The sequence below is a fragment of the Thunnus thynnus genome, chromosome 6 (assembly GCF_963924715.1).
Source record: "Thunnus thynnus chromosome 6, fThuThy2.1, whole genome shotgun sequence".
Taxonomy (NCBI): domain Eukaryota; kingdom Metazoa; phylum Chordata; class Actinopteri; order Scombriformes; family Scombridae; genus Thunnus; species Thunnus thynnus.
In genome coordinates, this window is record NC_089522.1 from 12,859,271 (window position 1) to 12,974,045 (window position 114,775).

Consider the following 114,775-nt stretch of genomic DNA (forward strand, 5'->3'; position numbering starts at 1 on the left):
AGATTTAAGGAGAAGTTATACTTGAAATGGAAGGTTAAAGGTAATGACAGCATAGTAATTGCTAGTACTTCTGAATGTGGCCTGTTTTGATGGTGCACATTAATTAATTTCATTTTGCAGTTATATCACTCTTGTGCTTTGCATCGTCTTTTTCTTGTATTTCACTGAAATTTGAGGGGTTTGTTGAGTGTGAAAATTAAGTCATTGATGAACTGCACTGAAGAAGATTTGAGGAGGAAATAAAAGTTTATTGGCATCTTGGGCCCAGATCAGTTTTTTTTTGTTTGTTTCTCTTTTGTTTTTGTTTTTTTTTGCCCTTTTGAATGTTGTGTGCAGTGTTGCCAACCAGTGGTGTATGTGACTGAGTTGATGTTGCTGCTAATGGGCCTGAGTTGGGCCTCTATGTATGTAGGGGAATCCATAGGTTTATCATGATTATGTAAGTAGTAAGTAAGTTTATTTAAAGTGTAAATTCATGTAAGTCCTGGTACACTTTACAAGAGGGTGGTACACATTACAGATAAATAGATTGTAACACATGAAAACACAGTATAATAAAAATTAATACAATTAAAATAAAAAATTCAAGATAAAACAGAAATGAGTACTAAGTACAGGTTTTGCCAACAGGGATAAATTATTCAACTGTAGGTAAGTGAAAATAGATAGATTTTTCGTAATGTCTCAGTGGTGTTTGCCTTTCTAATCGAGCATGGTAAATTATTCCACAGTAGTGGAGCTTGATGTGTACTGTGAGTCTAGGCGGGTGAATGTCAGGATGTTCTGCCAGATGGCGCTAGCCCATGGATAGTTTTGTAGCTAATAAGGAGCAATTTGTAGTCTGACCTGAGTGAAATGGGGAGCCAGTGAAGTGAGGAAGGAATTAGTGTTATGTGTTCAGATTTTTAGTTCCTTTAAGAGTTTTTTGTACTGCAGCGACAAAGACCTGAGGACAGTGTATTACAATAATCAAGTCTGGAGGTGATAAATACATAAATGAGAATTTCTGCATCAGACTTTGCTAGAAATGGATGAACTTGTGAAATGTGGAGGAGATAGAACAAAGCTATTTTTGTGATGTCACTGATGTGTTTTTCAAATGAGTTTTGAGTCAAAAGTGACACCCAGATTTTTGGCTGATTGATATCTTTGACATATTTGGTTGGTTGTTTTTTTTTCTTTCTTTTTTGGCTTCAGAATCAAGATTTTGATTTTGTCTCTAGATGTTGAAAGATCTAACAGCGATAAATAGTTCAAGCATGGGGAGATGATCAGGATCTACTTATGAGAATATAAATATAAGTGTCATCTGCATATAAATTGAAATTAACATGCAATTCACAGAGTATGTTGCCAACTGGGAGCATGTATAATGAGAAGAGCAGTGGTCCTGGTGCAGAGTCTTGGGGAACCCCCCAGGAGAGACTATAATGATTGGAAAAGTAGTTGTTGTAATTGTACAGTATGTATCCTACCTAGCAAGTATGTTGCTGATATTACTCTCTCGAGCAGAGTAAGAATTGAAAAGAGGCCAAGTTTTGATGACTACCTTAGTGAGAGCAGTCACAGTACAGTGGAGTAAACATTTTGGTACTGGGATTAATGAGTGGCTTTCAGCTCATAATCTTGTCACGTGCGTTGCTAATAGAATTTTTTTTTTTTACAATCTACAGCATATATCAGTTCACTTTTAATCACTTCAAGTGAATTCGGCAAGTATGGTGCTGCATTTGGTTTACAACTGCAGTGTTACATAATATTAAGGGTATTGTTTAAAAAAAATTTTGAAATGGGAATACAGAACAGGAAGGTGGTTCCAGAACCAGGGGCCCCTCCCACTTCACAACTCTAATCCAGTCCGTTGTAAATTATGTCACTGCTTTCCTTTCCTGGATGGTCAAGTTAGAAAAGAGAAACAATATATTTAGCAAAAGTTGGCAAATTTAGTTCCCTTGGGAGTAAGATGTAATTACATTTTTACATGTAATTTGTTCCTGATGACTCAGCCCAAATGGGTTAAAAAGGCAAAAGGAAGTGCTGATTCTGACTACTGAACAATTGCAGACCAATTCTAGGAAGACAATAGAGAAAGGCAATATTATAAATAATAACAATATTATATGTTATAAAAGAAAAATAGCATAAAAACATTGAAATGCACCTCAGAATAATTGAAATCTTTTGAAGGAAATGAAATACAACTCATCGAACTCTCTTAACCATGAAATCGTAACTCTTAGTTTCCATGTTATATTCTCATGTTACTGTTCAATTTGCAAGAAGAGGAAAACATTTCTCTAATCCTTGTCACTCTCCTCTAGCTGTGACTGATACTGTACATTTCAAATGAGCAGGAGGGGAAGGGGTGTACAAACAATTTTATTTTATCCAGTTATATGGAAATCTTGAGTTGACTGTCTCATATCAAAATTGTCTTTCCATGACAGTGGGATGAGTGAAAAACATCTTCTGATGCCGCTGGAGGCAACATCATTGATGTCCCTGGGATCATCGGGGGTTCCGGGTCTTTCAACATCATACTCCCTCCCCCAGACTACCCAGCAGAGGCTGATGAGACCCCTGCTTGTGTCCAGCTGGAAACAACTAGCTACTTTACACCCAGAGTAATTCTCTCTTCAGTGACACCCATGTAGAGGCTCTTTCTGCTGTATTGGTGGTCTTGTGAACGACTGTTCTCTTCTTTTTCCCTACAATGCCAAATGTGCTGAGGGCTCTGGCCAGTGAACGGGTGGCAAATGCTCAACATCCGACCTCTATTGACGGACACTTACCCTTCCATCCTGATCTTTGCGCTGGCTGATAAGGTCATCATACTTGGCCAGTTTTCTCTGAGAGGTTTCATCCATGTTTTCCTCCCATGGTACCGTCAGCTCCAATAGGATGACATGCTTGGTGGAGTCTGACCATAGAACCACATCAGGATGTAGGGTGGTGGTGGTAATGTGCTGGGGGAAGTTTAGCTGCATGTTGGTAACTCTGTTTTTCCCCATGTGTGGAAGTTAGCTGGGCTGGGTAGTACGTCATACACTGCCTGGATGAGGAACTTTACTCTGTGGAGTTCAGACTTCCACAGGTCCGCCCAGGTCACTTTCCTTTCAAGAGCAGTGCCCCGTTTTGTCCATGCTCCTTGCTTCTTCATACCAACTGCTCTGCATTCCTTACATCCTCCATGGCTGCCCTCACTCCTTACTGTACCAGGTGCCGGTTTTCCTGACTGCTGGTGTTCATGTGAGGAGCAGGGAATGATCCCATTCCGGCTCTACCACGCGTGACTACACCTACCAGTCTGCTGTGGCGGAATCGTGCTTCGGTCTGCTGGACCTCTTCTGCTGCTCGCCATTTCCTGCCCGTTCTCACCTTAATTCCTGCTTTGACCGCCTTTTGGTCCTTCGATTCTTGGTATTCCAATACTTCTCTGCTCCTCAATACCTTGAATTCCTCTTCCAAGGATTTGAATGGAAGCTGGAGTTTGTTGCTGTTGCCATAGAGCCCAAGTCTTTCTCACCTTTCTCACCTTTCTTTCTAAAGCCTCTACTGTTGAGACAGGCTCTTCATACACCAGGGGAGGCCAAAAGATTCTTTTAATTATCTCAAAAACAACATAAGATCATTTTCTTAAGAAAACAAAAATTTATTTCAAGGTTGTGCTCATTGCGTGTCCAGTGCACAGAGGATGTGGTGGTGCACTTGGTGGGCCGGTGGCTGGACACTTCATCCAGGGGGCATCTGAAAACAAAGCTTTGGGAGAAGAGGACACAGAATTATGCATAAACATGTGAAAGTCAGGCAAACTGTCAATGGTAGAACACTGTCGTCTTCATGGTTATTGTGCAAACAATTAGCAGCATGTTTTTGATAAATCATTTCTATAATTGCTGTAAAGATGTAAGATTCAACCATGTGTCTCTGGTTTATGCTAAAATGCTACATCCTCTTACAAATGAGCTCTGCATGGCTTAACCTTTAGCCACACAGGTCATTGAAAGGAGATCATTTGCAATCACCCTGCGGATGACAGGGATGGATGGCCGGGCCATGAGCTGGATGCTCACCAGAGTTTTGAATCCAGTCAACCTCTTGGTGAAAGGCCGGAACTCCTCGTTCTGCTTGGCAGGAAGGGATCGGCTTTCATCTGCAGGAGAGATACACACTGTTGTTGTGGTTAATTAAAAGTATAAGTAAAAAGATTTATTGAAGCCACATGAGGTGTGTAAGTTTTTTGGTACTAAGCAGTCATTGATGTTTACACTTTACTTCCAAAAAATCAATAGTGTGGCCGATACTGTGACCAGTACTTTATTTTCTTGGATGTTATGATGCAGTTTGACTGTTTATGGTAAAATGCAAATAAATGTGGCCCTGATGCTCATCTTACAAATAATTAGAAGCATCTCATGACCATCATTGTATATTTTGGTTTAAATATCCCATAACCCTTATATTCCTTGTCTGTATCACATTAAAAGAATTTGTGTTGTTATAACATGATAAATTGCTGTTGATAAGAAGAATCTTTTATGTTGTTAAAACAAGAAAAAGATCAAGAGATGAAAAATTAACAATGACTAGCTTATGTGGTTTAATTCAGTTTTATTTATAGACATACAAAACAATACAAAATAAGGCCTTTGCAATGATACATGTTTACATCAATAATTTTATATTATTGATTGGTCAAGTTAGGCCTATTTGATAGTCTAGCCATCAGAGTCACTGACCGGATCTTTTTTTCATTAAACCAACTTATTGTGTTATAACGAGAGAGGTTACTTTTTAAAAGATTTCATGATATAACAAGATGTAACATTTTGTTATAACAAGAAAATGTTCTTGTTAAAATAGAATAATTTTGGTATCTAGTAATACCATGACGAATAACTTGTTGGAGTGTGAAAAGATCTTGTTAAAATGAAAAAAAACTTTTTACATTTTAACAAGAAACTAAGCAAAATTGTTTTATGTCATGGTGGCAGCAATACACTGCCATACAAAAGCCCTGATATCCTGCACCCTGATTTTAATCTCAATACAAAAAGGAACAGTTACACAAGTATATTTAAGGTGTGCCTGGGGACAGCGTCACAGTAAAGTGATGCCTTCACTTGGTAAGATCAATAATATGACTATGGCATTTAATTAAAACCAGACCACATTAGACAAATTAGAAAATGTACTTTATAAAGATACTGTGTGATGGTATTTCAAAAGGTAAAAATAACTTTTCTACTTTTATTGTTAAGTGAAAAAGAGGAGCTCTACATGGCCATAACCAATGAAATGGAGAGACATGGAATCGTGCTGTGAATTTCTAGCCAGAAGATCAGTGAAATTTTGTTTTATCACAAATAGAATTAAGGTTTCACAAATCTTAAACTGTGTTTTAATGAGTCTCTAGAGTCTCCTTGGTAATCTATTCCAGATTTGACAAGTCTATGTGGTTTTTGATCTAGACATGGTCCAATGTGGTCTGGATGGAGAAAAAAGAAACAGTGAAATCGCCCTTTCTTCTGTTTTCATAAGCTAAAAAAAAAAAGTTTCACAAATCTGAAAGTGGGTTTAAACAACGTTAAGGATTTTGCTACAATGTCTAACAATTTTTGTGTAAAGTGTAAATGGTGAAAAAACAGAGAATCAGCCACTAAATATCATTATTTATGTTTCCCATTGTTCTCTCAGACAACTGCTGCCTGTGTTCGATTGTGCCAGTGATCAAATCAAACAGCCTATCAAAAGTCATGGTCAGTATTCAAAGTGACCAATCATAGGAGCGGTGTGTCTATTCTATTCCCACCTCCAAAGTCTAAAAAGTCAACTTGACAAGCGAGTGGGTGTTGAGCAGTGCCAATCGTGTAGGGAGGTGTGCACTCACATCACATGCCTGCACCTGGTTTTTATGTGCAAAGGTTGTGAGACTAATTACATGTCATATACGGCAACCTCAAAAAATTGTTACACAAAGAAGAAGAAGAGGAAAACACCCAAATTCCATATTATGTTTTTATTGAATCACATCTATTGTTATATAATTGCTGCACATGCACATGTAGACTAGATATCTAAATTAGTACAGGGTTTAAAAGAATTAACTTGGATTATCTTTGAATGATCTGAGGCAGGTATTTAACCTAATAAGATTTTGATGTGTATGTTTAAACTGTAGTGTAGATTGAATTTATCAGTAGTGTAAATTTTAATCTTTGTGTCACCAACACTGTCTTTGATTTAGTTATTCAAGTACAAAGGTAAAACTTATCACAACAGTTCTTTCTGATGTGTAGTCTACAGTTCTGACCTGGTAGTATTCATGAAGTGATGAGTAGTATTGTTTTTTCACATATATAGTGTGGATGAAATACTTGTATAACAAGGCCAGAAAGGTCTTGCATAGAGGGATGCCAAACTGTAAATTTATTGACAATTACCTTGTTAAAATGGACTAAATAATTGGTGGCTGCTCAGATTGGTCGGTCCACCACTTTGGTACAGACTGAAATATCTCAACAACTATTGGAGAGATCGCCATGGGACTTTTTTTACGGACATTCATGGCCCCCAGAGGATGAATCCTACTGACTTGGTGATTCACTTTGGTGATTTTCCTCTAGCGTCACCAGCAGATTGACATTTTTGGCTTTCAGAGAAATGATTGGACAACAATTGGATGGGTTTCCATTAAATTTGGTACAAATATTCATGGTGCACAGAGGATGAATCCTAATATTAAACTTTAGCGATTTTTCTTCTAATGAAACCAACAGGTCAAAGTTTTCATTTATCTAGTTAAATATCTAAACATCTGCAAAATGTATTGGCACAAAGTTTCTACAGATATTCATGGTTACCTGAGGAAGTATTCTACTTCATTTGTTGTTTTGAGTACAATGTCTCAACAACTATTGTATGGATTACCATGAAAGTTAGTTTAGACATTTATAGTCACATCAAGGTGAATTTTAATCACTTTGGTGATCCTGTCTAAATTCTCTTTTGGTGTATGATTCCCATCATTCCCACACATTCCCATTAGCTTCAGTTTTACTTTGTGTATAGTGCTAATTACCAAATGTTAGCATGATAACAGGTTAAACTAAGATGGTAACCGTGTCAAACATTATACCTGCCTAACATCACCATGTCAGCATTGTCATTGTGAGGATGTCAGCATGCTAATGTTAGCATTTCACACAAAGCACCACTGTAACTGGTGGTGATAAAACTGTCTTTGTCTGGGAAAAAATATGTTCAAACACAATAGTTGGCAAATTTACCAGGAATGAGATCCACCATGAAGAGTTGGGCTACATTCAGAGTTTCAGTGGTCTTAAAAGTACCAACCACTGGTATTACTTTGGACACCGTGGACAGATTCTTGTGTAATTCACCACAAGGTTGGATCAAGCTGTTGTTTGTTGATCAATCTTGTTTCTGTTTAGGAATAGGAGATGCTAACAATCCCTAAAACAGCTGTATGAGTGCCTCTTGTTGAAATCACTGTATATTATTTTAGCTAATATCAAGATTTTATCAGTACATCTCTCAATAAAACAACCAATTAACCAATCAAAAATATCTGTAACACTCTGATTATCATATAACAAGACAATGATACAAAGATTTAAACTATACTAACTACTCTAAAAAGCTATATTTTCATCATTGCATTGAAAGTATTCAGAAGTCCTGAAACACATCAGCTCCTCTGTCAATAGATACACACTGGAGGCTGCTACTGGCTAATTGTTTTGGTATAACTTTGAATGAGACCTTGAAAGTACTGCTGTGTGTTTCTGTGGGGTTGAAAAATGATGATGTAACATTTTGGGAGGAAATACCACAACAGAAAGGAGTAGAGACTGGACAGTACTGCCAGAGCGTTAAGAGTTTGGATGTACTTTCCACGGTAAAGTATTGATTCAGTGGCAAAGATGATCCAGGTGAGGATCAGCAGGAGCAGGCAGAAGGTTATCGCTTTGGCCTCATTGTAATTTTTTGGGAGGTCTTTTCCCATGTAGGAGAAAATAAAGCAAAGGGAGGACAGAAATACAAGTAAAATCACAGGACCAGAGAATACTTTGAGATTGATGTCACAGCCAAGTATGATTTTGTCTGGATACCAATTCATTTCATTGCTTGGCTTGGGGTGTCCATAAAAATAGCCAAAAAGAAGTAAGAGTGCCTGAGTAACAAATGCCACTATGATGACCAGCCATTGTCCATGATATTTCATCCACCAACTGTAGAGATTGGGGAACTTGGCAGCTATTTTGAAAATGCAAACAATTTGAAAAGAGCGCACTACAAAACATGCAAGACAGACAGCATAGAACAATGAAAATGGTAGGAACCTTAAGATACAAAAGGGAATGGTTGGCTTACCAAAGTAAAAGAATATACTAAAACTACACAGACTGAGGGAACCTAAAATTAAGAAGCACATTGGTCCCCCAGCAGATCTGACAACAGGTGTATTGTAGTTGATGGCAAAGAGAACAGACGTGGCTAGTGCGAGGCCCACCAAGGTGCAGGCCCCAATCATGGTCAGTATAGCCCCGCTGTCTGTCAGTGGGATGTACTCCACCAACCGCAGACTGCATGATGTACTTCCTTCTGTGGACCACTCTGTCTCCTTACAGTTGATGCACTTGTAGGGATCCTCTGTTTTACAATAAGAAAGACAGATTGTCAATAGATAAAAGAAAAACTTCTGAAAAATCCTTGAGTAAAGAGAGATCAGACAGCTGAGGAATCAGGTTTAGAATTTTAATCTGTGATACTGTATGTTCTCCTAAAATTAGCTTTTATGTCAAACATGCTTTAGTTATTTATAGTTTTATACACTAGAGGTAATTGTAACAACCTTCCATGTGTTACAATTTACCTGTGTTGTTGATATAAGTTCCATTCAGACAGATTTCACAAGTGAAGCAGCATTTATGGATTCCATCTGGCCTTTTTGCATATCCTACAGGACATTCTGGGGAACATAGTGAAGATGGCACCTGTACAAAACAATTATTTAGCAGCAAATCAAATGTCAAATCAGATTTTGTAAAAGGTAACCGACACTGAATGTTACGATATCTCTGCAAAATTACATAATAAAAACTGATGTTCCTCAAATTGCTATTACTAATCAAGTCAACTTTGTCATCCACATGCACATCTCTGCAGAAGCGGGGAAAACCAAGACAAAGCATATTTAAATCACCATATAAACTCTTTAAAAAACGACTTACTTCTCTCTTTTTGAACCACTGGATTTTGGTGTTGTTGATGAAGAAATCGAATGTTGGGGGAAATTTATAAAAGCCGATCTCCTCTGCATCACCACTGTTGTTCCAGTAAATTATAGAATAGAATCCGAATGTGGGGTCACCGTTCTCATCAAACTGAATACTCTTGTTTAAAAGAGTAAAGTTTGACTTCTTCAGCTCTGCTAGAACCTGATGTGGGAAGACAAATTTCAGATGATCGTTACTTTTTTGGGTGCACAAGATTGAACATCAGAGATATTGATTAAATACGATTTAAAAATATTCTTGATCTGCAGTGTGATCCCATTTCTCTTTTTACTGTATAAGAAAGTGGTTTATTAGATTGTAAACTGAATACTGAGGGCAGAAATCAGACTAAACTTTTGCTCTCTGTACTGGTAGCGCCCAGCAAATTAAATTTAATTGAGCGTTGTTTCAACCTCACATAGATTTACTGTGACTGAGACATCTCTCAAGGCTTGACAACACCTGACATGACATGATCTCTTTCAGACTTATTCACTGCTCTATTGAAATTATCGTATTGGAAGCCATCATCACAGTATGTGGATTTGTTGTCTGATTTCTAATATTTGGAAGGTAAAAATCAGTTGATTGTTTTCCAAGGATACTGCACAGGCTTTTTTTACATCTGTGTTATATGACAACAAAACAGATCAGTGTTTTTACTCATGATTGGTTACTTTCAAATGTCTATAAGCTAAACTTGTCAGAAACAGAAATGGCTAAGAGTCAGATGGTTCATTTGTATAATCTACTTACCATGTATGGGTAGACTGTAATATTGTCATTGCATCTTCCAGCTCCACATTGCAAGACATTGTGTAAGGCATGAGCGATGGCATATACAGCAGAATAAACAGGAAGAGAGAAAGATGGGTCTTCAGCAATGACCTTTTCTGGACTCAGGTCACTGCAGTTACAAATCTGATTACAAAACATCTGTTGTTCTGCATTTTCACATTGAGTCTGGCTTTTAGAGGAAAAGACAAAATCCCTGAAACCAGGTATTGTCACTACTGGCTCAGCAACCCCAAGTATAGTTCCAATGGTTTCGATTCCTTTCTCCTTTGGGAGCCTCTTGTTTAAGGACCATGCATCTCCTGCTATCCACACCTTGTTTTCGACATTCAGTTTTATTGCTGACTCAATGAGAGCTTCAGCAGTCCATTCAGGGGCAAAAACAATTATGACCTGTACCTCCTGTGCCTTTATCTGTCTGAAAATTGGGGAGTAATTTGTATCACTGTTGAGGCCTTTGGTGTATGCCAGGCAGATCTCAGTATCCTTTATCATCTTCATGAACAATTCCAGGCCATCATTGCCATAATCATTATCACTGTTAAGGAAAGCAACCCAGCGCCACTTGAAGTGTTGCACAATTTTAACAATTACTGCTATGGTGTCTTTATTGGGATGCACTGTTCGTAGGAAAGAGGGAAAGTTTTTTTTTCTTGAAAAAACAGAACTAGCAACTCCATAACTGACCTGTTAAAAGAGTAACAGAGAAAATGTCATAATTTTCAGTGACAATAAATTCTTAAATGTCAAACAATGTCAAAAACAAAATATATATATATATATATTTTTTGTTTTTACCATAGGAATGAGATCCACCATGAAGAGTGGGGCTACAGAAAGGGATTGAGTGCTGGTATAAGGACCAACCACTGCTATCACTTTGGACACTGTAGACACATTCATGTGTGTGTCACCCCGAGATTTGATCAAGCCATTGACTGAAATGAGGTTAAAAATATCTGGGAAATTCTGTGTATCTGAGCAGTGGTCAAATATCTTATAGCCAAGAGATACATTTGGCAGGAGGCTGGTAGAGTTATTGATTTCCTCCACAGTGAATCTCATCAACTGAAACCTCCGGTAACTTGACAGAATTAAGGGTTTACTGTTGACAGAGAAAGGACAGCGACAGTGTAAGAATTTGGTTAATTGTTTTATCAGTTCTACCACAGTGCTTTAACTAGTAGTTTATGAAGGCTCAGTTAACACTATCAGTTTTCAGACCCATACACAGATACAGATATTTAAAAGGGGATTTCTTGGGACAAGGAGTGAGGTCCATAATGTGGACCTGATGTCCATCAACAACTTTGGTAATGTAACAGTTAGCAAGATTTATTATTAGACTCACCTGGAGCAGTCGATGGCTTCTGGTCTGTAATGATTAACAAGGCCACTGGCATGATGAACATCAAAAAGTCCACCTATCAAATAATCTCCTTCCAGCTGGAACTCTGAGGCTGGGACAGTGCATTGAGTCAAGACATGAAGAAGAGATTCCAGTAGACACAGAGAAGCTAGAAAATGTTTCATTGTTGTAGTTAACATTTCCCTTTCTGATGTGAACTCTAATAGGATGTCATGAGACACTGGTGATGTTTAAGCCTCAGTGATCATTTCCGTGTACTTGGGTTTGCATGAGGCGTCATATATATTTACCTATACATGGTTGGAGGAGAATTCACAAATCAGTATGCAAAAGCATCTAATCTGCTGCTGTACAGACAGCCTGTGATGTATATACATACACAGGTGTTAACAATATGTGCAAGTAAGGTAAGGTTGAATGTCTCTATCATGGTAATGTTAGAAATTAAACATAACAATACATCCCGTCTTTAAGGTGAAATGTCAAATTCACTCATGCTTTAAATTCAGAATGTGTGACAGAAATTAAAATGAGAAATATTTATGTTTGACATTCATGGGAGACACTTTATCTGTGTCTACAGCAGCCCTGGCTTAAACAAGTTAAGCTAATAATGCCCACAAATGGTTTTAGAGAGATTTTAGGAGGAAGTTATGCTTGAAATGGAAGGTTAAAGGTAATAACAGAATGGTAATCACTAGTACTTGTGAATGTGGCCTGTTTTGTTGGTGCACATTAATTCATTTCATTTTTCCAGTTATATCACTCTTTTGCTTTGCATCGTCTTTTTCTTGTATTTCTCTAAAATTTGAGGGGTGTGTTGGGTATTAAAATTTCTAAGTCAATCATTAACTGCACTGAAATACATTCGAGGAGGAAATAAAGGTGTATTGGTACCTTGGGCCCAGATCAGTCTTTTTTGGTTTGTTCCTACTTTGTTTTGGTTTTTTTTGTTTGTTTGGTTTTTTTGCCCTTTTAAATGGCTCATCATAAGTAAGTAGTAAGTAAGTTTATTTAAAGTGTAAATTCACAGAGGTCCCAGTACACCCAGCACACAAGAAAGAAGTACACATTACAGATAAATAGACTGCGACACATGAAAACACAGGACAACAAAATTAATACATTTAAATAAAAATTGATGGAAAATTGATTGGAATGAAAATAAATTAGTCATGTCTCAGTGGTGTTTGCCTCTCTAGTGTGGTAAACTATTCCACTAAAGTGGAGCTGAATGTGTACTGTGAGTGTAATTTGGGTGCTAGCCCATGAAGAGCTTTGTAGGTAATAAGGAGCAGCATGTAGTCTGACCTGAGTGAAATGGGGATACAGTGAAGTGAGGACAGAATTGGTGTTATTTGCTCAATTTTTTTTTTGACGGACACTTCCCCTTCCATCCTGATTCTTTGCACTGGGTGACAAGGACTTCATACTTGGCCAGTTTTCTCTCAAAGCCTTCATCCAGGTTTTCTTCCCATGATACCGTCAGCTCCAATAGGATGACATGCTTGGTGGAGTCTAACCATAGAACCACATCAGGATGTAGGGTGGTGGTGGTAATGTGCTGGGGGAAGTTTATCTGCACCCGAAGGTCCACAAACATCTTCCAGTCTTTGCTGAGGCCAGGATTCCTGCAGATTTTCTAGTAGCAAGTGTTGTTTGTTCCCCAGCTCTGACAAAGTTGATGAGCTTGGAAGAGCAGGTGTGCCTGTTTGTTTCCAGTCCTTCGTTGATGGTTTGAGCAATGACCTTCAGAACTTGATCGTGGTGCCAGTGATATCTCCCATCTGCTAAGGCTTTTGGGCAGCCACTCAGTATGTGCTTGAGTGTTCCACATTCTGAGCAAAGTGGACACGTTGGTCTGTTTTTCCCCATGTGTGGAGGTTACCTGGGCTGGGTAGTACGTCATACACTGCCTGGATGAGGAACTTTACTCTGTGGAGCTCAGACTTCCACAGGTCCGCCCAGGTCACTTTCCTTTCAAGAGCAGCGCCCCATTTTGTCCATGCTCCTTGCTTCTTCATACCAACTGTTCTGCATTTCTTACATCCTCCATGGCTGCCCTCACTCCTTACTGCACCAGGTGCCGGTTTTCCTGACTGCTGGTGTTCATGTGAGGAGCAGGGAATGATCCCAGCGCGGCTCTACCACGCGTGACTACACCTACCAGTCTGCTGTGGTGGAATCGTGTCTCAGCCTGCTGGACCTCTTCTGCTGCTCGCCATTTCCTGCCCGTTCCCACCTTAATTCCTGCTTTGACCGCCTTTTGGTCCTTCGACTCTTGGTATTCCAATACGTCTCTGCTCCTCAATACCTTGAATTCCTCTTCCAAGGATTTGAATGGAAGCTTGAGTTTGTTGCTGTTGCCATAGAGCCCAAGTCTTTCTCACCTTTCTCACCTTTCTTTCTAAAGCCTCTACTGTTGAGACAGGCTCTTCATACACCAGAGGAGGCCAAAAGATTCTTTTAATTATCTCAAAAACAACATAAGATCATTTTCTTAAAAAAACAAAAATTTATTTCAAGGTTGTCCTCATTGCCGTTTCCAGTGCACAGAGGATGTGGTGGTGCACTTGGTGGGCCGGTGGCTGGACACTTCATCCAGGGGGCATCTGAAAACAAAGCTTTGGGAGAAGAGGACACAGAATTATGCATAAACATGTGAAAGTCAGGCAAACTGGTAGAACACTGTCGTCTTCATGGTTATTATGCAAACAATGAACAGCATGTTTTTGATAAATCATTTCTTTCATTGCCAAAACTGCTTAAAGCTTTTAACCAATAACAAGTTTCAAAAGTCCAATGAAAAGTTTTTATATTGAATGAAAGTTTGAAGTAAGATGAGGTTGAGAGGTGAGATGTAAGATTCAACCAGGTGTCTCTGGTTTATGCTAAAATGCTACATCCTCTTACAAATGAGCTCTTCATGGCTTAACCTTTAGCCACACAGGTCATTGAAAGGAGATCATTTGCAATCACCCTGCGGATGACAGGGATGGATGGCCGGGCCATGAGCTGGATGCTCACCAGAGTTTTGAATAAAGGCAACCTCTTGGTGAAAGGGCGGAACTCCTCGTTCTGCTTGGCAGGAAGGGATCGGCTCTCATCTGCAGGAGAGATACACACTGTTGTTGTGGTTAATTAAAAGTATAAGTAAAAAGATTTATTGAAGCCACATGAGGTGTGTAAGTTTTTTGGTACTAAGCAGTCATTGATGTTTACACTTTACTTCCAAAAAATCAATAGTGTGGCCGATACTGTGACCAGTACTTTATTTTCTTGGATGTTATGATGCAGTTTGACTGTTTATGGTAAGATGCAAATAAATGTGGCCCTGATGCTCATCTTGCAAATAATTAGAAGCATCTCATGACCATCATTGTATATTTTGGTTTAAATATCCCATAACCCTTATATTCCTTTATCACATTAAAAGAATTTGTGTTGTTATAACATGATAAATTGCTGTTGATAAGAAGAATCTTTTATGTTGTTAAAACAAGAAAAAGATCAAGAGATGAAAAATTAACAATGACTAGCTTATGTGGTTTTATTCAGTTTGATTTACAGACATACAAAACAATACAAAATAAAGCCTTTGCAATAACACATAAAAACTTTCCCCACATGTCTACATCAATAATTTTATATTATTGATTGGTCAGGTTAGGCCTATTTGATAGTCTAGCCATCAGAGTCACTGACCAGATCTTTTTTCATTAAACCAACTTATTGTGTTATAACGAGAGAGGTTACTTTTTAAAAGATTTCATGATATAACAAGATGTAACATTTTGTTATAGCAAGAAAATGTTCTTGTCAAAATGGAATAATTTTGGTATCTAGTAATACCATGACAAATAACTTGTTGGAGTGTGAAAAGATCTTGTTAAAATGAAAAAACTTTTTACATTTTAACAAGAAACTGAGCAAAAATGTTTTACGTCATGGTGGCAGCAATACACTGCCACACAAAAGCCCTGATATCCTGCACCCTAATTTTAATCTCAATACAAAAAGGAACAGTTACACAAGTATATTTAAGGTGTGCCTGGGGACAGCGTCACAGTAAAGTGATGCCTTCACTTGGTAAGATCAATAATACGACTATGGCATTCAATTAAAACCAGACCACATTAGACAAATTAGAAAATGTTCTCTATAAAGATACTGTGTGATGGTATTTCAAAAGGTAAAAATAACTTTTCTACTTTTATTGTTAAGTGAAAAAGAGGAGCTCTACATGGCCATAACCAATGAAATGGAGAGACGTGGAATCGTGCTGTGAATTTCTAGCCAGAAGATCAGTGAAATTTTGTTTTATCACAAATAGAATTAAGGTTTCACAAATCTTAAACTGTGTTTTAATGAGTCTCTAGAGTCTCCTTGGTAATCTATTCCAGATTTGACAAATCTATGTGGTTTTTGATCGAGACGTGGTCCAATGTGGTCTGGATGGAGAAAAAAGAAACAGTGAAATCGCCCTTTCTTCTGTTTTCATAAGCTAAAAAAAAAAGCTTCACAAATCTGAAAGTGGGTTTAAACAATGTTAAGGATTTTGCTACAATGTCTAACAATTTTTGTGTAAAGTGTAAATGGTGAAAAAACAGAGAATCAGCCACTAAATATCATTATTTATGTTTCCCATCGTTCTCTCAGACAACTGCTGCCTGTGTTCGATTGTGCCAGTGATCAAATCAAACAGCCTATCAAAAGTCATGGTCAGTATTCAAAGTGACCAATCATAGGAGCGGTGTGTCTATTCTATTCCCACCTCCAAAGTCTAAAAAGTCAACTTGACAAGCGAGTGGGTGTTGAGCAGTGGCAATCGTGTAGGGAGGTGTGCACTCACATCACATGCATGCACCTGGTTTTTATGTGCAAAGGTTGTGAGACTAATTACATGTCATATACGGCAACCTCAAAAAATTGTTACACAAAGAAGAAAAAGAGGAAAACACCCAAATTCCATATTATGTTTTTATTGAATCACATCTATTGTTATATAATTGCTGCACATGCACATGTAGACTAGATATCTAAATTAGTACAGGGTTTAAAAGAATTAACTTGGATTATCTTTGAATGATCTGAGGCAGGTATTTAACCTAATAAGATTTTGATGTGTATGTTTAAACTGTAGTGTAGATTGAATTTAACGATAGTGTAAATTTTAATCTTTGTGTCACCAACACTGTCTTTGATTAAGTTATTCAAGTACAAAGGTAAAACTTATCACAACAGTTCTTTCTGATGTGTAGTCTACAGTTCTGACCTGGTAGTATTCATGAAGTGATGAGTAGTATTGTTTTTTCACATATATAGTGTGGATGAAATACTTGTATAACAAGGCCAGAAAGGTCTTGCATAGAGGGATGCCAAACTGTAAATTTATTGACAATTACCTTGTTAAAATGAACTAAATAATTGGTGGCTGCTCAGATTGGTCGGTCCACCACTTTGGTACAGACTGAAATATCTCAACAACTATTGGAGAGATCGCCATGGGACTTTTTTTTACGGACATTCATGGCCCCCAGAGGATGAATCCTACTGACTTGATGATTCACTTTGGTGATTTTCCTCTAGCGTCACCAGCAGATTGACATTTTTGGCTTTTAGTGAAATGATTGGACAACAATTGGATGGGTTTCCATTAAATTTGGTACAAATATTCATGGTGCACAGAGGATGAATCCTAATATTAAACTTTAGCGATTTTTCTTCTAATGAAACCAACAGGTCAAAGTTTTCATTTATCTAGTTAAATATCTAAACATCTGCAAAATGTATTGGCACAAAGTTTCTACAGATATTCATGGTTACCTGAGGAAGTATTCTACTTCAGAGTGGAGTGTCTTTTCATCTAATGCCACCATGAGATTCACATTTGTTGTTTTGAGTACAATGTCTCAACAACTATTGTATGGATTACCATGAAAGTTAGTTTAGACATTATAGTCACATCAAGGTGAATTTTAATCACTTTGGTGATCCTGTCTAAATTCTCTTTTGGTGTATGATTCCCATCATTCCTACACATTCCCATTAGCTTCAGTTTTACTTTGTGTATAGTGCTAATTACCAAATGTTAGCATGATAACAGGTTAAACTAAGATGGTAACCATGTCAAACATTATACCTGCCTAACATCACCATGTCAGCATTGTCATTGTGAGGATGTTAGCATGCTAATGTTAGCATTTCACACAAAGCACCACTGTAACTGGTGGTGATAAAACTGTCTTTGTCTGGGAAAAAATATGTTCAAACACAATAGTTGGCAAATTTACCAGGAATGAGGCTGCTACTGGCTAATTGTTTTGGTATAACTTTGAATAAGACCTTGAAAGTACTGCTGTGTGTTTCTGTGGGGTTGAAAAATGATGATGTAACATTTTGGGAGGAAATACCACAACAGAAAGGAGTAGAGACTGGACAGTACTGCCAGAGCGTTAAGAGTTTGGATGTACTTTCCACGGTAAAGTATTGATTCAGTGGCAAAGATGATCCAGGTGAGGATCAGCAGGAGCAGGCAGAAGGTTATCGCTTTGGCCTCATTGTAATTTTTTGGGAGGTCTTTTCCCATGTAGGAGAAAATAAAGCAAAGGGAGGACAGAAATACAAGTAAAATCACAGGACCAGAGAATACTTTGAGATTGATGTCACAGCCAAGTATGATTTTGTCTGGATACCAATTCGTTTCATTGCTTGGCTTGGGGTGTCCATAAGAATGGCCAACAAGAAGTATGAGTGCCTGAGTAACAAATGCCATTGTGATGACCAGCCATTGTCCATGATATTTCATCCACCAGCTGTAGAGATTGGGGAACCTGGCAGCTATTTTGAAAATGCAAACAATTTGAAAAGAGCGCACTACAAAACATGCAAGACAGACAGCGTAGAACAATGAAAATGGTAGGAACCTTAAGATACAAAAGGGAATGGTTGGCTTACCAAAGTAAAAGAATACACTAAAACTACACAGACTGAGGGAACCTAAAATCAAGAAGCACATTGGTCCCCCAGCAGATCTGACAACAGGTGTGTTGTAGTTGATGGCAAAGAGAACAGACGTGGCTAGTGCGAGGCCCACCAAGGTGCAGGCCCCAATCATGGTCAGTATAGCCCCACTGTCTGTGAATGGGATGTACTCCACCAACCGCAGACTGCATGATGTACTTCCTACTTTGGACCACTCTGTCTCCTTACAGTTGATGCACTTGTAGGGATCCTCTGTTTTACAATAAGAAAGACAGATTGTCAATAGATAAAAGACAAACTTCTGAAAAATCCTTGAGTAAAGAGAGATCAGACAGCTGAGGAAATAAGTTTAGAATTTTAATCTGTGATACTGTATGTTCTTCTAAAACAAGCTTTTATGTCAAACTTGCTTTAGTTATTTATAGTTTTATACACTAGAGGTAATTGTAACAACCTCCCATGTGTTATAATTTACCTGTGTTATTGATATAAGTTCCCTTCGGACAGATTTGACAAGTGAAGCAGCATTTATGGATTCCATCTTGCCTTTTTGCATATCCTACAGGACATTCTGGGGAACATAGTGAAGATGGCACCTGTACAAAACAATTATTTAGCAGCAAATCAAATGTCAAATCAGATTTTGTAAAAGGTAACCGACACTGAATATTACAATATCTCTGCAAAATTACATAATAAAAACTGATGTTCCTCAAATTGTGGTTTGCCCCAGTCACAGCTATTACTAATCAAATCAACTTTGTCATCCACATGCACATCTCTGCAGAAGCAGAAAAAATCAAGACAAAGCATATTTAAATCAACATATAAATTCTTTGACAACAACTTACTTCTCCCTTTGTGAACCACTGAATTTTGGTGTTGTTGATGTAGAAATCAAATGTTGGGGGTAATTTATAAAAGCCGATCTGCTCTGCATCACCACTGTTGTTCCAGTAAATTATAGCATAGAATCCAAATGTGGGGTCACCGTTCTCATCAAACTGAATACTCTTGTTTAAAAGAGTAAAGTTTGACTTCTTCAGCTCTGCTAGAACCTGATGTGGGAAGACAAATTTCAGATGATCGTTACTTTTTTGGGTGCACAAGACTGTATAAGAAAGTGGTTTATTAGATTGTAAACTGAATACTGAGGGCAGAAATCAGACAAAACTTTTGCTCTCTGTACTGGTAACGCCCAGCAAATTAAATTGACAACACCTGACATGACATGATCTCTTTCAGACTTTACTTACAGGCTTTTTTTTTTACATCTGTGTTATATGACAACAAAACAGATCAGTGTTTTTACTCATGATTGGTTACTTTCAAATGTCTATAAGCTAAACTTGTGAGAAATAGAAATGGCCAAGAGTCAGATGGTACATTTGTATAATCTACTTACCATGTATGGGTAGACTGTAATATTGTCATTGCATCTTCCAGCTCCACATTGCAAGACATTGTGTAAGGCATGAGCAATGGCATATACAGCATAATAAACAGGAAGAGAGAAAGATGGGTCTTCAACAATGACCTTTTCTGGACTCAGGTCACTGCAGTTACAAATCTGATTACAAAACATCTGTTGTTCTGCATTTTCACATTGAGTCTGGCTTTTAGAGGAAAAGACAAAATCCCTGAAACCTGGTATTGTCACTACTGGCTGAGACACCCCGAGTATAGTTCCAATGTTTTTGATTCCTTTCTCCTTTAGGAGCCTCTTGTTTAAGGACCATGTATCTCCTGCTATCCACACCTTGTCTTTGACATTCAGTTTTATTGCTGACTCAATGAGAGCTTCAGCAGTCCATTCAGGAGCAAAAACAATTATGACATGTACCTCCTGTGCCTTTATCTGTCTGAAAATTAGGGAGTAATTTGTATAACTGTTGAGGCCTTTGGTGTATGCCAGGCAGATCTCAGTATCCTTTATCATCTTCATGAACAATTCCAGGCCATCATTGCCATAAATATTATCACTGTTAAGGAAAGCAACCCAGCGCCACTTGAAGTGTTGCACAATTTTAACAATTACTGCTATGATGTCTTTATTGGGATGCACTGTTCGTAGGAACGAGGGAAATTTTTTTTTTCTTGAAAAAACAGAGCTACCAGTTCCATAACTGACCTGTTAAAAGAGTAACAGAGAAAATGTCATAATTTTCAGTGACAATAAATTCTCAAACATCAATGCCATTTTAATGAAAACAAAATAATATAATTTTTTTTTTACCATAGGAATGAGATCCACCATGAAGAGTGGAGCTACAGTCATGGATTGAGTGCTGGTATAAGGACCAACCACTGCTATCACTTTGGACACTGTAGACACATTCTTGTGTGTGTCACCCCGAGATTTGATCAAGCCATTGACTGAAATGAGGTTAAAAATATCTGGGAAATTCTGTGTATCTGAGCAGTGGTCAAATATCTTATAGCCGAGAGATACATTTGGCAGAAGGCTGGTAGAGTTATTGATTTCCTCCACAGTAAATCTCATCGACTGAAACCTCCAGTAACTTGACAGAATGAAGGGTTTACTGTTGACAGAGAAAGGACAGCGACAGTGTAAGAATTTGGTTAATTGTTTTATCAGTTCTACCACAGTGCTTTAACTAGTAGTTTATGAAGGCTCAGTTAACACTATCAGTTTTCAGACCCATACACAGATACAGATATTTAAAAGGGGATTTCTTGGGACAAGGAGTGAGGTCCAAAATGTGAATCTGATGTCCTTCAACAACTTTGGTAATGTAGCAGTTAGCAAGATTTATTATTAGACTCACCTGGAGCAGTCGATGGCTTCTGGTCTGTAACGATAAATAAAGCCATTGACATGATGAACATTAAAAAGTCCACCTATCAAATAATCTCCTTCCAGCTGGAACTCTGAGGCTGGGACAGTGCATTGAGTCAAGACATGAAGAAGAGATTCCAGTAGACACAGAGAAGCTAGAAAATGTTTCATTGTTGTAGTTACCATTTCCCTTTCTGATGTGATTTTTAATAGGATGTCATGAGACACTGGTGATGGTGAAGCCTCAGTGATCATTTCCATGCACTTGGGTTTGCATGAGGCGTCATAAATATTTACCTATAAATGGTTGGAGGAGAATTCACAAATCAGTATGCAAAAGCATCTAATCTGCTGCTGCACAGACAGCCTGTGATGTATATACATACACAAGTGTAAACAATATATGCAAGTAAGGTAAGTTGAATGTCTCTATCATGGTAATGTTAGAAATTAAACATAACAATACATCCCGTCTTTAAGGTGAAATGTCAAATGCACTCATGCTTTAAATTCAGAATGTGTGACAGAAATTAAAATGAGAAATTTTTATGTTTGACATTCATGGGAGACACTTTATCTGTGTCTACAGCAGCCCTGGCTTAAACAAGTAAGGCTAATAATGCCCACAAATGGTTTTAGAGAGATTTAAGGAGGAAGTTATGCTTGAAATGGAAGGTTAAAGGTAATGACAGCATAGTAATCGCTAGTACTTGTGAATGTGGCCTGTTTTGATGGTGCACATTAATTCATTTCATTTTTCCAGTTATATCACTCTTTGTCTTTTTCTTGTATTTCTCTAAAATTTGAGGGGTGTGTTGGGTATTAAAATTGTTAAGTCAATCATTAACTGCACTGAAATATATTCGAGGAGGAAATAAAGGTGTATTGGTACCTTGGGCCCAGATCAGTCTTTTTTGGTTTGTTCCTACTTTGTTTTGGTTTTTTTTGTTTGTTTGGTTTTTTTGCCCTTTTGAATGGCTCATCATAAGTAAGTAGTAAGTAAGTAAGTTTATTTAAAGTATAAATTCACAGAGGTCCCAGTACACTTTACAAGAAAGAAGTACACATTACAGATAAATAGACTGCGACACATGAAAACACGGGACAACAAAATTAATACGATTAAAATAAAATTTGATGGAAAATTGATTGGAATGAAAATAAATTAGTCATGTCTCAGTGGTGTTTGCCTCTCTAGTGTGGTAAACTATTCCACTAAAGTGGAGCTGAATGTGTACTGTGAGTGTAAGTGGGGTGCTAGCCCATGAAGAGCTTTGTAGGTAATAAGGAGCAGCATGTAGTCTGATCTGAGTGAAATGGGGAAACAGTGAAGTGAGGACAGAATTGGTGTTATTTGCTCAATTTTTTTTTTGACGGACACTTTTGACAGGATGACATGCTTGGTGGAGTCTGACCATAGAACCACATCAGGATGTAGGGTGGTGGTGGTAATGTGCTGGGGGAAGTTTATCCGCACCCGAAGGTCCACAAACATCTTCCAGTCTTTGCTGAGGCCAGGATTCCTACAGATTTTCTAGTAGCAGGTGTTGTTTGTTCCCCAGCTCTGACAAAGTTGATGAGCTTGGAAGAGCAGGTGTGCCTGTTTGTTTCCAGTCCTTCGTTGATGGTTTGAGCAATGACCTTCAGAACTTGATCGTGGTGCCAGTGATATCTCCCATCTGCTAAGGCTTTTGGGCAGCCACTCAGTATGTGCTTGAGTGTTCCACATTCTGAGCAAAGTGGACACGTTGGTCTGTTTTTCCCCATGTGTGGAGGTTACCTGGGCTGGGTAGTACGTCATACACTGCCTGGATGAGGAACTTTACTCTGTGGAGCTCAGACTTCCACAGGTCCGCCCAGGTCACTTTCCTTTCAAGAGCAGCGCCCCATTTTGTCCATGCTCCTTGCTTCTTCATACCAACTGTTCTGCATTTCTTACATCCTCCATGGCTGCCCTCACTCCTTACTGCACCAGGTGCCGGTTTTCCTGACTGCTGGTGTTCATGTGAGGAGCAGGGAATGATCCCAGTGCGGCTCTACCATGCGTGACTACACCTACCAGTCTGCTGTGGCGGAATCGTGCCTCAGGCTGCTGGACCTCTTCTGCTGCTCGCCATTTCCTGCCCGTTCCCACCTTAATTCCTGCTTTGACCGCCTTTTGGTCCTTCGACTCTTGCTATTCCAATACTTCTCTTCTCCTCAATACCTTGAATTCCTCTTCCAAGGATTTGAATGGAAGCTTGAGTTTGTTGCTGTTGCCATAGAGCCCAAGTCTTTCTCACCTTTCTCACCTTTCTTTCTAAAGCCTCTACTGTTGAGACAGGCTCTTCATACACCAGGAGAGGCCAAAAGATTCTTTTAATTATCTCAAAAACAACATAAGATCATTTTCTTAAGAAAACAAAAATTTATTTCAAGGTTGTCCTCATTGCCGTTTCCAGTGCAAAGAGGATGTGGTGGTGCACTTGGTGGGCCGGTGGCTGGACACTTCATCCAGGGGGCATCTGAAAACAAAGCTTTGGGAGAAGAGGACACAGAATTATGCATAAACATGTGAAAGTCAGGCAAACTGGTAGAACACTCTCGTCTTGATGGTCATTATGCAAACAATAAGCAGCATGTTTTTGATAAATCATTTCTTTCATTGCCAAAACTGCTTAAAGCTTTTAACCAATAACAAGTTTCAAAAGTCTAATGAAAAGTTTTATATTGAATGAAAGTTTGAAGTAAGATGAGGTTGTAAGATTGCATGGGGTCACAAACAAATACACACAAATTCATTCATTCATTCAACCGGGTGTCTCTGGTTTATGCTAAAATGCTACATCCTCTTACAAATGAGCTCTGCATGGCTTAACCTTTAGCCACACAGGTCATTGAAAGGAGATCATTTGCAATCACCCTGCGGATGACAGGGATGGATGGCCGGGCCATGAGCTGGATGCTCACCAGAGTTTTGAATAAAGGCAACCTCTTGGTGAAAGGCCGGAACTCCTCGTTCTGCTTGGCAGGAAGGGATCGGCTCTCATCTGCAGGAGAGATACACACTGTTGTTGTGGTTAATTAAAAGTATAAGTAAAAAGATTTATTGAAGCCACATGAGGTGTGTAAGTTTTTTGGTACTAAGCAGTCATTGGTGTTTACACTTTACTTCCAAAAGATCACTTGGTAATCAATAGTGTGGCCAGTATTGTGACCACTAGGGGAGAACAGGGTAAATAGAGCCAGTGGGTAAAATGAGCCACCCCCTTTATCTAGGTAACCATAAGCAAAAGTAATCATGTGACCGCAAATTAAGAAAGTATAGTTCACATTACTCAATCCATCTTGGACTCAAGCACATGGAGAGAGTGGTAAGCAAAACAGAGCAAATAAAATGATATTTGTCATGCCAAGTGAATTCATCATGTTACTTAAGTTATCAGTCTTGTATCTTAATTAAAATAGATACATTTTGGACATTATTGCATGTTAATTTAAGTCAGTGTAAGCTACAAAACAAGGTCATAAACTTAGCATAACTGTGGATCTGAGCCACTGTGTGAAACAGTTTTGTCAAAATGGAGGTTGTAGAGTAAAACGTGCCAGTGATATTAGAGCAAGTTGAGTCAATGGCTCAATATACCCCCAAAAATTATTCTGATATTCTAGAGTCTAGAGACCCTGTTTATGTTTGATCCATGTTACAAGTGTTACAGTGTTGATGAATAAATACCTTATTGTTGACTAATGTTAAGTGTAAGCCACACACAAACATGCTGTACACATAAAGTGTCTTAGTAAGGTGTTGGTCCACCATGTGCCACCAGAACAGCTTCAATACACCTTGGCATTGATTCTACAAGTCTCTGAACTCTACTGGAGGGATGAGCACCATTCTTCCAAAAGATATTCCCTCATTTGCTGTTTTGATGATGGTGGTGGAGAGCGCTGTCTAACACATCAGTCCAAAATCTCCCCTAGGTGTTCAGCTGGATTGAGATCTGGTGACTGTGAAGGTCATAGCATATGAGTCACATCATTTTCATACTCATCAAACCATTCAGTGACCACTCATGCCCTGTGCATTGGGGCATTGTCATCCTGGAAGAGACCACTCCCATCAGGATAGAAATATTTCATCATAGGATAAAGGTGATGACTCACAACAACTTTGTATTGATTTGCAGTGACCCTTCTCTCTAAGGGGACAGGTGGACCCAAACCATGCCAGCAAAATGCCCCCCACAGCATAACAGAGCCACCGGATCCCCTCAGTGTAGGGGTCAAGCATTCAAACCTGTACCAGTTTTTCCTTTAATTTGTCACCTGTCTGTATACACAAAAGCACATTTACACACACATTCTTTCTGTAGCTAACAAACAAAGATCACAGTTTAATCTTTACTGAAAATGTTTAGGTAACATGTTGAACAACAAGACACAAACATATGATTTTACTTAAAAGTATGAGTTTTTTTTCTTTTGTTAAATTGATGGCATTAATAAAGTTCAAAATTATCTCAAATTTGTTTGATTTTGTGTAATTTTTATATCAGTATTTAATATTAGCACTATTTACCCCATCCTCATACTCATTTTACCCCTACCTTGGGGTAAGTTGTGCCATAGGACTAACTTTTTTATGTGGTCTCATCATCCTAAAACCACAATAATTAGATAACTTCTTTTAATTTCCATGGGTACACAACAACCTGAGGTGTATATATAGTAACTATTTGAAACAAATACACTTTAATTTTGCAGTAAAATCATCAAATGTAAAAAGTGGCTCATGTTACCCCTGTTCTCCCCTACTTTATTTTCTTGGATGTTGTGATGCAGTTTGACTGTTTATGGTAAAATGCAAATAAATGTGGCCCTGATGCTCATCTTGCAAATAATTAGAAGCATCTCATGACCATCATTGTATATTTTGGTTTAAATATCCCATAACCCTTATATTCCTTGTCTGTATCACATTAAAAGAATTTGTGTTGTTATAACATGATAAATTGCTGTTGATAAGAAGAATCTTTTATGTTGTTAAAACAAGAAAAAGATCAAGAGATGAAAAATTAACAATGACTAGCTTATGTGGTTTAATTCAGTTTTATTTACAGACATACAAAAGAATACAAAATAAAGCCTTTGCAATAACACATAAAAACTTTCTCCACATGTCTACATCAATAATTTTATATTATTGATTGGTCAAGTTAGGCCTATTTGATAGTCTAGCCATCAGAGTCACTGACCAGATCTTTTTTCATTAAACCAACTTATTGTGTTATAACGAGAGAGGTTACTTTTTAAAAGATTTCATGATATAACAAGATGCAACATTTTGTTATAGCAAGAAAATGTTCTTGTCAAAATGGAATAATTTTGGTATCTAGTAATACCATGACAAATAACTTGTTGGAGTGTGAAAAGATCTTGTTAAAATGAAAAAACTTTTTACATTTTAACAAGAAAATGAGCAAAAATGTTTTACGTCATGGTGGCAGCAATACACTGCCATACAAAAGCCCTGATATCCTGCACCCTAATTTTAATCTCAATACAAAAAGGAACAGATACACAAGTATATTTAAGGTGTGCCTGGGGACAGCATCACAGTAAAGTGATGCCCTCACTTGGTAAGATCAATAATACGACTATGGCATTCAATTAAAACCAGACCACATTAGACAAATTAGAAAATGTACTCTATAAAGATACTGTGTGATGGTATTTCAAAAGGTAAAAATAACTTTTCTACTTTTATTGTTAAGTGAAAAAGAGGAGCTCTACATGGCCATAACCAATGAAATGGAGAGACGTGGAATCGTGCTGTGAATTTCTAGCCAGAAGATCAGTGAAATTTTGTTTTATCACAAATAGAATTAAGGTTTCACAAATCCTAAACTGTGTTTTAATGAGTCTCTAGAGTCTCCTTGGTAATCTATTCCAGATTTGACAAGTCTATGTGGTTTTTGATCGAGACGTGGTCCAATGTGGTCTGGATGGAGAAAAAAGAAACAGTGAAATCGCCCTTTCTTCTGTTTTCATAAGCTAAAAAAAAAAAAGTTTCACAAATCTGAAAGTGGGTTTAAACAACATTAAGGATTTTGCTACAATGTCTAACAATTTTTGTGTAAAGTGTAAATGGTGAAAAAACAGAATCAGCCACTAAATATCATTATTTATGTTTCCCATTGTTCTCTCAGACAACTGCTGCCTGTGTTCGATTGTGCCAGTGATCAAATCAAACAGCCTATCAAAAGTCATGGTCAGTATTCAAAGTGACCAATCATAGGGACGGTCTATGTATTCTATTCCTGCCTCCAAAGTCTAAAAAGTCAACTTGACAAGCGAGTGGGTGTTGAGCAGTGGCAATCGTGTAGGGAGGTGTGCACTCACATCACATGCATGCACCTGGTTTTTATGTGCAAAGGTTGAGACTAATTACATGTCATATACGGCAACCTCAAAAAATTGTTACACAAAGAAGAAAAAGAGGAAAACACCCAAATTCCATATTATGTTTTTATTGAATCACATCTATTGTTATATAATTGCTGCACATGCACATGTAGACTGGATATCTAAATTAGTACAGGGTTTAAAAGAATTAACTTGGATTATCTTTGAATGATCTGAGGTGGGTATTTAACCTAACAAGATTTTGATGTGTATGTTTAAACTGTAGTGTAGATTGAATTTATCAGTAGTGTAAATTTTAATCCTTGTGTCACCAACACTGTCTTTGATTAAGTTATTCAAGTACAAAGGTAAAACTTATCACAACAGTTCTTTCTGATGTGTAGTCTACAGTTCTGACCTGGTAGTATTCATGAAGTGATGAGTAGTATTGTTTTTTTCACATATATAGTGTGGATGAAATACTTGTATAACAAGGCCAGAAAGGTCTTGCATGGAGGGATGCCAAACTGTAAATTTATTGACAATTACCTTGTTAAAATGGACTAAATAATTGGTGGCTGCTCAGATTGGTCGGTCCACCACTTTGGTACAGACTGAAATATCTCAACAACTATTGCAGTGAACGCCATGGGATTTTTGTATAGACATATATGGCCCCCAGAGGATGAGTCCTAATATTAGGCTTTGGTGATTTTTCTTCTATCACAACCAGCAGGTCAAAGTTTTCACTTATCTAGTGAAATATCAAGATTTGCAAAATGGATTGGTTGCTACAGATATTCATGGTCCCCGAGGAAGTATTCTAAAGACTTTAGAGAGTCTCTGTCTTTTCATCTAGCACCACCATGAGGCTCACATTTGTGGTTTTGAGTACAATGTCTCAACAACGGTTGGATGGATTACCATGAAATTTAGTTAAAATATTTATGTTCGCATCAAGGTGAATTTGAATCACTTTGGTGATCTTGTACAACTTTTCATCTTTTTGTGTGGGACTAAATTTCTTGCTAAATTAATGAAAGTCCCATCAGCCTCAGTTTTACTTTGTGTAGTGCTAATTACCAAATGTTAGCATGCTAACAGGCTAAACTAAGATGGTAACCATGGCAAACATTATACCTGCTTATCACACCATGTCAGCATTGTTATTGTGAGGATGTTAGCATGCTGATGTTAGCATTCAGCACAAAGCACCTCTGAAATTGGTGGTGATAAAACTGTCTTTATCTGTCTGGGAAAAAATATGTTAAAACACAATAGTTGGCAAATTTACCAGGAATGAGATCCACCATGGAGAGTTGGGCTACATTCAGAGTTTCAGTGGTCTTAAAAGTACCGACCACTTCTATCACTTTTGACACAGTGGACAGATTCTTGTTAAGGTCACCACAAGGTTGGATCAAGCTGTTGACTGAGATGCCCCAAATTGACATAGAAGAAATGCCATTTGTCTTGTTTAGTTTGTTTCTGATTAGGACTAGGAGATGCTAACCATCCCTGAAACAGCAGTATGAGTGCCTCTTGTTGAAATTGCTGTATATTATTTTAGCTAATATCAAGATTTTGCTTATCAGTACATCCCTCAGTAAAACAACCAATTAACCAATCAAAAATATCTATAACACTATGATTATCTTACAATAAGACAAAGATTTAAACTATACTATACTCTAAAAGCTTAATTATTATCATTGTATTGAAAGTATTCAGAAGCCCTGAAACACACCAGCTCCTCTGTCAATAGATACACACTGGAGGCTGCTACTGGCTAATTGTTTTGGTATAACTTTGAATGAGACCTTGAAAGTACTGCTGTGTGTTTCTGTGGGGTTGAAAAATGATGATGTAACATTTTGGGAGGAAATACCACAACAGAAAGGAGTAGAGACTGGACAATACTGCCAGAGCGTTAAGAGTTTGGATGTACTTTCCACGGTAAAGTATTGATTCAGTGGCAAAGATGATCCAGGTGAGGATCAGCAGGAGCAGGCAGAAGGTTATCGCTTTGGCCTCATTGTAATTTTTTGGGAGGTCTTTTCCCATGTAGGAGAAAATAAAGCAAAGGGAGGACAGAAATACAAGTAAAATCACAGGACCAGAGAATACTTTGAGATTGATGTCACAGCCAAGTATGATTTTGTCTGGATACCAATTCGTTTCATTGTTTGGCTTGGGGTGTCCATAAAAATAGCTAATGAGAAGTATGAGTGCCTGAGTAACAAATGCCATTGTGATGACCAGCCATTGTCCATGATATTTCATCCACCAGCTGTAGAGATTGGGAAAGTTGGCAGCTATTTTGAAAATGCAAACAATTTGAAAAGAGCGCACTACAAAACATGCAAGACAGACAGCATAGAACAATGAAAATGGTAGGAACCTTAAGATACAAAAGGGAATGGTTGGCTTACCAAAGTAGAAGAATATACTAAAACTACACAGACTGAGGGAACCTAAAATTAAGAAGCACATTGGTCCCCCAGCAGATCTGACAACAGGTGTGTTGTAGTTGATGGCAAAGAGAACAGACGTGGCTAGTGCGAGGCCCACCAAGGTGCAGGCCCCAATCATGGTCAGTATAGCCCCACTGTCTGTGAACGGGATGTACTCCACCAACCGCAGACTGCATGATGTACTTCCTACTTTGGACCACTCTGTCTCCTTACAGTGGATGCACTTGTAGGGATCCTCTGTTTTACAATAAGAAAGACAGATTGTCAATAGATAAAAGACAAACTTCTGAAAAATCCTTGAGTAAAGAGAGATCAGACAGCTGAGGAAATAAGTTTAGAATTTTAACCTGTGATACTGTATGTTCTTCTAAAACAAGCTTTTATGTCAAACTTGCTTTAGTTATTTATAGTTTTATACACTAGAGGTAATTGTAACAACCTCCCATGTGTTATAATTTACCTGTGTTGTTGATATAAGTTCCCTTCGGACAGATTTGACAAGTGAAGCAGCATTTGTGGATTCCATCTTGCCTTTTTGCATATCCTACAGGACATTCTGGGGAACATAGTGAAGATGGCACCTGTACAAAACAATTATTTAGCAGCAAATCAAATGTCAAATCAGATTTTGTAAAAGGTAACCGACACTGAATATTACAATATCTCTGCAAAATTACATAATAAAAACTGATGTTCCTCAAGTTATGGTTTGCCCCAGTCACAGCTATTACTAATCAAGTCAACTTTGTCATCCACATGCACATCTCTGCAGAAGCAGGAAAAATCAAGACAAAGCATATTTAAATCACCATATAAACTCTTTAAAAAACAACTTACTTCTCCCTTTGTGAACCACTGGATTTTGGTGTTGTTGATGAAGAAATCGAATGATGGGGGAAATTTATAAAAGCCGATCTGCTCTGCATCACCACTGTTGTTCCAGTAAATTATAGAATAGAATCCGAATGTGGGGTCACCGTTCTCATCAAACTGAATACTCTTGTTTAAAAGAGTAAAGTTTGACTTCTTTAGCTCTGCTAGAACCTGATGTGGGAAGACAAATTTCAGATGATCGTTACTTTTTTGGGTGCACAAGATTGAACATCAGAGATATTGATTAAATACGATTTAAAAATATTCTTGATCTGCAGTGTGATCCCATTTCTCTTTTTACTGTATAAGAAAGTGGTTTATTAGATTGTAAACTGAATACTGAAGGCAGAAATCAGACTAAACTTTTGCTCTCTGTTCTAGTAGCTCCCAGTAAATTAAATTTAATTGAGCGTTGTTTCAATCTCACATAGATTTACTGTGACTGAGACATCTCTCAAGGCTTGACAACACCTGACATGACATGATCTCTTTCAGACTTATTCACTGCTCTATTGAAATTATCCTATTGGAAGCCATCATCACAGTATGTGGATTTGTTGTCTGATTTCTAATGTTTGGAAGGTAAAAATCAGTTGATTGTTTTCCAAGGATACTGCACAGGCTTTTTTTTACATCTGTGTTATATGACAACAAAACAGATCAGTGTTTTTACTCATGATTGGTTACTTTCAAATGTCTATAAGCTAAACTTGTGAGAAACAGAAATGGCCAAGAGTCAGATGGTTCATTTGTATAATCTACTTACCATGTATGGGTAGACTGTAATATTGTCATTGCATCTTCCAGCTCCACATTGCAAGACATTGTGTAAGGCATGAGCGATGGCATATACAGCAGAATAAACAGGAAGAGAGAAAGATGGGTCTTCAACAATGACCTTTTCTGGACTCAGGTCACTGCAGTTACAAATCTGATTACAAAACATCTGTTGTTCTGCATTTTCACATTGAGTCTGGCTTTTAGAGGAAAAGACAAAATCCCTGAAACCTGGTATTGTCACTACTGGCTGAGACACCCCGAGTATAGTTCCAATGTTTTTGATTCCTTTCTCCTTTGGGAGCCTCTTGTTTAAGGACCATGTGTCATCTGCTATCCACACCTTGTTTGTGACATTCAGTTTTATTGCTGACTCAATGAGAGCTTCAGCAGTCCATTCTGGGGCAAAAACAATTATGACATGTACCTCCTGTGCCTTTATCTGTCTGAAAATTAGGGAGTAATTTGTATCACTGTTGAGGCCTTTGGTGTATGCCAGGCAGATCTCAGTATCCTTTATCATCTTCATGAACAATTCCAGGCCATCATTGCCATAATCATTATCACTGTTAAGGAAAGCAACCCAGCGCCACTGGAAGTGTTGCACAATTTTAACAATTACTGCTATGGTGTCTTTATTGGGATGCACTGTTCGTAGGAAAGAGGGGAAAAAAAATTTTCTTGAAAAAACAGAACTAGCAACTCCATAACTGACCTGTTAAAAGAGTAACAGAGAAAATGTCATAATTTTCAGTGACAATAAATTCTTAAATGTCAAACAATGTCAAAAACAATATATATATATATATTTTGTTTTTACCATAGGAATGAGATCCGCCATGAAGAGTGGGGCTACAGAAAGGGATTGAGCGCTTGTAAAAGGACCAACCACTGCTATCACTTTGGACACTGTAGACACATTCTTGTGTGTGTCACCCCGAGATTTGATCAAGCCAGTGACTGAAATAAGGTCAAAAATATCTGGGAAATTCTGTGTATCTGAGCAGTGGTCAAATATCTTATAGCCGAGAGATACATTTGGCAGGAGGCTGGTAGAGTTATTGATTTCCTCCACAGTGAATCTCATCAACTGAAACCTCCGGTAACTTGACAGAATTAAGGGTTTACTGTTGACAGAGAAAGGACAGCGACAGTGTAAGAATTTGGTTAATTGTTTTATCAGTTCTACCACAGTGCTTTAACTAGTAGTTTATGAAGGCTCAGTTAAAACTATCAGTTTTCAGACCCATACACAGATACAGATATTTAAAAGGGGATTTCTTGGGACAAGGAGTGAGGTCCAAAATGTGGACCTGATGTCCTTCAACAACTTCGGTAATGTAGCAGTTAGCAAGATTTATTATTAGACTCACCTGGAGCAGTCGATGGCTTCTGGTCTGTAACGATAAATAAAGCCATTGACATGATGAACATCAAAAAGTCCACCTATCAAATAATCTCCTTCCAGCTGGAACTCTGAGGCTGGGACAGTGCATTGAGTCAAGACATGAAGAAGAGATTCCAGTAGACACAGAGAAGCTAGAAAATGTTTCATTGTTGTAGTTACCATTTCCCTTTCTGATGTGATTTTTAATAGGATGTCGTGAGACACTGGTGATGGTGAAGCCTCAGTGATCATTTCCATGCACTTGGGTTTGCATGAGGCATCATAAATATTTACCCATAAATGGTTGGAGGAGAATTCACAAATCAGTATGCAAAAGCATCTAAACTGCTGCTCTACAGACAGCCTGTGATGTATATACATACACAGGTGTAAACAATATGTGCAAGTAAGGTAAGTTGAATGTCTCTATCATGGTAATGTTAGAAATTAAACATAACAATACATCCCGTCTTTAAGGTGAAATGTCAAATGCACTCATGCTTTAAATTCAGAATGTGTGACAGAAATTAAAATGAGAAATATTTATGTTTGACATTCATGGGAGACACTTTATCTGTGTCTACAGCAGCCCTGGCTTAAACAAGTAAGGCTAATAATGCCCACAAATGGTTTTAGAGAGATTTAAGGAGGAAGTTATGCTTGAAATGGAAGGTTAAAGGTAATGACAGCATAGTAATCGCTAGTACTTGTGAATGTGGCCTGTTTTGATGGTGCACATTAATTCATTTCATTTTGCAGTTATATCACTCTTGTGCTTTGCATCGTCTTTTTCTTGTATTTCTCTGAAATTTGAGGGGTGTGTTGAGTGTTAAAATTGTTAAGTCAATCATTAACTGCACTGAAATATATTCGAGGAGGAAATAAAGGTGTATTGGTACGTTGGGCCCAGATCAGTCTTTTTTGGTTTGTTCCTACTTTGTTTTGGTTTTTTTTGTTTGTTTGGTTTTTTTGCCCTTTTGAATGGCTCATCATAAGTAAGTAGTAAGTAAGTAAGTTTATTTAAAGTGTAAATTCACTGAGGTCCCAGTACACTTTACAAGAAAGAAGTACACATTACAGATAAATAGACTGCGACACATGAAAACACAGGACAACAAAATTAATACGATTAAAATAAAATTTGATGGAAAATTGATTGGAATGAAAATAAATTAGTCATGTCTCAGTGGTGTTTGCCTCTCTAGTGTGGTAAACTATTCCACTAAAGTGGAGCTGAATTTGTACTGTGAGTGTAAGTGGGGTGCTAGCCCATGAAGAGCTTTGTAGGTAGTAAGGAGCAGCATGTAGTCTGACCTGAGTGAAATGGGGATACAGTGAAGTGAGGACAGAATTGGTGTTATTTGCTCAATTTTTTTTTGACGGACACTTCCCCTTCCATCCTGATTCTTTGCACTGGGTGACAAGGACCTCATACTTGGCCAGTTTTCTCTCAAAGCCTTCATCCAGGTTTTCTTCCCATGATACCGTCAGCTCTAACATGCTTGGTGGAGTCCAACCATAGAACCACATCAGGATGTAGGGTGGTGGTGGTAATGTGCTGGGGGAAGTTTATCTGCACCCGAAGGTCCACAAACATCTTCCAGTCTTTGCTGAGGCCAGGATTCCTGCAGATTTTCTAGTAGCAGGTGTTGTTTGTTCCCCAGCTCTGACAAAGTTGATGAGCTTGGAAGAGCAGGTGTGCCTGTTTGTTTCCAGTCCTTCGTTGATGGTTTGAGCAATGACCTTCAGAACTTGATCGTGGTGCCAGTGATATCTCCCATCTGCTAAGGCTTTTGGGCAGCCACTCAGTATGTGCTTGAGTGTTCCACATTCTGAGCAAAGTGGACACGTTGGTCTGTTTTTCCCCATGTGTGGAGGTTACCTGGGCTGGGTAGTACGTCATACACTGCCTGGATGAGGAACTTTACTCTGTGGAGCTCAGACTTCCACAGGTCCGCCCAGGTCACTTTCCTTTCAAGAGCAGCGCCCCATTTTGTCCATGCTCCTTGCTTCTTCATACCAACTGTTCTGCATTTCTTACATCCTCCATGGCTGCCCTCACTCCTTACTGCACCAGGTGCCGGTTTTCCTGACTGCTGGTGTTCATGTGAGGAGCAGGGAATGATCCCAGTGCGGCTCTACCATGCGTGACTACACCTACCAGTCTGCTGTGGTGGAATCGTGCCTCAGGCTGCTGGACCTCTTCTGCTGCTCGCCATTTCCTGCCCGTTCCCACCTTAATTCCTGCTTTGACCACCTTTTGGTCCTTCGACTCTTGCTATTCCAATACTTCTCTTCTCCTCAATACCTTGAATTCCTCTTCCAAGGATTTGAATGGAAGCTTGAGTTTGTTGCTGTTGCCATAGAGCCCAAGTCTTTCTCACCTTTCTCACCTTTCTTTCTAAAGCCTCTACTGTTGAGACAGGCTCTTCATACACCAGGAGAGGCCAAAAGATTCTTTTAATTATCTCAAAAACAACATAAGATCATTTTCTTAAGAAAACAAAAATTTATTTCAAGGTTGTCCTCATTGCCATGTGTGCACAGAGGATGTGGTGGTGCACTTGGTGGGCCGGTGGCTGGACACTTCATCCAGGGGGCATCTGAAAACAAAGCTTTGGGAGAAGAGGACACAGAATTATGCATAAACATGTGAAAGTCAGGCAAACTGGTAGAACACTGTCGTCTTGATGGTTATTATGCAAACAATAAGCAGCATGTTTTTGATAAATCATTTCTTTCATTGCCAAAATTGCTTAAAGCTTTTAACCAATAACAAGTTTCAAAAGTCTAATAAAAAGTTTTATATTGAATGAAAGTTTGAAGTAAGATGAGGTTGTAAGATTGCATGGGGTCACAAGCAAATACACACAAATTCATTCATTCATTCAACCGGGTGTCTCTGGTTTATGCTAAAATGCTACATCCTCTTACAAATGAGCTCTGCATGGCTTAACCTTTAGCCACACAGGTCATTGAAAGGAGATCATTTGCAATCACCCTGCGGATGACAGGGATGGATGGCCCGGCCATGAGCTGGATGCTCATGAGTTTTGAATAAAGGCAACCTCTTGGTGAAAGGCCGGAACTCCTCGTTCTGCTTGGCAGGAAGGGATCGGCTCTCATCTGCAGGAGAGATACACACTGTTGTTGTGGTTAATTAAAAGTATAAGTAAAAAGATTTATTGAAGCCACATGAGGTGTGTAAGTTTTTTGGTACTAAGCAGTCATTGGTGTTTACACTTTACTTCCAAAAGATCACTTGGTAATCAATAGTGTGGCCAGTATTGTGACCACTAGGGGAGAACAGGGTAAATAGAGCCAGTGGGTAAAATGAGCCACCCCCTTTATCTAGGTAACCATAAGCAAAAGTAATCATGTGACCGCAAATTAAGAAAGTATAGTTCACATTACTCAATCCATCTTGGACTCAAGCACATGGAGAGAGTGGTAAGCAAAACAGAGCAAATAAAATGATATTTGTCATGCCAAGTGAATTCATCATGTTACTTAAGTTATCAGTCTTGTATCTTAATTAAAATAGATACATTTTGGACATTATTGCATGTTAATTTAAGACAGTGTAAGCTACAAAACAAGGTCATAAACTTAACATAACTGTGGATCTGAGCCACTGTGTGAAACAGTTTTGTCAAAATGGAGGTTGTGGAGTAAAACGTGCCAGTGATGTTAGAGCAAGTTGAGTCAATGGCTCAATATACCCCCAAAAATTATTCTCTGATATTCTAGAGTCTAGAGACCCTGTTTATGTTTGATCCATGTTACAAGTGTTACAGTGTTGATGAATAAATACCTTATTGTTGACTAATGTTAAGTGTAAGCCACACACAAACATGCTGTACACATAAAGTGTCTTAGTAAGGTGTTGGTCCACCATGTGCCACCAGAACAGCTTCAATACACCTTGGCATTGATTCTACAAGTCTCTGAACTCTACTGGAGGGATGAGCACCATTCTTCCAAAAGATATTCCCTCATTTGCTGTTTTGATGATGGTGGTGGAGAGCGCTGTCTAACACATCAGTCCAAAATCTCCCCTAGGTGTTCAGCTGGATTGAGATCTGGTGACTGTGAAGGTCATAGCATATGAGTCACATCATTTTCATACTCATCAAACCATTCAGTGACCACTCATGCCCTGTGCATTAGGGCATTGTCATCCTGGAAGAGACCACTCCCATCAGGATAGAAATATTTCATCATAGGATAAAGGTGATGACTCACAACAACTTTGTATTGATTTGCAGTGACCCTTCTCTCTAAGGGGACAGGTGGACCCAAACCATGCCAGCAAAATGCCCCCCACAGCATAACAGAGCCACCGGATCCCCTCAGTGTAGGGGTCAAGCATTCAAACCTGTACCAGTTTTTCCTTTAATTTGTCACCTGTCTGTATACACAAAAGCACATTTACACACACATTCTTTCTGTAGCTAACAAACAAAGATCACAGTTTAATCTTTACTGAAAATGTTTAGGTAACATGTTGAACAACAAGACACAAACATATGATTTTACTTAAAAGTATGAGTTTTTTCTTTTGTTAAATTGATGGCATTACTAAAGTTCAAAATAATCTCAAATTTGTTTGATTTTGTGTAATTTTTATATCAGTATTTAATATTAGCACTATTTACCCCATCCTCATACTCATTTTACCCCTACCTTGGGGTAAGTTGTGCCATAGGACTAACTTTTTTATGTGGTCTCATCATCCTAAAACCACAATAATTAGATAACTTTTAATTTCCATGGGTACACAACAACCTGAGGTGTATATATAGTAACTATTATTTGAAACAAATACACTTTAATTTTGCAGTAAAATCATCAAATGTAAAAAGTGGCTCATGTTACCCCTGTTCTCCCCTACTTTATTTTCTTGGATGTTGTGATGCAGTTTGACTGTTTATGGTAAAATGCAAATAAATGTGGCCCTGATGCTCATCTTGCAAATAATTAGAAGCATCTCATGACCATCATTGTATATTTTGGTTTAAATATCCCATAACCCTTATATTCCTTGTCTGTATCACATTAAAAGAATTTGTGTTGTTATAACATGATAAATTGCTGTTGATAAGAAGAATCTTTTATGTTGTTAAAACAAGAAAAAGATCAAGAGATGAAAAATTAACAATGACTAGCTTATGTGGTTTAATTCAGTTTTATTTACAGACATATAAAACAATACAAAATAAGGCCTTTGCAATAATACATAAAAACTTTCTCCACATGTCTACATCAATAATTTTATATTATTGATTGGTCAAGTTAGGCCTATTTGATAGTCTAGCCATCAGAGTCACTGACCAGATCTTTTTTCATTAAACCAACTTATTGTGTTATAACGAGAGAGGTTACTTTTTAAAAGATTTCATGATATAACAAGATGCAACATTTTGTTATAGCAAGAAAATGTTCTTGTCAAAATGGAATAATTTTGGTATCTAGTAATACCATGACAAATAACTTGTTGGAGTGTGAAAAGATCTTGTTAAAATGAAAAAACTTTTTACATTTTAACAAGAAAATGAGCAAAAATGTTTTATGTCATGGTGGCAGCAATACACTGCCATACAAAAGCCCTGATATCCTGCACCCTAATTTTAATCTCAATACAAAAAGGAACAGTTACACAAGTATATTTAAGGTGTGCCTGGGGACAGCATCACAGTAAAGTGATGCCTTCACTTGGTAAGATCAATAATACGACTATGGCATTCAATTAAAACCAGACCACATTAGACAAATTAGAAAATGTACTCTATAAAGATACTGTGTGATGGTATTTCAAAAGGTAAAAATAACTTTTCTACTTTTATTGTTAAGTGAAAAAGAGGAGCTCTACATGGCCATAACCAATGAAATGGAGAGACGTGGAATCGTGCTGTGAATTTCTAGCTAAAAGATCAGTGAAATTTTGTTTTATCACAAATAGCATTAAGGTTTCACAAATCCTAAACTGTGTTTTAATGAGTCTCTAGAGTCTCCTTGGTAATCTATTCCAGATTTGACAAGTCTATGTGGTTTTTGATCGAGACGTGGTCCAATGTGGTCTGGATGGAGAAAAAAGAAACAGCTTCACAAATCTGAAAGTGGGTTTAAACAATGTTAAGGATTTTGCTACAATGTCTAACAATTTTTGTGTAAAGTGTAAATGGTGAAAAAACAGAGAATCAGCCACTAAATATCATTATTTATGTTTCCCATTGTTCTCTCAGACAACTGCTGCCTGTGTTCGATTGTGCCAGTGATCAAATCAAACAGCCTATCAAAAGTCATGGTCAGTATTCAAAGTGACCAATCATAGGGACGGTCTATCTATTCTATTCCTGCCTCCAAAGTCTAAAAAGTCAACTTGACAAGCGAGTGGGTGTTGAGCAGTGGCAATCGTGTAGGGAGGTGTGCACTCACATCACATGCATGCACCTGGTTTTTATGTGCAAAGGTTGTGAGACTAATTACATGTCATATACGGCAACCTCAAAAAATTGTTACACAAAGAAGAAAAAGAGGAAAACACCCAAATTCCATATTATGTTTTTATTGAATCACATCTATTGTTATATAATTGCTGCACATGCACATGTAGACTGGATATCTAAATTAGTACAGGGTTTAAAAGAATTAACTTGGATTATCTTTGAATGATCTGAGGCAGGTGTTTAACCTAACAAGATTTTGATGTGTATGTTTAAACTGTAGTGTAGATTGAATTTATCAGTAGTGTAAATTTTAATCCTTGTGTCACCAACACTGTCTTTGATTAAGTTATTCAAGTACAAAGGTAAAACTTATCACAACAGTTCTTTCTGATGTGTAGTCTACAGTTCTGACCTGGTAGTATTCATGAAGTGATGAGTAGTATTGTTTTTTCACATATATAGTGTGGATGAAATACTTGTATAACAAGGCCAGAAAGGTCTTGCATGGAGGGATGCCAAACTGTAAATTTATTGACAATTACCTTGTTAAAATGGACTAAATAATTGGTGGCTGCTCGGATTGGTCGGTCCACCACTTTGGTACAGACTGAAATATCTCAACAACTATTGCAGTGAACGCCATGGGATTTTTGTATAGACATATATGGCCCCCAGAGGATGAGTCCTAATATTAGGCTTTGGTGATTTTTCTTCTATCGCAACCAGCAGGTCAAAGTTTTCACTTATCTAGTGAAATATCAACATTTGCAAAATGGATTAGTTTCTACAGATATTCATGGTTCCCCGAGGAAGTATTCTAAAGACTTTAGAGAGTCTCTGTCTTTTCATCTAGCACCACCATGAGGTTCACATTTGTGGTTTTGAGTACAATGTCTCAACAACGGTTGGATGGATTACCATGAAATTTAGTTAAAATATTTATGTTCACATCAAGGTGAATTTGAATCACTTTGGTGATCTTGTACAACTTTTCATCTTTTTGTGTGGGACTAAATTTCTTGCTAAATTAATGAAAGTCCCATCAGCCTCAGTTTTACTTTGTGTAGTGCTAATTACCAAATGTTAGCATGCTAACAGGCTAAACTAAGATGGTAACCATGGCAAACATTATACCTGCTTAGCATCACCATGTCAGCATTGTTATTGTGAGGATGTTAGCATGCTAATGTTAGCATTTCACACAAAGCACCACTGTAACTGGTGGTGATAAAACTGTCTTTGTCTGGGAAAAAATATGTTCAAACACAATAGTTGGCAAATTTACCAGGGATGAGGCTGCTACTGGCTAATTGTTTTGGTATAACTTTGAATGAGACCTTGAAAGTACTGCTGTGTGTTTCTGTGGGGTTGAAAAATGATGATGTAACATTTTGGGAGGAAATACCACAACAGAAAGGAGTAGAGACTGGACAGTACTGCCAGAGCATTAAGAGTTTGGATGTACTTTCCACGGTAAAGTATTGATTCAGTGGCAAAGATGATCCAGGTGAGGATCAGCAGGAGCAGGCAGAAGGTTATCGCTTTGGCCTCATTGTAATTTTTTGGGAGGTCTTTTCCCATGTAGGAGAAAATAAAGCAAAGGGAGGACAGAAATACAAGTAAAATCACAGGACCAGAGAATACTTTGAGATTGATGTCACAGCCAAGTATGATTTTGTCTGGATACCAATTCGTTTCATTGTTTGGCTTGGGGTGTCCATAAAAATAGCTAATGAGAAGTATGAGTGCCTGAGTAACAAATGCCACTATGATGACCAGCCATTGTCCATGATATTTCATCCACCAGCTGTAGAGATTGGGAAAGTTGGCAGCTATTTTGAAAATGCAAACAATTTGAAAAGAGCGCACTACAAAACATGCAAGACAGACAGCGTAGAACAATGAAAATGGTAGGAACCTTAAGATACAAAAGGGAATGGTTGGCTTACCAAAGTAAAAGAATATACTAAAACTACACAGACTGAGGGAACCTAAAATCAAGAAGCACATTGGTCCCCCAGCAGATCTGACAACAGGTGTGTTGTAGTTGATGGCAAAGAGAACAGACGTGGCTAGTGCGAGGCCCACCAAGGTGCAGGCCCCAATCATGGTCAGTATAGCCCCGCTGTCTGTGAATGGGATGTACTCCACCAACCGCAGACTGCATGATGTACTTCCTTCTGTGGACCACTCTGTCTCCTTACAGTTGATGCACTTGTAGGGATCCTCTGTTTTACAATAAGAAAGACAGATTGTCAATAGATAAAAGAAAAACTTCTGAAAAATCCTTGAGTAAAGAGAGATCAGACAGCTGAGGAAATAAGTTTAGAATTTTAATCTGTGATACTGTATGTTCTTCTAAAACAAGCTTTTATGTCGAACTTGCTTTAGTTATTTATAGTTTTATACACTAGAGGTAATTGTAACAACCTCCCATGTGTTATAATTTACCTGTGTTGTTGATATAAGTTCCCTTCGGACAGATTTGACAAGTGAAGCAGCATTTATGGATTCCATCTTGCCTTTTTGCATATCCTACAGGACATTCTGGGGAACATAGTGAAGATGGCACCTGTACAAAACAATTATTTAGCAGCAAATCAAATGTCAAATTAAATTTTGTAAAAGGTAAGCGACACTGAATATTACAATATCTCTGCAAAATTACATAATAAAAACTGATGTTCCTCAAATTGTGGTTTGCCCCAGTCACAGCTATTACTAATCAAATCAACTTTGTCATCCACATGCACATCTCTGCAGAAGCAGGAAAAATCAAGAAAAAGCATATTTAAATCACCATATAAACTCTTTAAAAAACAACTTACTTCTCCCTTTGTGAACCACTGGATTTTGGTGTTGTTGATGAAGAAATCGAATGTTGGGGGAAATTTATAAAAGCCGATCTGCTCTGCATCACCACTGTTGTTCCAGTAAATTATAGAATAGAATCCGAATGTGGGGTCACCGTTCTCATCAAACTGAATACTCTTGTTTAAAAGAGTAAAGTTTGACTTCTTCAGCTCTGCTAGAACCTGATGTGGGAAGACAAATTTCAGATGATCGTTACTTTTTTGGGTGCACAAGATTGAACATCAGAGATATTGATTAAATACGATTTAAAAATATTCTTGATCTGCAGTGTGATCCCATTTCTCTTTTTACTGTATAAGAAAGTGGTTTATTAGATTGTAAACTGAATACTGAGGGCAGAAATCAGGCTAAACTTTTGCTCTCTGTTCTAGTAGCTCCCAGTAAATTAAATTTAATTGAGCGTTGTTTCAATCTCACATAGATTTACTGTGACTGAGACATCTCTCAAGGCTTGACAACACCTGACATGACATGATCTCTTTCAGACTTATTCACTGCTCTATTGAAATTATCCTACTGGAAGCCATCATCACAGTATGTGGATTTGTTGTCTGATTTCTAATGTTTGGAAGGTAAAAATCAGTCTTGATTGTATTCCAAGGATACTATACAGGCTTTGTTTACATCTGTGTTATATGACAACAAAACAGATCAGTGTTTTTACTCATGATTGGTTACTTTCAAATGTCTATAAGCTAAACTTGTGAGAAACAGAAATGGCCAAGAGTCAGATGGTTCATTTGTATAATCTACTTACCATGTATGGGTAGACTGTAATATTGTCATTGCATCTTCCAGCTCCACATTGCAAGACATTGTGTAAGGCATGAGCAATGGCATATACAGCAGAATAAACAGGAAGAGAGAAAGATGGGTCTTCAACAATGACCTTTTCTGGACTCAGGTCACTGCAGTTACAAATCTGATTACAAAACATCTGTTGTTCTGCATTTTCACATTGAGTCTGGCTTTTAGAGGAAAAGACAAAATCCCTGAAACCAGGTATTGTCACTACTGGCTGAGACACCCCGAGTATAGTTCCAATGTTTTTGATTCCTTTCTCCTTTGGGAGCCTCTTGTTTAAGGACCATGCGTCATCTGCTATCCACACCTTGTTTGTGACATTCAGTTGTATTGCTGACTCAATGAGAGCTTCAGCAGTCCATTCAGGGGCAAAAACAATTATGACATGTACCTCCTGTGCCTCTATCTGTCTGAAAATTAGGGAGTAATTTATATCACTGTTGAGGCCTTTGGTGTATGCCAGGCAGATCTCAGTGTCCTTTATCATCTTCATGAACAATTCCAGGCCATCATTGCCATAATCATTATCACTGTTAAGGAAAGCAACCCAGCGCCACTTGAAGTGTTGCACAATTTTAACAATTACTGCTATGGTGTCTATATTGGGATGCACTGTTCGTAGGAACGAGGGAAAGTTTTTTTTTCTTGAAAAAACAGAACTAGCAACTCCATAACTGACCTGTTAAAAGAGTAACAGAGAAAATGTCATAATTTTCAGTGACAATAAATTCTTAAATGTCAAACAATATCAAAAACAAAATATATATATATTTTTTGTTTTTACCATAGGAATGAGATCCACCACGAAGAGTGGGGCTACAGAAAGGGATTGAGCGCTTGTAAAAGGACCAACCACTGCTATCACTTTGGACACTGTAGACACATTCTTGTGTGTGTCACCCCGAGATTTGATCAAGCCATTGACTGAAATGAGGTTAAAAATATCTGGGAAATTCTGTGTATCTGAGCAGTGGTCAAATATCTTATAGCCGAGAGATACATTTGGCAGGAGGCTGGTAGAGTTATTGATTTCCTCCACAGTGAATCTCATCAACTGAAACCTCCGGTAACTTGACAGAATTAAGGGTTTACTGTTGACAGAGAAAGGACAGCGACAGTGTAAGAATTTGGTTAATTGTTTTATCAGTTCTACCACAGTGCTTTAACTAGTAGTTTATGAAGGCTCAGTTAACATTATCAGTTTTCAGACCCATACACAGATACAGATATTTAAAAGGGGATTTCATGGGACAAGGAGTGAGGTCAAAAATGTGGACCGGATGTCCTTCAACAACTTCGGTAATGTAGCAGTTAGCAAGATTTATTATTAGACTCACCTGGAGCAGTCAATGGCTTCTGGTCTGTAACGACAAATAAAGCCATTGACATGATGAACATCAAAAAGTCCACCTATCAAATAATCTCCTTCCAGCTGGAACTCTGAGGCTGGGACAGTGCATTGAGTCAAGGCATGAAGAAGAGATTCCAGTAGACACAGAGAAGCTAGAAAATATTTCATTGTTGTAGTTACCATTTCCCTTTCTGATGTGATTTTTAATAGGATGTCATGAGACACTGGTGATGTTTAAGCCTCAGTGATCATTTCCGTGTACTTGGGTTTGCATGAGGCGTCATAAATATTTACCCATAAATGGTTGGAGAAGAATTCACAAATCAGTATGCAAAAGCATCTAATCTGCTGCTGCACAGACAGCCTATGATGTATATACATACAAAGGTGTTAACAATATGTGCAAGTAAGTTGAATGTCTCTATCATGGATTCATCTGGTAATGTTAGAAATTAAACATAATGACACGTTCCTTCTTTCAGCCAAAATTCCAAATGCACTCATATTTTAAATTCAGAATGTGTGACAGAAATTAAAATGAGAAATAACGGACATTCATTGGAGACACTTTCCCTGTGTTAGATGTTTGGACTTTCTAGTTTACCTTCCTCTAAAGCAGCCTTGGCTTTAAACAAGTAAGGCTAATAATGCCCACAAATGGTTTTAGAGAGATTTAAGGAGGAAGTTATACTTGAAATGGAAGGTTAAAGGTAATGACAGTATAGTAATCGCTAGTACTTCTGAGTTGTCTGTTTTGATGGTGCACATTAATTCAATTTAATTTGCAGTCATTTCACTGTTGTGCTTCGCATTGTCTCTTTCTTGTATTTCTCTGAATTTTAAAGGGTTTGAGTGTTAAAATTGCTAAGTCAATCATAAATTGCACTGAAATAGATTCTAGGAGGAAACAAAGGTGTATTGCCACTTTGGGCCCAGATCAGTTCTTTTTGTTTGTTGTTCCTTTAACTCCCTCCCATTAATTGCCACAAAATATGAAGCAAAGACACATATGTACTGTTTCAAGGGACACAGCCTCTTTAATAGCATTTGGAGTGAAAAAATTACACTTAAGTTATTAAAATCAAGGTTTTTTTCATAACTGTAGCACAAGAAAACAATAACATGCAATCCATGAGAAACATATTTAATCAATCAAATCAAGAACCCAATTAACCAGTTCTGCTGTCATCAATTTCAACTGAAATGGATTTTAACACTTGTAAATAGTATGGTGGTTGGAAGAAAAAATAAAAATAATCTCAAAAGAAAATTCATGTTTTAAAATATATATATATATATATACACAAATCCTCCAGACAACCCTTTGAAACATCAACTTTTTACAGGAAAATGTTTTGATCCCTTACTACAGTGCTGATCAAAGTTCAGTAATGACAGAAAATCCCCAGCATTGATAAAAATGAAGAAAAAAAATTACAGGGTTATAGAAAAGAAAGTGTGATCGCCACCCACTTCATCCATTTGTTATAATAAAAGCTCTCAATCTCAGTTTTCTTATGTTTCCTCTGCAAAAGAAAGAGAACAACAGTTTGCTTGGAATGACTATATTTACCATAAATTTTTTCAAAGTAAACACAAATTATAAAGGAGTACAACAGCTAGTCTACACAAATCAAATGGGCCTCAGGCTTTGAAACACAGATGGATAAATGTTTCAAAGAGAAAATGTCAGCTGGGTTAACATGTAACTGCTTGACTATTACCTCAGATTATACCCTGTTATGAATTGGACTTGAATACTGGGTGTGCACTTTGAAGACAAGGTGCGTTTTCAATAATTTTCCACATAATGGTGTAAAAATCTGAGGTAAAGCAAATTCATAGACTTGCCATTTCAAGCAAAATGTCCCCTAAAATGATTGAATTTCATTTATTGGGGTGCTCAATGACACAGTATCCCATCTGCCAGTCTCTACAATGGTGTCAAATCAGAAATAACTGATTTTAAAAAAAGGTAGACTACATGCTACAGGAGACTAAATAGGTTGGGGTTAGTGACACTCGTCCTGAATTATGCATCCAATGATGTGGTGGGTGAGTGAGGATTCAAATTTAGGCAATGATAATCATCCATACTGGCGCTTGCTACACTGGTTATGCCAGTGAGAATCAGGTAATACACAGAATTTTATTTGTTGCCGATTCAAGTTTTATAAAGATCAATCAAAAATCATTTATTGTGAGTGTAATCATTTCAAGACATGAATTATAATAGGTGCCTGTCATGAATGCAAATTCAAGTGAAATGTGACTAATTTCTCCAAAGTGTCTGCACTTTCTACAGGCTGAGATTCTTGTAAGCCAGAGCAGCAGCAGCACACTTTTATCTCAACTTTTCAACTTGAAGACTGTTGTATTTCCTTCAAATTTAATCTTACACATCTAATCATGTTATTTTGCTACTAACACTACTGACTTTCAATAAAGAACGTGTTACAAATGAGTAGGTAACAATATATTAATCAAAAGTTGGCCAATTTATTCACTTGGGACAGTGAGATGTACTGAAATAACCTTCATTGATAAAAAAAAAAAATATATATATATATAACTGCAATTTTTTTCAGTGTGGTTCATTCTCGATGACTTTATACTTACCCCGTGGGGTTAAAAAGGCAAAAGGCAGCACTCAGTCTCATCTACTACTGAACAAATGTAGACCAATTCTAAAATGAGGATCAAAGTCCTCTCCCTACCCCTTAATAGACAAAGGCAATATTTCCAGACTAATTTGATCCGTGCTGCTCATATCATCTTACAACACTGTCAACCATGGATCAAAATTTTTATTTTTTACATTATGTTCTCATGTTACTGTCCCCCTTACAAAAAAAACAAAAAACAAAACAAAAAAAAATCTCTAACCCGTGTCACTCCCCACTAGCTGTGACTGATAAATTTCAAATGAGAGGGAGGGGATGGTAAGTGGGAGTTTTTAACTAGCAAAAGCTTTCCCTGTGTCGTCCTTGCCTTTGTATGTCCTCTTCCCATGTGTGAAGGGTAGGTATCTGTACTTGATCATATGCTAGAGAAGGCAGGAAAGAAAAAAAGAGGAGAATTAGCATGAAGTATTTCTAGGGTTTGCTCAAACATTTCTACCAACTTAACCCATGTGATGGAGTAGCACAAAAATTATCAGGTAGATAAAAAAGAGAACGAATAAACACTTAAAACTAAGTATTTATGTATGAAAATAAAACAGATGCACTGTATATAAAGGGTGGACACAATAACAAACATTTGTACAATATAACGCACTCAAATAAAACAACCCTTCAATAAATGTGACCTTTATGATTGTTAAGATGTTCAGTATTTGTAAAAGCTTTGTCAGAAGGGCATTGAGTCATTTCTACTTTAATTTTTTGGAATGCATTATATAGTCTGGAGTTCCTGACATTTTATAAAGCTCTTGTGCACGGTGCATGATGAATAGATTTGCTTCTCTCCTTTTGCACATGCAACAAACAATAGATGTTCTGTCTAATCCAAAGAGCACTTTTTGGATAACCTGCAATGTTTGCATTACACTGTGACTCCAGTACAGCCACAGTATCCATGTATACAGTGTATGTGTATGTAAGTCAATGTATGCTTTTTACCTTGATCTGCCTCTTCATGGTAATGCAGAAGAGCATGATGAAGTACATTACAAGTATAGGCCAGAACACTGGCACATTGAAGGCTTCAAAAAATGTGCAAATCATGGCGATGACGATGCCTTTTGTCGCCGAATGCCTGGTAAGAAAAGTAACAAAAGTTAAATACAACATAACCACATTGATGACATTGAGGAAGCATGAGTCAACAACATTATCAACTCTAACTCTGTAACGTACTGCATGTGTCATCTATATATGTCTAGACTCTAAAGGATAGACACTAATTGAATTTGTGATCAGTGTGGGGAGAATAATGTGCAGTGCAAAACATGACATAAATCCACACTGGAACATCTGTAAATTGTAGCTACAGACAATAACCTGGGTTACACTTTCTCCCTCTAAACTGCATGCACATCGGTCACATGCTGCACCAACCACCACCACTAGTAAGTTCTCAACCTGTGAGAAACACTATGTTCAAATATATCTAATTTTCTCAAGTTTTATTAACTTAGTAAGTCTTAAAACAACTGATGAATGAACTGATCAGTACTCCTATAGTTATCTCTCAGTTTTAAAAACTGGTCATTTATATTTTCAATTTGAAAAAACTCAAATGCTTTTGACAGTATAGAGATGAACCACACGGAAAGGGGAACTAAAGACTAGCTTTTAATAACACCTGGCAAATGTCATCCGTATGTTGACTGATGCAAAACACTTTCCTCTCTTCCTGCTTTAGTACACAAGAAAATGAATAAATGACAGTCAGGCAGTTAACAAAAAGTCAATGGTAGAACACAGAGAAATGTGGACTTGTCACAGTGAAAGTTTGTCAAGCCATGCTTACAAAAGTCTAATGACAAGTTTTTATATTTAATTTGTCTTTAGAAAAAGGTTATGATCTGTGGATGACAGGGATGAAGTAGAGATTAAGTTAAGATGAGGATGCATGCAAATACGGACCGATTTAACCCAATCTTTGGTTGACATTAAAATGAGTTCTGCATGACTTCTGTTTGGATGATACAGGTCATTCGAAAGAATATCATTTGCAATGACTCTGTGGATGAAAGTGAATAAGGCCCAGATGATGAGCTGGACTCTCACCAGAATTTGAATTCAGGCAACCTCCTGATGAAAGGGCGGAACTCCTCGTTCTGCTTGGTAGGAAGGGATGGGCCCTCATCTACAAAAAAAGACAGAGTTGAGTGTATGAGGTGGTTAAAAAGGTGAAATCTTCAGTCATGAATCAGCATTAAGACCAACAATGTCCAAGCTAAAACATAAAAAACATTATCCGATCAAAAGTATTATCAGTATGTTTATGTTTTGATGACATTAGTCTGAAAAGTTTTCACAATCTGCAATTACAATGTATGTACAAAGGAAAGGCTTATAGAGGTCACAAAGTGGGTAAACTACTTTACTACTCTACTACTACAATAGTTTTTGGCAGTCACAGCTGCGATGTGTTAGTCTAAGAGATTGCTTGCTAATTAACAGTGTGGCCGCTACTGTGACATTTTATTTCTTTAGATGTTATGATAAAGTTTGACTTTGTGGATTAAGGGCTCTTTTCTTTGCCCGTCTGAATCAATTCATGTTAGCATTAAATTACACATTTCTAACCCAGCAATTCTTAAACAATGAATTTCAACTCCATCCTCAAATGTGAAAAATAGTATTCTGCTGTTTAATTGATTGTATTTACACTGAGAAATAATAAACAACATGTTGGTGCATGCCTGTGTTGTGTGTGAGAATGCATTCTTAGTAACATCTGATTTTACTTTGACCTTTGATGGAATTAATACTGAACAACAATTACAACTATTCAAAAGTGTGAATGAACAGACAGGTAATACCCCGAGAGGTAACCCACTGTCAAGTACACAACATGACCACCTCACAAATAACTGATTTTTGATCAACTTGCCTTCGTCAAGCAGTGAAGGATCCACTTTTGGCGATAGAAAAGCAATGAACAGGTTGAGATGGTAGATTCCCAAAGCGTAAGTTACTATATACCAACCCTGAAAAGCAGAATAAGAAACATCACCAAATTAAAAGGGTTCCTGGGCAGCCAGTAAACATGAAAGTGCTCCTTTGTTAGTAAGAACTACATACACAAATAAGCCAAAACATTTACATGGAAACAGGCAAGTAGACAAAATGTTTTAACACTGATATCACATACAGACAGTCAAATATGAACTATCATCTAAACACGTAATGCTAGAAGCATCAACTCCTACAACAAAAATTGTACAGTCACTGTCTTCTTGGAGTATCATCCAAGACAATCTTTTACCTTTGGTGAAAATGAGCAAAAAACAAACACAATGAGCCATAAATGTTATGCAATCCAGTACAACAACAGGACAAACTACTAGTTAAATAATCACTACAGGTGAATGAACACCTATTCACTGTGACAGTCTAAAACAATTGGACATTGTAAACTTCACAAAGTTAAGTCTTTATTGCAAGGCAAGAGAATTTTTTTTTTTTTTTTTTTTTTTTTTTTTAAAATCAGTACCGCTTTTATTATGTCTGTTTATTAATGCAACTCTGATCACTTACATTTTCTGACTTCCCTGAGCAAATAATGACATAGAAAACTGGAAAAACAGAAATGAACAATTACCTGTAGTATGTACACTCTGATCATGTATACAGCAGTAAGTAGTAGAGTGACTGCCCATCGCACTGCATAGAATGGCGTTGACTTGTCTAGCCATGACTGATAGATCTGTTACAAAAATTCACAAAAGAAATGAAAGGCAGCCATGAGAGGTAAAGAATATTATCTATGAACAAGTAAGAAACAACCTTAGACAAAACAATGCAAACCTTTGAAAAAAAAAAAAAGCTGTCTCTCTTTCTCTTTCACTTTCACTTGTGGAGACACACTACAGTGATACTGGACATTAATTAACTGAGCATGACTATTATTGTCTAAATTTCTACTTAACTGTAAGGGAATATATTTTGATTGACCAATATATTTGGATAAATCGATGACCACCTTCCCACTTAGAGTCAGGATGTACTGACCGCACTGCTGAGTACTGGGTAAAGAATACTTCTACTGAGTGACCATTTTAACTACAAAGGACAGAAGACTATGTGCTTGGAAATAGGAAACTCAAGTAAAGTACAATACCAGAACACTCCTTATCTGCAATTCATGTAAAGACTAAAACTAAAAATACACACCACTGCAACTCACCTGTTTCCTTGATTCTACAAAAATAACTGGAAAACATCACCTGTGTGTTGTAAATGGCTTCCACTATGGTGTAAGCTTATGTTTGTAAGCGTGATATTTTTAGGAAAGTTGGAGAAACAGCAACGCTAGCTCTGCAACATTCCAGTACAAAAGCATTTCCTGAAATTGCCAACACCTACTGGCATGACTAATTAATTCCAAAGAAATGCCTTTAATCACCACCAGTTTAATTGGTACCTATTTAACATTTTATTAGTGAATCTGACTATTTCAACTTGTGTTAGCAATGTAATTAGACGTATTACTTAGTGATCACGAGATAAACAATCCAGTGTTTAGGCCAGAGTATGAAATTATTTAACTCCTAATCACTTAAATAATGATGATGATGTGTGTTATCTAAGTGATAATGACATTACCTGTCCAATCCGTGTGAAAAAGGCAGAGACTACAGATGGTTTCCCATGGATCGACTCCCCAACACTGTCCCCTTCTGACATTCTGCAAGTGAAGACAAAGAAGATGTTTTGATTAGTGGTGCATGAATATAGGCTACTTGGGTAGTCTGACTTAAGTAGACTGTATAAGCTGCAGTGAGCAGTATCGTTATCATGCACAAGACTAGCATCTTCCAGCAAGAGGAAAGGCATACATTTCGAATTAATTTGTTGTTTATTGCAGTTTATAGTTATGTTTAAATCCTATAAAGTGAAATGTGGGTCTTTTTAAGTACCTGATTTAATTGAATTGGGGAAAAAAAAACTTGAATAAGATTCTCCTAAATTGGAAACATACAGTATGCACACTAGATCTCCACACTGTAACATCTGATGTCTAATTTCTGGCTTCATCAATAATCATGATGCTGTGCTTCAAGCATGGAGAAATTATAAGAAAATTGTAATAGCATAATTTTCATGTTTTGTTTTAGTAGATGTTCAAAAATAAACTACTTAATGGTTTCAGGTGTTCAGGTGTTAGAATAATCTAGTTTCCTGTGAGGCCTTTACAAGAAAGTCTCAAGCACCCCAGTGGTTATGGGTGGTATTATGGCAGTTACAGATCAAATAATACCATAAAGTTTACTTTATTTGTTAGCATCTGTAGCGCTCTAAGTGGTCCCACAAAAAGATGACACAGAAGAGGACATAGATATTTCTTACTCCATGAAAAAGTACAGTAAATGGGTGTTCATCCAGGAAGACTAGTTAGGAAGGAAATGTACCTGCAGATATCTGTGATCAGTTTTATAAACAACCAGCCGTTTGAATCTGATAAGTACTCTTTCATCTGTGATGAGGTCAGTTCAGATGGTCAGCTGTCTGCCTATACCTTTATCTGTTAAGTACACACGACCGGTGAAGTGAAGACCAGAAATGATAACCAGGTTGATTACGGACAGGGGGAAATAACAGGAACAAAATCTCGTGGTAGCTCTGTTAGAAATTAACAAGCGAAGTAAAGATTTTGTTGTAACTTAAATCTAACCGATGGCTCTATACAGTATTTAGGCTACTTTAACGTAGGACTTTATAGAGCTCCATTGACTTTGAACCGAGTAGATTCGCTCTTTCCTCCTTTTAAAATAGTTGGTGGTTTAGGGTTGCAAGTTGCAGATATTTGAATATCAACTGCACTGTGTTGCAGTAGCGGTCACAGCAGATTTTTACAATTCATTTTTGACGTGTAACATTAGCTAAGAAGGCAAGACCGTGTAGAACTGCTCTTGGTTATAGCTAACGTTAGCGTTAGCTGCATAACTAGCTAACAGGCTAAGGCAGCTGAGAAGGCAGCTAATAAGTCATATGTATCAAAACAGTATGGGGAAAACCATAACAAAGCTAGGAACACAAATAATTACGTAAACAAATAATACTATTAATGTTATTAATGTTTCGTCAGTGATGTTATTTTCAAGTTACTAACGTTAGCTTACAAAGCAATCAAATAGCTAACTAGCCACCTAATTGTACATTGCCCTTCGGCCCAAATTACCGCTTGTATGGGTTATGTAGTTTCAGCAAAGCTTCAGTTCACCATTATCGACTCTGATGATGAATTTATGTAACTACATTTCCCACAACTCCAGCGTAGTGGATATTAAAGCCTGGGGAAAAGAATTGTAGTTCACGACTCACTCGATTCCCGTTGCAATATACGTACACCGGGAAAACACTGAACTACAATTACTAGCAAGGAATCTTATATGTGACAACTCACTTCCGGAGATACAGTACTACGTTTCCAACGGCTTCACAGCTAGCAAGCTAGCCCAGTGAGAAATCACACTATTATTTAGTAACCGCATCAGCACCTACTGGATGATACAACCGTTGTGAAATGAATTTCTTTGTTTCAGTACGCTTCTGCAACCCTTGTCCGTGTTTGCTATTACAATAAAAATAATCAATCACAGTCTTTTCTTACCTGATACGGCCGCTGTGTCACTACCCGGCTCTACCTAGCTAGCTAAACTAGCCACCTCTCGTGCAAAGTGTGAACACGTCAGTACTTCCGCGAGCATTCGAACATACGATAGGCATGATAATAGAGCCCTGAAAACGATGACCGACTGAACCCGACTGAGCCCGACTAAACCCGAGCTTCGCTCAGAAGTCTCGAGCACACACGCCCATTCTCCATGGACGATATGCACGTCCCTACTCGGTAACGAAACTAAATAAATAATATTTTAATTTCAGTGCATGCCTTATTACATGATGCCTAAATTTGTGCTATACCACATACAATTAATCTTAGTGTTCATTCAAATAAAAACTCAAACTTTGATAAAGAGAGGCATCAAAACAAGGCAAATATTTTAATATCCATGATTTATAAGAAAAACACTGAACTTAACAACCTCAGAAACTAATGAACATTGATGAACAGCAATAGTTGCATAGGTACACATCTTAATAATCTTAAAAAAAAAAAAACTTACCAGGAATATCAAAACAAAGCACAATTTCTATTTACATTATGGTAATGTATAATACTGATCATAAGCACAAATAACCCTAAATTATTTCACTTTTAAAGCATTAAAGTGCTCTGTCTTTGACCAGTTGGTGGGTGAAAATGTGTGTTTGTAAGTAAGAGGGCCTTTAAAGAGAAAATGGCTGCAAGTCAGGTACCAATTAGTGTCAAGTACTTACTACAAACAATTTTGACACCATTACTAGAATTGCACCATGGTTAATCATGCTGGATGGCAATGAAATTAAACTGGAATGTTGCTATCAAAATATCCACAAACAAGTGCCATAAAGATAGATACTAGGTAGGTTACACATCTAGTTATAATCAATATATGAGGACCTTGCCCTGCAAGGTTGTTCAAAATACACAAAGAAGGACAAAAATGCTACTGACTTGTCTAGTATCTTGGTAAACAGGGATACCATTTTTAATTTACTATTCACAATCCTGATTAAATCCCTGCTATTAAGATATAATACTGTTTTTGACCTTTTGTTTCTCAACTGTTTTGCAATGTCTTTTTATACAAGAATCAATACAGTATTACCTAGGACTTAACAAAAAATCTGTGGATGCAATGTCTAACTTTTGATATTACATATTGATTTTGATTTCCATTTGGAGTTTTCATGAATATACATCATTAATACCAAAGCCCATTAAATATTCTTTTAACAATGAAATGATAAGGGCATCATAACCATTAAGATATACATTACTAATGTTCTTGTGGCTGGGCCTTCTCTCTACCACTCAATTCTATGCATTTGGTTCAAACAGCAGATACACCATTCTGAGTCTAAATGCCCCTTTTCAACCACATCTAGTCCAAAACATTTACAAGATACAATATATACATTTGTACAAGTAAAGGGAAACTGAAAGAAAAATAAATACGTCGGCTTAGAACTAATTTTGTGTATCAAAACACAAATTGAAACTAGCAAGTTGCGAAGAGATTGTGACATTTGTGCAATTGTGCAATTGCTACACCATGAATGTAAGCGGATGCTGTAAAAGAAGAATTGGCATGATTTATTGCACAGTGCAAACAAACAACATCCTGTTAATCATTAAAATTACTCTCCTTTAACATACACTTATCAGAGTTCCAAAAAGTATTGTCCAGACCATGTGTGTTTAGCATTGCCTTGACAATGCAGTGGTATTTGCTATGTAGACTTAAGATGTCCTTTTGTGTCATTTCATGTTCAATCTCCTGGGTTGAACAACTGTTCAAGCATGAAATAAAGACTGCACAGGAATGTGCATTAACACACTGAAAATGTCCCACATTCAAAATGGAACTTGATTCTCTACAAAATCACTGACTGAAATATGACAGCAACATCTAAAGGCATATTTAAAGACCCTATACACATGGTACTACTCTGTAATAGGCTGTTGCTGACAATAATATTGGCAAAACAGTCCATAGATTCTTTTTGGGCTCAGTGAACATCGCTTTCCATGAACTCCTCCTTGATGGAGTGCTTGTTACGTGACACCTTGCAGTCAGGCATGTCGAAACCAAAGTCAGTCCACTCATCAGTAGCTGCTGCCATCCCTGACGCCCCAACAACACCTGACCTGTTGGGAATGGTAATTGTGTGGCGGACACGAAAGTGCACAGCCTCCATGACGCGCTGACGTTGCAGTTCCCCGCCGGCAGCCCCAATGGCTGCCATCGCAGAGGCAGCCATGTTGCCGCTGGAGCGTAGGAGCTGTTGGCCATGATAGTCATGGTGATGAGAAGAAGCAGGCAGTTGGAGGGAAGCACCTTGTTTCATGTCCTGCAGACCTCGCCAGATGGCGATGCGGGACTGCTCTGGTATCTTCAGTGCACCTAAATCCTGGTAAAGGCACAAAGTTAGACATTGGAAAAGCATCAGAATGTAGGAGAAAACTAGGGAAAAAGACAGATAATAATCAGTGTGCAGCAAGTTGCTGGTAGATACAAAATATGAGGCCTGCTCATCAAGACATTGCTCTACAACATCACTAGTGGTCTAAAACTCCAATAAAACTCCAATAAAACTAGGAACATTGTCAAAGACATGGGACATTTTTGCCTTTTTTGTTTAATTATTTTATTTTCTAACCTTCTTATATTCACTATTTGTATTTTTTTCTTTTTACTCCTTTCCTTTGTTTTCTATGAAGCTCTATACACATAAAATTTGTTGTTGTAATTATTATTTTTACTTTCAGATTGTGAGTGCAGGAATGGAGCAGTTACCTCCATGGAGAGAGTCTGGAGATGGTAGATAGTTTGGAGGCCTTGGGAGGTGAAGTAGTCAATGAAGTTCTGACAGCCCAGACTGGTTAGAAAACTGTATGGAGAGAAAAGCATGGCTGCTTAGACTGACATTACACCACAGCAACACAGCCAAAAGTAGGACTAAAATATAAAAATCAACTTCATCAACACTGATGAAAACTGCAGGAAAACATTCTAACCTGATAGTCATGGTCAGCATTATTTTTATACAGAATTGTATAGAAATGCCCCTCATTCTACATCATTACCTCACTATCTAATCAAGCTATAATTAGTTTATTTTAATATTGAGTGTTATAAAGATTTAGGGCACAGATCTAGCCTCAAGTGGACAGAAACTATACATCTTGATAGATGCAGTGGAAGTAATCATAAAACATGCATTTATATTAATGATTCATAAGGCCATTCTTGCTTTGGTGAAGAACCTTTATTATAAATACATGAAATGTTAAAGTTTTAGCAACATACAGTGTAACCAAAAAAGAAGCTATCTGTACAATTTAACTGTACAATAAACATAACAATCTAGAAACCAAAGAGATGGACAAAATCTTCTGTATCAAAAGTCTTAAAATTGAAAAAGCAAAGTCCAAGTATTAAAATGACTGCATTGACACATTATCTTAAAAAAATATGAAAAAAAAAGTTTTAAATTAAATAGAACTTGGAACATAAACAATGGAAATTTCTTTTGAAGAAAACTGGCTGTAGTGTATTGTATACACAGTGTGACTGATTTTAGATGTAACTGTTTGACACACAGTTGGGGCTTTTGCATGACATAACAAACCCTCTGGCAGTCATAGTGGAGGTCTATAACTCTTGAGCAGCTTAGCTGTATGAGTAGAGTAAATAGACGTGATTAATGTGCTGTTTTTGAATGGGAGTGGATCAACACATTTGATTGAGACATGTAGAATATATAACTAGTAGGAGACACTTTTAGTGCATAGACATAGTCACTCGTACTATTAAGGACAAACAGTTTTTATCTCATGGTGTCCAAAATTTAGAAACAAACATACCAAAACACACTTTTCACTTTTACTGAATTAACTTACTCCCATAACGCAACATTTCCAGGTATCTCTCTTTTTTCCAGTTAAGTTGTCACATAGATAGACATTATTTCCATGCAGTCAATTCTCCAGTGGACTTCTTTATCTTTATGGCACCAGCCATGGTTGCTAGGAGATTTGTGATGCATTTGCAAAGCCTTTACACAGCAGCCATAATCAAATCAAACTGACTGTATGACACATTTACCGCAAAAGGGAACAGTTTGACCACATTTGTACGAACATAGCCAAACAAAGTAGCTGTTTTGACATCAGCATGGCACCCATTCATATTTAATCCATCAAGTGCATCTAATTGTCTGCTGGCCTTTTTTCAAGGCAATTAAGAAGGAGTGTCATTGGAGAGTGAGGTACCTGACAAGGTTGGGGTCAGGGTTATACGGAGGGGGCGGGCTGCAGTGGGAAGCAGACACTATAGTCTGACTGCTGTGGCCACCATTCATATCACCATTAGGCTGCATGTGGTGGCTGTTGAGCATGTTGGGGCCTGTGAGAAAGGAAGGTGTGATCAAGTAAAATAATGAGCAGCAAAATAGCACTATACGAAAATGGCATAAATAGGCTCTCTTAGCATCAATACTTTCTGATATAAGAACTTTATAACAAATTTATTGAAACATGTTACTTATGAGTACATTTAATTTGGTATATGTAAATCACACATACTGTATAAACGCTCACCCATATGAGCCATGGTGGTGGGGGCAGTGGGGTGTTGCTGGGGCTGCTGCCCCACCAGCTGGTTGACTGAGGGTGTTTTGCTGAGGCCTCCGTGGGTATGAAGCTTCATGTTGGACAGTGGAGAGTAAGAAGAGGGAGATGCTATGTGGCTCCTAGAGAAAAGAGTTAAATGGTTAGAGGAATGTGTGTGTGAGTAAATATGACAGACACATGTGTTTGGGTTGATCAAATTCAGTCACACACAATTATGAACAGTACTGTATGTGTGTATACCAGCAAGTATCCGTGTGTTTGTGTATATGTGTGCGTTGGAGTGACTCACGGTCTCTGCAGCAGCTGCTGTTGTGTTTGTTGCCTGTAGGAGTCCACCAGTGGCTGTGGCACCAGCTCCACGAGCTCCAAACTGTCTTTAATCTTCATCAGCAGCTCAAAGTTCTCCCGACCACGAACCTACAGACAAACACAACACGTTACATGAAATTGATTAGTTAAGGAATAATGACTCATCAAATCTAAAACATCTTTAATTCATGACTTATTATACTTTTAAGAATATTTTCACATAAAATAATAAGTGTGTGAAAGGCTCTCACAGGAATATAGTAAATCTCCTCATCTCCATGCCGCCTCTTCCTCGTGTTAATGTTTGGGCTGGGAATATTTGGTGGGCTCTGTTTAAAGTCTATAAAGGACAGAAACAGAATCATAGTCACAGAATCACAGGTTTCTAACACATTTCACAATCTCATTCTTTCTGAGGACCAACAAGCAACCATGATGTAAACCAGCAGCTAGACCACAAGACAAATATATGAAAAGTCACTAGATCTGTAAATGTGGAGTTAACATGTATGTGTCATTCAGTTTAATTCAACTTACTGCGCTTGTTGGCGCTGCCATTTTTGGCCACATTGTCATTCAGGGCCTGTTGTTCCCTGAAGTGGTCCTCATCTGCTTTGCGGTCTCGGCCAGGACATGCACATATCCGACCTTCAAATGACCTTCTTCCCAACACTTGACCACTGCAGAGATGGTTGGATATAGAAAATATTCTCATCAAGACGGGAGTTGAAATGTAGGTTCTCTAACATTCCTAATTAAGTCCAAGTATTGATCAGACATGTCTTTACTATTTGGTGTTACTTTAGCTTGGTGGATCAATGCACCAAATAGTCTCACACTACACACTATTGATGCTAAAAATTACATTATCAAAATAAATAGTGCTGAATATTAAATGTGTATAGAGTATATAGTAGCATGTTCCATACTTCACATTGAACTCTGGCTGGTCATTTTGTAAATTGATCATGTGCCAGTATTTACTGACAAAACATTTATCCAAGTACCCAGTGCCACTAAGAAATAAAATAAAGTGAAAAAGAGCTAAGAATTGCTTGCTAATGTCAAAAGAAGCACCATTTTTGGGCTGTCCACTTGCATGACTTATGAATTTTTGACTTACTCCCTGGTTTCCAAAGTAATGATGATGAGGATGGGTCTCCTGTTCATGCCGCCCACACAGCTGCTGTTGCACATGAAGTTATACAGGATGGTGGTAAACTCGGTCCCCACCTGCAACACACAATAATGAATCCCACTAATAAGTGGATGCTGAGGGATGACGGAAGTTTGATCGGTTTTAGTCTATTTGACTCTTAACAGGGCATTTCATTTTTTATGGCTAAAACAATTCATTTCAATCTGCACATTGTCACACAAGCAAAACTCCCATTTTACAGCACATGTTACCAATCCACCACTAGAGGGCAGTGTTGCAGTGCATTAGGGGGAGATGCTTGTGGTTCATTAACCTCAGGTGCAATCACAGACATTTTGATTTCTCACTCTTGTGCTTGTTTGGACGTGCCCGACATCTTTATTTAGATATGAGCTTTCTATGATGTACTTCACCAAAAATTTACTGTTTACTGACATATTTCAGATATTTAGATGTGCAAACATTTACAAAATCCACATCTCATTGGAGAGATGAAAGGCTCAATACCCCTTTTTTGGGACAGTTACTGTTTGCTATAGTTGCTGATGTTTAAAGTTGAAGTCATGAGTCCAGTCCTAATACAATACAATGTGTATCTCTGTGATGCACAGTCACTGATGAACCACCAACCTGTGGAGCCTCATAGGGCACAAAGACACTCTGCCGGCCTGTGACAGGATCATCCACATACTGACTGAGGTTATTCCCCTCCACTCGGATCAGGTGACTGGCTGGAGCTACTTGGCCTGAAGAGAGAATGGATGGAAGAAAGGTGAGAAAGGTCCAGTTAGTTGATCTGAGTGAAAGCATCACACTTACCAGTATGTGTTGTGATTAATGAATTACGTATCTTATTTTATAATACCATCATTAAAGTCTCGTCCTAGTTCGTGGTTGGGGCAGCGTTTGACCACTTCTGTGACGTGCTCCGCCTTCTTGTAGACGGGCATGGCTCTGATGATGCTGCCATGTGGAGGAGAGGAGGACAGCTTGATCTGGATTGGACAGGTCTTGGCAATCTGACAGTAGAGCTTCTTCAGCAACGGAGAATACTGATTGGGAAAACAACACACACAGGGCCATCTCTAATTAGTGTTCTGAACTTAGAAAAGGCAATTTTGTGTGTGCTGTGTGCATGTACGTTTCTGAGAAAAAGTAAAAATTAAAGCCAACAATTAAAGAGTTTTCCAGGAGATTTATAATATTTATAATTAACCTACGGAGGGAAAAAAAGTGGCAGTGAACATGTTAATCTCAAAGATTTTGCTACCGCCGACATCACAGCCTAAAAAATATTTCAAGAGGTGGAAGTGTTGTTTCAAAATGAATTTCATGTCATTTGAGGTATTAAGTTATCTATCAGCAGACAAAGTGAACAAATAAAGAGATGGGACATTGTAATTATCACATAAAATCTGGAGAACAAATTGTTTTATTCTAGGAAAGGGAGTATTAAAGGAAAGGGAAGGGAAAATACATGACTGTAAAACAGTCAGCAGTAGATTTAAGTCTGTGTTGTAAAGGTAATTACTGTGTTATTAGAATGAATAAATTATTATTATCTTGAAGACTCAGTTTGTGGGTAGTAATAAGATGCTGCACCTGGCAGGTGACATGTGGAAGTTAAAAAGGTCATATTGGAAAAAATGGCTGTCTATGTTTGTGTACCATGCAGCTCAACACAAAATGAATGTAAGATCATTTTAAATCATTCAGTTAAACAGGTAAACTGATTCCTGAGTTTAAAGGCATTTAAACATGCACATGCATACACGCACGTGCATGTATGTGTGTAAATTCCTGTTTAGATACATGGAAAGACACTGGGACAAGGGATGGAAAAGCCTTAACATGCCCTGACACAATCACAAAATCTCAAAAATCTTCCCGGTGGATATCAAACTGGGACCTTCCAGAAAAAAAAAACCTGAGGAGACAGTTGTCCTGTGTGGACTTGCTACAATGGGCCTGAATACAAATGCAACAGCGCACCCTATGGCATAAATACAGTATATTCAGTTTAATAGCTGTAATTCTGCCATATGAGAAAAATGACTCAGTCAATATCTTTTGAGGTTTTTAGCATTTGATTTAAACCCCAAATCCTGGTATTAACTATCTGAACCAGGGAAGCGGATTCACTGGATCTGTTAGCCATGTATCAAACCTTCTTTTCTTTTGTATCTATGTCACAACATAAACTAACATGTTATCTTGGAAGCATATACATCCACCATCTGTATAACTCCACCGATTTTACAGTTTACTCTTCTACTCAGTTGTTCTACTCAGCCAATGAAAACAGTTGTATAATGTGTCCTGTGGTTTTGGAGAAGCTGTCAAAAAAGTTTCAAAAAACAACCTTGATTTTGTCACCTGGGTTATCTCAGTTTGGCTTGAAACTTAAAATGTTTAACAGAGTGCTTGGTTTACAAACTGGAGGTGTGAGATTTGAAAGAAAGGCAAGAGAAGCATGAAGGTCTAATGAAAGACACTATTCAGTTGCACCATGGGAAATGTAGGATCCTGTTGGTGTTTTTGGAGCTTGACTCATAAAGGGGACTAAAAATCAGGATATCTCGGCCTCTGTTGCTTCAATTTCAACCATTGTTTTTTTTAATGTCTTTTTGAAAGTCCCCTACATTGCTGCTGCACAACTTTAACCCTTGAAGTCACATCATGCATACCCTAAATTCCCCTTCTCAACATTGATCACTGTTCTTTCAAAAGAGACTGTGTCTGTGTGACTGTGGCTTTTATTTCTTAACCCATCTCTCCCCTCTCACTCTTGGATCTTAATTACAAATTACTTATCCATTATGGATCTTTGAGTTCCATCCCTCTGCACCTCACCGTGACTTATAATGTCAAGGTTAAGATTTTTCTTTAACTTAACATACATGTAATAACTTTTTCTAACAACTTTTTCAGTTCACTGATCATCCAGACTCGGATTTGACTCTCCCACCCAGAGAGCTGCTGTCCCAATGACGGCTGGGAAAGAGTCATTCCCACACCAACAACTGCTTGGATTCCTTGTTTTGACACCGTTACTAAAGCCCCTTACAACCACACACAACCCCCCCCCCCCCCCCCCCCCCCCTCCCCCCACACACAGACACACACACACACACACCCTTAGCCATGAGCACTCCCTCAAGGGCAATGAAAATACCTGTACACAACATTACCTTTTCCCACCTAGCTGTCCCTGACAAGTCTCAACAGCCCGTCCATACCATGAATAAATAATTTTCCTGAGATGCAACAGCCAGACAAACGTCTTCCTGGGGACTTTTCCCGTTGAAACTATCACATCTTGAAAAAAGATCAATTGGTTTACTTTCCAACATGATCACAACAGAAAGAATATTAACTCATTTAGCATGTGAAAAGAGGAACATTGAAGATTGTGATTTAATGTTAGCAGACAGCATCACTGAAAGGAGCCAGTGATGTCCAGTCATGCTGGTGGGTGATTGGATTTTTGCAGAATTATGCATTATTACGTAATAATGTAACTTTGACAAAGAAATATTGTTCATATTAAACAATATATATGGGTCCTGTGACCTAATTAGTCAGTTACAAAGATAAAAAAAAACCTGCTTTTTCTGCAGGCTTGCTAAGAAACAACTTTGAAGTAGAGACTAATGCCAGATGACAACGGCTTAGACAAGTCTGTGTCCTGTCACACAAATATATTCAAACCTTTACTTAGAACACTTTTACCCACACTCACACAATAACAATATTATATATGCAGATACTTATAGCCAAGATGTTGCCAGCTGATTTGGTTTTATGGTTTATGGCCATGACTAACTTTTTTTTTTTTAAATTCTGTCTTACAGGAGGTCAGTCGTGGTCTGAAATTCCACTTCTATAATCCTTTTGGCCTATTCTTAAAAGTGACCGTTGCAAAAAAAGTTAGTTTCTTTTATCCACAAAAAAAGATCTCTTGATAAGGTGTGGGAACCGTGGGGATCAGTGGTTTGGTGATATTACTTTTAAACATCTCAGAGCACATAAAAAATCTCATAAATTACTTTTTGTGTTTTCAGTCTTCCGGGGTGCAGATGCCATGGGAGACGTCTCGACTCGTCCACCATGCAAACTGGTGCGTACATGCACCAACAACACATAGACATGCACACATACGCACGAATATGTGAGTTCAGCTCCATGTGTCACTGTCAGCAGTGAAGTGCAGCATTTATAAAAAAAAAAATCAACTGCATCGTCTGATGTGTATCTTCCTGTACAGACGAGATGCTGAGTGACGGATAAACTGGACTTCATCTCAGGACATAGAGAAGGATGATTGGATTTGGAGGCAGATGAAAAAAATGGTAAGAGAATAAACACGACTAAAGGGATTATTTAATTTAAGAGAAAAATGTCAAGATGAGTGAGAAGAGGAAATAAAAATCCTTGACTCATGGTCTAACCGAAATCTGAAGAAAATTTTTTGAGCTCATGTATACTGTATATTTAATTAAGTGTGCTGTTATGCAGAATAGGAACATCCAGCAATTCCTCCTGAAATGTGATTTACTTTTCATTGCAAACCCAGTGTTACTGATATTGAATCCATCCATCCATCCATCCATCCATCCATCCTCCTGCCTCTACACGGTGGACCATTGGAGGCAGGTCCTAACAGGCTTCTGGAGACAGGGTGATAATTGCCAGATCGTCATCCATATCCACAAGCAACAGCATGCCCGCCGCAAATTCGCTTAACTGTCCAAATATCGAATACATTTACGCACACACACGGGCACACAAAGCCGACATACAGTCTCCACACTGTGCACATTCACACAGTCTATACTGGCTTTCAATACAGGCTATAGTTAGTATATAGGACTCAAATTAATCAAGAATCTCCCACACTTTCTTTGACATGAGACATTGAGAAAAAATGAAAGATGTAATGATCTTTAGAGAGTGATGTTTTTTTTAACAATAGCTAAACTTGGCTCTCTGTAGATAAAGATCTGAAATAATTGTGTTGTTCAAATCGAAGGTTTTTATCAAACATTTTTGCCTGCAATTGCAATAAATTGGAAGAATTCCCTTTTTTCTTCTTTATTTGAGTTATTTACTTGAGTTACTAAATAATGATTTCATCCATCCAACCTACTGACAGATGACATACTCTGAGTAGTAAGAGTAAGTTGAATAGATTCATATTGATTGCTATTCACCATATACTCAAGGGTGCATTTACAGTACTGGCACAGCCCATTGAGATTGTAAAAGTTCAGTCTTCTGGACGGGATGGCATAAACATAGAATTACACAGAGTGTTCAGGGACACACAGCAGAACAGAGAAAATGTTTAATATATTAGTTTCCCGGATTGATGATATCCCATAATCCAGATCATTTCCTGACCAATGTTGATACTGGACAATGTTTTATTTAAGCACTTCATTCTCTAAGAGACTATAAAAATCGTTTGCATTTGCAGCACATTGATCTGAATCACACAAACTCACGTAATCATGAGAAAGTACACGCATTTGCTTGTTACTGTTGATAAAAAATATCCGAGCACCCAAACACGTGTGAAAAACCTTCCTTATTGAGTGTGTTTTCTCAAATCCGATGCTCGGCAGGAAGGCCAACGGTGATGTGGCCGCGGATGATGCATGGAAAGGAAGGGAAAGATGCATTGTGCAGGACATGTTGGGACCTGTGTTCTAACGGAGAGAGACTAATAGCTGGGAAGAGCAGCTTCTGACAAGCCGCCGTTCAGTGCATGCTCGAGCCTGCAACCCCACTGCATCACACTCCCTCCCACTCCTGACACATACTGTACACGCGCACGCACATACACACACACATACACATACACATAAACTAAAGTCTGAGTGTATGGAAAGAGGTCTTATTATTTGACAAGGCTGAGGTGTTAGATCTCATTTCCAGCCGCGGTGACGCTTGCCTGCTTCCAAGCCAAGGAATCATCTTCAGCTCAGAGTTTCAGAGCTATTATCACTAATGCATGGTGTCTTGACGAGACAGGAGGGGGACTGGAAGATTACCAGACTAGCTTAACATGGGCTTGGATGGACTTACTGTATGTGGAAACACTATGATAGATTAGGAGAAAAGGGATTTTTTCATTCTCTTTTCTTCTCTTCTCTTCTCTCCTCTTCTCCTTTTGAATGGTGCAGCAGAATGGCGTGGACTGCCTTGAAAGACAAATCTAACTTCCCGTCAGTCATTCAGTTGACATCTTGAGAAGAGGGGATTTAATGAGAACTGCTTGATGCAATCGGCAGCTACCTTTCTCATAATCTCCCAAAGCACTGCATGCCACCCGCTCTTAGTGGGAGGCAGAGGGGTGGAGAAAGGGGGAGGCTAGGTAACTGATTATAGTCAATATGCCCCTATGGCATTCGGCATTCCCCGCTGCCTGAGGTTACAAGAAATCAGCAAGAACGCCAGAGCCTGTTAAGTCCTTCATTCAACCAAGGTGACTCAGTCTGGTCCACATAGTCATCCTTTTTTCATGTTCAAACCTGGGTTTTCTACTGAACACTTGCGCATTAACATTAGACACACACATAAATCCTCATGCATCCCTATTTTTGGGGAATCCCCTAACATGGGCAGAAAAGTATTCATTCCGAAGGGCTTGACCATAATCTCTTTACTTTTCAAAACTAACACTTACAAAACAATCACGGAAATGATCTGAGCTATCACAAAGCTGTTTGCCACTGAGCTCAAAACTAGCCAGGCAAACCTTAACGTACACTTGATTTCCTTGGTTTGGTTTGGTTTTAAATAGTTGCAGGTTCTCTTTTTTATTGTAAAGAAACATTTTCTTCTCTGCATTACTTTGTTCCATAATTTTAGTATTTTGAGAAAATGTTTTGTGAAAAATGAAGACAATTGCATGTACTGTATGTATTGTACTTTTTAACATCTGTATGCAATCAATGTTATCATAGTATCATACAAAATCACACATTATCATACTGTAAAAAATAGCTTGTTGTCAGTTGCAACTGTATAATAATACTTAAATACATCCTCTGATAGTTTGCCAATCTTATAATCAGGCCTGCAAGATAAAAAGAAAGCATTACAGTAAACTCCATAAAAGCCATGAGCAATCACCCGGTCTCTCTCTCTCATTCTAATCCCTCCTGTTTAATGGCAGCCGAGGCATCTGAATAATCACAGGTTTCCTCACAGTTCTTTTTCTGCTGCCTCATCATCAGTATCTTAAGTCGTGTGCCAGTCAAAAACTCCTTTGTCTCTCCTCTCCTGGTAACGTAAAACGTCTACAACTTAAATTGTTCAGGCATATAGACATAAAACCTTCTTCTTTGTTTGGGATCATTTTCAAACTATTATCCATGCAAACCAAAGCTGATAAGAGTTTTAATTTTGCTGCAAAGGGCCAGATGGGACTGCAGGTTGGTGTTGTGAATAAAGAGACTGAACAAGAGGAACTGTTGGCTGGCACTCTTAAATTTAAAGTTAAACAGTTTGGAGGATTATCATGCTTCTTTGATTTGATGTTTTTACTTAATCAAGATATTTGGAACATTGGGATATCAGGGAGAGTAAGGCAAGTTTATGTGAAGAGCAGAGTAGTACGTATCACAACAAACAAAACAGGTTGAAACATGCTTCTGACATATTTTAGGATTTCATTACATTGCAAAAAAAAAATTCTCAGGTAAAACACACTAATAATTTTTGTCAATGTTTTTTCTTGGTTTCTGTCTATGTGGTTTGGTTGTGAGAAAGACCTGAGTCAGACAATGGAAGTGAGAGGAATGAGATGACAGACATATTTTAGGAGAAGACAAGGCGAAACTTAAGGCGCCAGAGGTGACAGCCATGAGTGTGTGTTAATACCGAAGGAAGAAAGAGGCAGAGAAAGAAAAGCAGCAGGTCAAAGACCACCGCTCTAATGTCCAGAGAGGGATCCTCTTACATCACTAAGGACTGAGTAAAGGAGCCCACCACGCATGGTTACCTCCAGCAAACACAGCCACGGAGGAACCCCTCAGTTGATAACACAGAGACATTCACAGGCCTGGATGCTCACACACACACACATACACACACACACTGAGTGAAGGAAATGCAGTTTGTCTCTTGTGTCTCTTGTTTCAGGGAGGTCAACTGTGTGACAGTCGGAGGTGACACCTTTCCAGCAGGAGACTTCTCATCGGGTCATGACAAATTACACAGCTCCCATTTCACCTGTCTCTCACCACCATCACATCACAAGGTAGTTCTGTGTGTGTGTGTATTCCTTAGGTATGGTGAAGTGTTTCCCTAAATTCCTAGATTCAGGTTTGGTAGAATGTATCTTCTGAGTAGTGTATTACTTCTACTACTACTGCTACTGTGTATTGGTAGAAACAGCCATAGCAGTAACAAGAATTATTTTGTACCATTATGTTTATTATACTGACAATATATGTAAATGTGTTATATTGTCAACAACTCAGAAAAGCTTCTTTTCAGTATGTGGAAGACCTCTTAGTAAGAGGCATGTCCTAAAAGTTCAAAACAAATCACAGATTTTGACTTTCAGTATCTTGTAAAAAAGAAAAAAATCAGGCAACAATAACAACAGTGTAATATCTGGATTAACACTGACAAACAGGGAAAAAAACTGGCATACTACAACAGCCTTTCCAAAATATTTAATATCTAATATCTAATGTAGTGATGCAATACATGATGCAATAGTTGTTGGATTTACATTACATTTAATGTAAATAAATAAGCATAAACTCCAAAAAAAAAGTAAAAATCTCACTTACTTCATCTTAGAAACAAAACAAACCACTTTCATACCAAACCTTCCCTGTTGCATTCATCACATTAGAGTACAAGAGGCGAGTAGAGATGAATCACTGAATGATCCGCTACTTTCTCTTGCATGCGACACGCCTGCACATGTGCTGGCTTGAGTGGGGGTGTGTACGTGAGTGTGTGCGTGTGAAAGAGTGTCTTTGTGTGCATGTTCATGTGTGTGCAAGATAGTTAGACAGTAAAACTGGGACCCAGAAAGGCAGAAAGAAAAAGACAGAGAAACACACTTGCACGCACAGACGCACACACTGCATGCCAAAGCCGAGAGAGAGTGTGTGTACTCACGGTCCATGTGGCAGACTTGGCGGTGCTGGATTGCTGGAAGGACACCTGGAAGGCGTGTGGTCCGGGGTAGTCGGTGTTGGAGGGGATGGCCGGTGCAGGCGACAGGCCCTCGAAGGTGGAGTTGGGCTGGGAGTAGGGCGAGGGGGTGGGCACGGCCGACGAGGAGGCGTTCTCGGAGCTGTAGGGGCTGGCGGACGTTGCACGGCTCCCCAGGCTCTCCATGCTGCTGCTCAGCAAGTTGTACTGGGACTGGGGAGAGAAGAAGAAGGAAGAGAATGAGGGAGGCGAAGAGGGAGGAGAGAGACGGAGGGAGGACACAGGTAGAGGTGCTGGAGAGACAGGGGCTTGGAGGCTTAGAGGGAGGTCGGATTACACTGGGAAGGGAGAGTTGCGAGTAGTCTGTGTCATGCTGCGTGTGTGTGTGGGTTCATGTGTAATTGTCTATGTGGATGTCCATGATCAACGCTGTGCACTTTTTGTGTGATTTATATATATAAAAAAGGTCTGAGATTAGGTTATAAAATTATCAAGCATGCTGGGACACAAATTTATGTATGTGTGTGTGTGTGTGTGTCAGTGAGTGAGTGTAAGTGAGTGGCGGCTGCAGTGAGGTCCCCACAGTAGCCTCCTTAGGGCTATACGAGCCAAGTTGTAAAACACAGGTGTAATTTGTGCTCTGCCTAATTGCCTGCCATTCCCCTCTCGTCCTCTCCATGATTTGAATACGTTTGCTCTGAGGTGTGTGTGGTGACACACATGTCAAAGTTAACGCACCCTATGAGGCCCATTTCTAGTTGTACACAAACTCATAAGCTACTGTAGGAAGAAAACTGCTGAGACTGCTGTAATTTTTTATGTTCATTTGTTGATCCCCTGTTACACTACTTGAACTAACCCTTTAAGACAGAAAACACAAACAGCCAACTGCAGTACACAGTCTGTCCACCTTCTGCTCATCAATATCAAACAATTACTTTCTTTCAACAAGTCCAATATCCAATAAATATGACACCAGTTGATTGTGAATCAACAAGAGAAAACAAGCGCCATGTAAAACTATTAAAAAAGAAATAATCTCAATCATTCATTTAAAAAATCCCAGATATATCCATACTGCCCACATATGTGTGTCAAATAACAGACACTGATGGCAAGTTCACACTAAAGAAGCCACAGCGTTGCACATACAATCACTCTAAGAGCAGAAAAAAACAGAATCTTTACCTTCTTTTTCACGTAGTACATCCTCTAATGCTTTGGTCTCATTTGTCAACTCTTCAGTCAGAAATGTCCAAATACAGCAAAGCAAAGAGAGCGCGGGACCATAGCCTAACCAGAGTTCAAGCGAGGTGTGCATCAGTGGACACACCACACACTCTCTGTCATACACACACACATACACACACACATACACACATGTACAGCCAGGACAAAGGTGAGGACTGGTGTGGAGAGAGAGAAACGATAGACTGAGCCGAGGGGAGAGAAGGAGAGAGGGAAAGAGGGATGGGAACCCAAAAAATGGTACAACGTTCTAATTATGGCATGCCCGGACATAGACTGCAATGCCGGGGCACATGTACACACACGCTCCAAAACACCTTGTGAAGGCCTGCACTAAGTAAACACTGTCTGGTCTGATGGAGAACGAGAGAAAAGAGAGAGAGAAAGAGAGAGACAAGAATTGAAAACAAATTAAAGAACAAGAGTTCAAGGGTCAGACCCCTCCGGCCGGTATTGTATATCGATACAGCATTAAATCAGCAGACCTCAAAACTTTAGATGCCTTGAAATAAATCATTAATACTAGATGGAAATAAGAATCAGTGACATGAACAAATGGTTTATTTAAACTCATTTAAACTCTGTTCTCTATGAATGTTTTAGATCCAAACCGAAAAGAGTTTTTTTGTTTAGTTTTTAACCTCACTGTCTCAGTCCACTTCTGGATGCAGAAAACACCACTAACATTATGATTTGCTAAAACTTTGTCAGATGAAACACATCAACGCAAACAATTTCTCACAAAAAGATGGAATACAACAGATGCATGTGCTTGAATTGCTCTTTTCTTTTTTCTTTTCATCATCGTCTCTTGCTATATTCACCTGTACCATACTCTAAATTATCTCATGATCCTGCCCCACAACTCTGCTTTGTGTTTTTAACTTTAACACTTAAAACTAATAGAGACACAAAAATGGAGACAGAAGGATATGAAAATCTCATGTGTTTCCATGCAAAGGGACAAGTCAGTGTCCTAGATTTAATGCAAACTGTGTACTGTAGGTTAAATGAGGATGCATGCATGCATGGGTGTGTGGATCTATACATAGACTAACTCAGGTATACACTGCACAGCACATCATATGTAGGAAACAGCTGGTCTCAAAACAAAAACTGCCAAATGGTTATTTACTTGTTTACTTTCTAGAAATGCAGCTTCAAATTGGTGGCAACAGTCCCCATTAAATCATGCATATCAAGTGTCTTCAACTTCCTTCTAGGTGTGATGAAAAATATGAAAGTCTAGGCTGCTGTGTTCTTTCTCTGGTGATAAATGTATAAAAGACTGTTGAGTCCTCACTCTAAAATCTGACTGTTGACTGCCTTTGAAGTCTTCCTCTAACAGGTATTGTCAAAGGGGCTTTACGAGCATAAGGTAAGCCCAGGTGTATGTGTCAACAACAGAAAACACTTGACACACATGCACATAATGTGCACACACTGTCACACAAACACATGCGCTCACAGGTGTGCTTGGTCTTAATACCAAAACTCGATCCGCAACAAGTTGAAACAGAGGTAAAACCTCCGCTGCCACTGTGTGAGCAAGTGTGTGTGTGTGTTCATTGTGTGTAAGTGTTGAGGCTTCCCATCCCAACAACATCTGATGTCCCCTATGGGCAGCCATCCTGGTAGCTGCCACTCAAAGCTGAGCTTTAAAGGCTCAAAACATTTAGAAATGTAGATAAGCCAGCCACAACAACTCTCACCTGTCAAGATGAGTGAAATATAATAGGCTGAGGATAAGGAGACTATCACCCTGCTAATGACCATTATTTACAGCTACTGTGTTTATTAAAGTGTAGTTCTATTTACCAGCACAGCCTCTTTTAACACAGTTAACAACGCAGGCTCCCGTGTTGTAAATGGTCCTTGTTGAAATAATGAAACACCATGACCAAAGTGAAGTTAGGCTCCAAAAATGAGCCACATGGAATCATATGAAAACTGGTGCATGTCTAAACGACACCAACTATGTTCATTAGAAGTGAGGATGAGAGGAGGTAAAATGTGAAGTGATGTGTAAGAATGTTGCCCCCTGTTGGGTATATTTGGCAGTATAAGTGGAACGAGAGAGAAGAGGTCCACATTGAAGCCAACCTGTAGAATATACAGTACCAGTCAAAAGTTTGGACACACTTGAATTTCAGATCAATAGTAATAAATTATTATAACATCTTTCAAGTGAATTCCAAAAAAAATCATGGTTGATTTCAGAGGAAAGGAAAGAAGAGGTAAAACAGGGCAGTGGATCATGTGGTTGGATGTTTCAGGGGCATGTGTCATCATCCATCTATCCAAATTAATCAAACTTGTTAACAATATAACTAGCCCCATTATACCAGGATACATACCTAGTCCCAAGTTCAAATTCCATGCCCCGATGCATGCATGAAAAATACAAGAGATCGCAATGAGATTTTCAAAAATCATCTCATTCTCAAACAGCGTGATGAGTTATTATGAGCAGATTCACAGATACAGATTCACTCTTTCATCTGTTTGATGTTTGACCCCGAACCAAAGCCGAGTTCGTCAACATTACAACCAAGTAATAATAGAGCTATACACTCCATAACAAAAAAACATCTCCACTTCCAGACCAGTAAGTCACTATTTATGCCAGAACAGAAACAACTAACTCTTGTTCACTTACCACGCCACACAGCATCTTAGGGCTCCTGAAAGATGAGATGGGGTGTTTCTACGATGTCTCTGTGACCCGGCTCTCATAGGACTTAAACTCTGCTGTGGTCAAGTGTGACTGTAACAGTCAAGCCCCCCACAGCCAGTTGACCCCTCTGTGGAGTAGGACATGATGGAGGATAACAGGAGACATCCTGCCTCTCTTCTCCTCCACTTGTTTCCTTTGCCTGACTGGGCCTTCTCAACTCGCCTTGCATCTAACAACAAATCCTTGCTCCGCCCCCTTTTTTCTGTCATGACTATTCATTAACTGGCCAGGCAGGCCCAGGCTTGCCCACTTTAAGATTAGATCCTACCAATATTCCAGATCAGAAGGGGGAGGAAACACAGGTGTGTCTGAATTCATATTAGGAAGACCAAGCGTGCAAGATGACACGAAGAATTAAATTGTCCTTTGTGAGATGAGAAAATTATTTTGCTGTTAAGAAAAGTCATTGAGGTCAAGCTGAAAACTAGGCTAGGTTTTTCTTCATTCATAAAGAGTTGACATTTTGGGGATGTGAAGTTTCAAGTCAGGAACAAAAATATGCAGGTGTATACACCTGCAAACATATGTGGATGTTTGAATGTACACACACACACATACACAGACACGCCCCAGCCTACAGATGGTTCTATAGTGGAGCAGCAAGGGGTCCTGGCTTGGTGTTTAATTAGCCCTCCCCCAACACACACACACACACACACACATACAGCACCTCTCAGTCCCCAAAGGCCTCCCAGCAGGGACATAGGGAGAGGGAAAAGGCTGAAGAGGAGAGGGAAACTACATTGGAGGGAATCTCCTCAACACTGGAGGGAAAAGTGAAAGGATACAACAAACAAAATTGGAACAGAAAAGATCTCTGGATGTGTTTGTGTGCTTATAGAGAACGCGTCAGTTCTGATGCTGAGGAATAAAATGCCTTTTAGGTAACATATATAAGTTGCAGCTTCTCCAAAGAAGCAACGATTGACAAAGATACACACTGAACTACAACAGGAGCTCATGTTCCTACCATCACATTGTCATTCATGTCCCTCATGTGGTAGACGTCCATGGAGACCTCAGCAGCGCTGTGGTGGTTCCCCGGGGTGCTGGTAGAAGGCACTGGGCGCTCACCTGGCTGGGTCCCAGGGGGGAGCTCAAAGTAGGTGCTGTCCGGCTCCCTGTGAACACACCACCATAGATAGAGGTTGATTATAAAGGTTGATCATAAAGGTTGATCAAAGAGGGATGAGCCTCCAAATAATAATCACAGCACAAGGTTTGTGTGTCACTTGTGTGACATAATGAATTGCCTGATGTGCAAGAAACATACTTTTGTAACGACTTTTTGAGATTTTTGAGAAGAGTTTGAAAGGAAGGGCAAAGGGCAAATATAAGGTTAACTAAAGTAGATCCTTGATCATGCTCGTAGTAATACAAGGGGGTAAAGTGTCAATTTCTAAGGTAAAAGAGAAGCCTAAATAGTGTGTGCATCTATCAACTTCCTGAACCACTTTTCTGATGAAGACCATTTATTTTTATTTAAAAAAAATATACTGCCAAACTTTAACTCAACATTGGACATCCTAACATCCTGTTAAAGATTACAACTACTGTGAGGTTTGAAGAAGTTTATTAAAAAATATTATCCATGTAAAATACAGTTTAAAAAAAGGCTCAGAAAATCAACATCAAGAAAGAATTGGACGCACCTTGGTTGAAAAATGAAAATATTCATCGCAATTTCTCTTGGAAAAATCCCCAAAAGCACAGACAAAGCAAAACATGAATGTAAGTGGCTAAAAATAGAGATAGGTGTATGCAATGAATTTTGAGCTCTTGAGTGCTCTTCCAGGACGCTGCCCTTTTGAGCTTGAAACGCTTCATATTACATTCTCTTATGTTGATTTCTGAGTCTGTGTTTGATGATATCTGCACATCACGCACTTTTGTAAATATTTTCATTTTCCAAAAATGTTATCCATCATTAAAAAAGATACCACTTTCCCACACATTCAATGCAGACTGCTGGCATTAAAGTTAAACACATGCTGGATTAGTATTAAATTACAAATAATCCTGTTCTCATTTGCTCAGAAAATAATCTGTTGGTAGATGAGACAATGATATGTGTTTTGGGATCATTGCCTGACACATTTAGCATTTTTAATAAAACAATTCATTTGGAAAATATGTTCATCACATGGAAAGTAAAACAATCTTCAGCAGGTGTTGTTTACACTTACAATGAGCTCCACAGGTGCTCGAAGGTGCCTCCTTCCTCAGTAACAGCGGACTGGGACATCTTAGAGGTTAGGTAGTCTGGCGAGGGGCAGATCACTCTGCAGAGCAAACACACACACACACACACACACACACACACACACACACACACACACACACACACACACACCAATTACTTAGATTCAGTGTGATTATCTGAAATGAGAATGAATTAAATAACGCTAGTAAAACACTTATAACATGTTAAAGAACAACAAGTTGAAACAAGCTACTAGTTCATACATGATCATTTTTTTAGTGTTCAAAAAGAAGAAGAAGCAGCTCAAAACACACATTCATCCAGGTGTGATCGCACCAATGTAGTCCCAGTGAGATGGCACAAGGTGTCAGGGGGCCTGGGCGTGCCCAGACCTGCCCGCCTCATCACCGTCTCACCCCGAAGGGAAGCCTCCTTCCCTTACGCCTGAACATCACCTCCTCCGCCTGTCTCAAAATAACACAGGCTGCACTTCATCCCTAAAATGTGTTCAGATCTTATGGGGTTACCGAAGCAAACAGCGAGTGTGTAGCTACTGTAGATAGCATTACGTGGGGGTTTAGGATTCAACCTCTAGTTGTCTAAACCAAAAGGTCTACGCACTACACACACACACACACACACACACACACACACAAGCAATTTCTTAAATTTTGACAGAACAGATGATGAAAACATGATTGTGAAACTTTAGAAAAGTACCTGCAAATGGGACATCCGGGCCTCTTAGTGAGAGTTTGAGCCAAAATACTTCAACTTGTCAAATAAATTCGCGTTTGTCACAAGCATAAAATCAAATGGACTCCAGGCCTACCGCTTAAAACTGATAGATAAGTCCACTGTATGCGTCTCCATCTATTCTCCAGTTATATTATAATGATCACATACAACACAAAATCCTGTCGGGCATAGTTGGTCTTAACCAAAGTTTACAATATTCACAGTTGCGCACCACGGCAGCGTCATCTCCTTAGTAACCCTCTGAGGGACTGCACAAGAAAACTGTGGCAAAGGTGCATAGCTCTTAAGGTGCATGTTGCAAATAAAAATGCACATTAATAATTAATGATTATAATGTGGTTGTAGGTTTATGCAGACTTCGAATTTACAATAAAAAGTGTACCTGTCAGTTTAAATTCTTCCATTTGTAGGGGTGATCGGGGCCAGTTGTAACAATTTTTGGTTTTGATGTCATTACTCAAAAACCTCTTGCGCTATTTGGATACAATTTTTGTGTGGGTATAACTTGTGGCTGTGTTCTGCTTGTTAATCAAATGTTTTTACAAGCAATGTTAGAGTCACAATATTGATTGAAACACTAGAAGTCAAATGTTACGTCTGCCATCACGTGCAGGTGACCTTATCTCTAAATAACAGGGGTCTTTTCACTTTGGTCTGCACTAAATCGATTGAAGATATGCAGCTCAGAAAACATCTAAAGTGATGACTGTTGAACAAAGGCTATTTTTATGTTCTTTAAGCAGACCTTGTGACTATTACCATGTTTTTGACTCGTCTCTTATTCACGCCAGTTTAAGCCACATGACACAAGAAGACATGACGTAAGACTAAGAGATGCAACATGCAAGAGGCCCACGCACACGCACGCACGCAGACCAGCATATGATTTTGGATTACGGAGCTCTGCAGCAGCTGTGTTGCTTCAAATTCCCGCTGTTCCCGAGGTGACTGCCGCCGCAAAAACCAGCTCCCACTCCCAGCTGGTCCTGCAGTGCCGCCTCGTCAGATCCCAAAGCAGCCAATGTGCTCGCACAGGGGATCTGACAAAGCGTCACTGCAGGACGAGCAGCGGAAAGATAACGGAATGGCCTCAGATCTCGGCTCCGCACTTTGAGCAGCTTAATTTGGATTCCACTTGGATTTTTAGCACAAGAAAGGGACGCCTTCTTGTCTTACCTTGATCAGAAATACCCACAGCTAATAGCTTATTCTTAAAATAGGCCTATTGATTTGGGCCTCCGAATATGACCGTGGCCCTGACTTCACCTGTGTGGCCTTGTCATACAAGGCTTATACATTTATAATGTATCACTTATTATCTTGGCTACCTGTAAGTCTTTTAAAACGTCACGCACGTTTTTTTTTAAAAAGAAAATAAGGATAGAAAAATATGAATACATCCTGCCACTGAGGAAAACAGTTATTGTATTAATGGCCCTATACAATAAAACACTGTAGGCCCTACAACAATGTTGAAGATAGATAGATAGATAGATAGATAGATAGATAGATAGATAGATAGATAACGGCTCTGACCTTCAGTTGTGACAAAATATATTTGAACGTGTCTGAATAAAATATTGAATTACTATGCGTTAAAACGACATCTTTATTTTTGATATTAATTTATTAACACATCTTTAAATATAGGCTACTATTGTACAAAGGAGCCTACAGTCCTGTTATTTCTGTATAGCACGGCCTCTGCTGGTTCTTTGCCTAAATGTCACACCATCCTTTAAGTTTGACATTGTGCGTCTCTCTGATATTCACCTGTCTACTTTGTGTCTCCACTCCCGGGTTACGGAACCCATGACAACACACACACACACACACACACACACACACACACACACACACACACACACACACACACACACGCTGTCGTCCCATGGGCCAATTTATGCAAGAAAAGACAGAGTCCCAACTGAGAGGAAATTAATTAAAAATAGTTTTAGATTCGATCCTCCTCAGCCTCAAGTGAAATATATCAAATGCATATGAGGATTCACAGGACGAGGTTGTGTGTCTATGGTTATCTCTGCACAGCATTAAAATGTATTTAAAAAAGACCCATATAAAAACAGTGGTGTTATAAGTTGATATAGCCTACATACACAACTCAGTCCTTTGTCAGTATTACTGAACTAAGGAATAATACAGAGGATTGAGCTATGTAGAAAATAATCAGCAGCTTTTCGTTTTTTTTTAATGAAATGGGAATAATTATATTACAGTTGTGCAAATGTTTACCATATGCATGATTTGTGGCAAACGCCCAAGATTTTATTTAGAAAATTTATTTTTATTATTAGGCCTGTTGTATACGCTGTCCCGAGAATTCAAAACGCAGACCTTTAATAAACCATTACCGAAATCACGATCAGCAGCAAAATCTGCAAAATAACCAAAAAGATTTTAAATAAGGAACTTTTTAAATATACTTGGAGCCTTATCCAGCCATAGCCAATTCTTAAGACAGCCGAGGCTTTCTTGTCAACAAGATGGTTATTTAAAAAACATTGTTTTGATGTTTGTCACATTTTGCAAAACAACAAATTCCAAGAAACTGCTAGGCCTGCTGAATGATAATCATAATAATAAAAGACATAGCTAAGTTAAATATCCTAATCACTATTCACATTGTAGCCCAATAAAAACAAAAATAAAAACAAATCAACGTACCTGAAGGTTATTATTATCCCAATCCAAATATCCAGGAACTATGCTGCGCCGAGAACCTGCCTGTTTATTATTGAACATGCCAAGAGAGTGACCCTCCATAAAAAAACAGCAACAACAAAAAACTCAAAAATCGACCGAATTTACACTCTGATAGCAGCAGTTGGAGATGATTGACTTTTCGGAGAAATCAAATTAACTGCGAGGAAACAGGAGGAAATCTGATTTGCATGCTGTTCAGGGAAGTATGAGCTTTGCTGAGGGGGACCAAAGAGGAGGTGAAGCGTTTTCTGCGCTGGCGAAGCAGGGAGGCGGTAGCGCGGTTTGGTCGCACATAAGCGGGAAACCTTTTCCAGCTCAACAGAGGGATGATGATGTGAAAATATAAAATGTAATTAAATTGTTCTGTACCTAGAGTACAAGGCAGGCTTATTTGAATAAAACATGGCCTACAGACTATGAAACAATTAAGGAAGAAAGGACATTTTGATGGGAATATAGGGTTTAGGCTATGAACAAATATAAAAAAAAGTTCCAAATCTATAACACATCGCAAAATTCCAAGTTGATTAGCCTGTTAAGAGAAAATACTGTTGCTTATAGACATAGGCCTATATTAATTTGGCATACACAACACACGTTCACAATCAAAAGGAAAAAAACACACAATGATGAACTACATTTCCCAGAAGGCAAAGCGCTGCCGACAGATGCTGATTGGACATACAAACAAACTAGCAACAGTTAACTCACATCAACATCCTGCGCTCTGAGGACAATCATGCGAAGAAAAAAACTTTTCTAAACTACTAGCGTCTCTCAGCAAATAGACAAAAGCATCGCAATATTACGTTAGAGGTAAGTTAGACAATTGATTGTGAAGATAGTGAAGGTTAGCTAACTACCTGCTAAGTGTCTAGTAGCGTGATATGCTAGCGTTGAATGAGTCCAGTGACACCTAACAGCTAGCTTTACCGTTAAGATAGCCTTGGCTTCTCGCTATATACTGGTTATCCATCTAAAATATATTGATAGCAAGAAGATACAATGGAAATTGACTTTCGTGTGTCGCTTTATTTTAGTTTAGCGACTTATTTTAATGGAGAGTCAGCTAACTCTAGCCAGGCTAACTTAGTTTGCTACCTGTAGCTCTCTCTGTTGAAGCTGTTTTGAACGTGACTAAATCCACCTTTACGCAGGTAACCCTACGTATTTTCCCCATATCACGACTCTTCCTGGCACGAGAGAAGAGTTGTATGTGTGTCTGTATATAATGTTTGTGTGTGTGTTTGTTGTTAGAAGCATATTTATTTATTGGACGTGTGGCGCCATCATGTGTTAATATTTGGAAACTACACCGGTTGGGACAAGTAGACTGTCAGTCAAAAATGCACATTTCTCATGCAGTTAAAGCATTGAAGAAACTCAGTTGAGCTTTTCTTTGAATTGTCACGATAACTTAAAATTTTCTTTGTGTAGGAACAGTTGTGATCACAAGATGAATTTCTCTGAGGTCTTCAAGCAATCCAACCAACTTTGCAAAGTTTCCCCAGACGGGAAATATTTAGTAAGTGTGATTTAAAAAAATAAAATAAAACAAAACATATTAATGTGTAGTTTTCTAGAGTGTGTTGTGTGATGCAATAGAAACAATGCTTTTAAGTAGATACATTATTTTAAAGTAATTATTTAATCCCCATTGTTTAGTTTTGGTAGTTACACTGGATAAAAATAAAGTAGGTTAGGGGTCTTTTTCTGACTTGTCTCTTTGGCTGTACAGGCTACCTGTGTGCAGTACAGACTGGTGGTACGGGATGTCAGCACCCTGCAAATCCTGCAGCTCTACACCTGCCTGGACCAGATATCTCACATGGACTGGTCTTCTGACTCTCTCTTCATCTTATGCGCTATGTACAAGAGAGGCTTGGTACAGGTAGGTTATGAGATGAGGACAGTAATGTGAGTATGTGACTCAACATGTAAATGCTCAGTCATATACAGTGGCACATAAATGTAAGTGAACCCTTTGGAATTACCTGGTTTTCTGTATGAATTGGTCATAAAATATGATCTGATTTTCATCTAAGTCACGTGTATAGATTAACAATGTGCTTACGCTAATAACACACAAACAATTATAATCTTTTGTGTCTTTATTGAACACACCCATAAGCTTCACTGTTGGGATGATGTTTTCATGTGTGCTCTTTTCACCATACGTAGTGGTGCGTCTTCTTCCCAAACAGCTCAACCTTAGTTTTATCAGTCCACAAAACATTTTCCCAGTAGCCTTGTGGAGCATCAAGGTGCTGTTTGGCAAACTTTGGGCGCCCAGTGATGGTTTTTTTTGGAGAGCAGTGGCTTCCTGCCTGGTGTCCTGCCATGGACACCATGCCTGTTTAAAGTTTTGCGTATGGTAGACTCATGAATAGAGATGTCAACCAGCTCCAATGATTCCTTTAAGCCTTAAGCTGTTACTCTGGGGTTTGTTTTTTACCTCATTCTGCATTGTGCCCTCGGAGTCATAGCTGGGCGCCCACTTCTAGGGAGAGTAGCCACAGTACTAAATATTCTCCATTTATAGACAATTTATCTAACTGCAGATTGATGAAAAGCTAAACTCTTAGGGATTACTTTGTAACCCTTTCCAGCTTTATGCAAATCAACAATTCTTGATAGTTAAGTCTTCTGAGATTTCTTTTTTGCAAGGCATAGTTCACATTAGCAGATGCTTCTTGTGAATAGCAAACTCAAAATTGGTATTTTTTTTTATAAGTCAAAGTAGCTCTAACCCACACCTCTAATCTTGTTTAATTGATTTAGCTCCAAGTTTGCTAACTCCTGTCTCCAATTAGCTTTTGTTCAGTATCGACAACAATAATTTAATGATTTGTGTGTTATTAGTTAAAATAGATTGGATTTGTTCATAATTGTAACTTAGATATTACTATACATAAATGCATGTAATTGCTAAGGGTTTACTTACTTTTTCTTGCCACTGTACTTACTTTGCCAGATTAGCACTGTTAGTGGTGATATAATTGATTCATTGTCATTTTAAATGACAAAAAAGAAGTTTTACGCAGCAGCTGGTGACAATCATTAAGTTTGATGTTATTTTTGACATTTAATGGATTGAGCAACCAAAAAGCAAAACACTAGATTTCTATTGCTTACTTACTGAACTCAGAATTTGACAGCAGAATTAATATTTCATATGAGAGAAATGACAGTCATCATTTATCAATTGGGTTGTACACTGCTTGTACATTTCTGTAGGCATACATGCAAGACAGAATTAAATAGCATTGAAGTCCATATGTTTTTTTATGCATTGTAGTTGATTAAACTTTGAAAAAAGAACAAAGAGTGAATGAGAAAGAGGAAACTGCAGTAGAAAGAACAAAGCGAGAGGAGAGATAAAACACTATTTGCAGATAGCCTCATTGCAGTTAGGCTTTCCTCCTCGTGGATACTGCATTTCAAACACTGCTGTTTTTAAATTCATCATGGGTGTCATTTGCATAATCAACATGGTTTTTCAGATGCAGTGGAAACACAAACAGGAATGCTCAAAAGGGACTTTCAGTTCTCAAAATTAGTTTCTCTGGTTTCATTGCTGCTGGAACCTTTTGGTCGAAACACAGCTTTATAAACATGCAGTGTGGGCACTTGAAGCCTCCAGTACACATACACTGAGAATGGACTTTTCATCAAAGTAGGAGACATCTTTTTTACAGCATTTACATTTTTGAAATGAACAATGTTTTTATATTCAGAGATTCTGGATTTTTCATTATGGGGGAAAGGATCATTTTTAAATGTAACAAGATAATTTAATTATTTTGTTGAAAAACAAAGATTGGTTAATAGGACTAGGTATTACAATCCCTGTAGTTCAGCACTTTACTTGAGTGGGTTGTTCCGTCTCCTGATGTTGGGTGGAAAGTTACATAATTAGTCAAAGCAGAGAATTTTTATGTCTTAAAACATGTCTGGAGGGCATCTTTAAGTTGTTCCATGTGATAATTATTAAGATAAAGCAAACTGCTAAATACAACTTATTGCTAAATATCTTGAAGTATCATCATGGCATTTTAATACAGGATTTGAATCCACATCTCTCCATGTTGACTTTTTTGTGGCTGGGAAATAAATAATTTTTTAAGCTTGAGTTTTGTCTGACAGACAAGAGACCCTCTTGAAGTAGCTAAACATAAGATTAATTGCTTTCCAGATTTTATTTGCACAGAATTGATTGCATTCTATAACTAAAAGGCTATTGTTCATAATGTTAATAATTCAGCATATTCTGTTTTGGCAAAACAAAGGTTTACTAGTAAATCAAATGCAAAAATAACATTTTCTCTACACTGGTTGTGTTTTGAGACGGGTCAGTTAGTTTGTAAATTTCACTTTTATATAATTAATTTGCTTCAAGCATGCCCTGCTCTACATCACATTTGGTTTAACTGTTATTTTGTGTTATTCTGTAAACCGACTAATTTGTTTTGACTATTTGTTGAACAGCACTGCTGATAAAATTGAATTTAAAAGAAAATCTTTTTTTTTTCTTAAGATTTTGGTTTAGTCTCTTCTGTTTGAATGAATCTCACAGGGTATTTCATTGTGCATACTATTTTCAGTTAATGGCCACATTGTTAAGCAGTGTGTCAACATTATATTGATTAAACACATAAACCACACATAAGATATAAAGTGAGGCACACCTGGCTGCCATTACAAATGAAATTCACCATTTAACACAACAAAAAAAAATTCTTTAAACTTTAAAAAAAAATAAAAGTTCATTATCATTTATACATGTTTGTTTCCTGAATACAAAGACATGTCTTTTGCTCGCTCTCGAACCGTGCTGTATATTTCTCTTGTCCTTTTTTTTCTCATCTACACCACATATTGTCTATTCTGGAATCCTCAAAATATAAAAATTCTCTGTTAATGAATCCTTCATGTTTATCAAAAATATGGATATTACTTTTGAATTCATGTAATTAACCTTGCATCCAGTTAACAAACAGAACTTGTGGTTATTTTTGTTTTGTCAAAGTATTAAAGTGGTGAAGACAAGTGCTGCACACTAGTGTAATATCAGCTTCATGTGCACTGCAGAGCAAGTACCTTACCTCTGAAGGGGTATCCAGCGCCAGTCTTTCATGGTTTCTGTTGCTCAACTGGTGCTTACTGTTTGAAATCAAGTTGAGGGAGATACTGGATGTGTGTGAGGGATATCATCAATGATGGTTGTCCTTCTGTCACTCTCCCTCTTCTGTCTGTCGTTCTCTTCAGGTGTGGTCTCTCGAACAGCCAGACTGGCACTGTAAGATTGATGAGGGTTCAATAGGACTAGTCTCCTCACGCTGGAGTCCAGACGGACGTCACATTCTCAACACTACTGAGTTCCATGTAAGTGTGAAGTTGGTGTGTGCATGCATTCATGTGCACCCAAGTGTGTTTATGCATATGCTTGTCTGGTTTCAACTGTTGCTGGCCCACAAGGAAGGGGGACCTGAAAATAGCCAGACACCAGAGCCTTCCTTGAACACCCCTACACCCCCCGTCTGCTGCATGTATTCAGCCTGATTTTATTGCTCCCCTCCTGTTAGCGTCCTGTCATACATGGGTCTCAAGTACCTCTAGAACATGGGTGCAATGTGTATGTGCCCTTCTGATGTAGGTCTGGTATTTTCTTATTGGCAGCAAGTCCTGCTAATGATGATCTGCTGCTCATAAAGATATGACAATAGTAAATTTTACAACAATGAAGGGAAAAAAGATTACAACACACAAACCTAAATAGCCCAGATATACACAGATGATAAAAAAACAATTCATGTAAAGATGAAAGAAGCCAATCTGAACATGAAAAGTTTTAAAGTATGTTTGGAGCAGTGATTTAATCAATCTTCTGTGGCAGATTGTTCCACAAATCGAATGCTATTGAGGAAAATCTCTCTCTTACATTTATTCAGAACTGCAGGCAGTCTCAGTGAGGTGAAAAATGTAGAGTAAATCTCAAAAATGGCTTATTTTGCAGATGTCTTCCACTAAGGAAATAGGATTGCATAATTTAATATATTTTTTGAAACAGACATTTTGAGGAAATCCCACTCCCTGGTGTATAGCTGCAGTTTAATTAGCTCCAAATAAAGCAGTCTCATATTTATCTTGTGTTGACCTGACCTGAGCTGATCTGGTGGCATTTATTATTTCAGTGAATCAGTGAATGTACTAAAGCCCAACTGTCACTGGATTTATGAGGCTGATGACGATATTTGAGAGTTTTTTTTTTAAGTCTGATATTGATAAATAAGCAAAAATTCATTTTTACTGAAACACATAACACAAACATTTTTGATAAAGATCTCTTCAATGTGTTTTTTTTTTTAACAATTATGTGCAATACATGTACTGAGTGGTACATTTTACAGTTGGAAAATGAACTTGTCAGTGCTCTCTGGGGGACAGACTATGTAATCAAGTAATGGAGACACTGTTTCTAAATTATTATTATTTAACATACTGTATCTTTGATATTTCTGTACCGGAAGTCTTTACTGGACACAATGTATCCTGTGATAAACTAATATCTGCCATTATATTGGCATAGGCATGGATGGAAATATTGTATTTTTATGAATCATGACTTTAAGAATCATATTGTGCACAGGGAACAGTGAAGGGCCCAGTATCAGACCTTGGTGATTACCTAATGTAAGAGTCGATGGAGTTTGGCGGTACTGTCTGTAGCATTTAGACTGTTTTCTTCAGTATTTATTTAGTATAATGGGACATCCCTTGGTACTGGGTGTGTGAGTAGCGGAAATGATTTTGTACTGTAATGCAGACCCTCTAACATAGCGAGGGTACCAGAAAGATTTCAATTCATTACTTTATGGATCGCTCTAAACTGGTAGTTTACACTTGCCCAAAATAGGTTTATGAACAATGAAGAAAAACAGTGATGAGATGTTGACTGTTGTTTATATAGGTCTTCAGAGTGATACCCAGACTAATAAAGATGCATTTTCGTTCCATCCTGTGCCTCCTGACTTCTGTTTTATATTCACTCCACAGTAAGCACGTGTTGTAGGGGGCGAGAAGATATACTGTAGCTGCTACCCTTGGGCCATGTGGAATATGACGGGGGCACTGTGGTGGGCCGTGTCTCTCATGCTGAACCTGACTCCAGGAATCATTTGACAGGTGTTGTGGCCAACACAACTGTGTCTGGTCTGGAGAAGGGTGCATGGAGTGCAAGCGTCTGTGGCATGTCTGCTTTGTGTCTGTCTGCATCTTCCAAAAAAAAAAGGAATAGGATGGAATGGAGGCTCCTTCCCTAAGGAGATATGGCATCTGCATAGAACAGTATATCATAGGGTTTAGACTGTCAGTGTGAGATGCAGTCATCTTATGATTCAGCACATGACTGGGTAGTTCAAATGAGCAGTATCAAAAGTAAATGAATCTTTGTGAAATGACTTGTGCTTATCGTCATTCATTTCCTTCTATGGTGTTTGGCTGAAATGGAAAAATAATCAGCAACTATTTTGATAATCAATCATCGTTCTTCCAGAAAAAAGACATTTCTTAAGTCCTCTCAATAGTGAACATTTGTTGTTTTTCTCTGTCTTATATCATAGTCAAGTGAATATCCTTTTTGGAGTTATGTTGTTGGAGTCTGTTGGTTGGACAAAGCAGGGCACTTGATGACAACAATTTTGGCTTTAAGACATTGTGATGATAGACAATTTTCACTGTTCTCTGGTATTTTTATGATAGAGAAACTGGTGCTATCACTGGAAAATGAGATATAATGATACTCTGTGATCTTTAAGTCACACTGGGAATGGTAGTTAAATTCTGTTCAAGCAAGCCACTCCAAATCAGTATTGGTCAGAAACTCTGAGAAAACAATGTTGAGCTACCAGGAAATAGGGTCAGGGAGGGTTAGGTTATACCACAATGTTATGCACACATTATTCATCTTCGTCACGTCCATTTCTAAGAAAGAAATCTTCATGGATGTTTTTTTTTTTTTTAATGGTTTAATGATGACAAGCCTTTCATGGTAGTTCACCACATCACAATATCCTCTCACTCAGGTTGTGGTGGATTCAAAAACCAGCAGTTACTTACTGCCCCAGTGAGGTGTCACCTGGTTAAATATGAGCAGGAAGTTTTAGTACTGATTAGTGTTACTAAGCATGTTTGTGTAGTTGAGGTTGCAAAACTAATTTAACAGAGGCAAAATAGGCACTTGCTACCACCTTGCCAAGGGGCCCACTGAACTTACCTTCACCCCAACCCAAGATTTCATTAAGGCTGTGCCAGACGGGTGTCCGTGTCAGGCTTGAATTTCAGCCCCACTCATAAACAGCCTGCTATATTAACTTGTTTAGGGACAGCTGCCTGTGGTGTGGATCGTGCCTGTATGTGTGTGTGTGTTTATCTGTCTGTCTATGTGTCAGTAAATCTGCTTAGCTAGCTGTGTCTGTCTGACTGGCTGACTGTCTTTGTGTAGCTGTTGCAGTGTGTTTTAATCTTAAATACAATATCTTCAGATCTTTCTAATTTGCAGGCACACAAATTAATAACTCACAACTGAAATTATAATAGTAGGAGAGTGAGTTAGGGTATTGGTCTCTAGTGCTGATAGGGGTTTCAGTGGCAGCTCTAGACAGACTACAGGTGAGCACCACTATTCTAGCCAGCTAGAAATGCTCCTGAGATGTTCCTTAAAGGCTTTGATGTAGAACTTTATTTGTTTTTGGAGGAAGAAATGTAAAAAAAACCCAAAAAACCAAACAGCTGTTTTCAGATGCAGGGTGGTGCCGTGTCACAGATTCATAGAAAGTCACATTGCTGAAACCTTGCCTGTATTGTGAGACTTCATGTAAGTCATCTCCTCTTTGAGTTCCAATCGTTTATCTTAGGACCTCACAAAATGCCACTCACACATCCATGTTAATCCACCTTTACCAGCTGAGGGGTGATAAACTGAGGGTGGAAAAACTCCAGCCAAGGACATCATTGAGCTTGACGTCTCTAATGGTTTTTACATTGTTGGCATCGGATTAGCAATAGCATTCTTGGCCAGTACTCCTGGAGCCTTGCTAACGTGTAGCATTGTTGGCAACAATGCTACTGGACTAAACTGCAAACGTAGGCAGCTGCCACACTGAAACATGGGACAATAGCTCACCCATACCTATGTGTGGGCGCGGGAGGCTCCAGTTCCTTGGTAGAATCATGAGGCTGTAACAGGAGAAATAGGCTATATTGGTTTGAGATGGCTTCCTGTATGGAATGCTTACAGTCTAATCCTCTGCTGACAGATAGGCCTATATGGCATCAAATATACTCACCCATTCTCTAGCACTCGCCTAGGGGAGCAACAAGAATGGCTGATAGATATGTTTTATTCCAGGTTGCTGTCAGTAATTCTGGTCTGCAACTGATCTTATTTATCATGTTGCCCATGGGCTATCCTGTTGGGAATGTTCTCTAATTCAGTGGTTTTCTTGTTATGAATACTTGTTAATAGATTCTAAATGGGTGTGCTGGTAGAAAGTGGCCACACTTGTCTCATATGGCAGTGTCTTAAGAAGATTGTCTTGTCATAACATGTCAAGTGAAGTTCCAAGGGTATCACAGCAGCCATATTATGAAGCAATAATTTGCAGCCCCCCACCGCTCTCTTTACAGCAACCCCATTTATGAAAAAATGGGAAGACACTCTAGGAAACATCTCCTATTGACGAATCCTTGTGCATATAGTGATCAAAACAATATTAATAGAAAATGATGTACTTGTCTGTAATTACAGTCAGCACTGATCAACAGTTGCAGTTAATGGTAACCCCAGCACATATGTGAATTTTTACATCTATGCTGGATAAACAGCAGCTGCTGTAGTGGAGTTTTGCCTTTTCACACCATCCGTAAGTCCCTAGCCCCCATCCCCAAGCTGTTGCTCACTTTTGGTGAGGATACTTCATCTAAAGTTTAGCTTTACCAACTAAGGATCTTATTACATCCCACCCCACATGGAAAAGCATTTCCCACCTATTTTCTTCATGCTACCCTTCCTCCAACCAGTTTAAAGTTACACTGCCTTTCGGGTCTTGATCTCCCCGCATCCCCTATGTGGTGGGTTCAAGGCATCTAAGCAGTGTAAGTGTGTTTGTGTTTGAGCAGTGTTGATATCGGTAGCCATGGCACCATGTCTGAGGGGATGTCCAGGAAGCGTGCAGTGAGGTGTTATTACAGGGTCTACACAGCTGGATGTCTTGACCAAGCAGGAGGCTCGACACTTTAGCCCAGTTAGGTGACAGACGTTGGCCCAGTTCAAATGTCTGTCTGGACACCATGATGAAAGCTTGTTCAATAGTTTTAGCTCTGAACATTCTCAAATGCAAAATACAGTAATACACTTAAGGGTAGCCTTACATTTTTTATTGCCTTTTTTTTAAAATAATTTATTTTTGTTATTAATTATTTTTTACATGTGAGCATGCAGGCTTTTTTCTGGCTGTGTTTTTTTTCTAATTTCAAAATCTTAAGATATTTTCTTGTTACGAGCTAAACATGCAGCACTGTTATTTGAAAGTGGAATGATGGTGATACAGTAGCGGTACAGTGTCACTTTGTATGCAGACCTTGGTTTTGAAGATAATATGCTGTTTAACCTGTTATTTGTCATTTCTGTTGAGTTGACTTCTTATATTTTCATTATGAGAATGAAATGTCTTCTTGCTTAGCATACATAACTAGTTTAGTTCAACATTTTCACAGCTTAACATGCAAAGTGTGATCAGGCAGGGCTGCATACACCCACATTATGTCGGCCCACTGTAAGCTGTAAAAGAAAGTATGAGGGCCATGCTTGTGCAGTGTAGTGTTGTGCTTGCATGCCCTTGCTAATTGGACTGTTTGTGACTGCTGTGTTTCAAAGAGGAGTGAATCAAACAAGACGCTACAGAAATCTTCGTTGCACCATCAGGAAAGCAGCCCTCAACTATTGAACTATGTCAAACTCTGTTCACAACACAGTGGCCTGTAGAAAATGAATGCTGATGGTATACTGTATATGAGTAGCATTCAGTATTGTAAAAATGTAATGTATTTATGTACTGTCACTCTTGGCCCGTTATTGTTAGCAGTGATTGCAGCAACAGATCTGTCTGTGAACACCTCAACACTCTGGCAGCTGTACAGTAGTACAGACCACAGATTCTGTAATAGTGTCACAAAGACTGTCATTGTAATGTGTCTCTTGTTTCTGGAAGGGAAATATTCTGCACTTCATTCTGGTCCTTAGGTCAAAATATGCTGCATTGTTGGCTCAGTGCCACCCACTTTGTTGGCATTAATCTTGCTGAAGTGAGACTGGTGGGTATTTGTGTGACTGCTGTCAAAATTGAGTCTTAACACGTGGTCTCTGTTATGCCGACTTGTGGCCAGATAGTTATTCTTTGGAGCTGCTTCTCATTTATGGGAATGCACACAACTTGCTGGCGACACAACATGCTGTTAATTTGTCACACATGTGGAAACATGTCTAAGATTAAATCTTGGCTGCTAAATGGACCAGTCCTGTGACGAGATGTTGTTTTGTATCCGTTAATTTAATAGGTGCTCAAGTCCTAATTGAATCTGTATAATCGATCCCTGTCAGTGACTGACTGCAACTCTTAAACATATGCATTCATTCCCTGTGGAAGTGTACTGATAGACAACACTAAGGGCCCTACCGGGCCATTCATGTAATGATGGATGGATTCTATGTCAGGGTCTTGTATCCCTCACAGAGATTTATCATAGACCTCTTCAAAGACATAAGGCACTCTGTCTACAGCTGTTAAAGGGCATGATGGACCATACTAGTCTGGAGTGTAGTCTGGATCTGCCCAGCTGATGGACAAGTCTTTGGGTGTAGAGGAGCACTTAGAGGCCTCATTAGGCTTGTGGCCTGGCGGATTGGCTCTTATTAATAGGTCGCTGTTGACACCCAGTCACCATACGCAACACTCATTAGATCACAGGCTCAGTTAAGGTCTTCTTACAGAAGACAAGTAGTCGAATAGCTCTCCTTTAGACTTAAGTTTCTCATGGTTGTAGAGAAGGATGTCCGGTCAAATAGTCATGCAGTCGTCACAAAACCTAATCCCTAATCCAAGATATTCCTTTTTCATGTGATTCTTGGATTCAAACCCAAATGATATATCAATATGGCCAATGTTATTGCCAAAATGAAGCTTATCACAGATATATCAGTGTAATCATATATATATTGACTGGTAAGTAACAGGAAGTTGCAGAACATAAGATTTAGTAACTATGTTGATATTAAATAGTCCACCAGAGAACACTGAAAAGTTTATTTTCAGCTATAAAATGTCCTACTCAGCACATACAGTATCCTCACATGTGTCACATGCTTTTAGAACCACATTTAAAAGGTCCATATCAACATGTTTGTTCATGTCATGCGTCTATGTTAAAAAATGAATATGGGCCAATACACAGTATATTGTTATAACATAGATATTTATATTGAAAAATCCAGTATTTCTCAGGCAAAAGCTTGGATGTCTTTCCTGCCCTTTCTGTATACTTTCACTTGGAGATGACCCATACTGTTTTTTCCCTTCTTTTTTCCCTGGTGCCTTGACAGCTGAGAGTCACCGTCTGGTCCCTGTGCACCAAAGCTGTGTCTTACATCAAGTATCCCAAAGCATGTCAGAAGAGTGAGTATGAGAATAATATTTTTTTATTTATTTGCTTGTGGCTTATGCGTTTATTTGTATTACGAGGAGTACCTGAGGACAGGGTCAGGGCTGCAACGTGCCCAGTGAATCACATACTGTTCTTTACCTTTTGACACGACCCTGGGTATGTGGCCAAACTATGGTGCTCTCTGCTGACAGCTGTGCCCCTCTTCAGTAAATGGGGCATGCTCTTCATAACTGGCCTGTCAGCAGCTTGGGGAAAAATGATTGTCTATGACTCTCCCCATTTTTCAAATGCACTCTGTGCCCTTCTGCGACCCGTGCATCCTCAGAGCCATCATATAAATAATATGACCATGATAGTTAAATACCACCGACTTGATCGTGCCAAAGTGTCAGATCATTACATCTGATGAAATACACAGAAGAAATGAGGTTAGATATTCATTTATTAGAATGGATAATTGCCTTTTTTCATGCCTAAACACAAGAATATATTGATCAAAGTTGAAAATATTTTTTTATTGTGTTGCATTTATTTATTGCTTGCTGCTGCTGTGATTAAACCTCCCTTCAGGACTCAGAATTCATTTTGTGGGTGTTGATTAAAGTGGCTGAAACTGAATATTAAAACCTTTTATATTGCTTGTATAATATAAGTATTAAAGGTTCTGTATGTAGAATTGTGAAGCAATTTACATGTATTAATCTTTTTTTATTGCCAATGAGTGAACGAGTAGTAATGTAATGTAAGAAAGAAGACCTTCCCCAACTTTCTTGGTTGTCTGTAACAGCCTGTGGACTGATTTCTTTGTGAAGGACCTGGGCCAGATTTTCCACGAAAATCCAACGGAAGTGAAGTTTTTGCGCACTCCTTGCCTCTTTCCGGCTAACATCAACAAACCACCGACATAATGACACAACAACACAACAAAACGGTGCTATCCGACTAGAAACACCCTGCAGATATTAGCTCTCCAGCTAATGAAACAGCTAGCTGCCTCCATCAACCACTACACATTTCACAACTCACGCATCTAAAGCAACATTATTTCCTCAACAAAAGAGCAGAAAACAAGCTCCAGAGCGATAGCAGAACGTAGCTTACTCCTTCTGCTTTTCCTGTTGGTAGGTCAAAGGTTGTAATAAGTACACATTTCACAACAAAACCATAGCGCGTTGCTCACTTTCCACAGTTCACTGAGCCTACCACTGTTTAGTAAACACAGTTGGTAAAAAAAAAAGTTGGTGGTTTGCGGGTTGGGTAAGGTTTGGGTGGTTGATTAACACATATTTGTGGGCAGTGTGGATTGGCTCTCACCGGGCCAGCGGCCACAGCGCAACAGGAGCCTTTGTGTATGTGTGTGAGCGAGCAAGCAAGCGCACATACATGCAATGGTGGGGGGGGTTTACATATATTTTTCAGTTTAAATAGCTAGCGGCCAGATAGATCAGCTGTCACAGTGTCATTGTAAGATCTATATTATACTTGATCGTTGCCAATAAAAAAATAAAGCTTTCCCTTGTCATCTTTCACCCACAGGTGTAGATTTCAGCAGAGATGGTTGCTATATGGCCTTGGCTGAACGCCGTGACTGTAAAGACTATGTCAGTGTATTTGTGTGTGACGACTGGCATTTACTCAGGGTAAGTAGGACATCAGTGTCATGAGTATTATCAGAGGACATTTTTATACATTTAACAAGTTGGCTTACACTGTAAAACCTAAATTTAAGTGACCAAAAATATATATAATTTCAGTCGCTGACAGTAGACAAACATCTCAGGCATGATTTGCATTTCAGTTTGATTTACAACATGATGCAACAGCCTCAGTGCCATATAGATTCCAAATTGTCATTCTTTGACATGGTCATTGACCAAGATGGAGAGTAAACTTTCATCATTCAAGATACCATGCAGCAGATGCAGTGGTAGATACATGGATGCTAATAAAATATTTTTTTGTCAGTCTTGAGGAAATCAATGATTATTGATTTTTGTTATTTCTTTTCTCTACTTTTGGTGAATTCTTAACTATTGTCTTGATTGTCCTGGGACCATTTTTTTTTTCTTGTTTTGTTTGTTTGTAAATTTACTTTATAAGTTAATTTGATTTAACTTAACTCTTTCATAGCATTTTGAGACTGAGACACAGGATCTGGCAGGGTTGGAGTGGTCTCCCAATGGCTGTGTGTTGGCAGTGTGGGACAGCTGTCTGGAGGTGAGTCACCTGCCTTACAGACTCAAGATTCAACAAGGGAAAAGGACAGATTAAGCATCCTGATTGTATTGTTGAGTAGGATGAGAGTTGAATACTCAAAGGTAGAAGAACCCTTAAGGTCTGTTATGAAATAATGTATACAACCACATTATCAGCTGTTTGCCCCTTTTACGCCTGTTTGATACATGTTATAAGATAATGACTACTATCTATGCATCTTAACATCGTATCATATATAAGAAAGTATACAACTTAAATGTCTTATGCATAAATTTACTGTATGTATAAAGACACTGGTTCGATAGAAAAACTCATGATACCAGCTACCAAAAAGCTCCCGTGTATGGTAGCATTAGAAATGCTGACAGAAATTTATGATATATCTGAATAAAAATACAAGTGATCCTTGCAAAACAAATGTTGCTGAGGAACATATATATTTGTATTCTCAGTTTCAGGATTAAATTTAACAATAAAGCACATTTACAAAGTGAACCTATTTACAAAACAGTTATCTGTTGGAAATTGACATCCTGTCAAATCTTATTGTAACAGAACTGTAGGATAAGTCAAACACTAAAGCTGCATTCAGATGGACTTTAGCCCTGTATGAAAAAACGGTCCGGTCCCCGTCATTCATTCGAATGAGGCCACTCCACACTGACACAATGAGGATGTCAATGCAGAGCACTCAACTTTTGCCAGAACGCAATGCAACGTCATCCAACAAGGTGTTGTGTTTGCCAATGAAATATGTGCAAGTAATCTACATTCCTAGTAGATAACTTTGTAACATGGCCAGTGTATTTCTACTGTTAGAAAGATAAAATAATTGCTGCTGTAATAACTATCCAGACCAGTAAAATCCTTCTTCATAGTATTAATATGCCATGTTTTGGTGTCTGATAAGCCTTCAAACTTGTCAATATATTACTGCTGGATTGAATTTCATCGTCTCATCATTACCTGAAATAACAGCCGACGCAGCTGCTTGCATTTTCTCAACACAGTGCTGTTTTCAGTCTGAATGCCCACTTTCAGTGTTTTTGAGGAAATTAACTGTAATTGTGAGGCATTGTTGTTGTCAAAATACTGAAATTGTCCACCTGACCAGTCCTAGTGGAGGCATAAACAGAATAAATCGATAGATGTTTGTATTGTTTCATGTGTTTGTATTCTCTCTGCAGTACAAGGTGTTGCTGTATTCTTTGGATGGTCGGTTGCTGTCGACTTACAGTGCCTATGAGTGGTCGCTGGGTGTCAAGTCTGTGACCTGGAGCCCCAGCAGCCAGTTCCTGGCCATTGGCAGCTATGATGAAAAAGTATGCACAAACTCTGAATAAATGAATGCTAATGACCTTGATTAAATCACATTATAGCTTGACACAACTAACACAAATTATAAGTAATTATTGTGAGGACATGTCTTAAGAAATTAATTAATTAATTTCTGCAAATTAAGAATAGTATAAATTGAAAGTGTCAGACATCAGGCCTATGATTAGTTGTATGTAATTTTCAGTATTGGTACAAAGTAGATGACTAAAGACTTTAATACCCTCATGTCAGGTGCGCATCCTCAATCACATCACATGGAAGAAAATCACACAGTTTGAGCACCCAGCAACCATCAACAACACAAAAGCTGTGAGTATTTTCCAGCCATCATGATTAGCCCACAAGGCATTGCAGTTCAGTTATTTACTGTTTGTTGTGTTTCTAGGTTGTGTACAAGGAAGTGGAGAGCAGGACAGCTGTTGGTAGCGATGACTTATCGCTACACAACATCACGATTGGCACCACCCTGTTCAACACCCAAAGCAAATGTATGTCAGCCTTTGACGTTATTTGAAAAAGAAAAATCTAAAACCTGTATTTGACTAAAACTACTGAGGTCAAGTAACCAGCTTTGTCTAATCGCCAACTCTCATTTGTTGTTGTTGTTGTTGTTTCCTACTCCAGACGAGATCTGCCCACTGCCGGTCCAAATTCCTGTGGTCAAACCAGACCCAGACCGCGCCAACCCCAAGATCGGTGTCTCTACTCTGGCATTCAGCTCAGACAGTCGCTACCTAGCCACAAAAAATGGTAAGACCTCAGCTGTTCAGTTGAACCTCCATGTTGAGTCCAAGTGAACTGTACATCATCACAACATGGAGTGGTAGTGGGCTTCCTCTGATAAGCTTTTGTGTTTACTTATTTTTGCTATAATGCTCTTGGGGCTCTTAGGGCTGAGAGTGGTGGTGAATGTATATCTGTGTTTCTCTGACCATAGACAACATGGCCAGTGTTGTGTGGGTGTGGGACATGCAGAAAATGAGCCTGGAGGCTGTGCTTGAGCAGACATCGGCTGTGCGTTGCTTTCAGTGGGACCCCCGACGCCCCCGGCTGGCACTGTGTACAGGCAACAGTAAACTCTATCTCTGGTCCCCGGCAGGCTGCGTTTCTGTCCAAGTCCCCACTGAAGGTAACAGCAGCTGGAAAACACAGCTCCATTACGGTGTTCTCAGACATAGGCCTGCACTGGTGCTCTCTTATGTCTATCAGGTTTATTTAAGCTGCACAAGCCAGCAAGAGGTCACTGTCTCAGTTTTAAAGACCGATAAACTTTGAAATCATGTAATATGACATTAGAAAAATCCCAGTGAAGTGTTTGCTTCTATCAAGAGTAGGTTTTGTGTTTAGGTTTTCATTTTCATTTCCTGTGCAAGGGGAAGATTTTGAGGGGAAGTTGACCATATGCAGTTTTTACTTATACAGGGAGATGAAATGGTGAAAGGGTGTCAAATCAGTATTAAATAAAATTCACAGTCAGTTCATAGTCACAACACACACAAATCTGCCAAAGATATCAAGTGATCCGACTTCAATTCTTACTGCAGTTTGTTACATCTGAGTTGAGCAAAACATTTAAAGGCCTTTTTACCAAGCTTTGTTTTAAATTTGGGAACTTACACCATGAGACACTCCTTGATTACAGAGGAGAAATAAATAAAGATTATTTTTAATTTGCAAATAGAAAGAATCTGTTGTATCTCATCTCTGTTGCTGCCTGTTGCTATATTTTGATTTAGCCTTCATTTTGTGTATGTGTAGGTATGTTTTCTTCACAGTTGCCCCTCTCTCTCTCACTCTCTCTCCCTCCTACCAGGTGGTTTCCAGGTCCAATCACTAAGCTGGCACTGCAGTGGAGACTCTCTCATCTTGCTTGGAAAGGAGCAGCTGTGTTTGTGCTACATGGACACTGACCAGGAGGACAAGTAAAGCACACAAAAAAGAATAACTGGATTACATTTCAGACATATTTTGCTATAAACACTTGGCCAGGAATGTGTTAAGGTGATGATGAAGATGTTGAACTGTAGATGTTGACCATGCATTAAATGCCCCCAGAGCAGGTTACTGGGATGTTGTTGAAAACGTGGGAAAACCTGAAATTTCTCCTGAGATGCAAACTGAAGCACTAGTTCCAAACACTGTGAGATTATTTTATGAAGTTGTATAGCTTTCACTGTACTTTTAGTATTTTGTATGTGTGTTCCCATGAAATTGTGTAATTATTTTGAATAAATTTTGTCATAAATAATGTGGGTTAGTACAATTTATGCATTTAAATCTTTTCAGCTTATCAAAAACATTTGTGTAATCAGCTCCATGTTACTTGCAGACAATAGTGTGTTTCAGGCAGCTGTTTTAGTGAAAACAGTAGTTATAATTAATGAATTCCTTTACAGGTTATTTCTCAAATCCTGTAATGCGGTAACAATTGCATTTCTCTTCACAAAGCTTTAGTATTTGTGATCATGAATCTGATCATTGGAACAAACACATGAGACGGGTTTTTCAACGTGTATTTTTAAAGCATTGTACTTGACGTTGTACAGCATTGTACGAGTGGAGTTATCTTTAATCTGGAAATACTGCATCATTACTGGTAGAATTCAATAGCTGTTAACCTGCTATCACCAAACTGAAATGCCAGTAAGAATCTAAACAACAAACAGGCAGTGCTAAATATATAAGGACCGTGTTAGTTGGCCTCAAGGCATCTTGTATCTGAATGCTGTCTCATTTATAAAAGCTTGAACTGTGACATGTTCACTTTGTTGCAGTCCTTGACAGTACAAACACAATGTAAAAGCACTTCTTAAAGACAACCAGAGCTGAGGCCCTGACTAGAACATGAAAGCATTTATTATTCTCCATTGTGGCTCTACTGTGCTACAAGTATCTAGAACAAAAAGTAAGCTTTCACATGTTTGTAACATAATCTCTTTTAAAATCCTTAAATAAAATACTTCAGAACTTGCAATGAAATTTTAATTTCTGGAAGTATTTGTGAGTTAACTGCAAATCGAAATAACAGCAGATAAATAAAACCTAATCAGTATTTACAAATCCAATGAGGACACTTCTTTAAAAAACATCTGTCATGCAAACTCAACGTGCAGGGTACATGCACATGTTAAGACCAGAAAAGGGCATTTTGGGACACAATTGTTCATTGGCATTGTTGCACATGAAAATATGGTCTGTTGCCTTTGGTAGCACAATGATGTCGTAAAGGGTGCAGTTAAGGAAAAAAATACCTTAATACAATTCACAATGTACACACAATATGTAGTTAATGAACTGATGCAAAGCTTTGTCTGGATGTATTTCATTTTGTAACCCATCCATTATTCCCACTGCAGTTTAATGCAGCTGAGTGCAAATATATGCCTAAAATAAATGCAAGCTCCTTTTACATAAAACATCTGTAACATACAAGAACATTTAGCTACAGTAGCTAAAACAGCGCTCCAAGTGGTACAGCAGCTCCCTACTGTAAGCAGTGACATAATTTAGGCAAATGGAAGCATGGAGAGCACAACGTTGGCCGACAAGAGAGAGGTCACAACATGTAATTGATCATTTCCACTGAAAAAGTTTCATGGACACTGAAAAGTGTCCAGCTCTTATTTTCCACACAGTTGAGCCCAGAGCTTCTGAGAACAGCAGTGCAGATCATAGAACAATTTCCTGTTTATTAATATTTATTACAATAGTCATGTGACATGACCATTAACTAGATCCAACAACTGCTATTTCATTTCGAGAAGCTACCCTATGGTCCCGCGGTCTGAATAAAGCAATCCTTCATTTCAGATCTTATTAATGTAGCGAACACATAACATACTCTTGGCTGATGATACAATTTCACTGCACGTTCTCAACCTCTGGGCGGCCTTTTTCTCCTGCAGAAAAAAGCCCAAACAAAACACATCTTTGACCATAAAACACTGACCCTGATGTTAACATTCCTCTACTGAAACTTTAAGTTCACATTAGTTTTGACAGTCACTTGTCAAACAAGGAGCATGAGACTGCAAGATGCTCAATCTAGTATGAGTACAGAGAGGTGATATATTGATGCAAATGCTGTCTTTTGTCATCCAACTTATGTCACATGGGCATACACTCCTGAGGGCCCATGCAGGTATGGCAGATCTGAGTGCAGCTCTTAAGGGACAGGGGGCGCTAAAAACAAATGAGTAGACAGTCCATGCAGTGCTGCACATCATCTCCCTACAGAAGGCTTGACCACATGTCTGTGACACCAACTTAAAGAGTTGTGGACATCTCATGGGCTCAACTTACACACACAGATTGGTTGCGCATTACACTGTGGAGCAACTGCTTCCCTCAGACGGCGCAGTGTAACACACACACATGGGTTGAACTCTGTTGTAATTTGGAGACACTGTCCATTTTAGAAACCGATCTTGCCACGGGTCATGGAATAGCCCAACTTGGCCTCATTGTTGATGAAAGACATGATGCCTAGATAGGTCTCAATCAGCAGGGGTCTCTCTAGGATCAGGACACCGTTAGCACGACCAGGGATGGGATGCTCCTTATGGGCTTTCTTCACTGCCTGCACCAGCTGGGTCCGGAAGTTGTCCAACTTGGCAGAGTAAAAGAATAAGAGTAAGAAACCAGAACAGCCCCAAAAAATCTTCCAATCAACCACAGCTACAGGACTGGATGTGCTTTTTTTCATAGTATACAATTTATATCATTATAAAAGGACAAAACTAGGACAAAACATCTAGAATGAAAGCAACATTTCCTGAGGCTGCTCTTAAGTGTGGAATAATGGATATGATTGAGACTTTACAGACAAATTAGCTCCACTTATTCCATGCAGCAATGCTATAACGGCTCTGAATGAGAAAATGTTTTCATATTCCCAGAAAATTGCCCCAGGTGCTGTTGTTGCCTTGCCAATAAGAAATAAATAGCTTTCAAAATAACTGTTCATACACAAAGTCATGACTACACTGTTTTAAATGATATGAACAACCGTCTTTCTCTTAAGGGATGAATTTCGTCTTTGAGGCAGCAATCGGCCTATTGTCTTCAGTTGAACTGTGACTGCTGGAGCGGTTGCCTTTTGTGTACAAATGAACTGTTGCACCAGTGGTCACCATTGTTTGTCTTGTGGGAAAAACAGGCCAACACAAAAAAATGTTTATGCACCTTTACAGTTCAAACGTTAAATCCTCTAATGTTTAAAAAAAAACAGTCCATTAGATTAATTACTCAAAATATATTTTTAGCCTTTATATAGTCAGAGAGATTATACCTGGCAGAGAGAGGCCACCTTCTCGTCAGCGCGGGCCATGGGGTGCTCTGTGAAGGTGGCGTAGGGCATATCTGTGGACCATGGGTTCCAGCGGTTAAAGAACGAGGCCCGAGGACGTTTGTCCCACTGGACACGAATCCCGTAGCCCTCTCTCCTGTAAGAAAACACAACAGTATAAGAGCCATGCGATTTTCAAGGAACAGCCACCTACTTGGGCCAGCAGTGCTTAAAGCACTCCTACCAAGCTGCACCATGTATATTTCCAGAGAAACACTATTTTTGAATTATTAGTCTGTTTTAATCTTTTCCAATTCTTTATAATTTATCTCCTCATGCTGTCTTAAACAACTCTCATCTTTATTCTTTCCTGTCATCATGTAAAATATTTCCATAGGTGTTATATAAATCTAGTCTTCATTACTAATTTATTAACAGCATAAATAATAATTCTACCAACAATACAGAACTTGAAATGTTTTGAAGGAACTTAATAAGTTTTACAACCAAATCTCAGCTACAATATTTTAATGACTTAGCAATAAATACTAATTTGTTGTCAGACTAAAATGTGTTGCCGTACTTGTTTAGGGATTTTGGTGGGAACTCAAACTCGCCCACTGAGATGGTGTCTACAGCGTTGAGAGAGATTCTGATGACCTGTTGACACAACAGGTTGATGAAGTCGTACTTGCATACCAGCAGGGACCTGCACACACGACCGAAATGTTGAATTGTGTTAATGGACAATGTCAAATTTCATACCTGATACAGTATATTTCCTCAAACGTGAGGTAATAAAATATACTTTTCAACTTACCTATCTGTGATAAGCACAAGTCTCTCCCTCTCATTGTTCCAATGGTCAATTCTGTAGAAGTCACACACAAAGTTGACATTATTCCAGTGACTTTTTGACCATTATAAATCACAAATTGAAACTGAGCAAAGGGGCAGTCTGAAAGAATTTGTTGTCATAACATGTGGCTCAATATGGATGTTTATTAATTTCTTCCTCAGCCATTTATTGTCATGTAACATATAAAAATGGCAGAACATCTAAAGTGAAAAGAAGGTCCTAGTAACAAAAAATGCACTATTGCTGACAAACATGTATGGTTGCAAGTAATTTCAATATTGATTAATGTATCAATTAATAAAATGTCAGAAAATAGTGAAAAATTTCCATCTTGTGTTCCCAGAGCCCAGGGTGGCATCTTGAAATTGACTGTTTTATCCGACCATCAGGCTTAAAATGCCAAACCAGTTGCTTACGATGATAAGAAACAGAGGACAGCTTTCAATCCTCACATTTGACAGGCTGCAACCAGTTAATGTTTATTATGTTTTGCTTTACAAATAACTTAAACGATTAATTGATGAAATTGCTGCAAATTAATTTTCTCTTGATCAGTTAATGCATTACTTGACTTATTTCAGCTCTACAAACGTAGCTTGTAGCCTTAATATGTAATGGAATATTATGTGTGCGTGTACAGACGGGTGACAAATTAAAGGAAAAACTGGTACAGGTCTGAATGCTTGGGGGGCATTTTGCTAGCATGGTTTGGGTCCACTTGTCCCCTTAGAGGGATGGGTCACTGCAAATCAATACAAAGTCATGACCTTTCAAGTTCTGAGTTATGACTTTTATCCTATGATGAAAAATTTCTATCCTGATGGGGGTGGTCTCTTCCAGGACTGACATGTTAGACAGCGCTCTCCACCACCATCATCAAAACACCAAATGAGGGAATATCTTTTTGAGGAATAGTGTTCATTCCTCCAGTAGAGTTCAGTAACTTGTAGAATCAATGCCAAAGCTGATGAACACCATTCTTCAAAAAGATATTCCCTCGTCTGGTGTTTTGATGATGGTGGTGGAGAGCACTGTTTAACATGTCGGTCCAAAATCTCTCATAAGTGTTCAATTGGGTTGATATCTGGTGACAGTGAAGGCCATAGCATATGATTCACATCATTTTCATACACATCAAACCATTCAGTGACCCTTCGTGCTCTATGGATGGGGGCGTTGTCATCCTGGAAGAGACCACTCCCATCAGGTTAGAAATGTTTCATAATAGGATAAAGGTGATGACTCAGGACAACTTTGTATTGATTTGCAGTGACCCTTCGCTCGAAGGGAACAAGTGGACCCAAACCATGCCAGAAAATGCCCCCCAAAGCATAAGAGTCACCGGATCCAGTCACTGTAGGGGTCAAGCATTCAGACCTGTATCAGTTTTTCCTTTAATTTGTCACCCGCCTGTATATTTGATTTTTACAATTAACTCTGCAGCTGTCTCATGTCTCAGGCTTTAAAACAGTCACATGCCGCTTGGATACTCACTCAGCTAGCAGCCAGACACTGAGGACCTCTCCATCCTCAGAAGGGAGTGCCACAGTCCGGATGTCGCTCACTGCCTGCTCAATGGTACCTGGCTGAGATCAGCATCACACACGTCAATCATCAGCATCATCTCCTCCCTGTGATGCGCTGGTGTAGCTTTGTTAATACACTGTAATGCGCTGCGACGCACTGCTAAGAGTGGTCGTGCACTTCTTAGGAGGGGGTTATTTTGAAGAGATATACACACACATACACTAACTAAAAACAATCCGGCCTTGATGCCGATTAACGCGAACTGCTATCTCTTAATATGGATAAACTTACCCTGAACACGAAGTAGTCCTTCACTTTGGCTTGCATCGTGGGGTTGTGTACATTAAAAGGCGTCAGTGTTTGTAGCGGGGGACAGCAGGCCACGGAGGCTGCGTGGCCGAGACTTCGCTCGGCCTCCGGCGGCGTGAAGGCAACCTCCACCCCCTCCTCGGTTTCTGCAGGGTGGATAACCGCAGCCGGGCTCTCCGGCTCCACCGTGTCGTTCAGCTGAAGCATGGTGCAACAAACGCTGTTCGAGGAGCTTCCCGACAATGTGCGCCAGGTGTTAGATCATAAAATGTCCCTTCGAGGATGCAGACTCACCCATTGCGCACCAATAATGTTTTGATTGTGAGGGCTATGAGGAAGTGGGACCCTCTTGCTTCACTTCCTCACTCTCACCCCCCTCTATATTTCCCTTCCTCTTAAAGGGACATTATGTTTATAAACGCTAATTACAGAAACAGGTGTTTAGAGTGGATGAGGCCACTTTTCAGATTTATCAGCACTATTATGACTAAATATCTCTAAATCTGAAGTCGGTTGTCAAACTGAGAATATACTATTAATATGATATTAGGCTAACATGATTTCCTCGTTCAAACTCCACATCCACACCCTGTGGATGATAAAACACTTAATATTTTATTGGCTCCAGTTGATTAAAAATGATGTTAATCAGTCCAAATTGGATTATTGTGGGGCTACTGCACAACATTTTTCAACCAAGACAGAAAGTTAATTTAATAATAGTTTGTCATCTAGTCACAATTGGCATTTAGCGCAAAAATAATGCAGCTGAAGACTCCACCCATATTTTATTTCACTTGAAGAAAAAGGAGAGGCATGCAGTAAACTTCAACAAGTCTGTAGGCAGGACACTCGTAGGAAACCTACAAATATTGTTGTAATTTGTTACCTTGTAGGCTACAGGAGATGGGCAGAATAACAGGAACACCTCACAGCAGTGATGGACTTTTTGACTTATTACCTCTTAAAACAAATGTCCACTTGGGACCCTTTCTTACAGTTGTCACATGTCAGCAGGTGATCATTTCAGTCAAACACCAAACCTTAATTCTACGCTTTATTCAGTGTAGTACATTGAAATATCTCTGTGATCATTTAGATTATTGTGATGTTTATAATGTTCCATTAATCTTGAGTATCATTGAGGTGTTGGTCCCAAATGTTTTGTGGCTGTATTTTGTTTTGGTTGTGTATTTATTGCATTACTGTCAGTTGGTTGTGTGATTTTGTTCCTCACATATCCAAGATATAATTAAAATACTCAAAATATATTGTTGTGACACACTGGGGAAAGGCTTTGTTGTTACATCCAGTTTATTAACACTAAACCTTGCCGCTATACCGGCTACTTACAGGCTGCAGCATATACTGAGTACACTACTTCAGTGCTTACAGCTCGGTGTTGATTTCAGTTCATTTAGGTTAAAATATAATCACATTTAGAGACTAAACCAAAATACTTCAGAGATTGTGGCTGTTATCCAATGTCCATCATGGTTTCAACAACTTTCTTGTGTTTGTGTTTCCTTCCTTTCACCAGCATCTGAAAATATACCTGTATGTTTTAACATTTCTAATGTTAATCAATCACTAAATATATAAAATTGCACTGTAATTAGAGAAGACAAGTCGATCATTATGGATACATTTTTTAATTCAATCATTCATTTCCATTAAAAAGCTGTCTGATATACATACCAGTCAAAAGTTTGGACACACCATCTCATTCCCCTGAATGAGAAAGTGTTCAAACTTTTTACTGTTACTGTACATGATTGAAGGATCAGCTTTACTGTCTGTGCTGCAACATTCACAACAGTCCCACATTATGACTTAATACTTGTTGGTTTGTGGAGAAACTAGTTTCATGTCAATGGGAGAAATGAAAGTGTGGTGAAAATTACTTGAATTGCACAGATGACTGCTGCTGCCTCCTAGTGGATGTTTTTGTGACATCAGTCTTGTTTTTCAAAAAGCCAGACTTCATTACCATGATTGATTTATTGAGGAAGCAAAGAGAAAAACACACTCGGCACTCTTTTAATTGCATTTTCGGTCTTTGATCATCTCAGCCAATTCACAAGCTGAGAAAGGTCACTATATCTGACCATGTCGTTAATGTTTGAGCAGGTAGAGATGATAATTTTTTTCTTACTACTCTTTCCATGACTTTTTTTATGAAGTGTGTTCAATGTTCATTGATCTAATAACCTGTCAGTGTTATTTCATCAGCCATGAGGTGATTTCAACTTGTAATCCACAATGAAAACTCTAATCAACTCCTAAAATTACACATTGAGTTTGCCTTGACATACACACCACTGAGAATAGATATGAAAATACACTTTTAGAAGTTTGGTAAAGTTACAGGTACTAAGGATCATTTATGTTTGTGTTGTGTTTTCAGTGTTGTTTTCCAGATAACCTGATCCAACTAATAAGTGTCATCTAACAGATCTCCTCCACTTTTCTATCCACAGTGAGTAATTAATACTGTCTGTGACTGGAACTGACTGTGTTTTACTTGTTAATGAGATTATAGTGACCATAGTTAATACACACAGTAGTTATAGTTTGATCTCTACTTTTTAAACTATAATCCACTATAATATTTGTATCTGCTTGTTTTTTCTACATCCCTGGTTGTGGTTGCATTGATGCACTATTTGTCTGAGATCAGCTTGGAACACAGCACGAGAAGTGCAGTTTAGCTCATTTGATTTCTTATAAACGTAAAATGAGCATGGTTACGCTGAATTCTGTTTGATATTTTTGTAATTCTCTTTTTAGTGTGGATGTTTTTGTAACATTGGTGTTGTTGCTCTTTAAAAGACTTTATTCTGCTTGATTTATCAAGGAAAAATACTTTTTATTACTCATCTAACTTCAGTTTCTGCTAAGTCTTGGTTTATCTCAGCCAACCTGAAGAAGGTCTCTATATGACTATGTCATTAATGTTTGAACCAGTACAGGTACTGACAGATCATATATCTTCTTTCATTTGTGTGTTGTGTTTTCAGTGTTGTTTTCCTGATAACATGCTCCACATGTATCTAGCTGCACGTGTGTTTGATAAAAGAACATTTGGTAATGACTAACCAGGGTAAAACACTATTTAAGGCTGGGATTAACACAGAAACTACAAAGTTAAACTGCACAGACTGACAGTCACAGAATGGAGACGACAATGTTTATTCCACTGCTGCTGCTGATCTGCTCTTCCTCCACGACTCAGCTTCAAGCGGAGCCTGACAATGAAATTATTCCACATGGAAAGCAGACTGAATCCCAGGGAGGGGAACCAGCAAATGCCTCTCATCACCCACTGACCTGTCCACAAGACATTCATGCTGTGCTGAGAGAGATGAACAGCTTGTTGACTGAACAGAGGGTGGAGATCGGGCACTTACAGAGAGATAATGAAGGTACAATAGTATGTCATGGAGTGACGGACGAGACAGAAATATTGTTTGCACAGAACATGTCTTATCACATCATTCTTTCCCCTTTTTTTTAGCACAGCTGAGAGAACTGGAGAGGCAGAAGATTGAGGTGGACAACTTGAAGCAACAGCTACAAGGTGTGTAAATCATCATGACTGATCATTTCTGAAATTATTCAGAAATACTTTAAATTACTGATAACTACTAAAGCTGAAGGCACTGAAAAGCCAGTTTTTCTAAATGTATTTACAAGGGATTTTTAATTACATAACATGTGACTCATCTCTTCTGGACTGTATTAAGTAGTTAATTTGGACAATATCCTGGTTTTGAATAGATACATCAAATCATTATGAGAACAGTGATGATAAAATACTTTTAACTGTCAAAGATTGTTTTCATAATGGTTTATTTCACATTGCCTCTTTTTTGATGTACTTAATTTCAGACCAGTCAGCAGAACTGGAGACTCAGAAGACTGAGGCGGACAAGCTGAAGCAACAACAACAAGGTATTGTGTGAAATGACTGATCATTTCTGTTTAAAATGACTCAGAAATACTTTAAATTACTGATAACTACTGAAGTTGCAGGAACAGATGTTAAGTCATCATAGCACTAGAAATACAGTATATATATTGAACAACGACTAATAATTCAAGATTACAAATGAGAAACAATAAGGTCACTGAAAGCAAGTTTTTCTAAATGTATTTACATGGGAATTTAATGATGTGTAACTTGATTTTTCTGGACAATGTTTTATTCAAAAAATATCCAGATTTCAGTGGATGAATCAAACCTTAATGAAAACAGTGATGATGAAATGCTTTTAACTGTCAAAAATGTTTTTTTTGGATTAATTTAATTTCAGCACATACAGCTGAACTGATCACCATTCAAGCCAGAACAAATGTCACAGAAAACCAGGTGGAGACTCTAAAGAGAGATGGAGAAGGTAAGACTCTAAACTAATTTAATATGTAGAGTTTTGTTGTAATCGTATTTAGATCATTTAAAACCCTTCCTAGAATGGTGAATAGTACAATAATACGCAGGAGAGTGATGTGTTTTTATAGATGTTAATAGAACTGGATTTATAGTTATTAATCATATTACTGTAAAATCAGTCACTTTAAAACTATGTTTCTCTCACTCTCAGCCAAACAGGTGGCTTTCTCAGCCTCTCTGTTGGCTTCAGGCTTAGGAACGGTCGGACCGTTTAACACACAAACTCCTCTGGTCTTCAGACACGTCATCACAAACATTGGAGACGCCTACAACCCAAACACAGGTACTTGAATTCACAAATTTTAACAATCACTTTGACTTTTCATTACAGCAGTTGATTGACAAAAAATGTCCCACAGGGTTTTTCATTGCACCAGTCAGAGGAGCCTACCACTTCGAGTTCTACATAGGTGCACATGGACATGCTTCACATCCTTCAGCTGCTGTGTTGGTCAACAATGGAGAGCAAATCATTATTGCATATGAGCATCAGCCTTCCCATTATGGGAGTTCTGCCAATGGCGTCACACTGCTTCTAGAGGTTGGAGATGTTGTGTTTTTGCGTCAGTGGGCTAACACAAGGATATTTGACAATTATTATCACCACAGCACCTTCAGTGGTCATCTGCTTTTCACCATGTGAGAAAGAAACAGTCCTTTTTCCTCACACACACTGTAGCAGTGTACCAGTCTTTACTGATAAAAGCTGTTTTAATAAGAGAAGGTTCATGAATTTTTCATCTGTGTCTGGATTTGCATCAAAACATACAGTGATAGATTGTGATGTGCCAGATTTTCATTTGATTAAGGACATGCAATAATTCATGAGAAAACTGTGATACTGATCAAAAATCCCTTATTTCACAATGTTAAGAAATACTTAAACTAATCCTGTATTTTGATCTGGATTCACATCAGCACCAGAAACTACTTACTGTACTTCCTCTTTGCTCTTTGCTCCATGTTACCTTTACTGTCTGATTTCTTTACACTGTGTTTTACTTTGTTTTATAGAAATGTGAATGCTCATGTGCTGTTGATGTTACTGTGAAAGGAAAATTCCCTCTGTACCTTTGAAAGCGTTTAGCTGTGCATTTGTTATTTGTAAGTATCTAAATATGCAACAACAACATCAATAGTTTGTACATATTAAGTGTATATTATTATTATCATATTCTCTTACATTTGAATAAAATAATAAACATCATTACAATACTATTTGTGGACTATTGTGTTTCAAAATGATCATAGCTGGCAGTAAGAAATGTAAGATTGGTCAAAAGTATTTTTATGGTTGAACAATGTTTAGACTCACTAGTTAAATATAAACTTTACTTTTTATGTAGAGTGAGCAAATATAATGTGCTCAACATATTCAAACATCTCATCAATAGCGCTGCCATGTGGCCAGTAATAAAACTCTTATTCTGTACATTTTTTATACCAAACTACTTACAACTAGAAACTTGGATCCAATAGTTGCACATATTTAGATTATTTGTTATATTCATCTTTTGGATATATAGCACCACCATGTGGCCTGTTATAAAGCTCCTTTGAGACAGAGCCCAATGCTTTGAATCAAATTTGCATTCATTGATTTCCTGTGATTTGTAATTGTTGCTTGTGCAGTTGGTTTCTGCTTCTTTTATTGTTTTTAAGCTTCGCTGTATAATACAATTGGCCTGGTAGGTTGTTTTATATGTTAAGCATGTAACCATAAGAGGAGTGTCTGAGTCATGTGTTTGGTACATGCATTGATACTTTCTGAACAGACAGTCAGTGGTGCTCCACTTTGGTCCAAACTGTAATATCTCAACAACTATTTGATAATTCTCCTGTTTTTGTCTATTTGAAACAGTAACTGTACAGAATAATACTGAGTGTGCATGTTGGTGTCATAAATGTAAAGAGATGTAGTCTGTCATGGACAATCTGTTTCCACTGTAGTCCAAATATCAACAAACCTTTTCTCTGGTTAGTCTCTCCCACCTTTTTAGTCATTTAACAATGACAACAGGTAATACAGAATAATTTAACACCTGCTCAGAAAGGGTGTAGTTGTATTTTACCGCCATATTGTAACTACAGTATCATAGATGCAATTAATTTTTAGTAGTATATTGTAACTACGTTCAAACTTACACATATGTAGCTGGTGCACAGCCTGCAGAAACACAATCTGTTAAATAATCACATCAAGTGACTCTTCAAATAGCTTGCTTGGTCTGATAAACAGTCCAAAACCCACATATATTAACTTTACTGTGATATAAAACAGAGAAAAGGAGCAAATCCTCACATATGAGAGGCTGGAACTAGCAAATGCTCATCATTTCAGCTTGATAAATGACTTAAATGTTTAATGAACTATCAAAATTTTTGTTGATCAGTTAATGGACTAATTGTTTCAGCACTAGCTGACCCTAAATAATGAGTTATTCATTTGGGGGGAAACATTTGATGCTCTTCTTGGTTTATTGCTTTACTGCTGTAACTAACAAACACACAGTGGACGTCTCATTTAAAAAGCACACAGGTTTTATTGCATATCAATTTCATGTATAAATTCTTCATAGCATTGGAAAGATTACATTTGGTATACATTGCTATTCTACAGAATTAACATCAGAGTCATATCTTTTCAATGAAATTTCTCTAAAGTACATCTTCAATAATCACAAGCATCAAAAGAACTGCAATTTCAGAATTGTTCAATATTATTCTACAATCCTTTATTGTTTTTCATTATGTCTTCTCCCACAAGTCTTTTCTATGTCTTTCAGAGCCGCCTGCCCAAACATCTGTAAGGCAGTCAAAAACTTGAAGTCAAACCTACTAACCTAACCACATGTACAATAAGTGCATCTACGGATTTATTTTTTTCTTTTCTTTTTTTTCTCATTTTTTGATTTGATACACATTTCACAAATGGACATCATTATGACTGCTAAACACGTCATGCACAATATCTTTTTTTTTTGTTTGTTTTCAATAAACATAACAGAGGCGATATACAACTCAGATTCAAACAAAACAAGCACCATCCATTTAAACCCATATTTTTCAATGATTTTTTTTCTTCAGACAAATGCACCATTGTTTTTCATTCTTTAAAATACTATACAGTTAAAAAGAAACAATATGTATATTTTTACTTTCTCCTGTAACAGTGGGGGGAAAACAGCAACCATGTTCTATTATGCTGAAACATATTTCAGCGACCATCTGCCAGAATACTTTCTGAAGTTGGCAAAATGGAATACTTCAATGCCTTCAATTCATTTGCTTTACACAGCGCATACTTATTACAGTAGTCCATGACATGAATTACTACATATAGTCAACCTCAAAACTTAGCAACCCAAGTCTTTACATTTTATAACCACGAGTTGGAAAACAATGAGTTTACCATGAATGAAATCTCATTCAGTAGAATTATAAAAAGAGACTTCTGTCTTTAGAAAAATGAGATGTCCAAAATGTGTTTTAAGTTCTGGAGACCTAAGCCTGATCAATTTATGGCTTGGACCCATAATATGGTTTAAGTGCTAGTTTGAAAATACAGCATCAGGCCTAGTTCTGAAAGTCCCAATAGCATGGAGGACCAAGGCAACAATGATCAACAATGCTCATCCCCCCTGCCTTCTGCAGCTATCTACAGTTATCTACAGTAAATGACTCATACCCTCCACGGCACAGCTACCTTGTAGACCATATGGAATGAGTTTTCAGTATGATCTCAAAAGAGAAACAGGGAATATAAAGGTAAACTCATGATCAAGAGTTTCTCTTTTCCCCATTCAGAATCAACTAGACATTTTTTGTGTTAACATGTGTTAGAAGGACCGACCAGCAGAATTATGATGTCCATTTTAATACTATTTGTGGTTTACTTTATTTACTCTATTTTTTTGGTTTCATGAGTCCTTGCCTTCCTTCTTGCTTGGCCAGCGATTCTGTCGCTCCAACGCAGCAAAGACCAGATGTTCATGCAGATGTGACTGTGTTTTAGACTTTTGGACCAACTAATTCTTAAAAGAATATTAATTGTTCACACTAAATGGATCAAATGAAAACCAGAGGGAAAGGGGAGCTTGAGGTGGTAGAAACTAGTCAGATTCAATAGTGTGACAACATAATGCCCTTTTCTGACATTCATAGTGACAGTTGTCCAAATCTGCCCTCCACCCCATAATACCTGAACAAGACACATTCAGCATACTGGGTAAAATTGTTGAACTGAAGCAAGAAAAAAACTAAACACTGCAGGACGTTACAATGCCAAATAGGATCTAAAAGTAACTACAGCTATCTTTCACTATAAATAAAAACAATTAATTTCATGGGTTCTTTCCATTTTGGCACACTGACGCATCAGAACCGGAGATTCACAATCTCCCTCACGTTCTGACAGGCGTTCATTCCTTCAGCAACAAGAAAAGAGGGATAAAATGACTTTTCTTCATTTTCGCCCCTCCAGTCATGACAAAACAACCAAAAATAAATACATACACACACTTCTGAAATCAAATATATAAGAGCATAATAAGAGAAAAAAAATTATGACAGCAAATGCAAGCCCCTTGGAAATGAAATGATTGTCAGAGAACATAACATTTTCTATGGGTTATTTGGCACATACCACTCTTGCTATGAACATCTAGGTTATTTTGTACATCATATGACAATATCATACAATTTTGGTCCTTCTCTAAAATAATTATATTAATAATTTAGCACTGCGGTGCCTACAAAGAAACAATACTGTGGTATCTAAGAGGAAAGAAAGTAAATAAAATTAACAAATGATGTGAAATGAATAAGCAGAGAAAGACTTTCCTCATTTTTTTGAGTGTCATTTAAATTCATTTTCAGCATGATCACATTGGGTAACCAATTACAATGGCTAATGTCCCAGATAGCTCATTAAAATCACCAGTCACTGTGCACATTTGAACATTGAACATCATTCTCCGTGTAATCATTCAAAAAAATCGGCTTAAACAGTCTACTGGAACTGTCATTTCCTCAAGTAACATTTAGTGTGGTGCTATTGTTGATTCTGCAGTTAGAACTGAAACAAGATCAGTAAATGTGTCGCCCATGATTGGTGGGGGGAACCTGGAGACAATAGTGCACGCGCCCACTATGTTCCTGGTGTTGCTCCGGGTGAAACAGCACCACCTTGTGGACATACAGTGCTAATGCAGTGCTGATGCTGCAGTGCTTTTAGCAGGCGGTGTACACAGACTTTAGTGACATAGGACACATAGGAGTGATTTTTGGAGGGAACCTATACATTCAGTCCATGTTTTACCTCCTTCTCAGTGCGTAGAGTTGTTTAGTATTGACATTAATTGTAATGAAAGAAGGTATAAGGTTTCTGTTCAGTTTCTGTTGAAACAGGAGATGGGCAGAATAACTAAAACACCTCAAAGATTACTGTGATGTTTTAATGTTCCATTGATCTTGACTATCATTGATGTGTTGATCCCAAACATTTTGTGGCTGTATTTTGTTTTGGTGTTGTATTGGACTGTATTATTGCAAGTTGGTTGTTTTGTTCCTTACATATCCAAGATATAATTAAAATACTCAAAATATATTGTCATGACACACTGGAGAAAGGATTTTTTTGTAACATCCAGTTTATTAACACTAAACCTTGCAGCTATACCAGCTACTTACAGGCTGCAACATATACTGAGTACACTACTTCAGTGCTTACAGCTCGGTGTTGATTTCAGTTCATTTAGGTTAAAATATAATCACATTTAGAGACTAAACCAAAATACTTCAGAGATTGTGGCTGTTATCCAATGTCCATCATGGTATCAACAACTTTCTTGTGTTTGTGTTTCCTTCCTTCCACCAGTATCTGAAAATATACCTGTATGTTTTAACATTTCTAATGTTAATCAGAGACTAAATATATAAAATTGCACTGTAATTAGAGAAGACAAGTCGATCATTATGGATAAATTTTTTAATTCAATCATTCATTTCCATTAAAAAGCTGTCTGATATACATACCAGTCAAAAGTTTGGACACACCATCTCATTCCCTTGAATGAGAAAGTGTCCAAACTTCTGACTGTTACTGTACATGATTGAAGGATCAGCTTTACTGTCTGTGCTGCAACATTCACAACAGTCCCACATTATGACTTAATACTTGTTTTTGGTTTTGGGAGAAACAAGTTTCATGTCAATGGGAGAAATGAAAGTGTGGTGAAAATCACATAAATTGCACAGATGACTGCTGCTGCCTCCTAGTGGATGTTTTTGTGACAAAAGTGTTGTTTTTCAAAAAGCCAGATTTCATTACCATGATTGATTTATTGAGGAAGCAAAGAGAAAAACACACTCAGCACTCTTTTAATTGCATTTTTGGTCTTTGATCATCTCAGCCAATTCACAAGCTGAGAGAGGTCACAATATCTGACTGTGTTGTTAATGTTTGAGCAGGTAGAGATGATAATTTTTTTCTTACTACTCCTTCCATGACTTGTTTATATGAAGTGTATTCAATGTTTATGATGACATTGGCATCTCCATAACAACTTGTCAGTGTTATTTTATCAGCCATGAGGTGATTTTAACCTATATAATCCACACTGAAAACTTGTGAAATAATCAACTCCTAAAATTACACATTGAGTTTGCCTTGACATACACACCACTGATATAGATATTAAAATACCCTTTTAGAAGTTTGGTAAAGTTACAGGTACCAAGGATCATTTATGTTTGTGTTGTGTTTTCAGTGTTGTTTTCCAGATAACCTGATCCAACTAATAAGTGTCATCTAACAGGTCTCCTCCACTTTTCTATCCACAGTGAGTAATTAATACTGTCTGTGACTGGAACTGATTGCGTTTTACTTGTTAATGAGATTATAGTGACCATAGTTAATACACACAGTAGTTATAGTTTGATCTCTACTTTTTAAACTATAATCCACTATAATATTTCTTTGTGCTTGTTCTTTCTACGTCCCTCAGCCAATTTTTAAAACTAAATAGAGAATGTGTGTAAATACTACCCTCTCTAATACTCAGTGATAAAGAATTGCACATCTTGGCTGCCCTGGATCAAAATTTAACATATCAGTCCCCTCTGGTGGAGGCTCTTATTAACCTTGAGACAGCACTACAGATCGTTACAAACTGTTTAAGTGGTTGTGGTGCAAAA

At 38.3% G+C, this 114,775-nt stretch overlaps 9 protein-coding genes, 1 long non-coding RNA gene and 3 pseudogenes across 20 annotated transcripts; 3 read left to right on the forward strand and 10 right to left on the reverse strand.

The window, feature by feature from the left end:
• Positions 1-6,017: 6,017 nt before the first annotated feature.
• Positions 6,018-12,713, reverse strand: LOC137184293 (taste receptor type 1 member 1-like). Its single transcript, XM_067591799.1, has 6 exons — positions 11,449-12,713; positions 10,896-11,202; positions 10,059-10,784; positions 9,258-9,464; positions 8,900-9,020; positions 6,018-8,676 (listed from the first exon to the last, which is right to left on the reverse strand). The coding sequence occupies exons 1-6, from the start codon at positions 11,643-11,645 to the stop codon at positions 7,748-7,750; spliced, it is 2,487 nt and encodes an 828-aa protein (XP_067447900.1). The 5' UTR covers positions 11,646-12,713; the 3' UTR covers positions 6,018-7,747.
• A 107-nt stretch (positions 12,714-12,820) lies between these two features.
• On the reverse strand, positions 12,821-16,997 carry LOC137185256 (uncharacterized; annotated as a pseudogene).
• Positions 16,125-21,594, reverse strand: LOC137184294 (taste receptor type 1 member 1-like). Its single transcript, XM_067591800.1, has 6 exons — positions 21,240-21,594; positions 20,687-20,993; positions 19,856-20,581; positions 19,302-19,508; positions 18,926-19,046; positions 16,125-18,702 (listed from the first exon to the last, which is right to left on the reverse strand). The coding sequence occupies exons 1-6, from the start codon at positions 21,509-21,511 to the stop codon at positions 17,774-17,776; spliced, it is 2,562 nt and encodes an 853-aa protein (XP_067447901.1). The 5' UTR covers positions 21,512-21,594; the 3' UTR covers positions 16,125-17,773.
• Positions 21,595-22,457: 863 nt separating this feature from the next.
• On the reverse strand, positions 22,458-24,532 carry LOC137185257 (uncharacterized; annotated as a pseudogene).
• Positions 24,533-29,416: 4,884 nt separating this feature from the next.
• LOC137185338 (taste receptor type 1 member 1-like) lies at positions 29,417-33,352 on the reverse strand. The gene is made up of 6 exons (XM_067593677.1): positions 33,135-33,352; positions 32,582-32,888; positions 31,751-32,476; positions 30,949-31,155; positions 30,572-30,692; positions 29,417-30,348 (listed from the first exon to the last, which is right to left on the reverse strand). Exons 1-6 carry the CDS (start codon positions 33,329-33,331, stop codon positions 29,420-29,422), a joined length of 2,487 nt encoding a protein of 828 aa, XP_067449778.1. The 5' UTR covers positions 33,332-33,352; the 3' UTR covers positions 29,417-29,419.
• Positions 33,353-34,513: 1,161 nt separating this feature from the next.
• LOC137185258 (uncharacterized) lies at positions 34,514-36,196 on the reverse strand (annotated as a pseudogene).
• Positions 36,197-37,058: 862 nt separating this feature from the next.
• Positions 37,059-37,755, forward strand: LOC137185339 (uncharacterized). Its single transcript, XR_010928833.1, has 2 exons — positions 37,059-37,561; positions 37,603-37,755. It is a non-coding gene; the product is annotated as an uncharacterized lncRNA (long non-coding RNA).
• Positions 37,756-38,383: 628 nt separating this feature from the next.
• On the reverse strand, positions 38,384-45,340 carry LOC137184300 (taste receptor type 1 member 1-like). Its single transcript, XM_067591819.1, has 6 exons — positions 44,613-45,340; positions 44,060-44,366; positions 43,229-43,954; positions 42,426-42,632; positions 42,049-42,169; positions 38,384-41,825 (listed from the first exon to the last, which is right to left on the reverse strand). Exons 1-6 carry the CDS (start codon positions 44,807-44,809, stop codon positions 40,897-40,899), a joined length of 2,487 nt encoding a protein of 828 aa, XP_067447920.1. The 5' UTR covers positions 44,810-45,340; the 3' UTR covers positions 38,384-40,896.
• A 298-nt stretch (positions 45,341-45,638) lies between these two features.
• Positions 45,639-54,059, reverse strand: rer1 (retention in endoplasmic reticulum sorting receptor 1). Of its 2 annotated transcripts, XM_067591818.1 has the most exons (8): positions 53,915-54,059; positions 51,907-51,988; positions 50,903-51,007; positions 50,192-50,288; positions 49,363-49,441; positions 48,250-48,385; positions 47,618-47,672; positions 45,639-46,152 (listed from the first exon to the last, which is right to left on the reverse strand). In XM_067591818.1, exons 2-8 carry the CDS (start codon positions 51,985-51,987, stop codon positions 46,142-46,144), a joined length of 564 nt encoding a protein of 187 aa, XP_067447919.1. In that variant the 5' UTR covers position 51,988; positions 53,915-54,059; the 3' UTR covers positions 45,639-46,141. The 2 variants fall into 2 exon arrangements, with proteins under 2 accessions (XP_067447919.1, XP_067447918.1); XM_067591817.1 differs by having other exon boundaries at positions 45,639-47,672.
• Positions 54,060-54,293: 234 nt separating this feature from the next.
• tp73 (tumor protein p73) lies at positions 54,294-84,130 on the reverse strand. Of its 9 annotated transcripts, none has more exons than XM_067591803.1 (14): positions 83,974-84,130; positions 75,369-75,464; positions 74,153-74,303; positions 69,162-69,410; positions 60,880-61,066; positions 60,645-60,760; positions 59,979-60,088; positions 59,393-59,535; positions 59,107-59,195; positions 58,836-58,963; positions 58,514-58,665; positions 58,187-58,319; positions 56,709-56,802; positions 54,294-56,322 (listed from the first exon to the last, which is right to left on the reverse strand). In XM_067591803.1, the coding sequence occupies exons 1-14, from the start codon at positions 84,003-84,005 to the stop codon at positions 55,921-55,923; spliced, it is 2,082 nt and encodes a 693-aa protein (XP_067447904.1). In that variant the 5' UTR covers positions 84,006-84,130; the 3' UTR covers positions 54,294-55,920. The 9 variants fall into 9 exon arrangements, with proteins under 9 accessions (XP_067447904.1, XP_067447909.1, XP_067447906.1 ...); XM_067591808.1 differs by lacking the exon at positions 83,974-84,130 and adding an exon at positions 78,830-79,458 and having other exon boundaries at positions 58,499-58,665; XM_067591805.1 differs by lacking the exon at positions 83,974-84,130 and adding an exon at positions 76,106-76,686 and having other exon boundaries at positions 58,499-58,665.
• Positions 79,530-97,391, forward strand: wrap73 (WD repeat containing, antisense to TP73). 2 transcript variants are annotated; one of them, XM_067591812.1, is made up of 13 exons: positions 79,530-79,684; positions 80,306-80,393; positions 80,607-80,759; positions 84,137-84,253; positions 91,527-91,599; positions 93,125-93,228; positions 93,719-93,805; positions 94,993-95,127; positions 95,375-95,452; positions 95,529-95,631; positions 95,768-95,893; positions 96,081-96,272; positions 96,957-97,391. In XM_067591812.1, the coding sequence occupies exons 2-13, from the start codon at positions 80,325-80,327 to the stop codon at positions 97,067-97,069; spliced, it is 1,350 nt and encodes a 449-aa protein (XP_067447913.1). In that variant the 5' UTR covers positions 79,530-79,684; positions 80,306-80,324; the 3' UTR covers positions 97,070-97,391. The 2 variants fall into 2 exon arrangements, with proteins under 2 accessions (XP_067447913.1, XP_067447914.1); XM_067591813.1 differs by having other exon boundaries at positions 79,531-79,684; positions 80,312-80,393.
• A 251-nt stretch (positions 97,392-97,642) lies between these two features.
• On the reverse strand, positions 97,643-103,494 carry tprg1l (tumor protein p63 regulated 1-like). Its single transcript, XM_067591815.1, has 6 exons — positions 103,108-103,494; positions 102,784-102,875; positions 101,251-101,301; positions 101,014-101,139; positions 100,434-100,587; positions 97,643-99,752 (listed from the first exon to the last, which is right to left on the reverse strand). The coding sequence occupies exons 1-6, from the start codon at positions 103,330-103,332 to the stop codon at positions 99,558-99,560; spliced, it is 843 nt and encodes a 280-aa protein (XP_067447916.1). The 5' UTR covers positions 103,333-103,494; the 3' UTR covers positions 97,643-99,557.
• Positions 103,495-106,252: 2,758 nt separating this feature from the next.
• On the forward strand, positions 106,253-108,785 carry LOC137184297 (uncharacterized). Its single transcript, XM_067591814.1, has 6 exons — positions 106,253-106,550; positions 106,643-106,705; positions 107,017-107,079; positions 107,442-107,525; positions 107,730-107,861; positions 107,938-108,785. Exons 1-6 carry the CDS (start codon positions 106,301-106,303, stop codon positions 108,219-108,221), a joined length of 876 nt encoding a protein of 291 aa, XP_067447915.1. The 5' UTR covers positions 106,253-106,300; the 3' UTR covers positions 108,222-108,785.
• The last annotated feature ends 5,990 nt before the right edge of the window (positions 108,786-114,775 follow it).

Excerpts from the sequence above, each read along its gene's own strand:
- LOC137184293 (XM_067591799.1), bottom strand. The coding sequence starts at position 11,645 with ATGTTAACTACAACAATGAAACATTTTCTAGCTTCTCTGTGTCTACTG. Across the intron at positions 11,203-11,448 it reads GAAGCCATCGACTGCTCCAG|TAAACCCTTAATTCTGTCAA; the intron begins GTGAGTCTAATA and ends CTCTGTCAACAG. Across the intron at positions 8,677-8,899 it reads AACTTATATCAACAACACAG|AGGATCCCTACAAGTGCATC; the intron begins GTAAATTGTAAC and ends ATTGTAAAACAG.
- LOC137184294 (XM_067591800.1), bottom strand. The coding sequence starts at position 21,511 with ATGGAAATGATCACTGAGGCTTCACCATCACCAGTGTCTCATGACATC. Across the intron at positions 20,582-20,686 it reads TGGTGGATCTCATTCCTATG|GTCAGTTATGGAACTGGTAG; the intron begins GTAAAAAAAAAA and ends CTCTTTTAACAG. Across the intron at positions 19,047-19,301 it reads AGTGGTTCACAAAGGGAGAA|GTGCCATCTTCACTATGTTC; the intron begins GTAAGTTGTTGT and ends TGTTTTGTACAG.
- LOC137185338 (XM_067593677.1), bottom strand. The coding sequence starts at position 33,331 with ATGGTAACTACAACAATGAAACATTTTCTAGCTTCTCTGTGTCTACTG. Across the intron at positions 32,889-33,134 it reads GAAGCCATCGACTGCTCCAG|TAAACCCTTAATTCTGTCAA; the intron begins GTGAGTCTAATA and ends CTCTGTCAACAG. Across the intron at positions 32,477-32,581 it reads TGGCGGATCTCATTCCTATG|GTCAGTTATGGAGTTGCTAG; the intron begins GTAAAAACAAAA and ends CTCTTTTAACAG.
- LOC137184300 (XM_067591819.1), bottom strand. The coding sequence starts at position 44,809 with ATGGTAACTACAACAATGAAATATTTTCTAGCTTCTCTGTGTCTACTG. Across the intron at positions 43,955-44,059 it reads TGGTGGATCTCATTCCTATG|GTCAGTTATGGAGTTGCTAG; the intron begins GTAAAAACAAAA and ends CTCTTTTAACAG. Across the intron at positions 42,633-43,228 it reads TTACAGTCTACCCATACATG|GTTCTAGCAGAGCTGAAGAA; the intron begins GTAAGTAGATTA and ends TTCCCACATCAG.
- rer1 (XM_067591817.1), bottom strand. The coding sequence starts at position 51,987 with ATGTCAGAAGGGGACAGTGTTGGGGAGTCGATCCATGGGAAACCATCT. Across the intron at positions 49,442-50,191 it reads TCCTTCACTGCTTGACGAAG|ATGAGGGCCCATCCCTTCCT; the intron begins GCAAGTTGATCA and ends CTTTTTTTGTAG. Across the intron at positions 48,386-49,362 it reads TTGCCTGAATTCAAATTCTG|GCATTCGGCGACAAAAGGCA; the intron begins GTGAGAGTCCAG and ends TTTTCTTACCAG.
- tp73 (XM_067591801.1), bottom strand. The coding sequence starts at position 75,701 with ATGTGTGTTTTGAGCTGCTTCTTCTTCTTTTTGAACACTAAAAAAATG. Across the intron at positions 61,067-69,161 it reads CCAAGTCTGCCACATGGACC|TATTCTCCGTTGCTGAAGAA; the intron begins GTGAGTACACAC and ends TTTCCCAATCAG. Across the intron at positions 56,803-58,186 it reads CCTGACCCCAACCTTGTCAG|TTTTCTAACCAGTCTGGGCT; the intron begins GTACCTCACTCT and ends CTCTCCATACAG.
- wrap73 (XM_067591812.1), top strand. The coding sequence starts at position 80,325 with ATGAATTTCTCTGAGGTCTTCAAGCAATCCAACCAACTTTGCAAAGTT. Across the intron at positions 95,453-95,528 it reads CCATCAACAACACAAAAGCT|GTTGTGTACAAGGAAGTGGA; the intron begins GTGAGTATTTTC and ends TTGTGTTTCTAG. Across the intron at positions 95,894-96,080 it reads CTACCTAGCCACAAAAAATG|ACAACATGGCCAGTGTTGTG; the intron begins GTAAGACCTCAG and ends CTCTGACCATAG.
- tprg1l (XM_067591815.1), bottom strand. The coding sequence starts at position 103,332 with ATGCTTCAGCTGAACGACACGGTGGAGCCGGAGAGCCCGGCTGCGGTT. Across the intron at positions 101,302-102,783 it reads AGTGTCTGGCTGCTAGCTGA|AATTGACCATTGGAACAATG; the intron begins GTGAGTATCCAA and ends TGACTTCTACAG. Across the intron at positions 100,588-101,013 it reads CCACCAAAATCCCTAAACAA|GAGAGAGGGCTACGGGATTC; the intron begins GTACGGCAACAC and ends GTTTTCTTACAG.
- LOC137184297 (XM_067591814.1), top strand. The coding sequence starts at position 106,301 with ATGGAGACGACAATGTTTATTCCACTGCTGCTGCTGATCTGCTCTTCC. Across the intron at positions 107,526-107,729 it reads TCTAAAGAGAGATGGAGAAG|CCAAACAGGTGGCTTTCTCA; the intron begins GTAAGACTCTAA and ends TCTCACTCTCAG. Across the intron at positions 107,862-107,937 it reads CGCCTACAACCCAAACACAG|GGTTTTTCATTGCACCAGTC; the intron begins GTACTTGAATTC and ends AATGTCCCACAG.